This window comes from Natrix helvetica (genome assembly GCF_964273705.1).
Source record: "Natrix helvetica genome assembly, chromosome: 3".
NCBI lineage: Eukaryota > Metazoa > Chordata > Lepidosauria > Squamata > Natricidae > Natrix > Natrix helvetica.
In genome coordinates this window covers 141,602,214-141,712,674 of record NC_138549.1, presented here as the reverse complement: position 1 = coordinate 141,712,674, position 110,461 = coordinate 141,602,214, and the positions used below count along the sequence as shown (strand labels likewise).

The following is a 110,461-nucleotide window of genomic DNA, read 5'->3' as shown; positions in this document are numbered from 1 at the left end:
CCCTCTCTAAGCGGTTTACAGAGTCAGCATATTGTGACCAATAATCTGGGTGGATCTTCATTTCATTGACCTCAGAAGGATGGAAGGCTGAGTCAACCTTGAGCTGGTGAGATTCGAACTGCCAAACTTTTGGCAGCCGGCACTACCTTGCAGTATTATGTTCTAACCACTGCACCACCACTATATCTCCACTGAGCAACCCAGCCAATCTAGGCATAATAATGTCTTCAATAGTAGAAGATCCTGAAGGATGCCTCTAGGTAGTAGGTATGTTGCTTGTTGAAAATTCTTCCAAGTGGAGAATTGACTGTTACAAACACTGTACTAGCCCAAGACCGTAATTAGGAGAGAACAGTAAACAGCAGTGCCTACCTGCTTTCCTTTAATTGAAACACAAAAGGTTTGGTGAGTTATGGTGTAGCTTCAAAGGAAGCCTTTCACACCTATCTTGCACTAAGACTTGTTAAAATATTTGTTTGCCTTTGAAAACAGTCTAATTACTGAACAAAATTAGGGGTGTATATTATTTTTTTCTAATTGGAAAAAATGCCTCTTTTAAGAAAGTAGCATAAACACTAAAAATAAAACTTTTATAGTACCTACAAAATAGATGATAAAATTGTACATTTGCAGCTTAAACTGCACAACCTATTGTGCGCTGGATTAGAGTACATGGAATGCATGCACCCAAGAGGATACTCAATTCAGGGTGCACAAGTTATGACCTGCAGGCCATACTACAACCTCCAAGGGATTATGTACAGCCTCTGAAGGTTTTCCAGATGTTGTCTCCCATTTCTTCCCCATCTTCCTCATGCTCTCATGAGGGCTTATGTCATAATCAATCAAAAGAAGAAAGAAAGCATATATTCATGTAACTAAGGAATCCTCCCTAGTCCAACACAAGACTTTTCCACATAAATTCCAGCCGGGAGGCAATAAATCAGTTCAAATAAATACAAATAGGAACTTTATGGTCTCCAAAATCTTTGGTACCTTAAATACATAGTTGGCTATATAACAAACTACAGTAACTATTTCAGCTGAATGATGTGTAAGGTAGCCCTTTCCAAATCCATTTGTTAAAGAGACTGAACTCAATTCAAAATGACTTGTTATGGTCCTCTTGGCCACGAAAAGCAGTGACAGAGCACAGGCCTGGCTTCAGAGAACTAAACCAAAGGGAGTGGTATAAATATCTGGAATGGGACGTTCTCAAAACCTAAGAAACTTTTTTTGACAGTACTGTTGGAGTAACCAAAGGTACAGTAGCAGCCAGATCATGTGCTTTAAATGGGGGGGAGGGAGGGGCTTTCTTTGTAGAAGCAAGCTAACAAGACATAAAACATGGAACGTTGCAGGATCCAATCTGGGTTGATCACTGGGACTACAGGTTTAGTCTTCCGAGCTTCAGAGACCATCCTCAGGGAACCTATTTCACACCAGAATGTATGCACTAGGTTGTTCTATGTCACGGGTGTCCAAACTTGGGAACTTTAAGACTTGTGGACTTCAACTCCCAGAATTCCCCAGGCAGCATGCTGGGGAATTCCCCAGCATGGCTGGCTGGGGAATTCTGGGAGTTGAAGTCCACAAGTCTTAAAGTTCCCAAGTTTGGACACCCCTGTTCTATGTGTAGTATTTATATGGTGCCTGGCTGTGTGCATCTTTTAGTTGTTACCATAATTGGGGTGCTTGCTGTAGCACAACCAATGACTTAATAGTTGGCCATCAACACTCCAATTGCTACACATAGAACAGCCCATAAATACTAAGCATAGAACAGCCCAGTGAGAAATTCCTAAGTGGGGGAGTACCAGCATGGATCTGAAAGCTCAGAAGACTAAACCTTTGGTGCTGGTGACTGGCTCAAATTGGATCCTGCAACATTATACTGAGACATGTATATTTGCCTTCACATGGAATTTTCTACCAAGAGGAGCAGAGATGCTCCTCCTTTATCCTACTGTTAATCAGAAGCAAACTACAAAAGTCATCCAGTGTCTCTTCTTACTCTGTAATTAATCTCTAAAAATGGAGCTGTAAACTTGCAAGTTTTTACAGAGTGCATACCAAATTGTATATGTACATACCATTCACACTTGATGGGGCACGTAGTTTGTACTCAAAGCCCACTCCCTTGTATGGCATCTGCTCCAACCGCTAGCACTAGTGACAGAGCTGAAGACTGGCTACAGAGAAACAAATTCCTGGCTGCCTCCTACATGAGAATATGAACAACGAATAATTTACAGAGTGGGGCAAAACATAACTCAACTCTTTGTGCAAGTGACACATGCATAATAAATGCTTTCTATACACATACACAAAGGGTGCCAGTCAAATATAAGTAATGGTTAAATAATCAACTTGAATCCAAGGAAGAGCAATGTTTATTTTGATCAGGGTTTCTTTTGATCAGATGAGGAAAGTTAAATCAGAAAGCTAGTGTTCTGTGTGCTATGGCATAGATTTATGCCATCCTTCAATGCCAAAATAAAAATCCAGAAGAAAAGCTACCGATTATCAATAGGCTGAATATAAGCATTTTTTTCGGTGTGCAGAGAAAATACGAATGTTTAAGCTGGCAAACGACTGGGCCTATGTTAAGTTACTATGACTGTCCAAAAATTTGGATTCAAAAGCACAAAAGGGCATGCTTTTTCCTGCAATTGTGCAACTTTATCTACACTGCCATATGATTCTGGGAAAAGCCAATTTGGTTAAAAACATTGCAGACAAGTATAGGTTAGTGCCCTTCCTGTTCCAAAGCACATTTTTGCCATACATTCTTTATGATTTTCCTCCCTACATATGTGTGTATGAAATAGGATACGTTCTTGGCAACATAATTCATGCTAGACATTTTGAAGTATGGCAGAACTCTCATGGGGCAAATTGGATAGCCAGATGCTTTCTTTAGTTAGACAAGCTCAGGAGACAACATGTTTTAAAAATTACACTAGAATGGTGTCTTTATGTATTTAAAATGAGAACCTGGAAAGGAAAAATAAAAGATGCAATCAAAATGTGTTCTTCGTTTACAACCAACCTATATGGGAAATAGAATAAAATATGGGAAATTACATGATTTTGAAAGCTTATTTACTACAAACATTAACATATTCTTCATATGATTTTGATTGGTTATTAAAAGCAACTAGTAAATGCAGCTTTCAGGAGACTCTTTGGGAAATCCAGTAAAGTGTTTCCCACTAACACATTTTCCATGTTCACCCCCACCCCCACCCCACCCGGGAGGTGTGCCTATCATCCAGACCTCTGGTGACTGGCCAGACAATGTCGGGGACAATCCTCTTCAGCTTGGAAGGAAAATGAGATTTACTCTTCCATATTATTTGTCAGACAGTCCCCTGACCTATTCTCTTGCTTTCGAGAGCAAACACAAAGCCCTGAGTGCACTATTTTCACTCTCATTAATTAAAAGCCATCTCAGAAGTCTGTAATTTGACTCAGTCCACTAAATAATGCATTCCCCACATTGTTTTTATGCTAGGGGTTTCCATGTGCACATGATACTCTGCAGGAAGACAAACAGGGAGGTAACAAGCAGCAGGAAAATAGCTTAAGAGAACCATTTGCACTTTTTCAGCTCTTGGATTGTCTTTTAAAAATGCCCGATTCAAGATGTAAACATTTGGCAACATAAAACTCAGTTGAAATTAGTTTGTCTTCATGCATGCCCTTATTGTACGTTCTCATCATACTCACCCAGGCGCAAATTAAAGGTATTCATACTTAGAGGTGTGAACATGAAAAGAGAACAATGGACAAACAAATTCAAATTCACCTTTCAGCAGTATGTACATGTGGAGTTTAGCAAGGGTTCTTTTGCACATTCAGGTACAGAAAAGGAAGCTGTGAATTGAGATCTAAGGTGGGTGAGAAATGGAGAAGTTGCAACACCTTCTTTCCTTGGAGAAAGGGATGCAGAAAAATAGGACATAATTGACTTAATCTGCTGGGTGGGGAAGAAATCTTGTAGCTGAATTACCTCCATGCAGTTTTGATAGGACAGTGGGATAGAATGGCTATCCTGTGCAGACACAGTGCTGATCTTGCTGAGATTTATTTTTCCAAATCTGAAAGTGACAAGAGCATTGCACGAAAACATTTGGGTGGCACAGCATCCATATCTTTGGGTGCCTTTGGTCACCAGGTTTCCATCAACTCTGCTAAGGCAACAGGCAACTGGAATAAGCATCAAGACAACTTGGTGATTCAGACTTTATTGGCAAAAGGGATGCTAAACAAATCTTGTCTGAGGCACAGGGTTGTTACTTGTAAATGACAAAAATGTCCCAGTTTCCATTAATTCCATACTCAGAAATATTCAGAACAATTATTTACAAAATAAGACAAAACTTTTAAAATTTACAAATAATTAAAAGGCATTGATAAAAATGAAAACAAAAACAGAGAAAACAACCCCCAAAGTAGAAGTAAAAAAGGAAGGGGTTCCCAATGAAAATACTAAAAACCACCCCCCCAAAAAGAAGTATTTACACCACAAGTTAGCAATCATTGTAAATGTCATCTCTTGCCCACCCCGATTTACAAACTCATGCAGCAAAGAGAAAGAGGCTGCCCTAGAAAACCTACCCAGGCTGGGTTGTTATTGGTTAGTTGTTAGTGTCTGCTTTGTGTGCTGTATTTCGTGAGAAAACAGGCCCAGCCTCTATCCAATACTGTATGTGGATAACAACATTAAGAGCTAGGTGGACAGTATCTTTGTTTTCCTGGAACAGTAGGCGCTTGGTGAAGATGGCGCAGCCTAGGTGTCAAAAGCCATTAGATTCCTAGTAGCAATTGGAACACACCTTCAACTGGGCATAGGTAAAGAACAAGGCCATAGGCATGAGATGGAACTTGCAGACCTGCCAAATAATTTTCCTCAACTACCTAGCTACAGAAGATGGTATTAAAGCTAATGAAGTTGAGCTGTGAGCCTGTAGCCCTCAAGACTTGAATACCAATATACTGAGTCTCATGTGATCGGAGCATATAGGATCGTGTACTTGAAGTTCTTCTCTGATGTCATTCCCTCCCTTTTGGCCCACTACTCTTCATTAGCTGCCTATTATTCAGGTTTTGATGTCTAGTACTCAATAAAAATTCATCCAAGAATATCCCAAGCTATTAATGCTTTAAGTTAAATACAGAAAACATCACATTATTTTGCATTTGAATGCAATTAAGGTAAAATGGGAAGCAATTCTATAAGAGTGTAAGCAACATAATGCTGGTGGTTTCCCTTTCCGTAGGGAGTGTTACATGCTTACTAGCAACAGTTTTAGCAAGCCTCAATTGATGCAAATTCCACTGGGATGATGCTTGCAACCCAACATCTGATGAAAATGTGTTAGCTTGCAATGTTTGCCATTTAAATCCTTGCCCCTTTTTTGACCCCCTTCCCTCCCCCAAATGATGCCCATGAGCCTCACTGCTGTTTAACTGGCAATGACTTGCAGCATCCTTTGCAAATAACACTGACTTTTATCCAGAGATACCTAAAAGCATTTGGCAGTGTTACTTTTATGTGGATTCCCCTCAATACCCTTTCTAGTCTTTTGAAAGAATCTCTCACTTTGATATTAACAGTTGGTTGCCTTCCCTGAGAAAAATGTGAGTTTATGCACTGATGTGCAAGATTGAGGCTAGCTGTTCTACACCTGAAAATCCATAATTAAATAGGTATATTTGTTTTAGTTATCTTCTACCTGGTTCATCAACCCTAATGTAAATTTAGAGTATACCATTATTTAAAGAAACTCTTTCCGTGTTATAAGGGATTCCTCAGCTGTAGTATTGTTCAAAACATGACCTGTTCAATTAGAAAGCATGATTGAAGAGTTACTCTTAAATACCAAATACACGTCAGGATTAATATCTGCTTAAAGACAGATAATGGCTGGTGGATGTGGGGTGGGGATGAAACAACCTTGATTGGTTGTAGCTTTTTTTCTTTGACTACTTCTGTTCCAAGTCTGACCAAGCCACAGGCAGACTCCTGTAATAATAAAGGTATCAGCTACAAACAGATTAGCCAAGTTAATTTCACTTTTCTGCTTGAATTCAAGAGTCATGCTACCGGGTGTGAAATTGTCAAATTTCCTAACTTGTTTTGTTTCCATCTTTCATCTTCAGCTACAATATAGTAAATTTGCTGACAAGCAAATTCCATGACAGCCACTTATTTCTGAGAAAATATACACAGCTGAAGCTGCAGGTTACGCTTTCTAAAGCACTTTCTTAATTAGGAATAGCAACCTGGACCTTTGAGTCCAAATAGGAAGGTAAGCTGCAAAAGAATAGGTAGCCATCATTCAGTGGGCAAAAACTCTTTTAGATATCCCTAATGAAGTCCCAGAAGAACAATCCCTTCCTAAATTACTTTGTGAATTGCGTCTTCTTCTCTTTCAGTTAATATTTGGTAGGGGCAAAGAATTACAGAAATGATTAGATTAGAACATTCAGGAGAACCAAAGACAACTGATATTATCTGAGAACTCACAAAGAATTCCAAGTCTCCTAAATCACTTCATAGTAGAAAAATACACAACCATTCCACTTTAACTATTAGGGGACTGTTTCTTGGAGAGAAATGCAAAATGGGGCAAACAGCTGATGAAATAACCTCCATCATTCGCTGTATTTGGACTGTGGTCTGGTATTCCTATTAAGGTTACAGTTGAAATGGATGTTCGGTGCAATAGACTTCTAGCCTTTATGGAAGTGAAGACATGCTTGGAAGATGTGGATAATGGAATGGGTGATCCTGGAAACTCTGAGGTGATAGAAGATTGGCTCGGCAGAGTTCTCCAAGGGCTAAGAAAGAGGCCCTACTTTCTAATATATAACCCTTCCCTTGGGGTTCTACTTGAGAATAAATTAGGTAAAATAAATAAATATGTTCAGCATCATTTATACCTTGCAAAATCCAGGTTAAATTGCAAAAGAATTTTAGAGTGGGTTTTTATGACTGCAAACATTCACCAGGCATGCCCCCACTCAAAGCAACCCATTAATAACAAGATAGTAGAGACATTTCATTCCTACAGTTCTAATTATTTTGACAGTGAACTGGACTAAAAACTCCTGAATTTTGCCATGCAAATGACAAAAGTCATTTTTTTTTGCAGTAGTGAAAAATAAAAATTAAAAACATGAAGTGCAAGATATAAATGAAGCAATGTATTGAAAATCATTCAAAATTTGCACAACTTCTAGAAGAAGAGCATTAGAAAGTGTCTGCAAGGATTTTGAAAGGCAACTTAGTTTTAGATTTCCCAAAGCTGAATCTCAATTAGTAATATGAAAAGCCAGGAAAAAAATGTTTTCCCCTCTTCTCTGTAGGCTAACCAATCCTAGTTTGACTACATCTTTATCCGAGAGCAGTTTTGTAAAAAAAATGAGCAAATGTGTCCTTTTTCATGTGAAAGCAATTGGAAAGTACAGCACATTTAAAAAAAATGTTTCAAATCAGAAGTTCCATTATTTGCAATAGCTGTCAAGTCAAGAGAGAGTTTTATTCTAAATTTGCCATTGACCTATATGCAGCTATTTGAAATACTAGAGAGAAATTACGCAAAAGTAATCAGGATTCGGTATACCCTACTTTAGGCTAATCTCTGAAAGTGGAACATAGTAAGACCAATTTTGGTTGGGTGGGTAGGCCAGCAGAAGGGTTTGAAAATGAGCTGGTTGCACCAGTTGATGAACTTCCCCCAATATGTCCTGATGGGAGAGGCACTTAGGGAGCAGCTTAAGTTGCTTACTTATTTAAAATGCATTTGTTTAAAAGAATTGTGTGGCTTCCCATCTTCAGCCACAACAGCTCATGTGGCCAATCCCTCCATTCTAACGCCCCGACCTCCTCCAGTCAAACTATTTGGAGCAGAACTATTAATAAAGGGGCTAGAGCGACTCCATATGGTATGCTGTCCAGCCTTTATCCTGCCCAGATTTCTGACATTGCAAGTTTCATCCATTCACATGTTCATGATTTGCAACCTACTTTTCCTGCTTCCCACAAGCAAAGTCAATGGGGAAGCCGACAGGAAGTTGGAAGCTGTGATCACGAGATCCTTGCTTAACAATGATAACTAGGGGCTGCCAGAACTGCTGTTGCTAAGCAGCACTGTCATGTGATGTTGGCTTTACAGCACACTGCTTAGCAATAGAGATTTCAATCCCAATTACAGTTGTTAACCAAGAACTACCTGTACTGAGGTCACCAAGTGATTTCCTTTAGTTTTAGGGACCCTAAAAAAGACTTACAAGAGCCTGTATTAACAGGACTGTGCTACAAATTCAGTTGGAGTACCATTTCCCCTTCTATCTTAACCCTCTGCAGAAAAAGAATGTAAGGGTCTGTTAGGCAGTAGGTTGTTTAGTGAACAGAGTGTTAGGTAAGACGACTGTGAGATGTCCTGTGCTAAGGTGAATAGCTGCACACAGCCTTCCCAAGAATGTGGAATGTTTTATCAGGCCTGTGCTTATTCAGCTCTCATACCCACACCTTAAAACACAGAAGTCTGTGGATCACAAAGACACTGGCATTTTTTATAAGAAAAAGATTGAAATAATTTCTTTTAAGAACTATAGCACCATCACCTGCAGTAGGGAAATAAGGCAGTGTGGAGACATGAAGATTTCAGCATTTCATGGTTTTACATTTCCTAGATTTACCCATACTCTGGCCATACAAGCACAGAAACGATGGCCAATACTTGCTCTAAACTAGAAAGAAGATACCTACTACCTAAAATCCAGCTCCGTTTTCAGTTGTCATGCATAGGGCCAGGAGAGCAAGGTGTGCCATGTTTTCCCTGGTGCTTAATGCAGATTGCTAAAGGTGGACAATAAAATGTACTGATCCTCCCCCCCCCCCCAATAGATTAAAATTGGCCAGTATCTAGCAGGCTGGATGCAAGGCTTAATAGTGTTGTAGGCTGATCATGCCTGAGGCTTAGCCATCCATCCTGATATAATATCAAAAGAGAATTGATCTGCGTTCGGCTTGCTTATTCAAGATTATATTAGAGCAGAATTCCTAAGCAAAGCCTCTCCTCAGTCTGCTCTCTTTCTCTCTCTCTGTATAAGCATCTGATCCTTGAAAGCAGCACCTCTTAATCTCTGGTGCCTTCTTTCCTGCAGACGAAGCAGGCAGGCCAGTCAACACAATACACCAGCTCATACTGTTCCCCCCATGCCTTTTCCCTTAATGCTGTTCCTCAGTGGAAAAAAAGGCATCTCCTTGAATTGGGAAATAGAACTCACTCGCAGGCACGCAAACATCCAACGTCATGAACCACAGCACAACATTCAGCTCTCACTGCTCAAAGGGGCAGGTAGGAATAGAAGGGTTTCCAGGGAGAAAAGCCCACGACCTAGAGAGGCTTTCATTCTATCCCTGGCTATGCCATGTAGGTTCAGTATTGCAGATCTCCTCAATGAGCTACAAGAAGATAGAAGATATTGCTCCAACCATGAAAGAGCATTATTCCTTAGCTGCGGCTGGCTCGGGAACAGCCAGTCCTAGAACTGCCGAAGAGATTGGTAGCTTCATGGCAGAGTTGTTCTTCCATCATCAGTTGTCGTCCTCTCACTCACTTGAGGGCCCTATTTTCTCCTCCACCCGGCTGCCGTCAGAGGGATGCAATTTGCACTTAGAAGGGGAATGTCGGCCAGATGAACGCGATGAGCGAGAAAAACAGGAAGTCAACGACTGAGAGCTGCAATCACAAGCAATATCCTATAAAGAGGTGGGGGGGGGGAGGAAAACAATGAGTGGAAAGGAACAGGTTCAATGGAAGACTTGAGATGGCAGTTTAAGAGCAGGAATCTTCATGTTATCTCATCCCATATATCCAGTATGAAATTAGATCTATTTGTCAAAGATGTGTATACTTCAATTATTCTGAACAAACAAAATGGAATATATAAAAGATAACTGTGTGCAATGTATGCCCAACTTCTATTTTACATATGCCTTGATATCTAGTTAGCTTTACTTCAAGTTATTAATAATCACTTGCCTGTAACTTATATTCCTAAAACAGACATTATATGAAAGAAGAAAAGTAGCTACTGAAATCAATGTCTAGATTATAAATGAATCCTGATCTGGAAAAAAGTGAAGTGTCAAAGGAACATATTAATGCATTCCTTGGTTTCATGCAGTTAGAATAAGTATCTTCCATGAGCCTCCTAGGCAAATACGACTACTAGATTCATCTGATTTTTTTTAAACTACTGTACAGTCCATAGCAAACTATTATGAAAGTCATTGACATTTTTGTGTTTTGACCTTCACCTTTTTGGTAGATGGAAAATATCCTATGCTATACTTTAATTCGTTGGGGAGGGGGCTAGAAACTCATTGTCTTCTGCTATTAAGGGATATACCTCATATCTTGTAACAAATATTACCTCGTTGGCAATAGTAGCAGAAACAGCATCAGTCTCCTTTAAGGTTCTCTCCTTGCCACCTTGGCTTAGACTGGACAGCTTTGGCTCCTCATTGCAGCTCTGCTTTGTAGGTTTTTTGGAGGTGTTTTCCAAAAGCTGCAGCATTGCTGAGGAAGGTTCTGGCTTCTTGTTACTGTTGTCCCCTCCAACTGGGTCTTTCTTGTCAGGAACCAAAGTGGGACTTTGAGTTCTACCACACACATTCCGGAAAAACTCTTGCACTATACCATATTTAGGTGCTTCTGGCTTGGCTTTACTTTCCTGGCATCCTGGCTTCCATATCGACTCGGTGCTCCCAGAATGCTCCACAACATTGAATAAGCTAGACAAGCCATCATTAATGTTGTTTAGAACCGGACTGTCTCTAGTAGTGGTGGACCGAGCCCAGGCTGAGCCATTTTGCTTACTCTGATGGAGGTTCCACAAGCTTCGATCCTTGGAATTATCCAGCTTAGATGATGATCGTCTTTGTAGTTTGGGAGAACCATATCTGGGAGAGCAACAGGGCCGTTCAATCCTGGAATGGACTTTGTCCAGAGATGTTGAAATCTGCTTGGTGCGCACTGACACAAGGGAGGAGCTTCGTGGAGACCAGCTCTTACTACTATGGATGCTTCCTCTGGGTATGTCTGTCTGTAAACCAATGCTGACCGTCTGTATAGTCTGGGTACCAACATTGGCCAATCCCACTGTCTGGCTAGAGGTGCTCTTAACTTTTCTTTCTAGGGAACTGGAACGAATAGCCTGACGAACACAATTGGTGATTTCCTTCATGTCATCACTCATGTTGCCAGAAATTTCAAGGCCATGCAGGGATGGTGGGAATTTGGACACCGGAGTTACGGCTTTCTCACTAACAGGGCTACCATCAAGTAATTCCCGATGCTGCTTGGAGAAGTTACACAACCACCGACTATACATGTTTTCTGAGCTGTCTGACTCCTCCTTGGGCTTAGCCATTGTAAATAGGAAACCAGGCTCCACCATGATCTTCTCCTCTCTGTTGTGCACTAGAGGAGCTTCCAACCTGCGAACGACAGGTGGGCTATAGTATATGCGGATCCCAGTCTTGTCTGGAGCCGTATAGCTCCTCTGCATTTGTTTCTGGGTCTGTTCCGATGTAGGTAAGTCATTTGTCTGAATGCATTCACAAGGGGAAGCATCCAGCTTCTCTGAGGCCAGGCTCTCGGGTGTAGGTTGCTTACTGTTCACACAAGCAAAGTTCTCAGGAGTGATCCCAGCAGGGTCTGTCAACTTCTGTGTAGTTGGAGGTCCCTTTCTGTTATGGGTATTGTCTATGATCACAGTGCTGCTTTTGCCAGGAAGATAAGGAGAGCAGTCAAGCAAACTTTCAAATTCAGACATGGAGGAAACTGACTTTGTCCTAAATAGACAAGAGAAAGCAATGAGTAACAACCTAACTTTTGGACTGAGAATTTTATGGTTCCTACCTAAGTGATATCTACTTTTTTCCCCTCTGTCAATTCTGTCAGTTTCCCTGTCATTTTCCAATTAATCTTTTTAACATGTCTAAGGATGCAGCAAAAATAAGTGTTATCATGAGAATGTATAGAAAGTTGGTGAAATTTGTAGACCTGATTCAATTTCTCATGCCTTATGCTATTTTGCCAATGAGAAAACTCAGTGCTTATATTAATAATTCTGTATTTAAAAACAGTGCCATCATCAAAGTGACATTTTCAGCATGGGAATGGAATAAAAGCAGTATTATGCTCTGGGTTATTGGTCTAAAAAAAACTTTTACATGCTACTTGCTTTTGATCACAAAAATGATATTCTTACACATTTTATGCTAATATACAAATCACCGATGGTATCATAGTAAGATAGAGATTCTAATGTGCACATAAAATAATGAAAACGGTGTCTAAAATATGCTTTTGAATATGAAATGTAGATGTCCACTAAAAATAGACTGGTCATCTGTCAACAGTTATCCTACCTTTTTAAATTACTTCCTTTGATATCAATTTCAGAAGCTGTCTCTTTGTCAGTGATTTTCTCATTGAGGGTCTGAAAAAACACAAAAGAAGCTTTTATCAACTGTGCTTTTATGATCTTGTGTCAGGCGTAGAGAAACTCAGATAAAATAAGAGGTGTATCAGTTGTGTATATGAATTTAAAACTTTACTTGTTTGCCTTTAAATAGTAAAAAAAAAAGAGTTCTAAGACACAGGATGCTTAAATGAGTAATGAAAGTATAAACCAGAAATCCAGAATTGCCAAAATGTTATCTGTTTTTTAGAAAGAGTCTTAAACTTTGCCCGCTTTCTGGATCACACTAAGATCTATCTAGTGCTGGGAATCTAGTCAAAAGACATTAGAAAGTTCACATCTCTGGATGTGATAATTACCTACCCTTTATTTCCAGCCTATGATGATAGCTTATATCCATATCTCTCTCTCTCTCCATCTCCATCTCCCTCCCCCCTTCTCTCTCTCTCTCTCTCTCTCTCTCTCAAACACTATAAGGCTCCCACTTAAATGGTTCAGAAAGTGATTGAAAATTGGTTGTTCTCCCAGGTCTTGGGGTTATCGAGTCCCTATGTGATTTCTGTTTATTACTCATGCTCTTTTCTTCTGGATGCCTATGACCTGTACTCCTATTTTAATTTTTCCTGCTTTTAAAAGGTACACCATCCAGAATTGGGCAGCCTCTAAATCAAAGGTGTCAAACTCGTGGAGTCACATTGCCGCCATGTGACACTTTACAATCTTTTTCTCATTTGCGGAAGTGGGCTGGAGGTGGCCTGCGCATGATGCATCCAGCCCATGGGCCGCCATTTGATACCCCTGCTCTAAATCATAGTAAGTCCAATATTGGCTCTTCTTATTGATCTTGTAATTGGAATAAAATATGTTTATTCAGCTTACCTCTTTCCAGCTACCACCATGCTTCTCCGTTTCAGAGGCTTTTAAGGCCCATCGGTTGGCACCTTTCTGAAGCTGAATAGTTTACAAAACAAAGTTATCAAATGCTCAGCCAGCTCATGTCCTTCATATGCTTTAGGATATCTCTCTGTCTCTCTGTCTCTCTGTCTCTCTCCCTCCCTTTCTTTCTCCCGCCCATCCTCCCCCCTTCTCTCTCTCTCTATCTCTCTGCTGGCTTTTTCACACACAGCTCACAAGCAGAAGGATGAGATGGCATATCAAACAGATTAAGAAAGAGGAAGTAAGCCACTCCCAACTTTGCCCATGGAGCTGCCAACTCCAATCAAATCAACCATAGGGTTTTTACTTTAGTCATTTGGTAATGTTAAAAAAAATAATCCTTAGGAAGTGACATTCACTTGAGATAGATGGAAGGCCATGCCTGGTTTCACTGTGCATCTATCATACTACTGACATCTGCTGCTAAAAGGGGATTGACGAACTAGGTTAACCATATTGTGAAAAAACAGCCATAATAACTGAAAGTGCACCTGGCAATCTATATAGCCAACCTATGCACCATTTTAGCATTCTTTTGTGTGATCTCACAGGAATTGGATAATGTGATTTACTTTATTTTTAGCACAGAGATGCCTGCTCCGTCTCTTTGCTATTGTTTATTATTATTTATACAGTATTTTCATCCTGCCGTTTTTCCTAATAGGGATCATGTGGTTTGTCTCCTCACAACAATCCTAAGAAACTGGATAGGAAGACAAAAAGAGGGAATCCAAAAATTATGAATTACTACTCCAATGCTAAAGAGTTGCTTGAGTTCAAGGAGTCATTTTGTGCTATGCATTGTCAGGCCTGCAGTCATATTCCTTTTTAGGATCTTTGGCCTGCTACACTCTCTCTTATTTCATTATGCTGTCTCATTAGTGTAGTAATTGGGAGGTGAAATAGTAAGGAGTAGAATTGTAGAATGTGTTGTTGTCATTCCTCTCTAGAAGCCCAAGGTCATCTTTTGTCTCCGCACCTCTGCACCTGACCGGAACCAGCTGGGTGGAGATGCCAGCATGGCTGAAGAAGATTGGACCATGTGATGGATTTATGGGTGTGGGGATACGATCATGAACTTTCAACTGGGTGGAATCCCAGGAAGCTTTTAGATTTGGGATTCCACAGTTTTGTTGCCAACATGTCTGTCTTATTAAATTGGAACTTTAAGGATAGCTCTGCCTTGGACTCTGATTTAATTCTGCATGATATTTGGAACGCTGACATGCATATTCTTAAAGACACATGACTCTCATCCAGTATGCAGTATGAAAATCACACTGATTTTTTTAAAAAAACATGAGCTAGGAGGACAAGATAGATTTCACACCCATTCTTGGTTCCTACCTGGTTAATTTTATTCTGCAGTTCTTTCACCTGCTGCTCAGCCTGCTGCTGTTCATCCTTAAAATGGTCCAAGAGTTCCAGCTTTTCCTGGTCCCAGTTCTTCTCATTGATTTGAAGTTGCTTGGTCAGGTCCATAACAGCACTATATGATTCAGCTAGGAGATGCTGATGCTCTTCCCGTTCTCTCTTCAGAGCAGTTTTCCACTCAGAAAGAGCACGTTCTGCTGGACCTTTTCCAGTCTTAGTTTCTAACTGCAAGGACAAAAAAAAAGAAAACACGAATTAAAACTAAGGCATCCAGAAGGCACTGAAGACCTGGTTCTGCCAGCAGGCCGGGGGAACACAGAGTGGGATGGATCCCATTAAATGGCTTGTGTGATGTGTTGTCACTGGGGCGTTTGTGTGTGTGTAGGATTATTTTATTATATTATTTAATTAGCAATAGCACTTAGACTTATATACTGCTTCATAGTGCTTTACAGCCCTTTCTAAGTGGTTTACAAAGTCAGCATATTGTGCCCTCAACAATCTGGGTCCTCATTTTACCGACCTCGGAAGGATGGAAGGCTGAGTCAACCATGAGCTCTGAACTGCTAAATTGCAGGCAGCCGGCAGTCAGCAGAAGTAGCCTGCAATACTGCACTCTAACCACTGCGCCACCGAGGCTCTTAATTTATTATATGATTCTCTCTTTTATTAGTTTTACTGTTTTTTTATATGAGGTTTGTATATTCTTGCAAGCCCCCTTGAGTCGCCATGTGAGAACAGGCGGCAATATAAATTTCCTAAAATAAAATAAAATAAATAAATGCAGTTTTGGAAGAGCAAGACCATTTCAGTCTTCTGTCTTATTTCCCTCTTTAAAGCTTTTGTTATAGAACTAGTCCCATCCAAGCGGTCATTGTAGATTAGAACGATATTGTCTGACATATGTGATGAGGCAGCAGGCTAGAGAAGGCCTATGAAATCCTAGGATTAGAGTGGGAAGAGATAAACTAAGCCAGCGATCAAGAGGTAGAACCACTACTCCCCAATGATATTAGTAAATAATTAAGATTATGCAAATTGTGAATTATGAGCGTTGTAATCCCATCATATTGGGATAGCATTAACTACCTACAATACAGAGAACAGTTTGGGTGGCTGGATGGCACTAAAACTGCCAAATTCACTTCCTAGAGTAATTCAGGTTATTTAGCATCAGGTCACAGCGTGATTAGGATTGCTTTGATCACCTTTTCTCTAGTTTCTTTCTTCTGAATTCAATTTTATGCTGCAAATTTGCTCTACCACCTTTCCCCTCTTGCCAATATGATTTCATATCATTTCTCAAGTTTCTAAGCTCCTGGGAATTTAGGAATGAAATAAAAATCTGTCTGTAGCCTCAATCTTCAACAGCAGTATCACATTTTGAAGTTCATATATTTTCTGTATATTTTGAAGGAAGACTAAGCTGGAGCTGTCCTTCATGAAGCCATAAAGTCAGGCAGTATAAAAACAGACTGATTCCACGATTTCATTGCAAAAATGACTGATTAGGATATAGGGGGATAGAGCATTTCATGTTCTTCCTTCAAAAGCAGAAAAGAAAGGTTGATTATTCAGTCAAAATGAGGTAAGGCTCAAGCCTTTCAGAGGCCCCATAATCCACTGGACTGCAATATTTTTTCTTATGTTTAAATTGAATGGTAAAAGCATGTCCTCTTTTTTCTTTCACAATTCCTGGCTGTTCACCAAAAGAAAAGAAAAAATCATATATGTGTACACATACACACACACCAGAAATTCCTTCCCTGCTCTGCCCTGCCCTGATAGGAATCATGTGACAAGCTTGATTTTCTTGGAAATTAAGGAGAAAAAAATGCATGCATTTATCTCAGAAGAGTAAGATAACAGACAAGATTCTGATATCACACCAGAGGTGAGTTTCTACCAGTAGTAATTTGGCGGCCTGGGTCGCTAGAACCGGCAGCGACTCAGGCTTGCCACGCCCCTGAACCGGTTTTCTTGGTGGCGCCATAGGTGCCACCATCTTGGTTTTTGCCTTCTGCGCATGTGCAGAGCAATTTTTGTTCCTGAGTGAACCGGCATTTGTGGCAGCTATAACCCACCCCTGTATCACACAAAAATATTATTCCTGTAACAGATGGAAATAAAGCTTTTCTTAGGGAGTTGGTTTCCAACTCTTAATAAACTGTGAGAAAAATCCACAAATAACAGGACCACTGCCAAATCGGGAAGAAAAGTGATGAGTAACAAATAATTAGAATAGATCCATCCGAGTCCTAAATCCATATTTCTATCAAACTGTAAATCTCTGCTGCTATTAAGAAAGGCTATTAAAAAGGAAGACATTACTAAAGCAAATACTAAACCGAAACAGAGCATGTGATGAAGTCTTGGGAATGATGAGCTCATTAAAGCAATCAGTTCTCTTGGTGCAGGCAAATCCCCAAACTCATGACATTCATCGCAAGCCATATGCCTAATGGAATGGAGATGTGGTCACCCAGAAGTCAAGAGAAATCCATTGATGAAAATGAGATTGCAGCCTTTGATGAAACAGCTAGGAGTGAAGCTAATTAAATCTTTTTTTAAAAGTGCAGTAATTTGTCACTTAGGAAGATTAGCTTCAACATAGGGAGAATTCTTGTGGGGGATGGGGGTTAGCAATCTGGCTCTTGTCTGACCTTGGCTCTTATTGTGAGAGATTAAGCAAGCTAAGAGAAGTAGTAATAAGGAATTTCCAAATCACAAATAATCCAAAGATTCTTTTCCATAGTATACTTGTGCAACCAGAGACTAAGATGTAAAGGACACAGGGGTGAAATACTAGCTGCAAAGGCCACAGGTCTGCACTTCTGCGGCAGTTCCAGAGAAGAGATTCTAAAAGACTTCTCCCTAGGCTCTCTTGCAAACTGACAGCTCAGACAGCTGAAGAGGAAATTATTATTCCAGTCAGATAATAATTGGACAAGATAGTTATGTTTATGAATAATAGCAGTTTAATGCAGATGCCATTCTGGGTAAGTAACTGGTAGCAGGCATCTGGGGGAATCCATGAAAAATCTAATAATGGCATCTCCAGAGTAAATTACTAACGAGTGGGTCATTTCTTGGGGCTTCATCATTATAACCTTCAGGCAGCTGTTGAAAGGGACAGAAATAATACCAGTTTGCAAGAGTCTCACTATCATCTCTTTCTTTATATGTAATCAGAAATACAGTAAATTGTAAGCAGTTATTAACTCTGCAACAGTGCCTACATTTATCAAATGCCAGCATAGAGGAAAAGGCTACACAAAATTGGGCAAATAAATAAGAGGCGACCTTTAGCAGAATTTCAAATACTGTACAACCAACCGTAGCGTTTTGAAATGCCTACTGCCATTTTAGTACGTTTTAGACTGCTCTCACTATTGTCTCACTATCGTATTTAGAAATTACTTGCAACTTGTTTCTTTTGCAGCTTGGTCTACCATTTTACACTGTAACTCATTAGCAACCTTTACTCAATCCCCACCTGAATTGCAATGCAGGTTGGGAAGCACAAGCTGAATAGTTTTAGTTTAGAAAAAAGGTCCTCACTAGACATTGCTACCTCCAAAACTTCCCTCTATATTCAGGGGTGGGTTCCTGTACTGGTTGCTACCGGTTCGCTTCGGGCCCGCCAAGCGTTGCTTGCGCATGCTCAGTTGACTGAAAATTGTTCTGTGCACGCACAGAAACATGCCAGCAATGGCAGAAGAAACCAGGGGCATGGCAAGCCTGGTTTGCTGCCGGTTCTGTGACCTTGGCCACATCACCACTACCGGTTCAGCCGAACTGGGAGCAGCCCACCTCTGCCTATACTACGGAATATACAGTATGGCCCATGCATGCCATAATTGAAAAGGAGGAACCTTCTCAAAACCCAAGGTGAAATTCCCTAACAGTTTTTCTCAGACTCGTCTTATGTTCTTGCATCTGTCTTCTTGTAACAGCAGGCTGATATTCATTCTTTAAGTTTGGGCACTGCAGAGACACCTGATGGGTAATTTCTCAGCTGAGGTGAGTAACCTAACCTAAAGCTCATTAGTGAACATTTCATTTGCTCGTCTTAACGGAAGGTGGGGAGGAAATCTCTGCTCATGGAAGTTGCTTCTTCTCTGGTTTTGTGCTTAAAACATGAGAGGAAACCCGCCCTTTCAATCTGCCTACCTCTCTACAGCCCATTGGCAACTTTGATCAACTCCTATATGAGCTACAAAGCAATGTTATCCATCACCTCATGCTGGGATGGGAGAGTGGAAGGAAATAGACAAGGGATGCCAGCTTTTGTCATCACATAAACAATTGTTCTTCTAAATGTTATTATCTGCTGCTTCATTGATATTTTGAACCATGTTTTATAGTGTTTATATGGTTCCTTACAGCTTTTTAATGCAATTCTGTTTGTTTTATCTGTGATGCTATATGTTTAATTTTTGAAAATATTCCAATTGATGCAATGGAATAGCTTTTTAATGTTCACAAATCAGGCAAGCAAACAGACAAGCAGGTTGGTGAGCTACCTCTCAAGTAATTGTCAAGACTTCTAGATTCAATGGCTAAAACACTGACTACGCTAAGCATTTGCAGAGGCATTGTGCGTAATGACTGCTTTCGTAGTAGCAACCAAAGTTTTTTAAAAAAATATCTTCAAAATAACCAAAGAACGGAGACGGCTTCCGGTTTCCAAAGGCGACGGATGCTGGGCATCCGCTGTTCGCCTCTCCGGTGGGCTCCTTTTAGGAGCACAGGCGGTCTTGGAGGGACCACCTGCCGTAGGGCGGCTTGCTGGAACGCCCGGAATTGACGGCAGCCATGGGGGGGTTTCCAGCCTCGCCTCAGGAGCCGGGGGAGCGAGAGGGTGCATAGCGCAGCAGTCGGCTGCCTGCACCTTCGCTGAATGGATTCCGGAAGGAAGTAATTAATTAGAAGTTGCGGCTGAAGTGCTGGAGGTGAGAAGTTCGCTCCAATCTCCCTAATCCTCATTAACTGATGAGCAGCAGCCTTTTGTAAATTTGTGGATTCAATCTATTTGAAGTTGGAAGAGTGGAGGGAGATTCTTTCACCCCTCTCGGGTAAAGCGGCACTTGAACTATCTCTCAATCTCGGAATGGAGAGAGAGAGTAAAAGTTGAATTAGTCACTTGTACTAACTATGTAAGAAAGATTTATATCACAAATGCAAGAGGTGATTGCTGGGCTGTTTTAAAAACTTTATGAAAACTTTTGATGTTCTGCTCCCTGGTCCCCTGTGAAAAGGGGAGCCAAGATGGCCTGCTTCCGTCTTCTTCTTCGCACTTATAAATGAAATTTGCCTTTTGAAACTACCTTTGAAGAAATTCCTGGGTTTATATTACTACTCCCCCCTGAAGGACTCCTGGAGCTCCTCCTGTTAAGTGGTCTTTCTGGATTTGGATTATTTGATTCTCTTTTATTTATGACTATTTGGCTTGGAACTGTGATTGAGGATTAACTTTCACTTTTGGACTTGCCAGTCTTCTCGGACTCACCCAGCTGCACGCTCCACAGACGCCATTTCTTTTGCAAAAGATTTATAGTCATCTCTGAACTCAGACAAATGGGGCGCAGAAAACCACCTTTAGGCAAGGCAGCCTCGGCACCCACTTCCTCTACATCCAGCCCAATGACTCAACAGACAAAAATCCCATCATTTTTACAACAAGAAGGGACTGGAGAGAGTTCAAAAGATTTATCTGTTACCCAAATGTTCCAGGCTCTTATGAAGGGACAAAATGAGTTGAAAAAAGAGGTGGCAGATTTTAAAGAACAGCTCAGAGGTGTACAGCAGCAAACAACAGAAAATGAACAAAGGATTGGTATGCTGGAGGAGGCTGCGGTCGGGCTAGGGGAGGTGGTTAAGGCAGTCCAGAAGGGAAATAGAGAATTGGAAAATTTCATGGTAAAGATAGAACTTGAAAGAATGTCCTTTTTTCTCAGATTCCAGAACCTACCGGAGACAGAAGATGAAGATCTTAAGGATATTATGAGTACAATCTTAGCAGAATATATTAAGAGAGATAAAGAACAGTTGTGGTGGGATATGGATCTGGTTTACAGGATTAACTCAGCATATGCCAGAACACATAATGTTCCAAGGGAAGTACATGTTAAATTTCTTAGGAAGACCACGAGGGATGAGGTGCTAGGGGCCCAAAGGGGGGGACCACTAAAATATAAAGACAAAGAAATTACCATTCTTAAGCAAATTCCGACAAAAATAAGAGATAAGAGGAGGAAGTATTCCTCCTTATCAAAGAAATTATATAATAAAGGAATTTGGTTTAGATGGTTATTGTCAGAAGGAATGTTGATCTTCTGGGAGGGAAACAGAATTAGAATTAACACAGTTGTGGAGGCAGAGGCCTTCATTAAAAAACATAGTGCCCTCCTAGAGGACGAAAATATAAGAGGTAGTGAAAAAGGTGACAATACACAAGATATGAAGGAGGGAGGAGCAGCGGCTCTGCCCGAAGACAGGGGGGAGGGAGCAATATTACCATCTTTAAAGCGCTCCATGGCACGGGACCTAGTTACTTGCGGGATCGCATCCTCCCACATACATCCCTGCGGCCAATTCGCTCACACAGGGAGGGACTTCTCCTGGTGCCGTCCACTAGGCAATGCCAACGGGCGACACCAAGGAGTAGGGCCTTCTCTGTGATGGGCCCAACCCTCTGGAATGACCTCCCCCCCGACATTAGAACCACTTCTGACCTCCGCTCCTTCCGGCAAAAATTGAAGACCCACCTGTTCCGATTAGCAGGCCTGGCATAATTACAACTGTCCCTCCTGGCAAATGTATTATCATCTGGTTATTTTAGGGGTTGTTTAATTTATTGTGTCTAGTTTAGGGGTTTAAAACTTATATTTATATTAGCTTTGTACAGTTCTTTTAATTGCATTTTAACCTCCTCCATGCCAACTGTACATATTTAACTTTTTATTGTATTTTGTTATATTCTGTATGGACTGTACACCGCCCCGAGTCCCTTTTGGGAGAGGGGGCGGTCTAGAAGCATCAAATATAAATAAATAAATAAATAAATAAATATAAATATTGAAAAGACTCAGGTCACAAAAATAAATGTATTTGAAATATCATTGTAATTGTTGATATATTAGAAAGTGGCAAAAGAGATGATTGAACACATGGTTGATACAATGTATAACAAGACACTGTTTCTGCTTATCTTTTATCTTTTGTTTTTTCTTTTCTGTAAAAGTTGTGAGATTTGGAGAGATTTCTACCTCTAGCACGATGGAGTGCCAAAATTTTTGTATATCCACCTACCCTTTCCTATAAATGTTTAAAAAGCAATAAATTATTTTTAAAAAAATAACCAAAGAACACAGCTTTTTATATATTTGCAGGCCTTAAAATATATTGTATGATTCATATGTAGCATATATTTCAGTATGCAAAATGACATGCTGTTTCTTGTCCCAATGCCTAGAAAAGTAAGCCACATGCTGAGATAACCATATAACAGCCTTTCTCAGTTTACTGTGCTTCCTGTCTAATAGATTATAACTTCTGGCTTGACAGTATATCTCAAGACAGTAGCCTTGGCTGGGGCAAAGAGTTAATGCCGCATCCACTATTCAAGACTACTGTGGAAAAGAGGATTTTTCTTCCATCTGCTATTATGTTAATTTAAACAGCTCCCTCAGTCTACTCTGTGTACATATACTAAATGCTCTCTCTACTCAGGGGTGGGTTCCTGCCAGTTCTAATCTCTTCTATAGAAGAGGTTCCACAAACCTACAGTGCCGTTTAGAACCAGTTCCAGCTCCCTCCCCACTCCCGTCTGCATATCATCAAGATGAAGAGTGAGAGGAGGAATTCTGGGAGTTGAAGTCCACAAGTTTTAAAGCTGTCAAGTTTGAACACCCCTGGGTTTTTTTCTAAATGGTTAGGAGTGCAAGGGTCTTGTAACTTGACAGCTTTAAGACTTGCACACTTCAATGCCAGAGTTCCTAAGCCAACATGATTGGAGGAGGAATTCTGGGAGTTGAAGTCCACAAGTTTTAAAGCTGTCAAGTTTGAACACCCCTGGGTTTTTTTCCCTAAAGGGTTAGGGGTTCAAGGGTCTTGTAACTTGACAGCTTTAAGACTTAAGTGCTTCAAATGCCAGAGTTTCTGAACCAACATTTTGGTTGCTAAGCAAGAGTGTTGTTAAGTGAGTTTCACCACATTTTACAAGTTGGCCACTCCCACCCGGTCACATGGCTGGCAAGCCACTCCCACAAAGCAGGCCACACCTACAGAAGAGGTTCTAAAAAAATTTGAAACCCACCACTGAGGTTACTCTTTTCAATCTCTGACATCACTTGCTTTTTGTGCCAACAATTTTTCTCTCCAGTTTTCTCAACAGAAAATATTATTTTAAAATGAGGAGCATTTAAGCCTGCTCTGTGGCTACCAAAGAATCCTGGTTGCATTCCTTTTATAGCAGAAGCTTCAGATTTGTTCCTCCTGTATAAGAGCAATACAATCAGGCAGGGATTTGACAGCAGAGAAGCCTGGCTTATTAGAACTCTTACATCCAGGACCCTCAAAAATTATCCATGCTGTCTTAAGACTCAATTCATAAGTTCCATTTTTAAAATCTTTTATTAAAAGATTTGACAATTTTTTTAAAAAAACTACAGACACATAGAAGAATAGGAAAAGATGATAAAACATCTTAAATAAATTAAATAAAAAATAAACACTAACAAAAAAGCAAGAAAAGGAAAAGTATCTAAAAACAGCGTCATTCAATTTTCTTTGCAGCAATTACAAACATAGCAATTGGCATCTATCTGTGTTACATTACAATGGAGAAACTATTTTTTAAATTTATTTGATCAACTTGGCATCTGGACCTAAACATGTTTCTCAGATTCTAACCTGAGTGATTAGACTCTTGAGTTCAGTTCTCTCCATCTCCCAGGTGGCTTTGGCTTTGGCGAACTGTTGCTGAAGTTCGTTCATGCCTCTCCTCTCTTCCCGTAGTTCTGTGCATAGCTCCTTCAAGATCACCTTCATATCTGACAAGGTCTTGGTATATTCATTGGGCTGAAAAAATATAAAAAGGAAAAAATGTTCATGTCATATTGTGCAATATAGTGGACTAAAGAAAGAGTTACCAAACTATGTCAGCTTCAGAAAGAAAAGAATTTTGAAGGAGCAGCATGCCAAAACCAATGTTGAAAAGCAGTGTGGCATGATGTTGGACTAGGACAAAGTGCCCCAAATTCAAATTTGCTTTGACTAAATCATTCTCTCTCAACTAACCTACCTCAAAGATTCATTATTCAGGAAAAGAGACACTTTTTACCATTATGAGCCTTGGTAGCACAGTGGTTAGAGTGCAGTACTGCAGGCTACTTCTGCTGATTGCCAGCTGCCTGCAATTTGGCAGTTCAAATCCCACCAGGCTCAAGGTTGACTCAGCCTTCCATTCTTCCAAGATGGGTAAAATGAGAAGCCATATTGTTGGGAGCAAAATGCTGACTCTATAAAACGCTTAGAGAGGGCTGGAAAGCACTGTAAAGTGGTATATAAGTCTAAGAGCTATTGCTATTATAATTCTTTGAAGATAGGGTTGGCTATAAATATAAAAACAGTTTTTAAATACAGTAGAAAAGCCTGCACAGCATATCTTATGCAATTTATTCATTTTTTTTGCTTCTGTTTTTCTTTACAGCAATTATAAGTACTAATAAAAATTACCTCTTACTGTATGATTATAAGAAAAAAATCTTTCCTTTTCTTGATATCTAAATCTTCTAATCATCAAAACCATAATTTAAGTTTATTTTTGTCTGTTTTATGCAAGAAAATCTATAAGGGGTTTCCGATCATTAATAAACATAGATGTTCCCTCTCTTTAATTAAGGACATCAATTTAGCTATCTCTGCATGTTCCATCATCTTCACCAATTATTCCTCCATTGTGGCTAGTGTTGAATTTTTCCAATTTTCTACATATAATAATATTGATGAGGTCATATATAAGTTCCATGGTTTTGTTCCAGCTATTTGTTCATCAATCCCAAAAGAAAAGACTCTGATTTCAATTGTATATTAATCTTTCAGATCCTCTAAATTAGTGCATGTATTTGTATCCGACTCAAAGTGTCCAGAATCATTCATTATTTTGTCTACTTTGAATCTTTATAATAATTGTATGTAAGAAATCCATTGATTAGTATATCCATTTGCTACCAAATCTCCCCTTGGTTTATATTTTACAGACCCCTTGAAAGAATTCTAATATCTCATAATAAGTTAACTGTGTTTACTTATCATTTCTCCTCTATAAAATGCTTCTTGTATAGAAATTCATAAAGGCACCACCTAGATTTGTATTTATATCAATATGGCATGTTTGACAAAATGATTTTTAAAATCTACATTAACCTTAGTTTTGTTATACTACAAATATCCCTTTGTTATACTACAAATATACTACAAATATCCTACTCAAATCTCAGACCGTGTCTTTTTAATTCCAAAGGCCTTCTATTTCTCAGCAATGCTTTCATCCAAACTAAACAACAAGATACAAAATATAATTTAAAATCAGGTAGATCCAATCCTCCTCTTTCTTTTGCATCTTGTAACAGCTTACATTTAACTCATGGTATTTTCCCCTCACCATAAACATTTCAACACCTACCATCAAATTGTTGTTTTCTTATAAATCTGAAAAAAGTCATACTTAAATAATATGCTTTCAAATTTGCAAAAAGATGTTGAGTTTGTACTATACAGAGGCTAAGCCAGCTCATGTTCATTTAGAGGTTCACCAAAATATCCAATGTAATCAGAAGTGCCTAAACGTTTGTATGCAACTTTATATGGGCCATCTCTCTTTTTAGCTGAAGCTGTCAAGACTGAAAATTGGACCATCAGAATGTCACAAATGTACTCTATCCCTACCATCAGATTGTGTACCAACATCCCATGTAATTATTATACATATTAATTTTCAGTTGTTTGAATCATATGCAGTATGCACTCTGCCTCCTATGCATTTGGGTGTAAATGGAGATTTAGGAAAAATGAAATACGTAAGACCCCTCAAAGCATGCCATAGAAACAGATGTTTGTTGTGATAATTTGCAACTTATGGAATGGAAGACTTCTAAGGCAACACAAGAGATATTTGTCAAAACACAAAGGGGTTCCAAAAACATTTGAATTGGATCAAGTGATGGCACTCAACTATAAAGTGCAAAAAAGCTATGAGAAGCTAACCATCTGGAACTTGCCAAGCCTTGTTGTAACTATAGAAATAAATGAGAATGGCACATTACATAAGGTAATGTGCATAGTGGATAGTGTTTCTGAGATCTGAGTACAATTCAAAACTAATCTGCCAAGCTAAACCTTGAGTTTGTAGATATACATGGTTATTGAATGCATATATGAATGAAGCTTTTGGTTCAGAAAGTAAACAATGAAAAATAAAAACAAGGCAGATTTATATATTCCTGAATCTCTGGACAAAAAAAGAACAAGTAGCAGCAGAGGGGTGAGGCAAGCCCTCTACCCTTTCACCGTTTCACTCCTCAGCTGCAGCTTTTCTTCCCACAAATCCTTCTGCAGGTTTTTTCATCATATCCCAATGGGAAGAGAACATTATGGACAGGCAGCTTTGATACCTGAACATTGATTACATCTGAATGGGTCAACTCATCAGCAAAAGCCTACAGTTTGTGCGATATGAAAGTTTTCTGTAGGTGCCACGATTACATCACTTCAGCATATTTTTCACTCAGGTCAGCTCATACATTCAAATTCAACTAATTCTGAGGGATAGAATCAAGATCACGTGAAGTGTTAATACCACTTTATAATGCCTTGGTAAGGCCACACTTGGAATACCGTATTCAGTTTTGGTCGCCACGATGTAAAAAAGGCATTGAGACTCTAGAAAGAGTGCAGAAAAGAGCAACAAAGATGATTAGGCGATAAGGCTAAAACATGAAGAACGGTTGCAGGAACTGGGCACATCTAGTTTGATGAAAAGAAGGACTAGGAGAGACATAATAGCAGTGTTCCAATATCTCAGGGGCTGCCACAAAGAAGGAGGGAGTTAAGAAGCAATGGGTGGAAACTAATCAAGGAGAGAAGCAACCTAGAACTAAGGAGAGATTTCCTGACAGAACAATTAATCAGTGGAACCACTTGCCTCCAGATGTTGTGAATACTCCAACACTTGAAGTTTTTAAGAAGATGTTGGATAACCATTTGTCTGAAGTGGTGTAGGGTTTCCTGCCTAAGCAGGGGATTGGACTAGAAAACCTTCCATGTCTCTTCCAACTCTGTTATTCTATTCTATTCAGAGAAGTGCCAAACATTAAGTACTTAAGAGGGACTGTAAATGATCACAAGTTCCATACAGAATGGATTCCTCATTCCATTGGTCTCCTATTCCATCTTACCATGTTCTGAGACCAAAAATCTCCGGTGTATGTCTTATTATCAGCTTGCTGCTGTGGGCTTAGTTCTTCTTCTTCAATCAGCAAATATAGTTCTTTCATGCTATTCACCTAAACAAAAAAAGAGCAAAACAGTGAGTAGAAGCCTATCACAACTAAATCGCCAGCTTTGTTGTCTGAAAACAACCTACTGGCCCCTTCAAGCAGAGGTGAGAGGTTGAGTACTGTCAACAGGCCAATTCTACCACTCAAAATGGGATGCTACAATAAGCAACAGCCACCCAGAGACGTTGCCATGCCATGTCATAACAACTATGTTCGGTATCATCCTCTCACTCATGTTTCTGTACCAGGCACCTTTCTAGACATTTGTGCCTGGAAAGAATCATCAAACTGGCATATAAAGAAGATGTTGTTGCCAAGCCTGATTTTTTTTCAGCTGCACACAAACTATGCATTCTATTTCAATTAGCATGAATATGTTGCTCTGATAATGATGAGAGACTGTTTTGTTCATCTAATGTGGCGTTGCTTCTCCTTACATCCAGAGCCAAGACAACTCGATAAAACCTTATCAGTCAGGTAAAATAATTCCTTCTGCATCCAGTGTTGAAGATAAAATAGAGGCGGGCAAGAATGAGGCTAGCAAGATGTAAAGGAGGGTAGAGATGCTACTACAGAGTTCTTTTTACAGCAGCATGCTTTCTCCATTCATGAAAAAGCCTCGCTGCAGATCAATTCCCATACCATAATTTAATAAAGCAAAAATGCATGCTTGAGTCTACACGTGCTTTTTATGTCACTTGTGATTGTTCTTCCTGCAGTTTTTCCTTCCAAATGTTGAAGTGTAACATTTGTGGCTACTGGCTTTGTTGATGAGCTGTGGTTTTACAGGGTGTCAAAGACCATACATTCCCCATTTTTAAAGTGGAAAGGAGGATAAATAGAATGTATGTTCTAGCCAAAGTTGACTTGACATATACATGAAGAATTTAAACAATGCTGATTTAAGCCTTGCATCTCAATTGCTGACCTTCCCCAAGATATGCTGTAGAGTAAATGATCTAATGCCAAAAGCTAGATAATAACTCTTGCCTTCAAAAAGTGAAGGACTTGAAAAAAGATAAGAAGGAATGGATATAAGGCCTATTCCTTGCATGTTTGACAGAGCCTAAATTATGATAGCACACAACCTTGACTTAAAATGATAAAAGATATTAACAAAAAAACAGAGTACCCTCAAGGCAAATATCCCAATTATCTTCGTTAGAGTCAATTGAAGATTTTGATTACACAGATGTAGAAGTTCATGGTCAAACATTACTATACCTCCAAGAAATCACTGCATTCATTTTGCAAGGTTTTTCCCTGCCTCCAATGCTTCAGAAACCACTTGAGCTTCATAAAAAGAAGCAGGAAATTCTGCTTGAACTGTTGGGATTCTTGTACCAGAAGGTTCTTCTCCTGGCTCCAGAACTTCTGCTCCAACCTCCTCTGAAGGTTCAGGCTCTGCAGCTCAAATTCTCTTCTCAGGAGGGCCTTCTGGTGATCCTCCTTTAGCTGATGAAACACGGGAAGAAACTGAGAACATTACACAACAGAGTGAGGTGGGAGTGGGGGTGGGTTACCAGCAAAGCCAGTTAATTTAATCAAAGGAAGCAAGAGTACGGACAAGAAAAATCTAATGTATAGGAGGCATGAATATTTTCTTCTCTTTCACTAATGTTTTTTTTTTAATATTTGAAATGTTTAGCATGGAATAAAATGATAAAAGCATATGGGAACAAAATATAGGGAGAGGAATTTCAACTATTAAAAATATTCTGTGCAATGTTGTTCGGAATAATGCTGGTTTGGGAGAAAGAAATAACCAAAGGTTTCAGACATCAGTCCACCTGTTTGGAAGCATCCAGAGTTCATTCCACAAATTCTGGTTAAACACCTGAGAGTCATCAAATACTTACCAAGTAGGTAACTATCACTGTACACTTGCTATATACCGATTCATGGCAATACATTTCCAACGTACAGAGACACCAACTAAAAGCATTTGCTTATTTTTGGGCAACTGGAAGGGGCAGAACATAATTATTCTGGGCTTGAATCCAACTGCAAAATGGTTGAAGCAGCAGAAGGAATAGGTTGGCATCAGTGCTTTCTTATGTTTGCTGCAAGCTCTTCTTGCACCCCAGAATTTGACTCCAAATAAATCCCACTAACCTGGCAGACTTTCTGTGTGAAGTTCTCTGCTTCCTCTTTCCTCAGCTGCCTTTCTTGGGAAAGTTGTTCCTGTAGGCCCCTCAAACTCTCATTAGCTTCAGAAAGAACTAGTTGTAGTTCCTTGATCTGCAAGAATGGTATAACAGTCAATAGTCAGAGGAGGTATCATGACAAACCCCACAATTGAACCATTTTGTTATTATCTATGTATTCAACTTAACCCCAATAACTCTATGCTATTTGGAGAAGAAACCAAAAAAACCCTGTATATAATATAGTGGGAGCTGCATTTGTCATTTTGTGTATCTTTGTGCACAAATCTATGACTTGTCCTTTGCAGTGAGGTGTCTTTGTGCACATGCTTTAATGTAACAATTGCTCCATATGAGAACTCTAGAAAGTAACGTAAAAGGAAGAATTCTGGAAAAACTGTCAGCAATGGCCCCAAGGGCTGAGTTTATTGCATATTGTAATCCTGCAACTGAAAACTTCCAAATTGCAATTTTGCACAAGAAGCCAGCAAATCTTCCTTCAAATCTTTTCTATTTTATACTTCATTTGTCCTCAATATGGTGCTCTCCCAATGTGTTATGCTGGCTCAGACACCAGGATCTGTAGCCAACAAAGTGACGCAACCCATCAAATCGGATGGACACCAGATTGAATCATAGTGTTATTAATCAACTTAACATACTGCTGATTACTGACATGTTAGTATCTACATATTACAATTTGGCTTTTCCCCCAAAGGTTTAGCAGAAATGAAAATGCAAAGGTGGGTGAATGAGAACATTGCCTTTATTCCCCCCCCCCCTTAATATATAATTAACTGATATTTTCCCAGTCAAGTAACTCTTTCCAGAGTTCCCTCTCTTCCTTTAGGAACATCGTCACATACCTCAGACATGTAAGAATCCTTCTCTTCTCGTTGGTATGTCTTGTAGCTCCGGTCAAGTCCCATGTTGGCTTCTGAATTGATGGTGGCAGTGTGGCTGCTGCTACTGCGATACAGATCAGAGGGCCTGCTCTCCCCGACATCCCAGTCTGGGGCCTCCCTAAAGTCAGACTGCTGCATGCATGGGCAAGTTAATGAGAACGAACCAAAAGAATAGAAAAGAAAAGAAAGAACAAAAACAAAACAAATGGGTCTCAGGAACAATAAAGAGAGCTACAAGACAACAAAAAGGATGAAGAGGAAGAGGAGCTTCACTACTGTGGCAGAAGATAAAGTGGAAAATAAAAGGAGACACAAAATGAGCAGACACGTGGGCTGGATTGTTTGGGGAGGGGAAAAAGAGAGAGAGGGAAAAAATGTGCAAACACCAGTTATGGTGCCATGCAGTGCTAGGGGTGAGGGTGTGGCTAGCTGGAATAACAGAGGGGGCCAGTGCATGCACAAAAATAGAACTCTGAAAATTTGGAGTGTGCTTCAGGAGGTTGCAATGCAGCCATTCTCCCAAACCATTTCCCACAAGAGCCATGGCATTTCATATCCAGCTTGGGCTCCTACATTTTCTCTTGCTACACCAGGGTCCGGTCTGCAAGATTGACTATTCCCAAGTAGGTAATTATCTTAGTCAAGACAAACACATGGTTTGTCTGCAGAGGTGAAGTTTCAAGCATACTTCCATCCCTCCATTCTAAATGGGGGGAAATGCATGCATCTGACAAATACTCAAATTATATTCACCATATGGCAAAGTTATCTCAGTAAACCTCTACAAAATGACTGTGTCAGACAAAAACCCCGGAAGCTAATGTTTTCTCTTACAGAATTGACTTTGGAGAATTGCTTTAAATGTGTCCTATTCCAGGGCAAATTTATCAATATGCGGAAATGATTTGGGAAGGTCATGGAACGTGATCCTGATTATCTTGTAATGCAATCCCCTTCTATGATTTCATTTTTCTACCCTACGTATGAACTAGATTTGGGGTTGGGGTTACAATATAATATGCATTTGTCTAGGCAATCTCCTGTCCCATGCACACTCTGCCAAACCAGAGTCCTATCTTGTTAGTGGCCTCAGTTCCATGCAGTGAACTAGTTGTTAGTTTGTCATTTCACTCTGAGAAAGTAGAAAAAGGAAGTTACATTAACAGGGTCAGGTTCTGGTTGGTTAAGGCAAGAAAAAACAGTACTGTACAGCAAATAAAGCAATCATAACTGCAAGGGAGTCACTGTCAACAACTCAGAGAAACCCTCACCTGGAATTCAGCACCATGACTTTTTCGTAGAGCTTCTTTGGTGGAGTCCTGGGAGCTGGAACCTGGTAGGGAGTCCTGCTGGTCTTTCAAGCAGCCACCAATATGGTCCACTTTTTTCATAAAGGTGTTTAGCTCCTGTTGCAGGACTCCAAGCCGCATCAAAATAGCATTGATCAGTTTAGAGTCTGTAGTATTCTCATTGTCCATTGCCTCACTCAGAACCAACTGTGCACAGTCATTGTCCATGCAGAGTTTGAGGTTAGAGGTAAAGCCATTGGCATCAGAAATCAGGACGTCGATAGCTTTGCTGACAAGAGCGGCCTGATCTCGGATGTCAAGGAGAGTCTCAAAGTCTTTACATTTGAAAAGCTGGTTGGGGCTGCTTTCGTGAGTTTTGCTGAAGCCATTGCTAGGTATTTTCTCCTTTGCATCGTTTTCTCCCCCATTAGGAATTTCTTTCCAAAGCGAAGTTGGGATGCACAAGGCCGAATCACCAGCTTCAGCATCTGTCTCCAGCATGGGCCGGGTGGTATGGCAAGAGGCAAGGTCACAACGTTGCAAGTTGGAGAGGAGCACGCGGTTCTCATACTGCAGCTTCTTAACTTTGCCACTAAGCTCACTGATTTGGACCTTGGCCGTGACCAGTTCTTCTTGAGAGGTCTCGCTGATCACGGAACAGCTGTCCTCAGATAAAGTGATATCCAGATCATGATCTGACTTGTACTTATTGAGCTCATTCATGAGGAGCTTATTCTGTTCCTCCAGCTCCATCAATGAACGCCTCAGCAGGTCTGCCTCTTCTTCCACAAACTGCAAGTGCCGCCTGAGTTCTGCCACACTCTCTCCAGAGTCTCCATTGTTTGTCATGGAGAAAGCCAACTGGATATCTTGCCCCAAAAGGTCTTTATCTCCCTGCCCCTTCATGTCATCCATCTCTGCCCTCAGTCCTCGGTTTTCAACCTCAAGCTCCACTATTCTACGGCTCAGAATATTGGCTTCTTCTTCAACAAGTTTCAAGTGGACCTTCAGTTCGGCTTCTCTAGAGTGAGGTGAGTCAGCCAACTCTTCAATGGAGAGAGAGCTTTCCAGGTCCCCATACAAGGACTGGTATTTTGTCAGCTCATCCTTCATACTGTCATTCTCTTTGGCTAACTTGGATAGCTTTTTACACATTAGAGCAGATTCCTCCTTAGCAAAATGCAACTGACATTTGAGATCTGCATTGTCGTCCTAGGATCAAAAAAGAAATGGTGCAAGCATTACCAAAAGAAAATGGTGCTTTTAACAAAACACTGTGTATTAGAAAGACTATTGCTCTTCCGTGGCAGGAAGATTAACACTGACATACTATCCATAACTCATTATATTGATATTATACTGAAAAGCTAAAGTTTGGGGTTGCTGTTTGAGAACTGGAAGTTTTCATAAAACCTAAACAAATCAGTTCCTCTTGGATAACATTTTCATTTTCCCTTGAGGAACATTATCTCATTAAAAGTGACCGTTAGACCGTTATAAAATTAGTTCATTTCCTGCCTACATAACTCATGGAATGAAAGCTCTAAGAAAACCCTCAGAAGAAAAGAATGTCTCCAGTAAGCATTGAAACCTTATTTCCAGATGTCAAATACACTATGAGCATTCAGTTACAACTAACGGTTTAATGTTGCATCAGCCAGAATTGAAAAAAAAGCAACTATTCTTCAATACTTAAAATATACTGCATTGTTGCATTCTCGTTACAAAAATTCTATTGCACCAGATTCAAACATAGCATAAATTGGGGGAGGGGAGGAGAATAGAAATTCCCTAAAGATAAAAAAAAACCTCTTCCTTTTATCCTTTGAGGCAAGCCAGTAGTTATGTTTCCTTGGAATTATGAGCATATCCTACATGGCTGGCTGGGGAATTCTGGAAGTTGAAGTCCACAAGTCTTCAAGTACCCAAGTTTGGACACCCCTGCTTTAAAGAGTTCAAATATCAAGAGATTTCAGCAAAAAGACACAAAGCTACTCTCCTCAGTTTGTTGTTCTTCATTTATTTATTTGAATGTATTAGTTCTCAATTCCAATGGAGTCTTTAATACTGAAATGAAACACTGAGCTACCTTTAGGGATCAGGCTAATGGAGTTAATCAGGGGAAATAGCTTTTTTTTCCACTGGGGAAATACATTTTGATATGTTTAATATGTTTAATATCTGACCTCTGGGCAACATAGTTGATACTGTGATAATGTAACATCAACTGGGAAGGGGTCTGAAGGTTTTTTTTCCCTCTCCCATCAATTTTGGGGTTTGGGATTGTTAAAAAATAAAATAGATGTTAACATAGTCCTTGCTAAGAAAACGACATGAACGTGTCAAATTTAAATGGTGCAATCTTTGGAGGATGCATTGCATGAAACTTCCAAATACTGTTCAAGGGAAGCCCCATGTAAAGCACATTGCAGTAATCAGGCTAGAGGTGATTAGTGCATGAGTGACTATAAACAGGGTCTACTAATCCAGGAACAGGCACAACTGGCACACAAGACAACACTATGCAAAGGCCTTCCTAGCCACAACTACCCACCCCCCTGCTCATGGGATAAGAGTCATAAGCCTACGAGGACCCCAAGATTGTGCACCGAGTCTGCCTGAGGTTGTGCAATCCCACCCAGCACCAAAGACTTGATAGTCCTGGAATCAGCAAGTCCCCAAACACAAAGCTAGTTAATTTTTCCAGAGTTCAGCTGAAGCTGTTTCCCCCCCCCCCCATCCAGACATTTACAGCCTCCAGGCATTAAGATAAGATGTTCAAGGCATTGTTTAATTCACCAGGGTTAGAAATATATAATTGGGCATCATCAGCATACTGATGATACCATTACCCCATGTGGTGACTTTATGTAGATGTTGAAAAGGAGAAGAGAAAGCACTGAAAGCAACACACATCAGCTACAGGTGAAGCCTCTCCTCTCCTTCCCAATTATTACTGACTAGAATTGAGCCTAAAGGAAAGTAATAAACCAGTACAATGCTATGCCACCTACCCCAACCCTCTGAGCCAATCCAGAAGGGTACCATGGTCAATGGCATCAGAAGGTCACTGAGAGGTCAAGTAGGGCGAGGTTGGATGCACTACCCATCCCACCCATGCAGAATTCATTTAAAGGAACAATCAATGCTATTTATGTCCCATATCCCAGTTTGAATTCTAAATGAAAAGAGTCCAGATAATCTGCCACGATAATTTGTGGCCACATTTGTGTAGTTTGTTTGGTAACAATATGGAAATGGCTGAATACTGCCTTCTTCCAGGACATTTTTTTCCTACTGCCACACCAAAACTTTCCAGGGTTTCAGAGCTACCCTATTTGACTTTATAGATCAGCCAGGCTGTATGCACCAAATCATGCTGAAAATCATGCAACCAGCACTTCAATCTATGTGCAGTAAATTTAGATGATAACGGATTTAGCTTGCGGAATAAATCACTAGCTGACATCAGCTGTGCTCAATCAGCATACTCAGTTCCCCTATAAAAGTAACACAGATTCTTCTGAACATGGATGTCAATTTGAAATATGCTGTAATAGGACATTTGGAAACTCTTTGCCAAGGTTACTGAAAATCAAAGACCCAGAAGTATGCAGAACCAGGCTTCAACCTTACTTGAGCTTGAAATAAACTTTGTTTGAGGAATATATTACTTCTTTCTTTTGACAGCATTGTTTATTTATCCAAAGCTTATATTATTCTAGATCAGGGATGCCAAACTCAAGGCCTCAGGGCCAGATCCGGCCCACAGGGTACTTAGATCTGGTCCGCGGGGGCCACCTTAGAAACAGCAAAGGACCGGCCCGCAGTGCTTCTGCCAGCGAAAATGGTCTCCCAAGCTTGGTTTTTGGCTGCCATGGCATCCTGCAACACTCTGGCAGTGAAAACGGAGATCAGGAGGGCTGTACACAGCCCATTTTCACTGGCAGAGCACTCAGGCCACCACAGGCTCCCCCGACACGAGTGACATCGAGTTGGCCACACCCACACCGGCTCCCCAAAGTCAAACACAACCCTGAAGTGGCCCTCAATGAAATCAAGTTTGACACCCCTGTTCTAGATAAACATATAACCCATGATAACTTACATTTTAAAATATCCCAAACAATAGTAAAACTATATCGTAGGAAAAAAAGAATGCAATAAATCAGTTAAGGACAGTACTTCTAGAAAGCATAGCTTTACATTTGTCTCAATGGATCCTAATCTCCGTGTTCCTATATTCGTATATCTACTTAATCATTCTATAGATGTTCAAATCTTTCATCCCTTGATCCCTGATTATGACTTTAAAAACAGAGTAAACATCACTTTAGAAGCTAAGGAAATTGCACAGAGCATTTTAACTGAGTTCAGTTCTTGTTGTGGTCCGCTGGTGGCCTGTGGAGCTCACAGCAGAGTCAGACAGTGAGGAGGTTGGGGAGGAACATGGGCCAGTCCTGCAGTCTGGGGAAGGCTCAGACAAGGGTTCTGCATCGGAGGCAGAGAGGGGTCCAGGGCCATCTGGGAGTTATGTGCTGCCTCCGGAGCCCCCAGGGTCAGATAGCAGCGAGACAGAGGAACAGGCTCCCCCTTTTCCCAATGCGCCCATGCGCAGAGCTGCCAGAAAGCAAGAACAGCTCAAACAGAAGGGACGACTCGGGAGTAAGGTTTGGAGGTGAGTGGCCCCTCCCATAGGACATAAAGGAGGAGCAAAGGCACATGAGCCTTTGTAGGAAGCAACTTGTTTCATGCTGGTCAGTTTACCTTCTGAAAATACATTTGGACTCTTTTACTCCATGTGGCCTTGCCAAGCTAATAAGTCTTTGGCCGCGTTTTCAAAGAAGTTAAAGGTGGATGCTTATCAGCCTTATCCTGAAGGATTTTGGCAGTCTGCTGTACAACTCTTTACTACTATTTGGAATTCATTACGAGCTGTGAATGAATATAATTCACAGCCTTTGAAATAAAAAGAGGGTTTCTGGACTTAATCATGTGGTTTTACTGGATCAGGACGCCTAGGTCAGAACAGTTCTACAGGTTATCCAAATTTCTATTCTATATTCAAAGATCAGAATCTAACCTTCTGGGCATAAGAGAGGACTGCTCAAATTTAGCAGTATTATCCGTGGATGATAACTTCTCTAAACCATCATGCAGATGAGAGTCAAGGACTCTCTCATCAAAGGTTCTTGTATTTTCCTAAAAGGGTCCGTTTAATTTCATTTAACATTCAAGAGCCCAATAATGTAAAGTGACAGAGCGAGAACACTGGGAACACAAAACAGAATGATTCCAGTCCCATTAACATAATCTTGGCAACTAAAGTGCAATATAGGTTATTCTAAAGCTACTGCTATCCCAATCTATTCTAGCCTGCAAAGGACACATCTGTTTTTTCTCTAGTCAACACATGGGTATAATGCACAATTACATAACTGCCCTAAATCATGAAGATATCTCAGTTTCAACAGAAACATCTATGTTTCTCCAGCTATTGATCAAACAAAGGATTGCAACCAGAATGGAACATCAATTTTGGCCTTAAGGGAGAGAGTATGAACTCAATTTAAAAATTAGTCCAGCTCAATGCAATGAACTGGAATCCTATTTCCTTTGTATCACTGCATCTTTCTGGTGATACAATTGTTCATGGAGGATTTGAACAATAGATTCTTGATATTACAGAGCTATTCAGGGTAGGTCAATGCCATGCAGAGCATGTAAACATTAACACTAAGAGCATCAAACATTCTACGTTCTATTAAAACATGTGGTTGGGCTGCTTTTAAACAGCAATGAAACAAAAGGAAAAAGTATTATTGTCCCATACTTTCAACATAAGCTTTGTTCCTTTGCAAGCTAGTATCAGCTATATCCACAACATATAGCTGATAGTCTTTTCATTTGTTAGCAAGTGAAAATTATTTACAGTGCATGTCGCAGTTGATAAATAGTGCGTGTTGAAGCAGATGGTCATGTTAGGGCATTAGTAAGTGTACATCTGTGCCTATATTATATGAGGGCTCTACAATGTGCACTTTTTGGTTTGGCAACAACAGCTAAGTTGGCATTTAATGGAATTTCCATTCCAAATATTTGTTTCATTAAGTCAATAAAATTCCTTGACTCTGCTTATCAGAGGCCAGATTTACTTGAAATGCCAGTGATTAAAAATGGGACCTTTCTGCATGCAAAATATGTTACTCTGTCATTGAAATGCAAGATGGAGATGAAAAAAGTATATCAGAACGCCATCCTAAAATATAACCCCCCCCACCCCACCCCCAATAAAAGTAATTTGGAGTTTTTTTTTTCCAAAGAGAAAGAGGCAGCTTTGAAATTAAGTATTCACTGGATATTCTATTGCAGTAGCATATCAATTATTGGAATTGTTGTACCTGGACAGATGGTTTCTTGTCTGTCTTCCCTAGAGAACGTGATCCCCTTTTCTTTAAAGAATTCTGAAATAGAAGAGAGAATTTTTAAAATAAATATGGCAGCTGTACACTGCTAACATCCATCAATCATCTAACCAGTTTTTTCCTGTTACAATGTATATTGGCTCTGATCACTAAATCCACAGCTTCCAGTGAGCTTCACAGAGTTGAGTTTGATTTCCTCCAAGTTTTCAAAAAATATAGTTTCCCACAAGAATCAATGCACACATACCAATGAGACTGACTAAATTTCTCAGATTTGGAGGGAATTGAAGTTAAAAAAAAAGGCAGGGGTGAAACTAGAGTTTTCCTTTGTATCTCGCTAGTTGGGGAATTCTGGGAGTTGAAGTTCACGTATCTTAAAGTTGCCAAGGTTGAGAAACACTGGTTTGCCTGGTTATCAGCCAGGCTTGTATTTCACCCTTCCTCAAGAGCACAAGGCAGCTTACATCAGAATCACAGCAGTAGCATTTAGACCAGTGGTTCTCAACCTGTGGGTCGGGACCCCTTTGGTGGTCGAAGGACCCTTTCACAGGGGTCGCCTAAGACCATCGGAAAACACATATTTTCGATGGTCTTCAGAACCGAGACACCAATTTTATGGTTGGGGGTCACCACAACATGAGGAACTGTATTAAAGGTTCACGGCATTGGGAAGGTTGAGAACCACTGATTTAGACTTACATACTGCCTTATTGGGCTTTACAGCATTCTCTGGGCAGTTTACAATGTCAGCATTATTTGCATATTGCCCCCAACAATCTGGGCCCTCATTTTACTGATCTTGGAAGAATGGAAAGTTAAATCAACCTTGAGTCGAGTCAGGTCTGCAATGTTGCATTTAACCACTGCGCCACTGGGGCTCCTAATTATCCCTACATATTATCTCCACAACTACAACTTCATGAGGTAGGTTGGCTGAGACAGAATAACTGGCCCAAACCTATCCAGGGAATTTATAGAGTAGAGATGGATTAGAACCTGAGTCTCCTTACTGTCTGTAAGGAGACAACCCCTTATGTCATACCGGTTCTATACCTCTCACTATAATCAGTGATATCAGATAGGATTTAATGCAAAACTTATTTTAGGAAATGTAGTTCAGCATACAAAGTAGGAAACAAGCTTTGTGTGAGTGACATAATGCAGGAAAGATAAAATTATGGTCACAAGCACTACATATTAACTCAGGGGGAGGAAATTGACCAATAGTAATTAAAATTCTCAAGGAAATCTCTCTGTTCCAGATTGGCTCAGTTCCTGCAAAGTAGCAAAACATAGCAGCAATGTTTTTCACTTCCTTGACAAAAGAGAAAAATAGCAACCACCTACTATAACAATTTACAAACCTTTATAGTGAAGGAGCATAACTGACACTTAATGGGAGTAACGGAAATGCACCCTACATATATATTAATAGTAAACATAAGCTTTGCGGGAATAGTATGAAATCACTAATATATTAGAGGCTAGCATTTTGTTATAAACAATTGGAATTCTTTGTAGCTTCTTCATTGAGGGATGTGCATTCAGATTATAAGCCAAAAAAAACCCTGAACAACACCTAAAATATAGTATTATTTTAATAGTTTTGGCTGCAAAGTAAGCTAAGCTTAATGGAGAGATTTCAAATAAATTGTCACATTTCTATTTTCCAAACCACTTATGCATTGAAGTGATGTTTTAATTCAAGACATTAAAAATAAACAAGTTTCTTAATGTTATATAAACCTAAGAGTGCCCTTTCTCTTTCATCTCCTTATTAAAAACTTTTCTTTCACATAGAAATATATTTTAAAAGAACCTTTCCTGACTGACAATTGGATAAGACAGCTTCTATTTTTTCTCTTTTCATAAATGCAAAAAAGTTAAGACTTCTAAAGTAAAATGAAGCTTAAGGTATAGGAGTGGTTGTCAAGATAATGCAATCTAGTTCACAACATAGGAGTAATTATTGCCATTCCGCCAGATATTGTTGCAAAGTACCTCTACTGTTGCAAAGTACCTCTAAAAATTCCAGCAGAGTAAAACTAATCCTAGAAGAATCAAGCATTGAAACCATCAGATTAAGAAAGTTACATTTATATAATAATACACAGTCACGAAAGCTAATATTATCCAAAACCAACTAAGTAACAAAGGACTCTTTGAAAACAGACACATACACAAACACACACAGTCACTAGCCCAAAGTCACCAATGAACTCCATGGTCAAATGGCTCTTGAATATGAGTCTCCCCAAATCCAATATCCAGTTATAGATCATTAATTTATAAGTAATACTGACTAAAAAAACAATATAAACTTCCTTTAAAAAAAATAAATTGCCAACACATACAGATATAATTGCCAATTACCACTAACTTCCAGTGGTGAATGTAATGTTTAATATAGTGGTTTTCACCTAATGAGATCGTTATGCAGTATGATCATATGTTCATATAATGGCTACTAAACAAGATAAATGATAGCTAAGGGAGTATATTAATGTCTATAATCCATGACAGTTAAGAATGTCACCTCCAGAGCAAGACGATAACAAAGTAAATATATAATCCTGTTGAATTTATACCAATTCATGGCCAAGATTTCAACGTCAATAAGAATACATAATTTAAAATTAATTTACAAATCTCCTTTTCTTTGTAAACAACTTCCTCCTTAACAGCTTCAGGTATTATCTTGTCGCCAATGGATGCCCCACTGAACTGACGAACAATTCAGTCCAGGGGAGATTACATTTGTCTTGGCATATATAGATCAGGTTTAAAGCCCAACTCAATCAGGGATTAACCAGGCCTGTAAAACTGGCAGCCCGTAGGCTGGATACAGCCTGCACAAACCACCCCCACGCCAGCTCCATAAAGGCAAAAACCATCCTGATATGCCACGATATAGCCTGCGGTGCGATCGGGTTTGACACTGCTGGATTAAATAGACTGAAATAAATATACCACTGTCACTAGGTTTCTTCATTCCTCCTAAAATAAGAAATTCCCACCAGATGCTACAATGCATCTGGTAGATGTAGGCCTCAATTTATGACCACAATTGATCCCCAAATTTCCTTTGCTATGTAAGGCAGTTCTTAAGTGGGTTTTGCCCCATTTTACAACCTATCTTGCCACTTGTTAAGTGAATCGCTGCAATTGTTAAGTCAGTAACATGGTTAAGTGAACCTGGCTTCATTGTTGACTTTACTTGTCAGAAGGCCACAAAAGATGATCACAAGACCCTGGGACATTGCAACTCTCATAAATATGAGCCAGTCACCAAGCATCTGAATTTTGATCATGTGACTATGGGGATACTGCAAGGGTCGTAGGTTTGAAAAATGATCATAAGTCACTTTTTGCAGCACCATTATAACTCCGAATACTGAACAAATGGTTGTAGATTGAGGTCTCTATTTATTCAGTCACTATGTAAGAAGATTATTATTGAGACATCTTTTGGAGTTCAAAAACTTGGGAATGCTTGTTAGGGATGTAACCCTAGGCTTGGCTTGGCAATGTATATAAGCTATTATTGTTACAAATGTTACTGTTACTTTAAATGTTAGAGAAATGTAATTGGCTTGTTACCTCAAGCAGCTATAAGAGGGAGCCAGAATGGCTATTTGCTCTCTTTTTTGTTAGATGCTGATCGTGGATACTATTTGATACAGCTCGTGAGTTACTGAGTCTTGCTACTGTTAGCTACTTTGTGTGTTAAACTGAGAATATTGATAACTGAATTACTGAACCGTGTATGACATGGACTGTTAACTGGACTCTGAATACCTCTATATTTCTACATAGTAAACTACTATATTTTTATACTATTCAGTGTCTCTGTATGCTGGTTTGTGCGTGTTATTCCATATCACTCTCATTATGCTTCTCTGCCTACTTGCTCTTCTAACGGGCAGCTTAATTACTTAACAATGCTGACTAGTAATTTCTTCTTTTCTAATGTATCTGTTTTTATTCTTCCTATGCCCTGGCCCCAGTGGTTTGAAATATAGCCAATATTATCAAAGAGCCTTTATAAGGAAACAGGGGGAAAGCTGGTTTGCCTCTTCAATGTTCCAACACATCCAGAAAGAGTTTAGTAAAATAGATGATAGATAGATAGATAGATAGATAGATAGATAGATAGATAGATAGATAGATAGATAGATAGATAGATAGATGATAGATAGATGATAGATAGATAGATAGATAGATAGATAGATAGATAGATAGATAGATAAATAGATATTCACAAGCTGGAGTTAAAGCTTTGCAGCCAAGAATGCAGCTGTGAAATGTGAGCTGATGCCTGTGCCAAGGCATAGAGATCCAAGCCACTCCTATTAAGGACAAACCTGTTGTTTAAAACTCCGCACATTCTTAGAAAGTCCTTGGAACACTCAACCTAGCAGCCAGAAGATGCTGCCCAAGTCCTTTCTGATACAATGAAAACATCCTTTGGGTAGTTTAGCATTTCGAGCCCTCACAATAATTTAGCTCATACTAGCACTTACCACAATCTTGATGCGATCATGATTGTTGGACATAGTTTCCAACACAATTCCAGTTTTCTTGTGCTTGTGGTTTATGGTGTGTATGGTGATGATTAGAAAGTTAAAGATTAAAAAGCTGTGTGTGTGTGTGTGTGTGTGTGTGTGTGTGTGTGTGTGTGTGTATTTTCCGGAGGAGTTATTGTTTATGCCCTTGAAAGTTCATATTTGTTTCTCTGTGGGCCTGCCAGAAGCTTTATTTATTTAATGTATAATTATGCAAATTAAAATTAATCTGCTGAACACAAAATTCACTGCAAAATAAACTTTGTCAGCGTGATATATGGATCACAACTTCATAGATCCCTCTTTAATTTTCATCCCAGAATTTAATAAGTTCTGGAGGTAGTAATTTAAGACATTATAATGTTTGTAATTTCATAAGAGCAAGCTAAGGCTGTTCAAAACAAATATTGGATCTTCTCCATGTTTACAGGCTGACAAAAGGGAAATGCCTACTTATGTGTCCAGGATTACACTGCATGGTAAAAATTTATCCAGTTCCCACAGATCTGGTTTGGATTTTTTATAGTATAGGTAGTCCTCAACTTACAACCGCAACTGATATTGAAACTTTCCATTCCTAAGCAAGGCAGTTGTTAAATGAGTCATGCTTCATTTTATAACCTCCTTGCCATGATTAGAAGTGAATCACTGTAGTTGTTGAGTGAACAACAAGTTGTTGCAGTTGTGAAACAAATATGGCTTTTCCCCATTGTCTCTGCTTGCAATGGGAGTGTCTCAAATGGCAATTACATGACCATGCAACCATCATTAACGATATGCCAGTTACCAAGCACCCAAATTTTGATCACTTGATTGTGGGAATGGTGTGACAGTTGTAAGTGTGAGGAGTGGTTGTAAGTCACTTTTTTCAGTGCTATTGTAACTTTGAACAGTTACTAAGGGAATGATTGTAAGTTGAGAGCTATCTATATGGCTTTGTCTGTCTAGATCAGGGGTGTCCAAACTTGGTAACTTTAAGACTTGTGGACTTCAATGCTGGCTGGGGAATTCTGGGAGTTGAAGTCCACAAGTCTTAAAGTTGCCAAGTTTGGACACCCCTGGTCTAGATCTTTTCAAAATATGTATGCTGCAATTTATTCTTATCTGATAGGAAAAGCTAACAAATGTGACTTGCAATATGATAGTAGTCAATCATATTGCTCCTACCAGACATTCATCCAGGATCTCTTCTGCATTAAGCCTAGACAAGTCCTCCTGAATATTTTGCTGCAAAACAAATGAAGCCGCAGGTGCAAAAGGCCATCGGTGTGAAAATTAATTAGCCTTTTTACCATTTGACCAATTATAAGAGATGCTTACTCCATCTGGAGAATAATAAACACATAATCCCTTAGCCCTTCCCCAACTGCTTCCCTCACAACCACCAAATAACATTTGTGTGAATGTGTGTATTTTGTATATAGGTACCCTCCTGAGGGATTATTACCTTGATGTAGTGGAAAACTCATAACTCCAAAGATTTGGCAAGCAACCTAGTAGGAGTTTCTGTGTTATATCCATATTGGTTATGTCAAAATAGAAGGGGTAAAGCTAAGAATAATGAGGGATGAGGGCAGGTGAAGCTCTGCAAATTATGCAGGAACCAACCTATCTAGGCAACCTCTCGTTGTCCAGAAAATTGTCTGGAAGCAATTGTAATGTGTAGACAAGTCTGTGTGCTAGATGACAAGACCCTCCCCCACTAGATCGGAAAGTACTGTTCTAATTATGGGAAGAGTATAAAGCTTTGAGTAGGTCTAGAGGTAATGACATGGTAAGCCCAAAGATAGACCAAGTCTGCTAACTGGTGGAGCCAGTACCAAAAATGCAGCTCCTCACTTTATAAAAATATATACATTTAGGATAGTATAAGACTCATGAATCACATAAAAACCTTGCCCAATCTGCTTTAAACAATAAATACCTGTACTATATCTGGACATCACCAGATAAACATTGGAATCAAATTAGCTACATAATAGAGCTTGAAATTTGGACAGAAAATTTTTAAAAGGCACATTTCCAGAGTCAAAGTATGGACCAGGCAATGTTGAATTATTGGGATCAAATTTAAGAGCTAAATTTATACCATTAAAAAGATGAGGTCTACCAGTAAGATTTGAACTCAACACATTCAATCAGAATGTAAGATCAGCATAACCAACATGATACTGTGAAATCCAAATTGATCAAAATTAAAAATAATTTTAAGAGGAAAGGTCCAGGTAGAAGCAATGGGTGTCACTGATTTTTTTCTAATAATATGGGGAACATGGTATTTATTTATCCTAATCCTATCTTAGGCAGGAAAAGCCCTGATTTTAGCAACAATTAAATTAGTTACAAATGTTTTCCCTGTACCCCCAGAAGTGTCCATAAAAGTGATACCACCTTAATTTCTAATGTTGAATTTTCCCCCTTATGGGAGGGAGGCCCCTTGTGGAGTACTGTGAAGTTGTTACCATGGTGACTCCACTGCACTGCACAGTAGAAGCCATTTTATGGAAGTATGGTAGAACACCCCCACCTGAGGGGTGTTAGGGATGTCTTACCCCCACAGTATTTGTTTCCAGAGGGTAAGTAACCTGTGTACCAAGTTTAGTTGAAATTGCTTGATGCCAGGATTGTAGACTGGGCGGGAAAGGGGAGCGCATGGGAGGGGGAAGGGAGAGGGCAGGGATGATGGGCATGAGAGTAGGGGGAAGAAAGGCTCCTCTCAGTGGCTCCCTGTCAGACAAATGCTTCAAAGTCTCTAAATACCCGGCCAACGCCAGCTTATCAGCTAGTATTAAATAAAGTAATAAAATAGAAAGGCATTGTATCTTAAAACATTCTTACTGGTAAGAATAAATATGGGGGGGAAGGATGACATTCTGGTCTCTGTTTCAAATGTTACAAAGCATCTGCTTGTGTTCTAGAAAAGCCTGATATTAAAGTTGTCTTTATTAGGCTTAATAAACTTGGCTAAAAAGTTTGAACCTGAATACAACATTGTGATTTAAGTCCAGCAGGCTTCACTAATTCTAAGGTAGCATCGATCGTGTGGAAGAATAATTTCAAGTATTTTCTTCTTTCCCACCGTGCTAACAGCATCTAGAAATAAATAGAGTTTCATGTGCAAAATCATATACAGTACAGCTTTAACTGCATAGTCTGTTTTTCTTCCAAAAGAATACTAATCTATTTTTTTAAAATGCATTCTAGAGGTAGGATAGGTGGAAGGGAGGGAAAGAAGTGGCAACATAAAAATATAGTAATATTTTTAAAAAGTCTAAATACATATCTGTATGCAACATTGCAGCCCACATTATGAAAGCACACACCATGTGACTCCAATCTTGTCATACAGCAGCCAACCCCTTCCTATGATCCCTAATCTCTCACTGGCAGTCTCTGCTTCTCTCACCATTTACTATTCAGCTCATGCCCTCAGGCTGCGCAGAAGCCAATCATACATTGTATGGACAGGCTGGCTAGAAAGAGAAGCAAGACGAAACATTGCCAGTCCTATCCAACATGGATGAAGAGAGCTAAGGTTTCTAAACTGGCCACAGTCATTTGCTTTGCTTTCTCTAACACTACTAACATTATCCTAACACAACCATGCAAGGAGATATGCAACCACAGGGAGAAAAACTGATGTAGCTGAACAAGAGAGGAGAATGGATTTTTACTGCAGCTGCCAAAAGATCACCATCCAATTTCATGGCCACGTTCTTGGCTCCAGAAAGAGGACAATCCACTTTGTGTAGGCTGAAAGTGTAGCCTATTCTGGTCACCCAAAGGTGCTTTTTCAGGAGGCAACTGGACTTCCTTGTTTTTTCTTTCAAGACATTTCGCTTCTCATCCAAGGAGCTTCTTCGGCTCTGACTGGATGGTGAGGAATGGAAAGATTCATACTCCTTGCAGGAGTATATGCAGGATGGAATGCGTCATTCCATCCTTTTAGAGAGTCATTGAGGCACTTCGAGGTTTATCTATGTCCTCAGAGTCACCAGAGTAGTACAAACGGTTCCTGTAGTCTGCATTTTTTTCCTCTGGAAATCCGTTCATATTCTCACACCATTTGAAGGGTGTTCATCCCAAAGAGCATAGCTAAAAATCTATGGGGATGTTTGTCATGACCTGGACGATTGAGAATCTCCATAGACTATTCTGGTTTCATTCCCAATTTTGAATCTGGAGCAGCAATGGGGTAAAACGAATCACCAGTTCCCCTCTCGCATATATGCTAGTTGTTCCCAACTCGAGGGGGCGGTGCTCATCTCTGTTTCAAAGCTGAAGAGCCAGCGCTGTCCAAAGATGTCTCCGTGGTCATATGGTCAGCATGAACAGATGCCGAAGGAACACAGAATGCTGTTAACTTCCCACCAAAGGTGGTTCCTATTTTTCTACTTGCATTTTTACATGCTTTCCAACTGCTAGGTTGGCAGAAGCTGGGAAAAGTAATGGGAGCTCACTCTGTTACACTGTGCTAGGGATTTGAACCGCTGAACTGCCAACCTTTCTGATCTACAAGCCATCAATGATACATGTATAATACAACATTTTGCTGAAATCAGTGCACCAGATTTCAGGTTACACAGTCTTCTGATCATAGTAACCACTGTACTACTGTTAGTAATTGCATAATTGAGCTTTGCTATTACTCTCCACATCCTTGATCTTCCTGGTAATACTATAATATTAACACAATGAATAATAGAGTAGACATTTATACTAAAGATCATCAAATCCAAGCCCTGTTTGGTACTGGATACAACAGAGTATTTCTGACAGATAACTGTTAAGTCTCAGTCTGAAGATCTCAGTTACAAAGAATTCACTCTTTCATGTGACAACATGTTCTCCTGGCTGACAGCTGATACATCACAAAATCGTCTGTGATGTCTAGCCTGAAACTTCTTTCTTGTAGTTTTAACCTATTGGTTGTGGTTGTATCCTTTGTAGCAGCAGAGAGCAAGTCCACTCTCTCTTCTGTGCGACAATTCTTCAGATATTAGCAGAGGTAGGCTGCTACGGGTTCACCCTGGTTCAGAAGAACCCATAGCTAACGTTATGGCTGGTTCAGAGAACCTTCAAATCCCACCCCTGGCTGACCCCACCCACCCCTCACATGGGTAACATGGATAGTAATCCCATGTTGCAGATAGTAAATGTCTGCTGTGACTGCAGCTATATAAACCTTTGGCCTTCTGTCTCAATCTTACAAATAGTTCCATTCTATAACCTCATTTTCTGGCAGTGCTTGCATGCTCAGAGGCTTTCTCTTCCTTAAGATAGTATTCCAAGCCTAGGGATTCGCTACATATACCAGTTTAAGAACTCTTGTCGTCATTACTTCAGCAAACCTAAAGTAATTTTGATTTCTCTGCTGCTTTGGGACTTTATAGTGTCTAACTACAGTGTCAATAGATCTGGATAGCATCATGATAACAGAAGAATGTTTTGCTGACAGCTCAGAAACACAGCATGGTGCTAAGTTATTGTTAGCTTGACATCCATCTGCTCTCTTCCCCCCTTATTCAGGGATTCAGATGTCCTAGCAAGCTGTACTGTTTTATTTTAGTGTATTTAATATTTTTAAAATATTAATATTTTAGTTAGACCTTAATAAAACCCTTGGCTCAAAGTTTCCATTTTGTCCTAGAAAGGCAATGCTAGCACATTTGTATGTATGCTTCTGTTCTGATTAAGTTGGGAGAAAGGGTTGCTCCCTCTGTTAATTAGAATGAAGAATGATGCCAGTCTCTGACAATGACTCTTTGTTTGCATCCCTTGATCTTCCCAGTAAATGTTTCAACTGGTTAATCCTAAAACGAGTCCAAGATGTCATTTGCCATCTGCAGAAATGAAGGAGGAGGAGGAGGAGGAGGAGGAGGAGGAGGAGGAGGAGGAGGAGGAGGAGGAGGAGGAGGAGGAGGAGAAGAAGAAGAAGAAGAAGAGGAAGAGGAAGAGGAAGAGGAAGAAGAAGAAGAAGAAGAAGAAGAAGAAGAAGAAGAAGAAGAAGAAGAAGAAGAAGAAGAAGAAGAAGGCAAAGCACAAGAGAGAGTATTAAAGCCCATGGAGCATCTATTCATCACCGTAATTTCTCTAGGCAAGGGTCAAACTGGCGGCCCATGGGCTGGATGTATCACATGCAGGCCAAGCCCGCCCCAGCACCGCAAAGGCAAAAAACATGATACATCACGATATGTTGTGTCATGTTGGGAAGTGATTGAGTTTGACATCCATGCTCTAGATCAATGGTTCTCAACCTGTGGGTTGGGACCCCTTTGGGGGTCGAATGACCCTTTCACAGGGGTCGCCTAAGATCATCAGAAAACACATATTTTCGATGGTCTTAGGAACCGAGACACCAATTTTATGGTCACAACATGAGGAACTGTATTAAAGGGTCGCAGCATTGGGAAGGTTGAGAACCACTGCTCTAGAGGGAAACAGATTTAGGCTAAAGCCATGAACAGCTCTTGAAATAGAATCTGGGAGAACTGACATCCTGACCAAAAGGAGTATCCTGCATGATGTTTCCCAGTTGCTTTCTTGAAATACACATTATTAAGGGAAACGTTAAAAGGAAGCCATAAATTAGCCAGGCCATTATACCAAGCCACAAACTAGAAAATAATCTGATGGATTAACCACTGATAGTTGTCAATCTTGAATAAAATTCTGGATCCTCATCCGTTGTTTGCAGATGTCAGAATTATACATCTTTTGCCAGTTTGAGCAACTTCTCCACATATGTTAGGAATACAGACAGAAATGGCAGAAGCAGCAAAGAAACTATATTGAGTACCCAAAAAATTTGCAGAAATAGGTGATTCCTCTTCTAGGAATGTAGTTTCTAGTGAGAGAGGTCTACTAAACTGTCATCTATGAAAACAATGCTTTGATATTTTTACTCATACAGGGAGCCATTTAGAAACCCATTGTGGCTTCCCAAAGTATTCCTGTCTGCAGTTATTTCCTGCATAGATTGGGGCTTGGAACTGAAGGACTTCACAACACTGAAGCTTTGTCAGAACAAACAGCAGCTGGATATTTGGTGGTTCACTATCTAGTCAAACCTTCCCAACATAATGGCATCCATAAACGTTGGATTTGAAAATACAAAGTCCAGGCTGGCATTATCTTTCAAATATCAAATTCACTGGACAGCTTTGAACAACTCACTCCTTCTCAGCCTAACCACTGCATGGTCTTTTCTACAATGCTGGATCTTAAGCCCTTGGGAGAAAAATCTCTATATATATAAATGGCTCTGAGTGTGTGTGTGTTCCAGCATAACTCTGGAACGCTTCGAGCAATTTCAACCAAACTTGGTACACAGATGACTTACTCTCTGGAGAAAAATACTGTAGAGGTAAGATACCCCTAACACACTGCAAGGTGTGTGTTCTGTTAAGATACAGTCTGTTGTGCCGTACTAGCTTCTACTGTACAGCGCAGTGGAGTTGCCTGGTAATGGCTTCACAGTACTCCACAAGGGGGGACCCTCTGGTAAGGGGGAAAATCCAACATTAGAAATCATGTTTGGTCTGGACATTTTTTCCCCTGTAAATAAACACTGGCCAACGCCAGGTTATCGTCTAGTTGTAAATAAAAATGATTAAGTAATGGTCCCCCCCAAAAATGAACTTACCTCTCTAAGCTTGTCCATCTCATTCTGTAACACTTGCTTAGCCAAATCACTCTCAATGAGCCGTTGGCGCAAGTCTTCATTTTCGTCCTCCAATTTAATCCGTTTTTTCTCCACTGCTTCGAGTTCATTATGGAGACGTGCAGAGACATCTTTGGCTACCTACAGACAACAGTCAAGAACAGTGCAAACCTCAGTCCTTGGTTCTGATATACAATATGCAGGCACAAGTTAATCAACAATCTATGCACCAATACAGACTTGGAGGATTTAGATATTTTACATATATTAACAAAAGGCAAGCACTAAAACAGGAAGCACACATGAGTCATTGTCTGTGAATAATGTGCCAAGGCTTTGTGTGCCTTACCAAAAGGAATATATGAGCTATTCTTACACTAATTTTACAGATCATGTCTGCAATTAGAGGAAATATGGAGGGGGAAATAAAGTTATTTGCACATCCTCTTGGTGTCCCCCCTTCTTCGCAGTAAGCAATGTGCCTCTATATTCAATACGTGACGATTGTTATGCCCTTCTGCGCTGCACTGCTCAAGAAAATTACAGCTTTTGTAGAGTGAACCTTTCACCCATAGTGGTGCATAAACAGTGCCTCTTCTGGTTGGAGGAAAGGGAATAACTGTCATATTTAAAACATGTTTATAAGCTGCATCAGAATGTTTCAGATACACGCGCCAGCAGGTTTTATGAGCAGCTCTGAATATGAATGATAGGGAATCTAGCCGCAAATCCCTATTTCCAGTACATTTAGGCTTTCCCAAGTTTACCTCTTCCTATGTCTTACAGTCCACAGATAGAATGGGAATCAAATTGATAGTGCTATTATTTTCTAATGTTTGATTGACTCATACATCAGAAGTCTTCTTTTTTTAAAAAAAAAGAATAAGAATTCATGAAGAACATGAATTAAAAGTTCATATGTCAAAGAGAAGCTATTGATTGATTCATAATCATTGACATGAACAAATGGCCAGGACCCAGAGTTTAGCAATTTGAGCACCGAATACTCCAAGTACAAGTACAGTTCTGTTATGAACATAGAATCCAATGACCACATGTAGTGGAATAACTAGAGTCTTAATTGTGAATGGCCTGTTGGATTATTGGCTCGTTGGGGAAATTTTCTCAATTCAGTCACTCTAATGAGAGACAGAGATTCAGGAGAAAAGATGTTAGGACTTTCTTTGTTCTGACTAGGGGCCCATACAAGGAAGCAGAGAACGTAAGGGGAGATTTCGTGTTAGGGTTGGCCCTAAAATTTAGAAAGCCCTGTAAGAAAGAAACAATAAGGAAAATCTGGCAAGAAACATTTAGTCAAGTGTGAGTTTGTATTTCTGTGCAGAGCTGCATGCTGGATCTTGAATTGGGGACCTTTTGTGTCTGTTTCTGTCCTATATATCCGTATTTGCTTACACCACTTACTGATGACTAAGTACCAGCTTTAAAATACAGATCTCAGCTTTGTATAATTTGTCCCAGCTAAACTATTCTCTCAAATCTCTCCATGCTGAGGCACTCTAACCTTGCCTGCAGAAACAGCTACTTAAAAATGCCCTAGGACAGGAGTCCCCAACCTTTTGGAGCTCGGGGACCACTAAACTCATAATTTTAAATCCCGCGGACCACTAATATGTTCTGCCTAATGACTAGCTGGCTGGCTGGCTGGTGGTCAAGTGACTGGGTGGGCGTGGCCAACCTGATGTCACTCACATCGAGGGGTGCCTCGCCGGCGTCTACTCGCCCCTCCCCTCCCAGCCACTCCTCACCCATCCAGACTCCTTAGGGCCCCAATAGGAAGCAGTTATTGGAACTAAGCAGTCCACATGAGAAAGAATTGGCAAAATAGCTGGATCAGTTCAAGTTGGATCTGACCAAGGAGGAGGTTCAGCAGAAGTACCTCACTGAGGACTATGGGCATAGGCTTTCCAAGCAGAGGGAAGACCTGTGAGAGTGCAAGGCCAGGTACTGGCGCCTAGAGGCTCAGCAGGCTGAGATGGTCAGCCAGTTCCAGGCCATGATGCAGTCCCACTGGAACAAGGCCTTCCAGCTCTTTGCCAACAGCAGCGCTTCCCTCCACCTTCGCCCAAAGCCCCGCACCATGAGGAACATAGTAGGGTTAATTCCTTGATCTAAGTATGATAGGATGTCTCAGTAGAGGTCATCCCCTTAATTCTCTAGATGTATCTGTTGTAGTCAAGAAGCTGAATTAGAACTGGAGAGATCCAAGTTGAAATCCATCATTAGCCAAATTCACTGGATAACTTTAGGTCAGTCTCTTATTTTCAACCCAGCTTATGTTTCTCTCATTGTAGGAGTAAAATAAAAGGACATTTCCCTACCCTGAGCTCTTGGAGAAAAGATGGGATATAAATATAATAAATAAAAATAAATAATAGATTCCTACACCCACCAAGAAGCAGCACAGAGTTTGTCATATCTGCTGAATCATATGTTCACAAAGATTTTTGACATATCTCACATATTGTGTTTTGGCCACTGTGAATAGTTGGTGTTTGAATTCTTCAGCGATAACATAATCACAATGCAGACTTTCTGATAATTAAGGACATAGATGTTATTGTTTCACTTGGCAGGGAAAGAAAAGACACTCCTCACAGAGAAAGAAGAAATTAACTTCATCCTCTTCACAAAAAATCATTTTGCTGAAAGCAAGCAGCAGAAGGGACAGATGGTAAAATTTCAGAGTTTACTCTGAAGATCCTTAGATCCTGGTCTCAATGAAGAACACTGCCAATAAATCAGGAAATCACTACAGGGAGCCTAGGAAAGAGCTCTTAAGTCACATTGGTTGCATCAGCCAAGATGCCAAATGAAGCTGGGATGGTTTTTCTCCCCCTTATAGCAATGACTGCTGCCTTCTGGTCCTCTTGGTTCCCACTCCATGTATCTGTACAACTTCCAAAATTATTTCTGAGTTTGGATTGCCTCTGCTTTATTTTTATCCCTTTCTATGTATCCTTTAGGTGAGGGGTCCCCAACTTTTTGGAGTTCAGAAACCACTAAATTCATAATTTTAAATTCCGCGGATCACTAATATTAACACTAATGAGGGATATTGCATCCACTGCATGGATACTGTATACTGACTGTCAGTTTTATTCCATAATTAGTTGTAATTTTTATTGTTATTTTATTTATGGGATTCCCAACTCTGGGTCTCTTATAACTAGCTTATTAAAAGGAAAAAAATACAACAAATCAAAGAGCAAAGTTCAAAACGCAAAAACAAAATGCGGGGGGGCCATGAGCAACCTGTTTCCAGGGCCTGGAAGAACAAGTTAAGCCTTCACTTATGAACCATATACAGGTGGATGCCATATGAAACTTTTTGGGGGGGGGGATTCCAGAGAGCAAGAATTGCAATACTGTAGAGACAATTAATTGGTCCCACAAGATGACATTATTTAATTGGTGGGATCCAGAGCACATTCACTCTGTTGGACCAAACCAGATGGGCAGAAACAACTAGAGACAAGCAGTTCCTCAGTTAGCCTGGTAATTTACCATGAAGGACTTTAAAGGCGATAACCAGCACCATGAATTGCAACCAGAAGCCTACTGGCTATTAACGCAAAACAGCAGAATTATATGTACGCAATGGAGGGCTTTCTAGAACAGAAGTCCTTAGCACCTAGGCCGTGGCCCACTACTGGGCTGCGGCCCATTCTCAACTGAGCCATGCGAGCAACAAGCTGGCAGGCACCGACATAACTTGACTCACACGAGCAGTGGGCTCGTGCATACGCACATGCGCAGCTCAACCTGCAGTCAAACTGTATGTGCGTGTGCACCGGCTTGCTGCTCGCGCAGCCTGGTTCCATCTTCCCCACCCCAGTCAGGCTGCCAAGCCACAAAGGTTGGGGACCACTGATCTAGATAGCCAGGAGCAAGAGGATTGCATTTCCCAATCTCAGTCTCTCCAAAAGCCATCCACAAACACCATAATGCAGTTTCTATGCTGTATCCTAGCCTAATTCCTGATTTGCAGTACTCCAAATGATCTGCTCCCTTGTGGAGCCCTGGATGGTTGTTGGGCTACTATTTCCTGCATAACCTTTCCAAGAATAGGAAAATAGTATATTTGGAATATGCATATAGGACAAGCCCAGAGGTCGGAGAAGGCCTCTGTATTTAAAGTGCAATGTCTTGAATAAGGCCCCCAGATTAAAAGCAAATATCTTCCAGTGAAGACATTAGTGAAGGATTACTGCCCCATAACAGGTGGGAAGAAGAAAGGATCCTGCCGTGAAAAAAGAGTCGGCCATGGCTCTGCAGCTGATGGGGAAGAGGTTGGCCTGTATTTTACCCTCTACAGTTATTTGTACAAATTCCATAGTCACACATCCTGACCATGAGAACCGAAAATTGAGCTAGTAGAGGGGTCAATCAAACCATAACTATTTCCATAGAATCAGCTTAGTATGAAACTCTAGCAACACCAAAGGACGGGGGTTGTTCCACTTATTTCCTGTTTCTTCAAGCAGAACATTCGATCACCGTGAAAGCTGAGACAACCAGAAGGCAGCTGTTACAAGCTGTAGGGAAAGAGAAGTGGGGGGAAATGCAGCCTGACAAACATTATCCACCCATGTTCTGCTCCAAAAAGAACTATTCCGTGGATTGTCCAATATGGGCAAAACAAAAGGTTTTATAGAGAAAACAGCACATTTTAAATTCCAGATGTTGTTTCCAAATGGAAGATATTCCGACAGTCTTACTCAAATACTAAAATCTGTAATTACTAGTTGTGGCCAATACAAAATTTGATACCTCAACATTTCTAGCATTTTTTTTAAAAAAGACCTCAATTAGATATAATACGAATGAGATTATAATTTGCTTTTATAGCACTTTTAATAGGCATAGAATAAACTAACACATTCATATTTCAAACAGATTATTCTAATGTTTCTACCTTTTAACTCTGACAGCCTTAAATCTCTGACATTAAAATTACATTAAACATTAAATATCCATTAATATCCATTAAATAGCATTAAACACACAAACACATTAAAATAATGCATTATTTAAAGTTATTATAAATTAAAAGCCAGTTTTTAAAAAAATATTACCACTATGCATTTAAAAATCACTTCAAATCTAGTACTCGTAGTTTAAAATGCACAGCAGGCTATCTGAATATAGCAAACTAAATTCTAAACTACATTAAACTTTAATTCCGATGTGGTGATACAATGAATGTGCACACACTGTTTACAAAGAACTAGAACTGCAGAAAAGCACATACAGACAGGATGAAATAGCACACTCTACTGATCTATGAATGAATAAAGAACAATGCTGCTAGGACATAAACTATCATTTACAAACAAAGTGTCCAAGTTGACCCAACACATTAAGCCAGAAGCAAGTAAACTACTTTATGACGGAAATGACCAATTTTGGAGAGACTTTCACAAACATCCTTTCAGTACAAGATACTGTATGTCAGAAATATCATCTTACATTATAAATAGGAGGTAAAGTTGGGAGATGATGACTTGTCTAAAACTATCTGCCAAGATATCAACAAGCAAGATTAGGGGGCTGGAGTCTAAACCATATGAAGAATGGTTAAGGGAATTGGGACTATCTAGTATAGACAGAAGGACTAGGGGTGACATGATAGCAGTGTTTTGCAATATTTGAGGGGCTGCCAAAGCACCAGAAGTCAAAACAAGAAACAATGGATGGAAACTAATCTAAGAGAGAAGCAACCTAGAAATAAGGAGAAATTTCCTAATGGTGAGAAAACAGTTAACAGTGCCTACAGAAGTCGTGGGTCACTGAAGGCGTTCAAGAACGAATTGGATAACTGTTTGTCTGAAATGATATAGGTTTTCCTGCTTGAGCAGGGGGTTGGAGTAGAAGACATCCAAAGTCCCTTACAACTCTGTTATTCTGATTCCTAGATCTTACACATGACTAGCATTCAAATGTAAATTCATGGCAGCACAGACATTTGAACACCTGTAATATTTTTCTCTCTTCAGAGACTTAGTTTATGTTCCAGATTATTCAAGGTTTGAGATGCAATAGTCTGATTACTGGTTTGCACATTCAATCTAGGCTTCCATACACCGTACAAACCAGCACAAACTGATGCAAGTTTCATTTCTAGAATCACTCATATTTGGTGCCTGGGGTACTTGGCAACAGACTTACACCTTTGTGCAAAAGGCAACTGTGTTGTTTGGGAAGAAGGTATGACTTAGAGGTTTCACTCTGTAAAGGTCTGAAGCTCAGCCCTCTTGTGTTCCTAATCCTTGAACAAGGAGCTTCAAAAATGCAAGCGTTGTCATGCCACACCCCCCCCCATGGGAATGCTGAACTAATTTCTTCTACTACAGCGGTTTATATTTCCATCACCTGTTGAATATCTACATCATTGAGTAAATGAGTTGTAGCCAGGATGCCAGACTACTAACCAAATAAAGAGAAAGCATTCCTCCATTGGAATATGTTGCCTTCTCATGTCCTTCAACGAAAAGTGCCACACCGAACAACATATGTTCCATCCAGCTGGCTTGCACAATCATCCTGAATGAAGATCTTCCAGCAACTCAAAAGACGGATTCAGCCCCTTCGGTCAGCTGCTTAGTTTTCATGATTCTAATTGAAGTTGACAAGAAATCATGTTTTAATAACCTTTCCCTAGTGTATCTATCTCCAGGACTACAGAAACTGCAATGAAGAGATTATAAGCAAAGGAAAAGGAATTCAGAGACAGAAGAAGCAGTCCAGTTACAATTGTATTTTTTTGGGGGGAGGAACCTAATATCAAAAGAATGTACAATTATGTAATTTAATGGCTCGCAAAGCATTTTCAGAATAGCCCATTCAGGACTGTATGAAAACCATTATGGATTCCCCCCCCCCCAACACACACACAAAAAGAGAAACAGTCATTGCCTTCAGCATCATGTGCAATACAAAATTAGCATCATCACAATTCATAGATTGTCCAATTGAATATCACAAAACAAAAAAGATAAAAGTTAACGTTAAAGCTAAAGAACTCTCTGACAAATTGAAAGACAAAAAAGATAAGTACAAAAAGTGGAAAGGGGGGGACATAACTAAGCAGAATATCAGCAAATAGCCCGAGCATGTAAAGATGAAGTGAGGAAAGCTAAGGCTCACAATGAAGAAAGGCTTGCCACAAAAGTAAAAAATAACACAAAAAGCTTCTTCCAACATGTTAAAAACAAGAAAAGAGTTAAGGAAACAATTGGTCCATTGTTGGGAGAAAGTGGCAAGAAGGTGACAAGCAACAGGGAGAAAGCAGAACTATTTAACTCATGTTTTGTATCTGTCTTTACACAAAGAGATAAAACAGTCCAACCTTTTGTGGCAGCACCACAAAAATCAGATTAGGAACACAAGTTGAAATAGGGAAGAAAATGGTAAGTGAGCATCTGTCTACCCTTGACAAGTTCAAATCACCAGGACCGGATGGATTACACCTCAGGGTTCTGAAGGAACTGTCAGACGAGATCTCAGAACCATTGAACTATATCTTTCAGAGATCCTGGAGCACCGGGGGAATTACCAGAGGACTGGAAAAGAGCTGATGTGGTTCCCATCTTCAAAAAAGGGAAAAAAAACAGATCCAGGAAACTACAGACCTATCAATCTGACTTCAATACCAGGAAAGATTCTGGAAAAGATAATCAAGCAACGAATTAGCGAACACCTAGAAGCAAATGAAGTAACAGCCAAAAGCCAACATGGGTTTGTCAAAAACAGATCATGCCAGACTAATCTTATTGCATTCTTTGACAAAGTGACAAAATTAGTGGACCAGAGGAATGCCATCGATATAATTTACTTGGACTTCAATAAGGCATTTGATAAGGTAGACCAGCGATGGCGAACCTTTTTTGGCTCGCGTGCCATAAGTGGGGGGAGTGCAGGGGGGTCGTGTGCAGGAGTGCTGCACCCATAATGCAATGTGTGACCCCCCAGTGTGCATGCACGCACTACAGGTGCTCCCCCTCCCATTTTTACATGCTTTTTTCGCCCTCCCCAGGCTTCAGAAGTCAATTCCGGTTTGCTCGGAGGATTGTTTTGAGCACTCCGAATGATTCAGGGACTGTCTGGAGGCTTCCTTGATGCCTCCGGAGGGCATCCGGGGGGCGGGGGCGGGCTGTTTTCGCCCTCCCCATGCTCCTATAAAGCCTCTGGAGCCTGGGGAGGGCGAAAAATGGCTTTAAAAAAGGGTGAACTCAGCTGGTCAGCGCGCGCATGCGCGCTGGCCAGCTAACAGGGCATTGCCTCGTGTGCCCTAACAAATGGCTCCGCGTGCCATAGGTTCGCCTTCACTGAGGTAGACCATAACCTACTACTAGATAAAGTAGAAGAATGTGGGTTAGACAGCATCACCACCAGATGGATTTGTAACTGGCTGACCAACCGCACTCAACGTGTAGTCCTCAATGGAACTGCATCTACATGGAGGGAAGTATGCAGTGGAGTACCCCAAGGCTCTGTTTTGGGCCCAGTACTCTTCAACATCTTCATCAATGATTTGGATGAGGGAATAAATGGGGAACTCATCAAATTTGCAGATGACACCAAGCTGGCAGGAATAGCCAACACTCCAGAAGATATGCTAAAGATACAGAAGGATCTTGACAAACTTGAACATTGGGCACTATCTAATAAAATGAAATTCAATGGTGAAAAGAGTAAGGTTCTACATTTAGGCAACAAAAACGAAATGCACAGTTACTGTATAGGTGATACCTTGCTCAACAGTAGTAATTGTGAAAGGGATCTTGGAGTCCTAGTGGACAACCATTTAAATATGAGCCCGCAGTGTGCAGCAGCTGCCCAAAAAGCCAACACAGTTCTAGGCTGCATCCACAGAGGGATAGAATCAAGATCACGTGAAGTATTAATACCACTTTATAAGGCCTTGGTAAGGCCACACTTGGAATACTGCATTCAGTTTTGGTCACCACGATGTAGAAAAGATGTGGAGACTCTAGAAAGAGTGCAGAGAAGAGCAACAAAGATGATTAGGGGATTGGAAACTAAAACATATGAAGAACGGTTGCAGGAACTGGGTATGTCTAGTTTAATAGAAAGAAGGACTAGGGGAGACATGAGAGCAGTCTTCCAATATCTCAGGGGTTGCCACAAAGAAGAGGGAGTCAAACTATTTTCCAAGGCACCTGAGGGTAGAACAAGAAGCAATGGGTGGAAACTAATCAAGGAGAGAAGCAACTTAGAACTGAGGAGAAACTTCCTGACAGTTAGAACAATTAATCAGTGGAACAGCTTGCCTCCAGAAGTTGTGAATGCCCCAACACTGGAAGTCTTTAAGAAGATGTTGGCCATTTGTCTGAAACGGTATAGGGTTTCCTGCCTAGGCAGGAGGTTGGACTAGAAGACCTCCAAGGTCCCTTCCAATTCTGCTATTGTATTATTGTATTATTGTATAAAGTAGTTAACAAATGCATTTCAAACTTCCAATAACTTCATTTTATTTTACTATTTATTTTATTTTTTATAATTTATTTTATTTTACTATAACTCCGGTCTCAGTTTGTTGAAACCCCATGGTTTCTTGTGAGAAATGACTGAAATACTACAGCAGTACAACAATTTTTCCAAGTAATTATCTCCAATTAGTTTTAAGGACAATATACCATCAGATTAATTTCTCAACAAGATTTCCACATAAAGCTGTTTTTTTTCTAAAATGTGAAATTAAATCTACTATAAGCACTTATTGAAATTAGTATAGCTCAGAAACAAACAATACTATTTCAACAACCTTGGAAAAAGAGTTTCAATTCCTCTTATATCAGACGAAAGGACTTCAGACATTTGAAGGGAGAAAGACTTTGGTCTAAGAATTGAATTTGAATTTTGAATTGAATTTTTAAATTTGTTAGCCGCTCCCTCTCCACAAAGGGACGCGGAGCGGCGTACAATAAATAAAAACACATATTATAAAATTGCACATTGTACGGAGGAGGTATAAAACACAATACAATCATTATAATAACATAGAGATATTAAAATAAGTTAAAATTAAAACCCCAATGGAAATTACAAGTTTAAAAATTGCCAGGAGGAGTAAAATGAAGCTATGGTTGAGCCAGGCCTGCTAGTTGAAAAAGGTGGGTCTTGAGTTTTGAACGGAAGGAGCGGAGGTCGGTGGTAATCCTAATATCCGGGGGGAGGTCGTTCCAGAGGGCTGGGCCCATCACAGAAGAGGCCCTACTCCTGGGCACTGCCCAGGAGTAGTATCTTGGATAAATGCCAACCAAATACTAGACTGGATAGGCAATGGTCTAAATCAGGGTGTCAAACCTAATTTCACTAAGGGCCGCATCAGGGCTGTGGTTGACCTCTGGGGGCTGGGTGGGTGAGTGACTGGGTGGGCGTGGCCAGCTGGCATGTTTTCTCTTCACACTGAGTAGACTTGGCCGAAGCCTGATCTTTCCTCTTCGCATTGGGTAGACCAGGATGGCCCCAGGGGCCGGATCTGACCACATCACGGGCTGGATCCAGCCTACGGGCCTTGAGTTTGACACCCCTGGTCTAAATAGTAGAAATCCATTCCTTATATTGCAAAATCAATAGTTTAACACAAGAGAAAGCAACTTCTTATATCCCAGCTTCATTCAACTGACTTCTTCATTCTAACGAAGAAAAAAAATTGCAAATGCAGGCTTACCTTGACATCTTGTTCAAGGCTATGGATGAGTTCTCCATCCACCTGGCCTGTCTGGGCAACACGAAGGCTGCGTCGCTCTGCTTTTCGCAAACGATACTGTAAGATACGACAGGTCTTACTGGCTTGATCCAGTTGTTGCCTTAGCTCCTGTAGTTGATAGACATCTTCTTCCATGTAGACATCTCTCATCTCCAGCATCTCTGCACGTAGTTCCTCAATCTCATCCTGGAAAAGACAAACACCGTGATCAAAGGAAGGGCAAGACAAGTAACCAAGCCTGCATTGTGGGAATATTGGGGAGTGGGAGGGACTTGTGCATGAAACAGCTACAGTGCATTTATATTTACAGGTAGTCATCAACTTACAATAGTGCATTTAGTGAGTGTTCAAAGTTATAACAGCACTGAAAAAGTGACTTATGACCATTTTTCACACTTACAACCATTGCAGCATCCCCACAAACTGAACTCACATTTATGACAGTTGCAGTGTCCCAGGGTCATGTGATCCCCTTTTGCGACTTTCTGGCAAGCAAAGTCAAGGGGAAAACCAGATTCACTTAACAAGCGTGTTATTAATTTAAGAAATGCAGTGATTCACTTAACAAATGTGGTGAGAAAAATTGTAAAATGGGGCAAAACTCACTTAACAAATTTCTCACTTAGCAACATAAATTTTGGGCACAATTGTAGTCGTACGCTGAGGACTACCTGTGTTTATTGATTATTTATTAATACAGATTATTGCATGTTGAAATGGATTAGGGGAATAGAACAAGTTTACGTCGGTGCCTTAACAATAATAAGGATGTTCTGTTTTGAAGGTCCTTCTCGGTTGAGTAGAAGCAATCTCTGTTTTGATGGAAGAGGAACCCAGAGGACAATCTCCATAAATCTATTCTGAGATAGCACATGAAGTATTAACAAAGGTACGTAGCACTTTGGTCTTCACATAAGGTCTCTCTGAATATTTTATAACAAGGAAAGTCGCAACAACTTAAGGTGTTAAATTTGCACTCCTGCATGCTCCTAAACACCATGGGAAATGAACTCTTGAACACTGCACAATCCTTCTATTTAAACTAACTGTACAGCCTTTTCATCCCAAATATTCAGAATTGCAGATAAAATAGGATGTGCAGACTGTGCATGGAGTTAAGAATATAAATGCCATTCCACTAGTGTAAAATAAAATCTGTTGCATTCTTTTAAAAAAAATAGTAACATTTATATTATTTTACTAGTAGCTTACTTTATACTATTTTTTTGTTCATGTGAGTCCTTTGTAGTGAAGTTCGCAAAGATCAAATCAAAACAGGTTTTCTCAACTCCATCTGATATGTTTCTGCCTGTGGATAATTATGTCAAAGATAAAGACATTCCAGAGAACTGATTCTCTTCTCTGGAAGGGTATGGCCACATCCACACAGTGGCATTATTGGTGTAATTCTGGCACCGAGTGTCATAACTCCAACAATATAACTTCAGTCACTTGTAAAGGAAGGCAAAATGTAGATAAACTAGCATTAAGAAAAACTGCTCACATTCCAGATCTCCAACTATAACATTTGGGCAAAAGGCAAAATTAATGGGGAAAAAAGAAGAAGACAGGACGGGAGAGGAAAAATCCCAAATGGAAGCCTTTGAAGCTAGCATGCACAAGAGAGCAGCCTACCTATGTCAATCCAACTAATTAGTTTTAGGAGATTAGAAGGAAATAAAACTACAGTATGTAAAACTTGCAAAGGGTTAGGCAGATGGCATACCAAGGAAAAAATGACACCACCAATCGGAGAGCTTAGCTTTTAGGATCACCAAGATCAGACATATGCTACCACCTAACAAGGGACATACCACTCGTATTACTGTAAACTGAAATTAGATTCCAAAATGTCTTGCATGTACTGGTGTCAGAAAATTGTATATTTCACAAGACAGGTGATTCCATAAACCACAGGAAAATATGAAAGTCTTCTTTGTTTGTGATCTCTCCAGTCCAGGTGTCTGTTGCTAGTAATACAAGCATTGTGGCTAGTATCCCAATGTCTATTATTCCTGGCAGCAGTTCTCATACAAAAAGACATGATTTCTCTAGCTTATTTCCTCTATTGATTGGCTACATTCCTTGTTCCTTCTGAGAGATGTGCAATTTTTTTTGTACATTTGCCCTTGGAAGGTGGGAGCAGTTAAATTACCCCCCCCCCCATTTCTTTGGATTAATGGTTTATCTGCTTATGATCTGCAGAAGGAAGCCAATCAGAGCAATATCCATTACATAGCCTGCGTATTGAGCAAGTGAACAAAGGATCAAGGGCTTTCCAAACCAGCCTCTCAGCCAGCCCGTCACATTCAATCATGATACAAGGCATTATCTCAAAGAATAAGATAAGTTCTCTGGGGGATCCCATCAAAATGCAATCACAGAAATGCAGTTGCTTGTTTAATATCATTTTGTACTAACTTGCAAACTTATGTAAACAACAGAAGATCTTAAATGTTTCTCAAACAGAAGCAGTTTCCACAATTTATGGGATAAATTCATGCAAATGCATGAACAAAGCACAGCACTGGCTTATGCTTAGCAAACATTGATTTCTGGCTTTTTAAAAATGAAGTAAAGTGACATGGGAACAATTGTTCAGTTTCTTTACGAGTCATTAACACAATTTTTGAAACAATTTAACTCAGTGGCACTAAATGTTTGCAACGTTTAATGCATGTGGAAACACTAATATAGCATGCAAAATTTTAAATATGTTTTGTATTAGTTAGGAAATACTATACCGTATGCACAATTTACCAGATAATACCAGGGCATTTAGGCTAATGTCCACTATTATCAGAGATATGGCCAGAAATGATGGTTTGATATGATTTGATATGAAGGTCTGCTGAAGTTAAACACGTGTTACAACACACAAGATAAATACTGCTCCTCATATTCTTGCATATGATGTGGGAATGCAAAAACAAAAAGGGCAAAACTTACATTGTGATATTTTGGCATTGCCTATCATTCATCATTATGGTTAGGAACAAACATCTATAACAGTGAGCAAATGTCAGATTCTTCTTTTTAAACAGCTGTTATGATTTTGTAGCAACTCCAACTGTTCATGTAATGTACACTGTGGTCTTTCCGTGATGGGCTTTTTCTTTAAACAATCTCACTTCTTACTTGAAAACAAAATATGCATCACACATATTAATATTGTGCCTCACTAAAGTGCTTCAAAATGGGAAAGCATTGTTTCAGTTCCTTCCTATTACAGATTGGCATTAAAAAGACATTGGTTTTTAGATGTGCCTTCAAAAGATAAAATTTTAGATCATTATCTCTTAAAGGAACAGTTCTAATTTCTTTTTCAAAAATATTCCCTGCACAATTCAAGAAAAAGAATTCTCAATGTTCATGCATTCAGCCATAATATAGTTGGGTTTTTTAATGTGGTGAGTGAATCTGGATATTATACTATTCTGCAGCATTATGTGGAAACCAAGCTACATTGGTTTGTTCAACAATCTCGAATTTAAAATCTGGTTTTGAGTTATATAAAAAAAAAGTAATCAGTGTCTAAGAATGGAGCAAAGGTGGGTTTTGCACACTCACTTATGAAGGCAACAATATTTTGGGAGCTATTCCCATGTAAGATTGAGAAAAATAATTTGTTTCTAATAGTATGTAGCTTTATTGCATGAAGTGGCAGCAATCTGTCAGCACTACATAACACTTCTCCTCCCATTCCCAATGATGTGCTTTCCTCCCATTTTCTTCCCCAAAGTAGTCATGTGCCATAATTCAAAAATGAGACTGGCAAGTTGCTGCTCTCTTATCAGGGCAGGAACAGCAGTTTCTGCTGCCGCTGCATTCAGGAAATTAAGAGGCAGAAGACCAGTTCTCTCCATTTGTATCATTTTATACTAGAAAACATTAGTTTCCTGTTGGATCATCTTGATCTGGCTACAGCCTGCCTCAGAAACAAGTTGGCCCTGAAATGGAGGCGCCACAGAAGGATATATCCCTAATGACTAACGAACAGTCCCTCTCAGAACCAGGGCAACGGGGCTAAACGGATGACCCTTTGTTAAGCTCTAAGTCATTTAAGTAGAAATCAATATTGCATACAAAAAAATATACCTAAGCGTATTAAGTATATAATTAAATAAAGACATTACTACCAGAAAATATCCAGATTCCTGTGCAATATCCTGTTTATCTTGGCATCACCTTTTTGGAACCTTTGTGGTACCTGCAGGATCCAACACTTACTGTATTTTTCGGAGTATAAGATGCACTTTTTTTCCTCAAAAAAGAGGCTGAAAATCTGGGTGCATCTTATACATCGAATACAGCATTTTTTGCCTCCCAAAGCCCTGCCTCCATCACCAAAATGGCCATGCATAGCCTTATGCAGGCTTTCAGAGAGCTCCTGGGGCTGGGAAGGGCAGAAATAAGCAAAAAATACCCCCCCCAGCCCCCAGCAGCACTCTATAAGACTCCATAAGGCTATGCATGCGATTTTTTTGACAAAAAACAGGCCCGTTTTTGCGAAAAACTGGCTGTTTTTTGCTCTCTCCCCCCTACCCCAGGAGCACTCTGCAAGCCCCCCCAAGGCTATTAATGCCTTTTATTTGAAAAAAAACCTGTTTTTTCCCTTTTGGAAAGCCCTTTAACTGATGAGAATTACATTGATCAAGTGATGTGCCAGCAGAAACAAAGTCTTAAGGTTTGTCAGCGATTTCCTTCTCCAGCACATGGATAAATACACCTGGAAACATCTACCTACCTACCTACCTACCTACTCTTTCTCTCCCTACCTACCTACTATATTTCTCTCTCTCTCTCTATCCCTCTATCTACCTACCTACCCTCTCTCCCCTCCCTATCTACTGTATTTCTCTTTCTCTCTTTCTATTTTTCTCTCTCTATCCCTCTACCTACCTACCTACCCACACTCTCTCTCCCCCTACCTACCTACTGTATTTCTCTCTCTCTCTCTCTCTCTCTCTCTCTCTCTCTCTCTCTCTCTCTCTCTCTCTCTCTCTCTCTCTCTCTCTCTTGAATGCTGGACTGATTGAAGAGACGTGGAACAGCTTAGGTAAGTAGAACAGATTTATTTCAAAAGAACCGCTAACCAGAATAACTATGTACAGAGTTCAGCACCTCGCCCTGCTTGACAGCTATTTATTCACGAGCTGTCAAGCAGGGCGACCAATGGAAAGGTGCAAACAGCCAGCCGTGCCTTAGCCAATCAGGCGCAGCTGAGCAGTTGCTGGCTGTCAGACGTAAGTCGAGGACTTGCAGCCGGTCGTAAGTCGAGGACCTAGGACAGGTCGCAAGTCGAGGACTTAACACTATCCCTCTACCCACCTACCTACCTACTCTCTCTCTCCCCCTACCTATCTACTGTATTTCTCTATTTCTATTTCTCTCTCTCTATCCCTCTACCTATCTACCTACCTACCTACACTCTCTCTCTCTCCCTATTAACTGTATTTCTCTCTTTCTATCCCTCTGTCTACCTACCTACCTACTCTTTCTCTCCCTACCTAACTACTGTATTTCTCTCTCTATCTCTTTCTATTTCTCTCTCTCTCTATCCCTGTACCAGGGATGGGTTTCTGCTGGTTCTAACCTCTTCGGTAGAAGAGGTTCCACAAATCTACCAAACCGGTTAAAAGAGATTCCTCACAGAGCGCCTGCCCCGCCCCCCTCACTCGCTTTCACTGTCCATTCCATCGGCGCTTGGAAGCGGTAGCTTGTGCGGTGCGGTCAGCCTCCTAGGATCTCCCTGAACCTGCCTAGGAGGTGTGGCCGCTAGCAAAGCATGGGGGCATTCCAGGGCATCCCCCCCACTGGTTCCCCACCTCCCTTCCCAATGAAGTTTTCCAAGGTGTGGTTTCAAAAGCAGCCTCCCATCCCTTAGCTCCCGCTAAGCTCCAGGAAGGAGGAGAAGAGCCTTTGGGGAGTGAGGAGGAGGAGAAGGGAGGAGGAGGAGGCGCGCACGCAGGGCCATGCCAGCTGGGCAACCGGCGCTAAGAAAGTGCCTCACAGCTTTTGAAGGGAGGAGGGGCGAAGGAAAGGGAGAATGCGGAGTTGCCTTTCAGGGACACCGAAGTGGCGGGAAACCAGCACCGCTGCCAGAGTCTAAAGCTTTTGGCAGCTCCAGACAGGTGAGGCAGGGAGCAGAGACCCAGTTGGTTTCCTTCGCTCCCCTTGCAAGGGAGTAGTAGGCATTGTTTTTGCACTTCTGCCTCCGCTGGACTTCGCACTCTTCTCCACGCGCTCCTCGCAACTGCAATAGACGTCCAGAAGAGGCTTTGGGGGCTAATGGGGCCTGGGCTTCCAGCCCCCGCCACTTCTGGACGTCTATTGCAATCACAAAGAGCGCACGGAGAACAGCGCCAAGTCCCGTGGAGGCAGGAAGGTTCTTGGCACTCTCCAGTCGCTTTTGCGGCTTCCCAGAGCGCCGAGAACCTTCTTGCCTCCACTGGACTTTGCGCTCTTCTCCATGCCTCCCGGCGAGTGAGCAAGCGAGCAAGCGAGGATCAGGCTGCCTGATCCTCCATCGCTCACTCACTCTTTCGCCCACCTGGACTGCTTTGGAACCGCTCTGGCTACCTCCATCAGTCCACGCCTGGCAGCTGCAGTGACATCATCAAGATGAAGAGCAAGAGGGAAGAACCTGGCTGGGAGAGGGCCCTGCTGCTGCTTAGGCAGGGCTTCGAGGCTCCTTCGCTTCCAAGCCACTTCATCTTGACGACGACGCCACAGCTGCTGGGCGAGAACGGATGTAGGTAGCTAGAGGCGATCCGGGCAGGCGAAACAGCAAGCAAGCAATGGAGGATCAGGCAGCCTTTGAATTGTTGTTCTCTCTCTAAATATTCAATCTAACTGTACTTTTCACTGCCACTTTTGACTTAGAAGAATCACTTCCAGCTGTGTTTGAGGCTTTGCACACACATTCCGCAGAATCAGTTTTAGTAACTGCTTGGATCTCTAAGAGAGCTATTCCATTTGCCAACCTGAAGCTGCATTTATCAGAGAATCTAAGCCAGTGTTTCTCAACCTTGGCAACTTGAAGATGTCCGGGCTTCAACTCCCAGAATTCTGGGAGTTGAAGTTCAGACATCTTCAAGTTGCCAAGTTGAGAAACACTGATGTAAGCTCTCTCCCAGCTTTGAGCCACTGGATCTTAATGGGCTGTGATCCAACTGCATGGCAACCAATTACATGGCAAGCAGGATCTTGCCTTCATCTAGTGTTACTGGATTAAGAGGTCGATCAAATACCAGAGGCTTTTTAGGTTCTGAAATGCGATAACATTAAGAAAGCAAGAGGAGGAAACTAGTTAGATTATAATTCATCTTAAAAAAAATTTAAAGTACATATCGAGGTAAGAACAATATGATGCAATGAATTAATTCTATTTTCTCAGTACATTTGTTTATAGGAAAAATAATTTTCTGTTAGGTATCATATGGAATTCCGATATTTAGTGAACATGTTTTAAGATGATATACAAAATGTTTGATATGCAATATCCACTACCTATTTTTATGCTAAATGTAAGATGAACATTGTCAAGATGAAGGTCATTTTAAAGGTGGAAAAAATCGTAGATGGATGAATACTTCTAGCTGGATCATAGATGGGAGACAGTGAAATGAATGTACATTTTATTGGCATACTTTTTTCTATAGATGCAGATGCTGGTGAGTCATAAAAATGCATGCATGTATGTATGTATGTATGTATGTATGTATGTATGTATGTATGTATGTATGTAGGAATTCTGGGAGTTGAAGTCCACAAGCCTTAAAGCTGTCAAGTTTGCACACAACTGGTTTTTTTTTTCTAAAGGGTTAGAGTTGCAAGGGTAACTTGACAGCTTTAAGACTTGCGTGCTTCAAATGCCAGAGTTTCTAAGCCAACATTTTGGTTGCTAAGCATGAGCATTGTTAAGTGAGTTTTACCACATTTTGCAAGTCGGCCATGCCCACCCGGTCACATGATTGCCAAGCCACTCCCACAAAACAGGCCACACCTACAGAAGAGGTTCTAAAAATTTTTGAAACCCACCACTGCCCTGTACCTACCTACTACAGACTCTCTCTCCCTACCTATCTACTGTATTTCTCTCTCTCTCTCTCTCTCTCTCTCTCTTACTTCTCTTTCTCTCTATCCCTTTATCTATCTACTTACCTACCTATCTAACTACTCTCTCTACCTACCTACCTACTGAATTTATCTTTCTTTCTCTCCCTCTCTATCCCTCTGTCTACCTACCCACTTTTTTTTAAATTTGCCTCTTCAAAACCTTGGTGCGTCTCATACTCCGGTGCGTCTTATATTCTGGAAAACATGGTAACACATTGAAGCATGCAGGAGCCATCATCATTAGGTTTGCCTGCCTACTTGATCCCTCTCCGTCACTTGAGAATGGACAAAATATTGCATAAATCAAAACAAGGTCCAATAGTTCTTAGAGATATTTCTATATGAAGGCTTTAAAATGGTTCCAGTTCATGGCTAGAAGCTAATTAGAACTGCAGTAAGGCTTACTGCTTTATATCAATTGCCCTTGAAGAGCATTTGAAGCTTCAACTTCATCAGAGGTGGGTTGCTCCTGTCTTATGTCTACACCAGTGGTCGGCAAGCCGCGGCTCGCGAGCCAAATGTGGCTCTTTACACATTTTAATGCGGCTCTTCTGTGTGCCGGGCGCCCGCACCCCTCCTTCCTCTCGGGCTTCGGAGGGAAGCTTCTTCAAAAGCCCGGGCGAGTGACAAGTCTCCCAGGCTGTAATTTGCCGAGCTGTACGCGCGCGCTTGTTTTCCATGGCGTGGAGCAGCGGCGAGATTCTGCGCGGCGAGCGATGATTCCGGGGGCCATCAGTGGGGGGGGGGGCAGGGTCCCCCGTCGCGTTCCTCATCTTCCCGGATGGCCCCTGGAATCATCGCTCGCCGCGCAGAATCTCGCCGCTGCTCCACGCCGTGGAAAACAGCCGCGTGCGCACAGCTCGGAAAATTACAGCCTGGGAGACTTGTTGTCAATCGCCCGGGCTTTTGCAAAAGCTTCCCTCCGAAGCGTTCCGAGGGAGGGCTGTAAACTTCCCTCCGAAGTCTTGGGAAGTTCTGAGGAGCCCCCCAAGGCAAAACGCCGCTGCCAGGTAGTTAAAAGTACGTCTCTGATTCGTCTCTGTCAGTCTCTCTCTGATTCCCTCTCTCACTCCCTCTCTCTGTCTGTCTGTCTCATTCACACACACACACACACTGTGGTCATCTTGTTGAGTGTTCCAATCACATTTGAAACACACTCAACAAGATGACCACAGTGTGTGTGTGTGTGTGTGTGTGTGTGTGTGTGAATGAGACAGACAGACAGAGAGGAACAGAGAGAGGGAGTGAGGGAGGGAATCAGAGAGAGACTGACAGACACACACACACACACACACACACACACACAGAGACAGAGACAGAGAGGGGGAGAAAGATAGACAGACAGAGAGAGACACACACAGAGCGAGTGATTAAGTGAATGAGTGAGACAGACACACCCACATACACAGAGTGACAGAGAGAGAGGAAGGGAGGGGAGAGAGACAGAGGGAGAGACAGAGACAGACACACTCACACACAGAGTGAGTGAGAGACAGACAGACAGACACACACACACACACACACACACACACACAGAGTGACAGATGGGGGAAGGAGGAGAGAGAGAGAGATACAGAGAGAGAGACAGACAGATAGACACCCAGAGAAAATGACAGAGGGAGACAGAGAGGGAGGGAGGGAGAGAGAGTCAAAGAGCCAGAGAGAGAGAGAGAGAGAAAGAAAAAGAAAAAAAGAAAGAAAGTGGGAGAGAGAGATGAAATGAAAAACAACAACATACAAACCTGACTTACTCAAACTATCCAAGGAAATGCAAGGCCAATGTTCACATTAGTGGTTGTGACTTTGTCAGTCATTGTCAGGATGTAATTTTCTCTACATTGTAAGGCAAATTTTACGGAATTTAACGTTATCGATAAATAATATCGTTCTAAAGTTTTTGTTTTATTAGTTGTGTTATTTGTATCCTCCCGACCTATGTGGATACTTGCATGCAGAATATTCTCAATAAAAACTTATTGAAACTAAAAACAGTGTACCATCCTATGTATTTTCGGTTTTAAAAATGCGGCTCTCCAAATAAATTTCAATCGTGGTTTTGGCGAGATTTGGCTCAGTTGAAAAAAAAGGTTGCCCACCACTGGTCTAGACGGTGCCACCTATGCTCCTGCACTCTGACTGGGCCTGGACAGAAGTCCGGTAAAACAATGTCCTGCGAATGGTGAAAATTAACCTTAAGCAGGAATGCTGGCTCAAGGCGAAGCACGACCCTGTTGCTGTAAAACACACATAAATCCTCCCTGGAAGAAAGGGCTCCCAGTTCGGACACGTGCCTAGCCGAAGTGACCACCACCAAGAACACAACCTTATAAGTGAGTAGCTTCTGGCTGACTGTCCACAACGATTCAAAAGACTTGGCCATAAGGGCCCGCAATACCTTGGGGGGTGCCACATAGGAAACCTATGAACAGGCGGGGGACGCAAGTGAGCCGCCTCCTTGAGAAACCTCCTAACTAAGGGCAGACGAGTCAGCGGAGTAGGGCCCTCACCTGGAATCACAGTGGCTAGCACCGCCAACTGCTTCTTAACAGTTGCCAGGGACAGGCCTTTATCCAAGCCGTCCTGGATGAAATCCAAAACCTGTGGGACCATGGCCCTAGCCAGGACCACGTGAGCAGACTGGCACCAAGATACAAAAGTAACTCAGGTGGAATCGTAAATCCTGTTGGTTGACTGCCTGCGGGAAGCCTCAATAGTCCTAATCACCTTCTGGGACAAGTGGTCATCTTAGGCACTCCCGCTCAATCACCACACGGCAAGTTGAAGCCACTGTGGATCTGGGTGAACCAACTTCCCATGATGCAACTTCACCTCCCCCCGGGGAATCCTCCACAGTCTCCCTACCGACAGGCTGAAAAGATCCGTGAACCAGGCCCTCCTGGGCCGGTAAGGGGTCAATAAGATGACCTCTGCCTGCTCTCTTGACTACCCTCTGGATGACCCCAGGAAGGGGAGGAAAAGCGTACAGCAGCCCAACTGGCCACTTTGTGCGAAGGGCATCAAACCCCTCCGTTCCCCAAGCTGGGAACCAGGAGAAGAACCATGGAACCTGCGCGTTGGACGGAGTGGCGAACAGGTCCACCACCAGTCCCCCGAACCTCTGGCAGACTTTCTGGAACAGCTCCCTGGACAGACTCCACTCTCCATTGTCCACCGTCTCTTCACTCAGTCAATCTGCTTGGTGATTGTCGATGCCGATGATGTGCTCTGTTCGGATGGAGTGCAGATGCTTCTCCACCCAGTGTCCCAGCGACATCGCCTCGATGTGCAGCGCTCTGGAGCGTGTGCCCCCCTGCCGATTTATCTGGGCCTTTGCTGCCACATTGTCAGTTAAGACGAGGACGTGGTGACCTTCGACCGTGGTCTGAAACCGTCACAGGGCAAGGTAGACCGCCTGGAGCTCCAGCCAATTTATGTTGTGCCGAAGGTCACTCCATGACCACCGGCCCTGTGCCGGTTGAGAGTCTAGGGTCGCCCCCCCCCAGCTGAACAGACTGGCATCCAGTCAGAATGAGGCACTCCTGCTACCTGAATTCGCAGCCCCTGAGTAAGGCCGGGGACATCCACCACTTGCGGGACATCAGCACCTGCGGCGTAGCTGGCACCTTGAGCGTCAAGTTGCTGGAATCGGACCTCTGATATGGGAGCAGCCTCCATTGAAGTGTCCTTTAGCCACGTCCACGGAACCACCTTGATACAGGAGATGAACTTTCCCAGCAAGATGGAGAGGAAGGCTGTGGGAACACAACGAGCCCTCCGAATCTGCTTAACTAACTTCAACAAACTGGACCTGCGATCCAGGGAAAGAAAAACTCGACCCAAACGGGAATCTACAACTTCCTCCAGATAGAGAATCTGAGTGGCTGGGGTAAGGGTACTCTTCTCAAAGTTAACTGAGAACCCCAAACTCTGGAGAGTGCCAATGACCTGCTGCAGATCCGCCCTTGTCTGGGAAGGTGACCCCTCCTGGACAAGGATATCATCCAGGTAGCAATGAAGTCTAATGGGAATCTCCCTCAGGTGGGCAGCAACTACCGCTAACACCTTGGTGAAGGACCTGGGAGCCAAAGCCAACCCAAATGGCAGGGCCCTGTATTGATAGTGTACCCCTAAATAGGAGAAGCATAGGAAATGCCTATGCTCAGGGAGAATGGGGATGTGCAGGTAGGCCTCCGTGAGGTCACTGGATGCCATATAATCCCCCTCACGAATCTCTGCCAAAATGGACTTGAGAGAGGCCATCTTAAAATGCCTGTAAACCAAGAACTGGTTCAGAAGCTTTAAATCCAAAATGGCTCTCCATCCCCCCGAAGACTTAAGCACTAGGAAAAGGTTCGAATAGAATCCCCTGCCCACATGGTCTCCAAGGACCAGTTCTATAGCAGCAATGTCAAGCAGGAGCCGGATGGCCTGCCGCATCTGCTGGCGCTTTTCAACGTGCATGGCAGGAGGGAATGTGCGGAAGCAATTTGGGGGAAGGGAGAGAAATTCCAAATGGAGATCATACATCACCATACTAAGTACCCAAGCATCAGTGGAATTCTCCGCCCAGGCGTCGGCGAATAGCGCCAGGCAGCCACCAATGGATGGAGTCACAGACGACCTACTTTCCTCAGCGATAAGGGCGACCACCTCCCCCCCGAAGGGGTGTTTACTCTGGGGCTGGTAGCGTGTCGGTCTGCCTGTCTGACCTGGCAGGAAGGTACCTGCTCTGGTGTGTCTCCTGCTCCTGTGGGCGATGTGAAGGCTTGCGATAATAAGGTGTGGTCTTCTGCTCCACCTTCTTTGCCAAGGTAGGCAGCACTTTTTTCTTGTTTTTGTCCTCAACCAGAATTGGGTCAAGGGAAGCCCTAAAAAGGGAACCCCCTGCATAGGCCGCTGATGCCAGCTGCCACTTCACCTTGTTGTCCGCCTGCCAGCCCCAGAGCCACAGGAGGCGACGAGATGCAATGGACAATGCCATAGCCCTGAAAACAAACTTCACAGTGTTTGAGTCGGCCGAAAACTGAGCAACCGCTACTAACTTGTTTAGATCCTGGTATAGATAAACGCCCTCCAGTGGGATACGCGCCTGGATCTGCTCCATCCAAAGAATAGCCATGCAGTTGAAGAATGACGCAGAGGCCACCACCTTAATAGCCCAAGCCAATGACTGGAAGGTCCTCCTGAGGGTTATCTCCGCCTTCCTGTCATCAGCCTTCAGGTTGTCCACCATATCCTTGGGCATAAGCGAGGCTACCACAGATGGATCCATGGAGGGCATCTGTAATGCTTGAAGGAAATCGGGTTCGATGTTATAGAACCATCTGTCATTACTGCCTGGAGTTGGGAAAGCCCCAGGAGTCTCCCATTGCTTCTTTGCCACCTCCAAGAATAAATGAGGTACAGGGATCTCCTCCTTAGCAGTCTTAGGCTCAGAAAAAAATGGGCCCTGGGGCTGCTTTGCTGGCTCCCCTTCCTTGACCGCCTCACCGCCCCCCAGTTGTGCAGTAGCACGTGCCTTGCACAGAAGGAATTGGAATAAATTTGGAGGGAACAATCCCATAAAAGCAGGGGAGTCAGGAGCCAGAACCTCCTCATCTTCAAAAAGATCTGGATCCCGCTGAACCTTATCCCCCATGACTGACCCCACACTAGCCAGGGATGGTGACACAGGGCGGCTGACCAGCTGGGCAGGGGCCCGTGCTAGAGATGATCCTGGGAGTCGTGACCTCGCCCTGAGATGCAGGGTGTGACACCTGCCGCTGCAGGCCAGAGGCAATCACCCTTTCAATAAGATTCAAAAGACCAACAGGCAGATCTTCCATATCCAATGAATCCCAGCTAGGGCTCTCTGAAGCCTGACTACGAATGGGCAGAAGTGCCAAGCTGGGCCTGGAAGAAGTCCTCTCCCCCAACTGGGCCTCTTGCAAATCTAAATCAGTCTGAACATTTGCCTGGTCTTGGTCCTCCATAGAGAGAGGAGGTAAAGGGGAAGCCTCCCCAAAAAACTCCCTCAAAGAGTCTGGGGAACCAGGAGGGGAATTCTCCCTCAAAGCACCCCCCAAGGGTGACCTGGACCTGGATGGGGAGGGGCTGATCTTGTACTGCATGGCCAGCAACCTCTCGCCCCTGGAGAAGGTCTTGGTTAAGGCTTTATGCCTTCTTTGCTCGTCCTTCTGGATGGCACGGGAAGGGCGAGTGACAGCTGAGGCTTTAAGCCTCCTGGAGGAGGCAGTAGGCCGCTGCCTAGAAGAAGTCCCCTCCCCAGGGAATATTGGAGGAGAAGGAGACCTGTCCGCCATCTTGGTTCATGCTTACGACCACCCCTCACGCTTCCATCGCGATCTGCCCCTCACCTCCACCTCAGCAGCAAGAGCAGGTCTTCACTCCCCTCACAACACGCCCTGATTTGAAAATGCTGCGATCGGAGTGCTCTAGGGCTGCCACGGCTTCCCAGGGAGTCTGCTGCCGCCACGCGCCTTCCAAGCCGTTTCCACAGGTCGTCGGAGTGCCATAACCTTTGCGCTCTTCTCTGCACTCTACTTAGCCCTCAGTAGCAAGAAAACAGTCCCTTGGGGCGACGGGGGCTGTCGAGCTGGAAACCAAGGCCCATTAGCCCCCACAAGTGCCGATCCACATGGCTGCCAGCTAAAAATGGCCACCGGAATGGCAGTCAAGCCACCGGAGCCTCCAAGCCCTGAATTCAAATCCCCAGACAGATGGAAAAGCCACAGCCACAGCCAGGGACTTACAAGAAGGTGGAGGTAGAGTCTCAGTGAGGAAGGAAGCAGGGATGAGCTGAGGAGGGTCCAGAAATGGTAAATGAATCAGGAGTCAAAGAATTGTAATCTCTTCTCTGGCCAGACTGGATTGAAACTGGAGTCAGAAGGGAGGAGCTCAGAGGCGTGGCTTCAGCTTCAACCCAGTCTCAAGGCCAATTGGCTGTGATAATACCATCTCTGGACCATCCTGCAAACTCACTCTGGAAAATGGCTATGCCAAAACTCATTTATGTGTGCATACTTATAGGTTATGTAATGCATTCTGCAACTAATAAGGCAGTATCCATTTGGTTCTTGTAATTCTAAACAGCTGTTTATAACAGACCCACCCAGAAATCTCTGTGCTCCTTTCTATGCAAGGCTGCTTTGTACTGGCATGTTGCCAAGAGGTCAATAGGAGGCCAAATTGAAAATTGACTATGGGATCAGCTTGAAATGTAAATGTTAGCAATAAATCCATCAGCCTGTCTACCACATGTTCATACACCTGTAATACCAATCCATGGATTTTTGTATTATACATGAATGGTTCAAACTTTTTGATAAATAAAAGGACATAATAAATGGCATTTGCAAATAGATGTCTTAGGGAAAACAAAAGGGCGATATGATTAGGACAAAGTGTACAAACCATTATAAGATTAGAATAAGCACATCTACTCAAAGCTCTGTTGAGCAGTTAAAACCAAATAACAGTATAATCATTCAGGAATCTACTGTTTCCAAAAGAGGAACCTATCAATGGCTAATCATTAGCACCCCAACATTCAGTATACTAATACATCAACACTAATAGCACTTATTTACTGTATTTCTCGTTAAATTCTTATATTTAAGTGACATAAATTGGGCTACAAGCATGCTTGGCTCAAGTCATCCACTGAGCACCTCACTGAGATGTGAATTTGAACCTGACTTCCCAGTCCAACACCTTCATCACAATAGAGAATTGAATCTCTTCAAACTATTGAGAGAATGAAGAATAGAGAGATTCAAGAAACAGACAGAAAATAAAATCACTTCAAAGTGGATTTCAAAGGAAGAAATGGCAACCTGAAGACAGTTTTACTAAAGCAGAGATGACAATTGTGGTGGAATGAAGAGCCTGAGAGTAGACAATTTCTTTGAAATGACTCTCTAGACAAGAGCAGGCTTGAGATCACCAACAAGTGCTCTGTACCTGGCCACACTTGTAAATTGATCATAAGCTTCATAACAGACAGGAAGCAGCAGGTGAAGCTAGGCAAAATCACATCACATACCTGGGCAATTAGCACAGCCTCCCCACCAGGGCTGTGTGCTCTCTCCACTTCTCTTCTCTCTATATACCAATGACTGCATCTCAAAAGACCCCTCTGTTAAAGTACTGAAGTTTGCAGATGATACAACAGTGATTGGTCTCATTTGACCAATCTGCATACAGAGAGGGGGGGGGGTTAAAAACTAGCCTTGTGGTGCAACCAGAACAATATTGAACTAAACACACTCAAAACTGTAGAAATGGTGGTAGGTTTTAGGAGAAACCCTCCCATAATACCACCTCTTACAATACTAGACAACACAGTATCAACAGTAGGGACTAAAATACTTTCCTGATGCCAAATTGCCTATGTTACATTTCTGTCACTGGAAATATACTTCAACAAAACTAGGTAAAAGGAGAAAAATGCTGTGTTATGAGGCTTCAAACTGAAAAAAAGGTAAAATATAATATTACACAAATCTGACTTTATCAGCAATAGCTCAACTTGTATATTTATGATCTCTCACTGTAAAAGGGAAAACTACTTCAAGAAATGACAAGGGAACATTTCCTTAGAGAATAAAGAGAACATAAGCAGCATCTTTCAATTAACTCCAAACCACAGGCTAGCAGAAGGAACATTGCTATAATTTACCAGGGTAAAATAAGAAAAGATTTATAAAGAAACTGCAGCAGGGATATCTTGGTGAGTGCAGAGCTCCCAGAAACTCTAGATCAAGTAGATTATTGCTACTCCTCAAACAGACCACTTTATTTATTCATTTTTGTTAAACAGTCCAAGAGCCAAAGTTTCTGGGTAGTTTACAATAAACAACAATTGATTTGTCTGATGAGGGAAAGGACAATAATAATAATAAGTAACAATAAGTAAGTAATCATATTTATTGGTGACTTAAATCCTCTTATAATGTTTTTGTTTTAAAAAATGAGCTTGGGATTTAAGGGTTTGATGCAGAGGTGGTATTCAGCAGGTTCTGACCAGTTCTGGAGAACCGGTAGCGGAAATTTTGAGTAGTTCGGAGAACCGGTAAATACCACCTCTGACTGGCTCCGCCCACATCTATTCTCTGCCTCTCAAGTCCCAGCTGATCAGGAGGAAATAGGGATTTTGCAGTAACTTTCCCCTGGAGTAGGGAGGGAATGGAGATTTTACAGTATCCTTCCCCTGCCATGCCCACCAAACAATGCCACACCCACAGAACTGGTAGTAAAAAAAAAAAGAATCCCACCACTAGTTTAATGACTAGAAAACGTAGATTATGGAAAGAAGGAAATTACATTGTAACCTTTATGAGAGGCTAAAATATCAATGTACTTGTAAATGCTATTCAGTTGGAAGCCATTTCTTGATAACTTTCTTTTATTTCTTTTCTCCTCTTTCTTTCCCCCTTTTTTTCACTTATTACTTTACTTCCTTTACTGTTTTTGGACTGTGCACAAATTTTATCCTCTTAATAATGTATCTCAGTCCCAATAATGTGGGTATAATAGGATAACATGTGTTCTCTAACTATTTTAAGTGGATATCAAGATAGGCCAATAATGTGAATTCTCTAGAATGCAAGTTTGTCTTGGCTGTCCAGTAAAAGGAAGAGGTTTGTTTAATACATTCAAATAAATATTGAGATAGTTTGAGAAAACATCAAATGTAATATAAAAATAGGTAAGGTAAGCAAAGAACCAAAAATCTTATCAACCAGCCTGAATTGACCATAGGATAAAGCACTTCACTTGCAAAGAAAGAACCCTCTAGCTCTGATCTCTGAAAACAACCCTAGCCATTCAAAGGCTTAGTATGACTGCTTGGGTTAAATTGCTCTCCAGGAGGAAGTGATATATAGCATAGAATCAGTAAAACATCAAACCATGCCACAGCCACCAAGCCACGCCCACAGAACCAGTAGTAAAAATTTTGAATCCCATCACTGATCTAAACATCTGGATCTCTCCCACTGGTGCGGCTATGACCTGTCTTTTACTACAATTTGTAAAAAGGTTAACAGTCCTTGTTACTTAAAAATATCACAATCATTATCATCCATTCACAATATTATGCTACTTTACTATTCAGGTACATGCATTTACACACTAGAAATAAAACACAGGGTGAGTAGCACTTTGAAGGCAGTTAATCAACTCTAAATGAGGATTTATCTTTCCTAAAATTTGAGCATAGAACTGAGGCTTGAAGAATGAGAACACTAAAAGAAATTTAGGGAGGGGACAAATAAAGCAAAACCTGGGCATTTCCCAAATGCAATAAAGGTGTCTCCAATTCTCTCCAAGATTAGACAAGAAGAAAATGAAAACATTAAAATATGTGAGTGTGAGAGAGAGAAGGGGGAGGGGGGGAAAGAAGGAGAGGGAGAGAGATATTATGATATCTATAATCCCACAAACTTTATTACTACTTTCACTAAACCATGATCAAGTCTTGCCTGGTACAGAAATATTTCTGTAGTCCTTCCTCATTTCTCAGTCTGCCATGAATTAATTACAATTGAAAACACTGGTCATCAAATTAACCAAACAAGCCAGCTTCATAAAGTTCATTTAGAATTTTGTGTAGCTTCAATTGGCATATCAATAACCATAGTTTCCCATTTTGGACACGGCAAGAAACTATGAAAAATTATAACTGTCCTGTACTCAGAAGGAATAATGTGAGGATGGGGCAAACACAACCTCCAGTAATAACCTGGCTAAGTCCTCACTTAACAACCTGTCACTTGCAAAAGTTACATAGACCATCCCCAAAAGGTACTTATGACCCAATTCCAGATTTCCAATAGCAGCACTGTCCTCCATGGTCACATGACCACAGTTCAGGTGCTTGGCAACTGGCTTGCCTTTAAAGCAGTGTTTCTCAACCTTGGCGACTTGTCCTGTGGACTTCAACTCCCAGAATCCCCCAGCTGGCTGGGGAATTCTGGGAGTTGAAGTCCACGGGACTTAAAGTCGCCAAGGTTGAGAAACACTGCTTTAAAGATAGTTGCAGTATTCTGCAGTCATGTGAGGTTATTTATAACTTCTTTGTCGGAAACTTTTTTTTTTCCACCCAGTTTCTGACAAAAAAAACTGCTACAGGAATGCATTGACTCAATAAGCACTGCGTTCACTTAACAACTGCCACAAAAAATGTTGTCAAATCTGATTGGTCACATGGGTGCCTTGATTTACACCTATCATGAGTTACAATGAAAATGTCAGGCTCCATTATGGCCGTAAATCAAGAATTACTTGTACTACATTAAGATACAGGCTGCATTCGTACATCCTGAACCACACTTAACCTCATGTGTTATACACAGCCCATTATGGTGTAACATGTTGTGGAAACTCTTAACAATTGAATTAATTATTATTATTTTTATTTAAAATATTTATATATCACTTAATTAAAAAAATTCTCAAAGAGGTTTACAATTAAAAAAAGTAAACACAGTTTAGCATATGAAGTGAATGCAACTGTAACTATAGATATGAACATCCCAAGTATGCCATAGGTATATTCAATAAAGTGATGGCTTTGTGTTCTATGACTGAGGGGGCAATATAGGACTACTGTAGCTGCACAATATTTCCACCATGTCCTTGAAAATTCCATTATATTATTGTTTGATATCAACTCTAACCTACAATTATGCTGTATCAATCGTCATTTTTCTGCTCAGTGAGATGCACTGTTATCTCTTTTAGTTTATACATAATGCAAGTTTTTATGCCCAGCTTTCCAGACTAAAGTAGTTACAGAAATTGCATTTCTGTAAAGGCTACGTTCAATTGCCATTATGATATTGTTAAATAAAGAGGGAGAGAAATCTATAAATGAAAATTTAAAACTCAGGATACACGGTATGCATTCAGGGTCATAGATTTTATGTGCCTATTTGTAGAAAACAAGAGCATTTACATTTATAGATTTCTTTTGCTGTACTATCTGTTCCACACTTGTGGAAAAGAGAAAAACAAAGCAGATTTATACTCAAGCTTTAGTTTTGTTTTGTTTTTCTAGGAAGGGGAGGACTGGTAAAAGGCCCACGGTAGTCATTGTTCATGCGGAAGGGGAGGGTGGATCACAGTAAGAAGGAACAGCCTGACTAAAGATGAGCAGGCTACCCCTGGGCTAATGCCAGACTGAATCCCATCTATGCATATATCTGCTAGTCTGAAAGATGATTGGCTTACAGCTATCTCCGCCCCTTTTTTCAAATAGAATCCGAGTGCCTGTTCTTTGTCTTCCCATCCCTCTGCAGCTGTTGCCGTATCACATCTCACATTTTCCATTCTGCTGAGCAGGGCCTCGGAGCTCTTGTTCCCCCCCCCACACACACACACACCCTGTGATGACAAGGCAGCCATCGGCTGCATAACAACTCCCCAATACTACTATTCTCCTGTCAGCTTTGTTTGGTAGGTCTCTGAAGACAGGCCAAAAAGGAAAAGCAAGGCACAGTATGCGTACTTGCTCCCTCCTGCCCCCATCCCCCACTGGTAAACTAAGATGAGGAAAGGAATTTCAAACACAAAGCCCAATCGTAACTTCCCCAAAGCTTGCTGTGCTCCTCAGATCAATAATATAGAACGAAACAAATCACCAGAGGCATCTTGACACGGATGCATTTCCCAGAGGAAATATAATTATTTAGCCCACAGCAACCTCAGATACATAAAAGCTGCAAATTAAGCCTAATGCAACAGCTTATACCTCTTTGCCCAGATTCTGCAAACTGGCTAGGGGGACAGAAAGAAAATCTTTATTTGTTTATTGTTTTCTCCTCATTGCAGTCCCAATTAAAAAACTTCCTATTTCCATCTATTAGCCCAGGAAAAACAATTGTCATTGGAGCCACTAGGTCAGGAATGGCTAACCTTTTTGGTGCTGCGTGCAGAAAGTGCGTACGCATGCATGCACTCATAATGCAATGTGTGCACCCCTACACGCCCTGACCTGTGCATGCGTCCACGACCCTCACACGTGCACCCCATGCCCACGCATTCACATGCAACCCCATGCATGCACACACATCCTCCCACATGTGCCCTGCCTCCCCACGCATGCACCCTGCCCTCCACACATGTGTACACTTCTCCTGCGTGTGACTTGCATGCGCAGCAGTGCCCCGAAAACCAGCTGGCTGTGGGAGGCATGCACACATGAACGGTGGAGCTGAGTTGGAACGAAGGCTCAAGTGCCCGCAGAGAGGGTTCTGTGTGCCACCTGTGTGCCATAGTTTGCCGTCATGGCACTAGGTTGATATCCTAACCTCACAAAAGGCAAAGAGATGACATTTTGTTATCACAACATCAACAGCAGTGAACAAAAGTTTTCAAAGCTGGAGAAGGAATACACTCAAGTGTACTCCAAGTCTTTCCTTTCCTGCTCTTTGCTGGAAATAACCTGAATAGTCTCCATTTTGATTTCTTGAATTACACTATTACAGAAAGCAATAACATTCTAACGTTTCGTGTAAGCTATATTGTGAAAGTAACTGAAGTGTTTTTTTTCTTTCTTCATTTTTATATTCTAGTACACTTGTACAGTTTATTTTAATACCATTCTTTAGTACTGAGCTGTGACAAATAAATGCTGCTCTAATGTAGTAAAGCATCTCTTGCAAAGTATGTGTGTCATTTTCTGCTTGTTAATGACAGCACCAAAATATCTCTATGGAGCAAAAAAAAAAAAATTAAGAGCAAGATGATAAACAGGAGAATTTCATCAATAGGAGGATAAATTAGCTTCTACTATAATAAACAAATAGTACAAATGCAGATAACAAGCAATTCTCATTCAAAGGTGAATCACTAAGGAATAGCAAGAGAATTAAAAATGCTTAATATGGAATTAATCAAGATTTGCATTTTAATCTTTCTCAAATCCATGCAAACTGTTATTACTTATGCAAAAAATCTTGCGGGAGAGGGTGGATAGGGATAGAGGAGCCCCTGGGCCCAAGGGCCGCAGAGAGCGTCTACCCCCTCCGCCCCCCGTGTCTGGTACCTGGAGTAAAAACTTGGGAGCTGGGCGCTGAGAGGGGTGGTGAAAAGGTCGAGCTCTGGGTGTCCGAAGCACTCTGCCAGCTCCTTGAAGATTGCTGGCTGCAGCTTCCACTCCGAATTGTCCACCTCAGTCCGGCTGAGCCAGTCAGCTCTGGTGCTATCCACCCCTGTTATATGTTCTGCCTTCAGCGAATGCTGTCTAAGGTCATAAGCTATCTGAGGTGCTTCTGCATTTTCTCATAGTTGGACATCCACTTCTGAGTTTGTGGTGGGTTCAGACATGGGGATCAGCCTGTCTGACCCTTTTGCCATGGCTGGAAGAATGCTATGATTCTATGACTAGGAGTAGCTCAGAAAATTTATTGAATGTATTATGAATTCTTTGAGTTCAATTCACTTGTCGGCCACTAGGGTGCGTTGCAAGACTTTGTAGATGCAGATGCAGTTCACTGGTCAGCCACTAGAGTGCGATGCAGGGCTTTGGAGATGCAGGTGCAGTTCATGAGTTGGCCACTAGGGTACAATGCAATGCTTTGTAGATGCAGGCGCACATCACTTGTCGGCCACTAGGCATTGCAAGTGTTGGCCTGAAATACTGGATTGCAGTTTGTACAGGAGCCACTAGTGGACACTGCTGGTGCCTACTGTTTGGAGTGATTGGTAATGGCGCCTTCCTTGCTGTTAAAGGGCAGAAGGCTGAGTCAATCTTGAGCCAGTGAGATTTGAACTGCCAAACTGCAGCTAGCAGTCAGCTGAAGTAGCCTGCAGTACTGCACTCTAACCCCTGTGCCACTTCGGCTCTAGTTGCCAAGGCTATTCTGCTGGTTAAATTTGTCAAGCTGACTCTCCAATTTTGGAATTCCTAAGGGTCTTTACCCGAACTCGGAACCCATCTTGGACCTGGCTAGCTTGGTACCTTCTATAGGGATTGAGCCCTTCCTAAATAATTCATAAACAATAGTAACCAATCCACAAGAGCATAACAATCTCTTCAACTGAACTACATCTGCCTTTTGGCCCTTTGGCTGCCCAAAGGCTTTGCACACACAAGGTAAGATGGTGTTGGGATGGTTGGGGCGTCTTTATTGCCTCTCGTTGTCAGGACAACTTATCATTAAACTTCAAAGGAATTGGGAGGTCGGGTCTGGGCTAGCTGACCTCTTTTTCATTCAAGTTTCATTTCCATGGAGATCTTTCCAGGAGGCTTTTACAACCACTTAAGGAGTAAGGCTTGGAATCTGCATCAGGTTTCTCTTTCTTTGCTAGGCCACCTGTGTTTGGCCTTAACAACAGCAGATCAGATTACATAGGTTGGGAAGGGGTGGGGTTGCTTTATCATGCGATTCCTGGATCCCTTCCCCGGAGCTCATTTAGATGGAAACAAGGTCGATCTTGCTTTCAAACAAAAAGATAGAGGAAACATGCTTTTCTAACTTTGCAAGATCTGCTTTCTCAGAGTATCAGAGAAGAACAAAAACAGGCTTTTCAGAGCAGATTGAATCAGCGAGGTGGTAGACGCTGCATTTCTCATGCAACTCTTGGCCCCTTTTTAACATATTTTCTTAATCACAACAGAGTCCTTCATCTCAGGAGAGATAATTAGTCTTTCTCACTGAAACGGGATGTTCCTCTTTGCTCCAAGAGGGGTTGGGGGAAATCCTGGCAGCTGATTTCAGTTAGACTGCAAACAGAGTTTGGGATTCAACTTCAATGTCCCTTTTACTCGAGGGGAGCTCAAAATAACCTCATCTTTACACTGTTCTGCCTTGGGTGGTTGCCCCACCCCCATGCCTGCAGAGGTAGAAGGGAGGCTTGAGGAGAATGCCCCGTAGTGAGGTGACTGCCATCCCTGGGTAGAGCCCCAGATGCCTGAGGTGTCAATGGGAATCCTCACTTGCTGGGAGGGATCCTCCTCTGTGATCGCATCAGGCTCCAGACCAGGGGGAGCCTTCTTGCTGATGGCCTTATGGCAGATGCGCCCTGGGGCTTTATGCCTTTGCCTTTCCTATTTAGAGGCAGATTTGGGAGGCTTGGAGCTGGAGCTTGCCTCTTTAGCCGCCCTGGAGGAGGTGTGCTTCGTTTTGCTCTTTGCCTTGCCGCCCCCACCCTTGGATGGACCTTCAGGGGTAATCTTTAACCTGATTGGAGGCTCTTCTGCCCTTCCAGTGGGGCTGCCGGCTTTAGAAGCGAGGACTTGATTCCTGCCTGTGTCCTCCAGCTGCAGGAGGCTGCCATCTTGGGTGATGTGGGGACTCTCCTCCCCCTTCTTTTCAAATGGCGCTGTGTGGCAAATACAACAGCCCTGCCAGTCAGGGCTTTGAAAAAGCAGTTTGTGCTACTAAGAACTGCCACGGTCTCTCCTGTGGCCTCCTGCTGTTAACAGCAGCTCGCTGAGAGCCTTGCCGTCCCCTCCTCCAGCTGCTTTCCTTTATCTTCCTTAAAGGGAAAGTTTTTCCTTAAAGGGAAGACCTTCTTTAAAGGGAAAGCCTCAGCAGCGATCTGAGCCTCGTTGCCCTGTCTGGGCTTCTCCGGCTAGTCAGGCACTCAGAAAAGGATTGAATAGGGCTTGCATAAATCGTGATAGCAAGGTTGCCGGAGCACAGGATGACAAAGCCCGAGGTGTCGAAGGGAATCCTCACCTGGAGGGAGGGGTCCCCTTCTGCAGCCCTGCCAGGTGAAGAGAAACCTGGTAATCTTTCCTCAGCTTCCAGGCCCGGGGGGGGGGTTCTTCCTGCTGCTGGCCTTGTGGTCGATGTGCTCCAAGGCTTGGTGCCTCTGCCTTTCATACTTGGAGCTAGGCTTGGGGGGTTTGGATCCACAGCCTGCCTCTTTAGCCCCCTTGGTGGAGATATGCTTCCTTTTTGGCCTTTGCCTTGCCTCCCTGCCCTTGGCTGATGCCTCCGAGATAGTTCCTAACTTTTTTAAGGGCTCCTCAGTGCCTCTGGTGGTCGCTGGCTGCAGGGCTGAGTGCTTGGCTCCTGCCGGCCTCCACTGAGCTGCTGGGGGCCGCCATCTTGGACCACGTGGTTTCAAAATGGCTCCAGCTCCAAATTCAAAAGGCTCCTCTTTGCTGGAGCACGTGGAAGTGGCTTGTGCCTTTGCAGGCTGCCGCGCGGCTTCCGCTTCTGTTGGGGGCACTCTCTCACCTCCCACAGCTCTTTCTGAGCCTCTCCGGTTCTCATCTTGTTCTTTGGTGATCACTGCCAGCGCGGGCGCTCTGGAGCACTTTAAAATGCCACGGTTCGTCGCTCAACCCCTGAGGGGAACAGTGGAGCGCTCCAGCGCCCTTAGAGCCTCCCTGCTGCAGAGGCCTCTGCGGAGCTCGCTTGCTCGTCTTTGGTGAAAGTCCTCACTTAGTGCCCTGGGTCTCGCTCTGTGACTTGGGCTGTGCGCTGCCTTAGCAGTTGCAGACCCACTGGGGGTCTCCTCAGCCTCTAGTGATTGATCAGGCAACGTGGAGACAATTTCGATCGCTTTTGCAGCAATTTAAAATTTTTCCTTTAAGTTTCTTCAGGATCTCAGGATGAACACAGCCATCCGTTGATGGACTGAGTCGATAACTGGGTGGAGCCTGGTGACCAAGGCATGGCTAAAAGAGCTTATCTGACTCAGTCCAATCAAGAGAGGACAAGGTCAACCCATCCTGGATACTCCTCCCCACACTATGAAGAAATGTTGTTACACTGCCATGACAACTTTGAATCTCTACAGCCGTTTTCTATCAGAATATTGAGAAAGGCCAGCCTAAATGAAATCTTGACTTCCTGCCAATTTTCCTTTAGTTAGAAGGGAAGGGGAGGTATAATTCACTACTTTATTTGGCTTTATTTGGATTCCCATAACCAGTCTTCAGCCTTGAGCCAAAAACTTCACCATCCTGCAAAACCAGGACAAACTGTGCTGATTCAATATATGCAATGGGTTTTGTACCACATCTTTGCAATCTCATGCTGAATACTGAGCATTCAAAATCCTGACCTTCAGGTCTCAATATAAATGGTGGGCATCCATGATACAAAAACTATGCCTGTAAATCAAGAGATTTATGCTATAGTCCAGTGCTTCTTGATACCCATCACAGTCACTTCCTGTAGCATTGTAATTCTCTGATTAAGATATCCCTGTTTTTTTCTTGCCACAGAAATGCTAGCAGGAAGACAAACAGATATTAAATGGTATTAGATGCTAAACCAGTTGTATAATATTTAGACTATCAAACAGTATTTTCTACAGAGCAGTTAAGTTTGATTTTAATATAGTCAATCTTTGTCTCACAGTACAGATTACCTGCAGGCAAAGCAGGAACCAACATTTATCTGAACATAATATCTGGAAATGCTTGTACACTGCAAAGCTAGAGCACAGGTGTGGATATGCAGGAACATAGAAAGTTAGAAAAGGGACACCCAAGGACACTAACCCTAACCTAAAACTAAGGAAAAATTTCCTGACAGAACAATTTGCCTTCAGAAGATGTGAACGCTTCAACACTGGAAGCTTTTAAGAGAGTGAACAACTATCTGAAATGGTACAGGGTTTCTTGCCTGAGCAGGGGGTTGGACTAGAAGACCTGCAAGGTCCCTTCCAACTCTGTTATTCTGTGCTCTGTATACCCTAAATAAATGTTAAAAATTCACTTGTTGGTCAAACTAGACTTCTCAGTTCTCTATGTCAATCTCCCAAGGAATTACCTTTCATTTTTCTTTAGCAGCCATTCCTACAGTATGTTCCTTAGTCAATCTCAATTGTCTGCAGTGATAAAAACAACCCTCTGCTTAGGTATCCACAAGATTGTTAGAAGGGGCATTGGGAGGAAGTGAAGGAGGGTGGAGAGACAGACCGAGAGCATGCATGACATCATTCATCTGACACAGATGCACCCATCTTGGCATTAGCAGAATAGGGTCTTTGTGCAGTGCTATGAAGGCCTTCAGGACATCTGGCATCATAGCCTTGTTCACTGAAGGCTGCATCTGACACAAACCTCGTCCTCCTTGCAGAAATAAATGATATTCATGGACACCTGGAGGAGCACCTGTATTAGGCGACATTGGAAACTGCGTTTTGCTGCCTTCCTCAGCTTGTATGTTTGACTTAAGTACAATATTAATTAATGGACCCTAGGTAGGAGACTTCAGGTATCCACCAATTAATTTGTATTTTCATTTTAGAATTCTAAGAACTGCGACAGTTAATGAGATCAAAATATTTTATTTATTTTTATTGCACTAATCATATCACGTTCTGATCATACCTATTTTTGAGAATCTTACAGACCTCCAAAATAGTAAGAGGACTAAAAATCAATAACATGATAGAACAATGTAATAAAATAACTTTGGAATTTAAAAAAAGTCCGACACTAAGGAACATTCATGACCTCTTTCTTATCAGGAGACTCTAAAATGACTTCCTCCAGAACTTAATTGCCTCACAAAAAGCTAACGGGGCCAGAAACTGTGTGATATCAGGGAAAACACTGTTCCAGAGAAGAGGGCAGTGAACAGCAGTAAGGATATCCCCCCTTAAAATGGACAAGGTATCTTTGAGAAAGAATTTTATTCAGTATCCAAGAAGTGTTTACATTTTTTCACACAAAAATGCATTGAATGAATAGTGCAAAAAAACAAACCAATAACTGTATGTACACATGCAATTATTTTAATTATATTATTCTTCACTTATAGAGTTCTTTCTTTCAATCTATCAGAAATCTGTCAGAGGCAGTAAGAATCTCTGCCTTTTTTAGGGATCTAATAGACGCTCTAAGCTGAGAGTTGGATGCAGCCATTCAGGAAATATATACTACTGTTACCATGCCAACCCCATCCTGAAAAATAAAATCATCGCTGCTCAGTAGTAATAGCTCAGAGAAGCAACTGAATCTGGCAACAACCCAATTACTCCCCCATTCCTTCTCTTTCACAAACTGCAGGGTTTCCTAACAAGCAATATTTTTACCTTATTCAAATAGTACTCCAGCAAAGACTGTAAACCACTCTAGGGGCACGTCAGCAAAGTAGCTTTCATACAATTAATTAAACTCAGTCAGTAGAATGAAACACACAGTGAACAACCTTTGCAGAAACGTGTCTTTCTCTACTGTGAATATGAACACACAACTTGCTACGTGCAATGTAAGGTAAGGCAATGCACTATCCTGTGTTGCCTCCAGAAATAGTATAAAAATTGCAGCTATGCAATCCCAGGAAAAGATGCAACTTCTTTAAAAAGCTGCTGAGAGGTCCTACATCCAGGCTCCTGTCCCCTCCAAACAGCCTTTGGAAATCAGTTCTGAAATCTTAGACACAATTATTTATTACTCATATACTCTCATATAGTACCCAGCACCATTTCCCCCCATTAAATGAAGGAACCATATTTTAGAGATAGCAAAATTTTTCTCAATAGGAGGTAGAGACAGTCAATGGACATGAGATTATTAAACATCCCTATCATCTCTATCATTTCTGAAAATGGCCTCACTCCTGGAAATTATCATTATCATGGCACATTTCAGGGATATAGCTGCCATTATATATATAAAATAGATAGATGATAGATGATAGATAGATAGATAGATAGATAGATAGATAGATAGATAGATGATAGATAGATAGACAGACAGACAGACAGACAGACAGACAGACGTAGATGTAGATGTAGATGATGTAGATGTAGATATAGACATAGATATAGATATAGATAGATATTTTCATCTAAGGTATCTTAGCTTCTGAATCAGAAAGCCAGTCTGGCCCAATGGTTAAGGCATAGGATTGGAGAAACCTGAGATTTAGTTGTAATTTGTAAATTGTAATTTAAGCAGAAACAAACTGGGTAACCTTGGCCAGTCACTTTCCATCAGCCTTATCAATAAGGCAAGGGCCCACAACTTCTGAAAATGTTGCTTAGAAAACTGCATGGACTAGTTTGGTCTAGTGATTAAGGCTAGAAAACATGAGACTGTGAGTTCTAGTCCTGGTTTAGGCATGAAAGCCATTTGGGTGACTGTGATGCAGTCAGTTTCTTTCAGCCCAACTCACCTTGCAGGCTTGTTGTTATTGCAGGGAAAAATAGGACAAGAAAGTATTAAGTATGTTCGCTGCTTTGAGTTACTTATAAAAAATAATAAAGGCAGGACATACACACACACACACGCACATGCACACACACACACACACACACACATAGTTACTGGGAATCAAATTAGGACTCCAAAGAAAAAAACAAATTTGCATTAAGATACACACATACTGAACTACAATTCTGTACAACTTCTTGCCCTTCAGTACAGCTAGAGCTGATTGTTATACAAATTACCCTTCTGCTCTTCATTAATTCCATACTACTCCGAGAGCACCTAATCATCCTGTAGAAAACCTCTGTCCAATCAAAACCTGAGGACATGATGTTAGAATTTTAATACGCAATTGCCATAGGGAAGCAGCTTCCCATGGAGATAAAATAACCTTTAACAAGCTCTAATAAATCCTAAGAGATTTTTGCTTAGTAGACCTCAACAGTCTCCTAATATTGAAACACTGAAATGAAATGTGAGAGGGTAATTCCAGTTCCATAAGAATGGAATTCCTTCCTTAAGGATATGGTGAGTCCGACTGATGGGATAAGGAATATGTAATGTAACTCTAAGATGCCACAGAGGGGAAACTCTTATGTCAGTAAGAGGCAGCTGTTCATTGCATGAAGTGTCTGCAATATTACAGGTGTGATTCCTTCCATTAAATATGACTAGGAACCTTTTTCTTTTTGTTTCTAAGAAAGAACAAACATCCATATCACAATAAATCTACATATTACCCAGAGAATTTATCAATATAATAATGTATTTCTAATAAGTAACATAACAGATTCAATGCCTTCTGGGTGTTTTTGGAAATAAGTTGCAAAAAGATTCAAATTCCGGACATTGTAACTGTTGGACACATCCAAAGACTGATAGAAACTGTATAGCAGAACATCTGTTTCAGTAAACCAAAAGAGACTTAGGAGGAAAAAACATCTTTTGAAAGCATGCATGTCTTTTAAACATGGAGTTTGAATGCTCCTGAGGCGAAATAATGTAAATTAGGAGTTTTAGGATGCTGGTGAGTGTCTTTAGGCTTGTAAGATACATGTCCTGCACGTAAGCAACATCCTACAAAGGTGAACATTTGTTCTATTATGAGTGTCTGTTCTAGTAAAGCTAGATTCCTCATCAATGAAAGGGCTACAGAATTCAACATGGCAACAGATCTTGCTAAAGGACATGACATTCCTGGTCCATAGGTTTTGATGAATACCTGCTTCAAAACAAAGAGGACCATTCCAACAATGACCCATTTTTGCTCCAGGATTGGAAGGAGAGGTGTTGCACACATTTAGCAGTAGATGTCTTAAACAACACGAAGGGGCCAGGAACTCTATGAGCAGCAATAACATCCACCACAGGTAAAGGATTTCTAGGTTTTCCTTCTAGAAAAGCTTTCTACAATGTGGTGCTCTCCAGAATGCACCACATGGTCTCAGAATGGGACAATTCACTGTGGCTGACTCACCCGGGGCCAACTCCCCGTGGGACATTCTTTGTGGGATAACTGAACATGAGATAACTGCCACTGTTTCTTTGATTATGTTCATCTTTTTTTTTTTCATTCACATTTCATTTTGTTCCTCCTCTAGCATCCTTTCTTTAACGTTTCTATTCCACCGTCTCTTAGTGTGACTTGCATTTCTAGATTCACTTCGTTCCAATTGTCCCATGTGGAAGTGCCCAGCACCAGTTGGCCGGGATGAGTTGGCCAAGGTGAATTGGGGGGGGGGGGGCGCAGATGATGGAGGCATCCTAAAGCTGCCTTTTCCAAGGCTTCAGACTTGTACAGCCACTACAGCAGCAGCAGCAGCACCTCTCGAGAGCACCACCTCGGGAGAAGTCATTGTACAAGTTATTGTTCCACATAATAGTACGCATTAGGGGAGGCCCGATCTTACGTTCGACCCACAGGCATCTTTTGAGGGAAGGGGCGTGCCTCTTCTACAAAGACTTCCTGGGCGACGAAGAGGCCTTGGTGGGGTGGGGGGACTGAGAGACAATTCTCTGCAGAATCTGCGCTGTGCATAATCGAAGGTTTTGTTTTTCCCCTGAGAAAACAGCCTCGCGCCTCCTCAATCTCCGCCCAGCCTGCCCTCAAACCGGACCCCGCTCACCTTGAGATAGTCGTTCTCGGAGCGCAGCTCCTCCAACTCCCGGGCGACTCCCGCGTCCAGCAGCTCCTCGGTGAGGTCGGAGAAAGCCAGCGAGGTGCTGAGCGGGAGGCGGCTGCTGGCCAGCGAGGCCCCCGTCGACAGGTCCTCCGGCAGCGGGGAGACGCCGTCGGCGGAGGCACTGGCCGGCTGGGCAGGGGCGCTGCTGCTGGGTGGGGACTCGGTGTCGCTGCCGCCGCCGCTCAGCCCGCCCAGCTCCAGCAGCGACAGGAGCTTCGCTTCCTCCGAGGCGCTGCAGTCCGACACCTCCGAGCTGCTGTCTGTCAGGCTGAGGGCAGGCGGCGGCTGGGAGCGCGCCGACGGCACCTTTCCGGCCCCGCCGGAGGCAATTGCCCCCTCGGCAGCTCCGGGGAGACGGCTCCGCCCCTTTACTCTCGCCCCGACTCGGCCTCCCGAGCCCTTCCCGGAGCCCCGCGACCCCATCGGCGGCGTGGCCTTGCCCTTCTTCTCGCCGCGGCCATCCTTGGCGCTCCCAGCCCGGCGCGAGTGTCCGCCGCCCGCGCCTGACTTGCCAGGGAAGAAAACGGGCGAGCCGGGGTGGCTGCCCCGCCGGCTCTTGGCCAGCGACCACCCGGGCACATCCTTGGGTCTGGCCGGGGACGGCGCCCGGTGCAGCTTCTTCCTCTCGGGCTGCGCGGGAGGCAGCGGCGCTGGGGCCGGGGCGAGACGCTGGCTGGGTTCCGCCTCGCACAGCGCTGCTGCCATCCCCGCACCGGACGGCTCCTCACTGGCCCCTCCGGAGCCGTCTGGGGCTGGGACCGCTCATGACCCGGCCCGGAAAGCCGCCTCCCTCGTTTCCGCGCTGGGATCTCCTGACGCCTCAAGCTCTTCCAGCGGGCTCGCTCGGCTCGGGGGACGAAAACAGGTTAGGCTGACCGTTAATCCGCCGCCACGCCGCGATGATGCTCGTCTCCGCCGCCCCACAAGCAGCAACAGTTCCCCGGTTGGCTCCCTCCTCCTCCTGCTCGTCGTCGTCGTCCTCAGTATCCCCGCCCAGCTGCGAAGACGGTGACGCGCATGGTCTGGGAACAAAAGGCGGAGTGAGGCGCCCGAGGGGGCGCTCGGATCCTCGAGGCAACAGCGACCTCCTTCTCCGGACGGCCGAGAGGGCATCTCTCTCGATCTTGGCTCGAGATGGATACAGAGATCACTACCGTAAGGAAGGACGCAGCGCCCCGAATCCGTTTTATCTCCTGGAAGCAAAGACGGGACCCACCACCACGTAGCCCCGCCAAAGCCCGAAAAGTCCCCCTAATGAGCAGCTTCTGCCTGGCGGAGGTCGGAACGACTTTACCTCTGGGATTAAAAAATAAGATCGTGGCTTTTGAGCATTCTTGTGGTCAGGCACATCGGGATTATAAGAAATGTAGCTCAAGCAACCCCAAAGCCACCATATTCTCTCTTTTGTTTTAATCCCAGGAGGAAAGAAGAGGACGGTTGAATTTCCCCCACAGAAATCAAAACAACCAGCAGCTGGAAACCGAGGCAAGACAGTGCCCTGACTTCTGAGCAGTGTAGCACACAAGACCAGGAAGGGAACAGCTAGTGCATGTAGGATGCAATAATGTTCAACTATTTCTGCAGGGGGAAAGGATCGAGATCTGTGATGGCAAATCTATGGCAAGGGTGCCCGAAGAGGCACACGGAGCCATGTCGCCTGGCATGCATGCCGTTGTCCATTCCTGTTCTGGGCTTCAGGCGTGCGGCAGTGCCAGAAACTGGAAGAGCTGGCCTATCGTTTTCCAGCGTGAGCATCCATGCCGGCCAGCTGATCGTCGTGCGGCACGTGTAACCAAAAGACTAGCTGGCCGACATGCATGTGCGCGCTGGAAACCAGAAGTTTATTTTTCAGAGTGCCCATGCCCCCTGGGCAGCTCCTCTTCTGGGTTGTGGCCCTGATGACCGCATGTGCGCGCTCCCTTTTTGGCATTTGGTGCTGAAAAGATTCGCCATCACTGGTCTAGATGGTTGGGGTTATTTTCCTGTTCTTTCTGAAAGTTTGCTCAACAGAAAAACATATGGTTTCCATGTATGTTCCCTATTTTTTTTCCTAAGGATTCATGTTATTTCTATTATGCAAAATCTCCTTCAAACCTTCCCCAAATGCCTCAAACTGAGCATCAATGGGAAGTGGGGATGGGGGAAGCCATTATATCGAGTCAAGAAACGATTATACAAATAATGAGTTCAAAAACCCAATATATACTGTAGCAACAAAATGTTTTCAGATGAGTTCCTACATTTTTTGCCTCACAACAGACCATTTTGCAAAGAGGCACGTTAAAACAATTCCCCATTGTTTCAGATATATTCTACTTCAACACCCATAATGTCATGGTGGAACTAATGTGAGGAAACTAATGTCCTCTGTGTGCTATATGAATAATTCCCAAAGAAAACACAAGAGAGCCAATATTCATGGTCTCTTGAATAGACTTGAGTCCGATATGATTTATTGTGCACTTAGCAAGGCAGTTACTCTTTGTGTTTCCCACTAGTGGTACAAAACAAAAACATTGGTGCATGAAAAAATCACAGTGTACTTTCACAGTTGCTTTGCCATACATTTTTCTGTCCACTTTCTGTTCTAAGTAGAATGTTATCCAAGAGTTCAATTAAAATTGCAATACATGATTACATTGAACGTTCAGAGACTAAGATAGACAATGGGCCAATAGAACAAAACTGGAATAACACATCAACATATATAAGATGCAAATTCTGGAAGAGCAAAATTGTGCTATCTATATAATATGAAGCCCATTTTTTCTAGGAAAACATTGGAATAATTATCTTGGAAAGAAATAGTTGCTTGTATGTGTTTTCTGGATCTCTTCTGCTATCTGAAAAATTTGTAGCTGGGTATTTCAAAAATGTTATATTCTCAAAGTGTAAATCAAAGCTGGCATTCAGTGTTTCTCAGGAAGTCATGTGATTTATACACAGCAGCTGTTGGCAAAACACACTAAAGCAATCAATGGATCTGTCTACTGTTTTCATTGCATTGCATCAGAAGACCTGGCAGTAACACAGTTGTCTTGAAATACAGCTGCAAATTGGTTTTAAATCCACACTTTTCATCTGCCATATTGCCTCATTCTTCAATATTGATCCACTAAGCATTATTAGCTAATGTTGGCTTTGAAACTAGGTGCTATCATTTTACCATTGCAGGTATTCCTTGACTTACGACCATACGTTCAGTGACTGTTCAAAATTATGATCTTTTCCCAAAGTTACAATTATTGCAACACCCTGGGGTCACATGAACAAAATCTGGGCACTTGGCAATCTGCCCACCCTTATGACCAATTGCAAGGATGCTGCAGCTCAATTCCGGGCTCAATTGTGGTCATAAGTCAAGGACTATCTGTATTTACAGCTGGAAATTGATACATCTTGATTTCTAATGCCGATCAATAACTATTTCCTTAGTACCTGTCCCCTCTCCGGGGGAAAAATAACTGTTGAGATGAGTCCATTTGGATGCATCACTGATTCATGAAGAGAAGAAAAGAGAAGAATGATTAGCACGAACGACCTCCCACAGCAAGAATCATATTTAAAGAAAAGGAAAAACTACTTTCCCCATCTCAATTTTTAGTGTGCTTGAGTAAACCTAATGCATAATTGGAACATTGCCAAAAGATATTGCTATAAGCCAAGCATTCTTAATATGATGGTCCTTATATGTTAATGCATGTGTTTATTAACAAAGTTTTGTGGCAAAGATTGAAGTCATAAACTAACAAGCGCTGGGTCAGAAGATTATATGACTCTGTTTTTAATTGATTGAATATATGAATTCAGTTAGATGTGGCATGTTCTAATGTTTGTTTATTATTTGTTGTTTGTTTGTTTGTATAACCACCCTCAGTTACACAGTGAGGGCAACCATGGGTTAACACAATAAATAAATGCTTATATGGAGAACATCACACAAACATTTATATATGGATGGACGGTATAGTCCTCCAGATGTTGCTTAGGTATCATTCATAACATTCTGTCCTTTTTAAAGTATCTTATAGCTATAGACTTCATTTCTCCATGTTGTTCGGACAGCAAAACATTTAGGGACACATATTTTCCACGCTGTCTTATAACGTAACAAATTAAGGCTATAAAAATACAGAAAGACCATCTCATGAATCTAGAGTTGATATTTTTATTAACAGTTATTAATGATTTTGAAAGTATTAATAATCTGAAATAAAGTATGTTCCGGTCGATTTTATCTTTGGTGCCATTTCTCATCCTTTCTCCAGTCCAGATAACATGATACCCTTCTTTGCATAATCAATACTGGAGTTGTTTTGATGCACAGAGAATAGCTGCCTTTTAAAATACAAGAGGGACAGCACCAGAGGGAGGTTCCAGCAAAATAAGGAACATACCAATCTTTTCCTGGGTTTTTTGTTTTTAAATTTAATCCTAGAAAGATACGGGAGTGCTGGCTTTTTATACGAATGAAGCATGCTCTGCTGAAGAAATCTGTAAACATTGATTTGTTATGGTTTTAACTATTCGTAAAAAAGCACATTCTAGAAAATGTTTTTGTCTACTACAGGTTCAATGGCATTTGCAGGGGGGGGTCAAAAAGGCAAAATAGTATCCCCAATGCTACAATCCAAGCCCCACCCCTGAATGTGTGCGTGCAATAGCATCTTCACAAAAGAGATCATGACACTACACACACACACACCTAAAATGTCATGGCAGGGATTACATATCAGTGACATCTAATGCTCAGACACAAATTAAAATTTAAAAATATTTAATTCAACTTGATTACATAAGTGGAGTGTCAAATGTAGACCAAATATTAAAGCATAAAAACAACACAATGACAACAAGGTTACTTTTTTTCAAGGTAGTTTTTAGTTGTAACATGAGTGTGAAAACGTGGCCATCAAAAAGATTAACAAAAAAAAAGTGTGATGGTCTTGAATTGTATCCTTAAGAGAAAAATTGGGGGGACTATTTTAATCCATAAGAACAAAAAATCATTCAATGCTAGATGAAGTAAGGTCTGATGACTCATTGAAAACACTAATAATTAAGACTAATGTTAGATATTTTGGATACATAATAAAAAAAACTCTGATGAATGGAAAGGTGATTGGGGGGAAAAGCAGACAAAAATAAGGTAGCTAGGAATGATGACACATGAACTTAAAAGAATTCAAAGTAGTAGTTACTGATACTCCTGATGAAATGATGTCCATCAATCACAAAGAGTCTGAGATGAGATAACAGAAGGATTGAACAACAACATTGTCTGCTTACTCACAGTAGAAAGGACCAAACAGAGACTGTAGACTAAGCATCCTCAATGCGGCCTGCCAATGCAAAGTATCTGGCCCATGGAGTGGTGATACGAAAAGCAGCTGCCAGCTTGTAAAGTAGTGTTTTAAATGTCTTTAAAAATACTTTAAAAACAACCTTTCAGATGTTTTTCACAGTCATGTGGTCCGGGGCCGATGGGTGAGTAGGAGACGGGGTGGTGACAGCTTGCAAAGCAGCTGTCAGCTTGTAAAGTAGTGTGTTAAAAGTCTTTTAAAGTCTTTTAAAACACTTTAAAAAGCTTTAAAACGCTTTTAAAAGCTTTTAAAACACTTTAAATGCATTAAAAACAGCCTTTCAGATGTTTTTCACAGCCATGTGATCCAGGGCCGATGGGTGAGTAGGAGAGAGGGTGGTGCTAGCTTGCAAAGCAGCTGTCAGCTTGTAAAGTGGTGTGTTAAAAGTCTTTAAAAAGCTTTAAAATGCTTTAAAATGCTTTAAAAACAGCCTTTCAGATGTTTTTCACAGCCATGTGATCCAGAGCCAGGTGGGTGACTAGGGAAGGGGCTGCTTTTAAAGTAGCACTTTAAAAGTGGGTGGGTGGGTGGATGGGTGGGTGGGTGGGGGACATGTCTCCATGTCTCCTAGCTTTTTCAAAATCAACTGAAGTTGGCTAACACTAATTCAAATGCAACCGCAGTATAATGCCTGAAGGAGAATTGCACTACAAATGAAGATATGTGCAGTGTTCCTAGAAATTTGTTCATTTTTTTCAAACTATAGTCCGGCCCCCAACAGTCTGAGGAACTATTATGTCTCCTCAATTCACCATTGGAGGCTGGATGTGTGTGTGTGTGTGTGTGTGTTGATTCTCGCCTTATTCCGTCTACTTCCAATGTCTCTGAATGCCCATCTTGGGGGGTTTAGTTGCAGTCTTAATTGGTGCAGTTCTCAGTCTGGTTTATTGTGTGGTCATCTGAAACATATGATCAGGTGTTATTTTGAAGGAAATCTTGTTTGTTTTATTCTTTTTTAATGGTCTATTTTAAGGATCCTGAAGCTCCTGTTGTAATAAAGTTAGGCAAGTGGCAAGAAAGTTTGTGCTCTTTTTCCCTTTGGGGCAGGGGTCTTAAGTATAGATTCCTTGGGTTGAGCAAGTACAGAAAGGAGAAAGACAAAATAGGCTGCTAAATTGGCCATGCCACCCAGTCATATGACCACCTAGCCATGCCCACCCAGCCGGTCCGGCCCCCCAACAGTGTGAGGGACCGTGAATCAGCCCCCTGTTCAAAACGTTTGAGGACCCTTGCTATAGACTGAGTCGTAAACTTGGTTCTCTTTGAAGTACCGTACATGAAATTGAATTAAGCAAAATTACAATTAGAAATTAAACAAGAAGTATTTAATAGAAGCAGCAAAGCAATGTACAAATTTGCCCTCCAGGTATTTACAGGATCATTAAGAGACATAAGTTTACTCCCTTCCTTCTGGTTATACATTTCCAGCTGAAATAGGTCCATGCTGATCACTGGATCATATATCAAGCAAATAAATCAAAAATGGGTCAACTACAATCATCAATGTCTATGGGGAAAGATTTGTTACAGCTCAGGAAAGATAGATGAAATAAACAGCAATGCACCCATGATGTAAAAGCTATGCAAATTCTTAGTATATTGCTTCAGGAGTTAGTAACATAACTTCCCATCCATACTCCTACTGATATTATTTATGGTCTACAACTCTATAACAGAACACCATGCTTTGATGATTTTTTTTAATCATGTGTTGGGATTGTTGCTATTGTACCAGCCTCCCTACTGCATAGCAACCTCTGCCTGATTCTGTGGCCAGGCTGCCTGTTCCATTGGTTGATTGTTCTCACTGTCAGAAAATTTCTCCTTATTTCTAGGTTGGATGACCTCTGGCAAGAGCAAGATGGGGATGGTACGCCCTTCCTTGTTCATCTTGAACTCTTGGTGGCCTTTGATATCATTGATCATGGGATCCTTCTGGGTTGGTTTGGGAATTGGAAGTAGGCAGAACACTATTGTTTTGGTTCTTCTCTTTTGTCTGGGCTCAGTTCAAATCACTGTCAATGCTAGGGAATGGTCCAGCACATTGAAGAATGAAGGGAATAGAGTCTGCCTAAGAAACAATCAGACAAGAGAGGCAGATGCCCTCAGTGGCTTAACAGAGAAAGAAACTTAGGAAGTTCTAATGGATCAAGCAGTTAAAAGCGATGGTGAGATGTTTGTCATTTCAGATGTGCATGATTCTGTTAATGTAACCTTACAATAAAGTAAAATTAGTTCATCGAGTCATGTTTCCTGTCTTGTTTACTTGGGAGGGCTGACATCAGTTTTGCAAGTCTGAAAGAACAAATTTCCCAATGTACATCCACAGTATATGAAGCCACCGGGTGGGTTGATCCAGTGGTCTGGGGAGAGATATCATTAATGTGTTGGTGATACCCAGTTTTATATCCCCACCTCAGATTGTCTGCATGATGTTGTGAAAGCTTTATATCAGTCCCTTCTAACATGCTTGCCATGCCCCAATTCCTTCTGTGGGCAAAGCTGCCTCTTATCTGATCCTTGCCTAGCCTGCAGCAGCAACTCCTCACTCCTGCCTTCTCAAGGACATCCTCACAGACTATTACAGGAACGTTTTTTGGCTATGTTGAGGCCATCATATGACTCTCTGGCTGCTGTGTATTTTATTCCTTGTTCTATTTCTGTATGTATTTTTGTTTTTACTGCTTTGAGCCACCAAGAGTCGTGCACTTGAGGTTGTCTCTGCCTATCCTGTGTTCAGAGTTATCCATGATAATATAAAAGCTAAGATGAGACCCTAGAACCATTAGTTCCACTAGTACCATGGGTTAACACAAAATAAAGTTCAGTCAAAGTACACCTGAGATGTGCACTTTGTTCATAGTTCATAAACCCAAGTTAACAAGCACAATTGCTCTGCTCACCAATCTTGCTATGCCAATTCCCAATCTAATGTTTTGTGTGAACCAACCATCAAGAAGAATGTATTTTAATTTTCCCAAAAGCTATTCTTGGCATCAGTGAAGGATTTTTCACTATCTCTTCCACAATTTTTTAAAAATAAAGTTCTAATTACAAAGAGGATTTTTTTCCGGATTACATTTGAAGAAAAAATGATTACATTTGTTTCTATGCTTGCTCAATTCCATTATCATTTTCTTTCTTTCTTTCTTTCTTTCTTTTTCTTTCTTTCTTTTTCTTTCTTCCTTTCCTTTCCTTTCCCTGCCTCCCCTCCCCCTCCCCCAAATCCCATTTTTTAAAATTACAAATTATCTTGTGTATATCTTGGCTCTGATTGGTTTATGATATGTGAAAAAATGTGAATCCTATCCTCAAAATAATTTGAAATGAAGCTAGGGAATCTAGTGTTTGCATATGAAAAGCACATCAAAGCTAGGTAAGGATTGCAGAGCAGACAAGGTTTAACTTTGAAGGTAATGAGATGGATATAGAGTAAGTAAGGTAAGTAAGAGTAAGGTTCTGCATTTAGGCAACAAAAACGAAATGCACAGGTACAGTATAGGTGGTACCTTGCTCAACAGTAGTAACTGTGAAAGAGATCTTGGAGTCCTAGTGGACAACCATTTAAATATGAGCCAGCAGTGTGCAGCAGCTGCCAAAAAAGCCAACACAGTTCTAGGCTGCATAAATAGAGGGATAGAATCAAGATCATGTGAAGTGTTAATACCACTTTATAAGGCCTTGGTAAGGCCACACTTGGAATACTGCATTCAGTTTTGGTCACCACAATGTAGAAAAGATGTGGAGACTCTAGAAAGAGTGCAGAGAAGAGCAACAAAGATGATTAGGGGACTGGAGACTAAAACATATGAAGGACGGTTGCAGGAACTGGGTATGTCTAGTTTAATAGAAAGAAGGACTAGGGGAGACATGATAGCAGTGTTCCAATATCTCAGGGGTTGCCACAAAGAAGAGGGAGTCAAACTATTTTCCAAGGCACCTGAGGGTAGAACAAGAAGCAATGGGTGGAAACAAATCAAGGAGAGAAGCAACTTAGAACTGAGGAGAAACTTCCTGACAGTTAGAACAATTAGTCAGTGGAACAGCTTGCCTCCAGAAGTTGTGAATGCCCCAACACTGGAAGTCTTTAAGAAGATATTGGATAGCCATTTGACTGAAACGGTATAGGGTTTCCTGCCTAGGCAGGGGGTTGGACTAGAAGACCTCAAAGGTCCCTTCCAACTCTGCTATTGTATTGTATGTATATCTCAGGAAAGCCTATGATTATATGTTACACTGAACTAAATATTAACCATTGCCACATTTTAATCTAATGTGTAGCACAAACCCTTCTTATGGTACATTAATTGATGGTTCAATTAACTTGGTAAGCTCAAAAAATTGAGTTAGCATGGGTACTTGTTTTATGAAAATACAACCTACACCTTGCTAGATATAGTATGTCACTGACTTTGAGCCATCGGGTGGACTTAAAACACTGCTCTTTACTGTATAAAATTTCAGTGAGTTTTTTCAAATATCCCAAGTGTGCATTACAAAAAAAAGGCAGTGGCCTCCCAACTTGTATCAGTCCTTCACCAAGTGTCTGTTCAGTGAATTTCAACAACCAATTAATATTTCCAATAATTTTATTTCTCTCACCCTCCCAAAGAAAAGCAAACCTAGAAGAAGCAGTACATAACTATTTGCAAGACTCTTAGTCTGTTTGTGAAACTGGCAGAAGACAGCTGGCTTTGGATAAGTACTGGGGAAATCATGGAAAAGAATTGTCTACTGTCAGGTAATTTCTCCAGTACAGTTGGACCTCAGGTGCCGACCGTAATCCATTCCAGAACTTCGGTCAGCACTCAATTTGTTTGTGACCAGAAGCAAGACTGACTGCGCATGAGCATGCACAAAAGAATGGTGTGGAAGGGGAAATCACTGCGGCAGGGAAAATTGCCATGGCTGTGTTTATTCGGCCCCTGAGGATGTGTTTGTGACCTGAATGCAACATTTAGCGGATTTTTCGGTCGGCACCCGAATTGTTCGTGGTCTGAGCCATTCGGGACTCAAGGTCCCACTGCAGTGGTGGATTCCTAACCAGTTTACTACTGGTTTGCTGAGAGGGCGATTTGCACATGCACTGCTTAGTTTGCTCATGCGCACCCCCACCATGCAGTGCTGCACATGCGCAGTTGATTGAAAACTGTTCTGTACATGCGCAGAAACATGCCAGTGATGGCAGAAGAGACCGGGGAACTGGTTCGGGGGCATGGCAGGCCTGGATTGCTGCCAGTTCCAGCAGCCCAGACTACTATACCACTAGTGGTCCAGCTGAACTGGGCCGTACCGGTAGGAACCCACCACTGTCCCATTGTATCCCAAGAACAGTGTCACCTAATACAACATAACATATGGTTTTGCTTCAGGAAACGTCAGTTCAGCCTTTCATTTTTGGGGTGTAGATGTTTATTTTGTAGTCAAACATCCAACCTGCAACTGTAATAACTTCAGGATCAACTGATTCAAATTCTTGATAGGCAGGCCAGAGCAAGTAATAACAACAAGAATCTAAAAGTGAGGGGGGTTGCAATTGAAAGAAAGTATGTTCACCTGCTTGACCCTCTAACCCAGGGTTTCTCCGCCTTAGCAAATTTAAGATATATGGACTTCAACTCTAAGAATTCCTCAGTCAGCATGGAGAATGCTGCAGATATCGAGTATGGTGGCTGGGAAATTCTGGGAGTTGAGGTCTACATATCTTCAAGTCACCAGGGTTAAACAAAACACTGCTCAGACAGATGGCAATGCTGTTATGGAAGAAATGAGTAAAAGAGTAATATCAAGCACTACACCTTTGGTCTCAAAGGTGCTTTTTCAAGAGGCAACTGGACTTTCTGGTTTTTCTTTGAAGACATTTCACTTCTTGTCCTAGAGGTTTCTTCAGCTCTAACTAGGCGATGGGAAATGGTGGTCATTTTCATTGTTTTAGCGAGTCATTAAAGCCACTTTGAAGTTTATTTGTGTCACCAGGGTCACTGCAAATAGGTCCAGAGCCTTCTTGGAACTGTTGAAAGGACTGTGTTGTAGGCTGGAGATAGATGATGTCATATCCCCCCCCCCTCTGTTGAAAGTGGGATGTTCAGTTTTGACATAGATGGTCTCTTTGACCCCTCTTTCAAATCAGCGGTCCTCTCTGTCTTGAATGAGAAGCAAAACATCTTCAAAGAAAAACTAGAAAGTTCAGTTGCCTCTTGAAGAAACACCTTTGGGACAACCCTGACCTGGATGACTGAGAATCCCCATAGACACTAGATCAATAAATTATTTTATTTCAATAAATTATGCAACCAATTAATTTTCCATACAAAATAATTGAAGGGGGTCAGAAAATTTTTGGCAGCCTCTAAAATTACAGCTGTCTGTGAACAAACTGAAATGACTACCTCAGATAGAAGATGGAGAGAATGAAGAAAAGTACAATGCGATGGGTAACAGGATTGTGGATTTACTATTCTGCTATAGCCTGTGGGTGATATGGAGAAGATTATTCTGATTATTATTTAAATATTACTCAACTGTCCAGGCATTCAGCTTTTATACGTGTGGAGAATGGAGGGGTGGAATAGCAAAGTCCAATCTTCTCTTTTGTTTTATTCTTCTAAATATTTTGAACTAGATCTGTAAAGGGGCTAGTTATCTCTTCAAACTACTTGATTATTTCAGAGGGAAAAAAGGTTAGCAATTATGGGTGCATGTAACTTTGGCCAGGGGGGGGGGGAAGTGGCGGGAGGAGTGTGGTGTTTATAAATGGAACAAAGTGTTTGCTGTTGAAGCACAAAGTGCTTCAGACACTTTCATTTTCTCATACATCAGCCATCTGCTTATCCTGAGAAAGATTTTCTCTATTTTAGGACTGCCCTGGCAAAATGCACTTTCACAGAATTCTTGCTCAATTATCACTGTTCTTGTCACAGAACAGGAGTGCATCGGTGGGAAAAGCAGGCAACATATTTTTAGAGCAACAGTAACGTGGCTCACATGTAAACTGTACAGAAAACGAATATATTTTATTTGCTAGAATTAATTCATATAAGTTATCTTTACCATGCAGAAACACGTTCAGGTTCAAATGAGGTGAAGCTCAACTTTTGTGGATGTGTGGTAGCTAACAGCTGTAAGGTCATTAAATCATGATCCCTGTTTGATTACCTCAAATAATTTGGCAAGTAAGTGGACAAAATGAAGACTAGGTATATATACTTCAACAAATGTTTGTACCTTTTATTAAAAAATATGTGCAATGTGTATGACTGATAACTGATCCAGTATTCAATTTGCTGGAATGGCAACCCGTAAGCTAAACTGCAACATCAGGCTAAAGAACTGAGAATGTCCACTCTTAAGCACCCTTGTACTGCAATAAAGGCTGCAATAAAATGTCAAGTCAGCATTTCACAAACTAGCAGGTGTGCCAAAGTACTTCTCAGTACTAGATATGTTATGCATACGTACATAGTACCACCCCATGTGAATGGCTGAGAGCTGTCCTGCTGAATAGCATCTCAATCATCTTTCACCTAATCATATTTGTGTAGAGTTCATCAGCCACTCAAATTCTATTAACCCATGAACTCTTCTACCACATCATCTTAAGTGGCTCTCCTATCTCTTTCGGAGTCATAGTGTGTCTCTTTTCCTATTAATAGCAACTATCCTTCCATTCACATATTAAAATGGGACCCAAAAACAGCTGGCTTGATACATTAAAAGACAAAAGATGGTCAGAAAAGTAGAAAAATCCAGAATTTTTTGCCTGTAAAGGAGCAACTGTTGACTCAAAAAGGAATGAACAGGAAGTCCAAGGTTTAATTCTGGGGTTGAGCATAAAAAAGAGCAGCTGTTAATGTAGAACTTCATATGTTTGACTTCCTTATTCTCCATAATAATATTAGTTATCTGACATTTCAGTATTTGTTTGGGAATATGTGGCAGGGAGATTTGAGCAACATGCAGTTCAGAGGTGGGCTACTAATTTTTTTACTACCAGTTTGGTCACGCTCCCACGCGTGCTCCGCGCACGCGCGACGCTTCTGTGCAGGCACAGAAACGTCTGGGCGGGTGGGCGGAGCCTCCCAGCACCGCTACTACCAGTTAGCTGATCCAGACCGAACCTGCAGCAACCCACTCTGATACAGTTATAACCAATCTTTGGAGACCAAGAGGCAGTACCTGGAATAAGTCATTTTCAAATCCGCTCAGGTAGCAAATGGGCCAATTAGCCAATAGCAGAATGAATCTGGAACCTGAATAGTGGAAAGCACCACACCACATCCAATAACACTTCTGACTTATAAGAAGCAACTCAATTCTCTTTGTATGTAAATATTAAGTATTGTCTGAAATTACTTTCAGATTCAAGATTAAAAACAGATCTGGATGCATTAGATCTTTCTTGTTCCCCATTTTAAACATATATATGTTTCTAGTCTGATGAAGAATATTGGAGATAATTCTCAATCGTGAGTTTTATATTTTCTCCCTCAATGCTTTAATCCAGTTACTCATTGCAGATGCATACTATCACAACCTTCCCTAATCTCAGCCTTCCTTACTCATGGCTGTTGAAATGCAACATATGCAATCATCTGTACTTCTAACATTATGGAAAAAGTGAAGGATTCAGGAAAAGATAGTCTTAAAACAATTCTCAGTTGCAGGTATTTTTTTTTATCTGTGCATGTAGTTATTTCTCACAGTTTGAGTTTGATTGAGAAGAGATTGTGGAAGAAAGTAGTTTGAGACCGCAGGAATATCACCCTGTGGTCCCCACAGATATATTGTAGGGCAGTGATGGCGAACCTAAGTGACTTCCAGTTTGCTCAGAGGGTCGTTTTGAGCGTTCCAAAGGCTTCAGGGAAGCCTCCGGATGGTTCCTGAAGCCTCCAGAGGGCCTCCGGGGGGGGGGTGTCGCGCATTGCATTATGGGTGCAGCACGCCCACACACGATCCCCCTGCGCTTCCCCCACTTGTGGCACGCGAGCCAAAAAAGGTTCGCCATCACTGTTGTAGGGTGTACCACAGTGCAGGATTAAGTGGCCTTTAGAAGTCCCAGGAGCTTAGATTTCCATACAATGATGTCCGTCCATCGTATTCAAATAAGACCTTGACATCTGGGATATCAAGACTTGCACCTGAATTGGATTAAAGTGAGGGAGAGGTTTGCAGAGTCAGCCTCACTCTCTCTTCCCAGATTCCATCTTGCTCCATTAGCAGGACAAGAGTCGAGACAGTTGAAGATGAGCTGGGAACAGTGGTTGACCAAGGCGTATTTTGTGTCTTGCCGTGCTCTTAGTGTACCACATCACTTGCAGAGATGGCATTCATGACTATTGTCCCATTCTAATAGGTTTCATCTGCTCAATCTACTGGAATCTGTCTTCACATGCTCGGGATAGACAAGTCCCTATCTCACCGAAGGTCAACGACTCAATGACTACTCTCAACCTGGTTTGGCCAGCCTGTCAAAGCTGTTGTCCAGTGTGTGGCCGCCATGCATGCTACAGCTACTAGAAGCCACAGATGAGAGCTGAGTGACAGGTGAGACCAAAGGTGGACTAGCTGCCCCAAAAGCTGCCCTAAAATGAGCTGCCCTAAAAGGACACGACATGCCCCTACATCATAGGTGCTACCCTTCCCTGAACACCCCATACACCCCTCCATACAATACTTAATACCAAGACAACTGGAGAGACTTGTAAGATAGAGAAAAAGCATGCTCCAATCTAAGCTTACAGATCATTAGGAACAGCCTATATATCTTGCACAATACTACCTGCCCATGTAGGCAGACAAATATTTGATACAAAGTGAAGTAAAGTGCTGCACCTTTTGGTCTTCAAAAATTGGATATAACTTGCATGTTGCTTAGTGCAGTCCTCTGTCAATAGGCAGCATTGATCAGAGAGAGATCTCCCTCCCAAAAAAGAATCAAAAGATTGGCTTATCCTGCAGTCTGACATTAGTATTTTGGCGGAAAGAGTGTTCAGTTTTTCAATTTTGTACTGTATCCCCACTGTAAAGGAGCAGTTGGGAATAGCTGTTGTATCAGCCATTTCAGCAACAAACCCCTATCTTGCTTATTTCCATCTCAAGCCATTTGGGTAGGAGGAGAAAAAGGGTTTAAATTTATTCCATACCCCTCAGAGGGGCAAGGCGAGTGCCATATTTTTCCTTGAGTTCTTTTTTGCCATTCTCTTCAGGCCTAACTGCACAAAGGAACCTGCCTCTTTTAATTGTTGCTTTAATGTGTTATCAGAAATGCAACATGTGCCATGCACTGAGGTCATTGGACTACCATTTACCTACATCTGCCATGCAGATGTGAACAATAGGGATCAAAGTATATGGACAGGCACTCTCTAAAGAAAGCACCTTTGCCAACAGAGCCTTACATCTGTAGCAATTAATTAGGGGCATTGGATATAGAAAACAATAAGTTACAGACATATGCTCTTTTAGAGGGAATCATCTTCTTTCACTAGCCACATTTCTCTCATTCAGAGCTCTCCCATTCAAAGCTTGACTTAAATGACAGAGTTCCCTCTCAGCTAGTCCTGCATAGTGTCAGAAACACATAAGAGAATATATATAGCTCAGGGCTGAACCGTGAAGTCCTTGGTGCTTTCTAAGCTTGTCTGTTTACTTGAAAATGTTTCATTTGCTGACTAGGTAACATCATTGGTACTACTGAGTATAGATTCCAGATTGTTGATATACTATAGTTTACCCTGCCAATGTTTTTTGGGGGTGTGTGGTTTCTCCTTACGTGTTCCTTGATTGGGATATTGTTTTCTGCTTGATTGTTTGTCTCCTTGGTATTTTCTTGATTAGGGTACTGTTTTCTATTTGATTGTTTGTCTGGTGGTAACTGCTGCTTACTTGGGTATTGGCACCTGAGGAGAATAAATTCTGACCTTTTTGTTTCCTTCTTAGCTTTAATAAGGCAGCCAACAGAGAATGCTAGAAAGCAAATTGGAATATTTTTGGTCTCCCCTTCTGCAAAGAATTAAGAATAACATCTACTTGGGCATTACACCAGACCAGATGTCTTAGCACTGTGTATAAACATAGTCAGAATCCAAATTCTCATAACAGGATGCCACTTATTTTAAAGTAAAATGAATGCAAACAGGATAATGTGGAAAAGTAAAAAAAATAACTTATTCTGCATTTAATTAAGTTGCTGTAGTCACGAAGGCGGGACACTCATATTTCAGTCTAATTTATTTCCACCTAACTGGGAACTATTGCCATCAAGGACAAAGAAGATTCATATAAACACCCTTTTTCAAAAGATGCACTCCAGTCTGTCTGAACTACAGTCCACAATAATTCCTCAAGCACAGTGGCGTAGCGTGGGTTGTCAGCACCCGGGGCAAGGCAAGTAATTTGCGCCCCCTAAAGCGAGGGTGGCCCGACTGCAGCTGCCCCTGGGTCGGCATCAGTCAAGTGAGGCTCTCCATGCTGGCCTCCTGCCTTCCTCCCGAGGAGGAGCTCGAAGGGCAGCGGGAAAAGGCTCGACTGAAGGGAAGCAGGTGCCGCGGGGGTGGGAGGCGCACCGGGGGCTTCGGGAAGGCGCCGGCTTCCCAGGGCGCTCCAGGCGGAGCGGGAGGACACGGTGGCGTTGCAGCGGCGGGCAGACGGAGCGCAGCGCAGCGCCGCTCTCCTTCGGCTCCGCCTGGAGCGCCCCGGGAAGCTGGTGCCTTCCCGAAGCCCCCGGTGCACCTCCCACCCCCGCGGCACCTGCTTCCCTTCAGTCGAGCCTTTTCCCGCTGCCCTTCGAGCTCCTCCTCGGGAGGAAAGAGACGGCCACAGTCCGGCAAAGGGCGGCGCAGGGCGAGTCAGGGCGCCCCCCCAGATGTTGCGCCCGGTGCGGCCGGCCCCCCCCTGCACCCCCCACGCTACGCCACTGCTCAAGCATTAGAAGAAATTATTTGGCCCCATCTATAGTTTCTAAAATCTTGTTTTCACAATCCTTTAAAATCTCTATCCATTTCTATTTTTCTTAAGATTTGGTCCTCTGCTTACCTGAACTCTATGTAGCTATTTTCTCAAGTCTTGAATCTATATAGATAGCACAATTATGTTCTATTCTAGAGACTCTTTAGTAACATTAGAATTATGAAGTAGATGGAGGCCATTTATGTCACTGACCCTTCAGTGTGGGGATCCAAATAAAAATATTAGCTGAGCCTCTCCTTGAGCATATCTAAATGAAGGGAATTCATTACCTCCACCAACTCCATTGACCAACGACTATTTAACAGTTAAGTTTTTTTTTAAATGCTGGAATATGCTTCTCCATAATTGCAAATCATTCTTCAATTTTCTATACTCTGGACAAAACTGAGCAGAATAGCAGAGTTGGAAGGACCATGGAAGTCTTCTAGTCCAACCCTCCTTTCAAGCAGAAAACCCTATACCATTTCAGACAAATGCTTGTCCAATCTGTTCTTAAAGACCTCCATTATTGGAGCACCCACAACTTCTGGAGGCAATGTCATGACCCACTCTAAAAATCCTTTC

General features: G+C 41.8%; 1 protein-coding gene across 3 annotated transcripts; it reads right to left on the bottom strand.

The window, feature by feature from the left end:
* Positions 1-4,240: 4,240 nt before the first annotated feature.
* Positions 4,241-93,570, bottom strand: MTCL2 (microtubule crosslinking factor 2). Of its 3 annotated transcripts, none has more exons than XM_081949081.1 (15): positions 92,511-93,570; positions 61,095-61,319; positions 50,360-50,518; positions 38,126-38,188; positions 31,707-32,936; positions 30,397-30,567; positions 29,499-29,624; positions 28,608-28,859; positions 27,282-27,389; positions 23,737-23,904; positions 14,794-15,045; positions 13,390-13,461; positions 12,458-12,528; positions 10,456-11,878; positions 4,241-9,778 (listed from the first exon to the last, which is right to left on the bottom strand). In XM_081949081.1, the coding sequence occupies exons 1-15, from the start codon at positions 93,270-93,272 to the stop codon at positions 9,629-9,631; spliced, it is 5,232 nt and encodes a 1,743-aa protein (XP_081805207.1). In that variant the 5' UTR covers positions 93,273-93,570; the 3' UTR covers positions 4,241-9,628. The 3 variants fall into 3 exon arrangements, with proteins under 3 accessions (XP_081805207.1, XP_081805209.1, XP_081805208.1); XM_081949083.1 differs by having other exon boundaries at positions 28,608-28,838; XM_081949082.1 differs by having other exon boundaries at positions 30,397-30,564.
* Positions 93,571-110,461: the final 16,891 nt, after the last annotated feature.

Excerpts from the sequence above, each read along its gene's own strand:
- MTCL2 (XM_081949081.1), bottom strand. The coding sequence starts at position 93,272 with ATGGCAGCAGCGCTGTGCGAGGCGGAACCCAGCCAGCGTCTCGCCCCG. Across the intron at positions 32,937-38,125 it reads ACAAGAAACCATCTGTCCAG|GACGACAATGCAGATCTCAA; the intron begins GTACAACAATTC and ends TTTTGATCCTAG. Across the intron at positions 28,860-29,498 it reads TCACACAGAAAGTCTGCCAG|TTTCTTCCCGTGTTTCATCA; the intron begins GTTAGTGGGATT and ends TAATGTTCTCAG.